Consider the following 124,287-nt stretch of genomic DNA (forward strand, 5'->3'; position numbering starts at 1 on the left):
ATTATTTTTTTAGGAAAATGAAGTTTAAAAACCCCGAAGGGCCTGAGCTGCCCTGCCCTTGCATGAAGTCTTGGGTTTACGAGTTTGGGAGAGGGGCGACTGCGGCAATGGGGAGCGGACAGGCTGGGGAGGCCCCTAGATTTAGAGGCCCTAGGCTTCAGCCTACTTAGCCTATACATAAACCTGGCACTGAAAACAATTAAGTTGCCTGTAACACTGCATGAAGTATCTTCTGGAAAGCAGTGAATTTGATATGTGCCTTGCCTTATGTTCTCTGCCCAAATGATTATCTGCCTGGCAACAACTTTGAGCTGCCCTTCAGCATTGCATCTTGTGATGGTGACTGTTTATTGCATCCCAAACAGAGCCCTTCCCTCCTGGGTGGACTCTGGATGCCAGTACAGCCCTAGAGGTCATGACATATCTGGGTACTGGTTGTTCCTGTGGATTGGATTCCTCATAGGATGTGGTTGTAGGACAGTAAACTAGCTGAACAGCAGATAAATATTTGAGAAGCTTGGCCTTCTGCCCAAAGCCTGAACTATCACATATAAAAAAGCCCTTTGTCTTTTGTCCTTTTAAAAAATGAAGCTTTTAAAAAAATGCTCAGTTCAGACATGGTGTGACATCACGGTTATTAGACGCTGATCTGCAAACTAAAAGCCATTACTCAAAGAATAATCCTTGGGACTGAAGAAGACAGAAAATTTTCTGTTATCTAACATCTAGGTCTAGCAGCACCAGAATCAAGCCACTTATGTCTAGCTTCTCACTATTTCAAGTAAGCCAAAAATTTCTACGTATTTCTTTTACTTACTCTGTTCATTACTATATGTAAATCATTGCCATATAGTTTCAAATGATGCTTAAAATGTATGCCTCAAACAACTTTTTATACTATTTTGGAAATAATATATTTAGGTTAATATATTTTTTTTAACAGACATTGACTCTCAAGAGCAAGATCTGGAGTATTATCATTGTTTATAGTCCCGTTCCACAGATCTGTGCACTTAGCTGTGAGGCATGTATATCTGTACACATATATTCACCAAAGAGATGGCAACCCTACAGCAAACTCATTCTCCAAGTGGTGATCCTTAGGTAGACACAATATGACATTATTCCACACACAAGGGGGAGGCATCAGCAGAAGTACAAAAAAAGCAAGAAAGTACAAAAAGTTTTGGATCGATGTGGACTCAACATGTTCAGTGGCCACAGAATGCTAAGTGTCTGTTGGCAGGGATATAGAAGATGGGGGGAGGGAATGGAAAAGGCCATGACTGGCTTTTTGGAGCACTTTACACAGCAACTTTTTTTTTCTTTTCAGTTTCCACATGTGCTTCTATGATTCAAAAGGATGTCATAGGCAAGGATTACTCAGAGTACTCTGGATCAGGACATTTTTCTTTTACCCTGTTGGCTATGTTTATTGTTGTAGTCAATACTGTTCTAATTTCTGGCAGAAACATTTGTGCCAAGTGTTAAACAATTATTGACTGCAACTATATAACTCAGCAGTCTTATAATTTTATATAGTTTACTTAAAGCATGGGGAACTTATCCCATAAAATATTTTAGATATTTTCGAAGACTGTTGTCCTAGTCAGTGCCAGATTTACGTATAAGCTAAACAAGCTGTAGCTTAGGGTCCTACTCTCTTGGGCCCTACCCAAAAAAATTTAAAGAAAAAAACCCTGGATGTACATTTCCAAAATATAAGATAAAAAACAAATAAAATAAAACCTACATACAGCAACAGTGGTTTGTGTTGTGTAGGCTCCTATGATGTAAGTAATGGGCCCTCCCTGGTAGCCTGCTCCCTAAAATATCACTGGTTTGCTCATTTCTATATCAATTACTTTGATAAAATACATATTTTGTTATGTGCAAATGGCTTGAGGTACCTATTAGGTCCATCAATGACTATATAGAATATATTCGCCACAAAAAAACAGCGGCAATTTGTTGTTGACAAAGGACAACTGGACATATAAAGGGCTCCATTACCTTCAGGAGCTTAAGGCCTCATCAAACCTAAATCTGGCCCTGGTCCTGGTGTAACGAAAAAGAAAAGAAAAAAGGATTAACATTAGCATTTAGACTAAGTGCACCATAGTATGAGGCCTGGCCAGCAATGGATGCTGTGTGGCTTGTAATCTTTTTGTAAAACCTGAACTGGAATTGCTCTAAGCTCTGGTGAAGTGGAAGACACAGAGCACGGACTTGATTCCCTTTACGTCACAGTGGGAGGAATTCAATGTAGCACTGAGTAGATCAGTCCAACAACACAAACATTTGCCTTCTCCTGCGTGCTGTTGCAAGGTTTCTCCTGACCCTCCAATTCGTGATGTGTGGACGATGCACATGGAGAGGAGAGAGGAGGAAAGCCTTAAGGCACTATGCAGGCTTCCATTGCTGTGACTCATTGATAGAATCCTGCCCAGTCCTTACTATCTTCTGGTACTGGGGTTACTTGCTTCTTGTTTTTCTTGCCATTTTGGTAAAGGAGAAGCATTGATTCCGTGTATCATGTGGCTGACTGGTAATGAAGGGATGTAATAAAATTCTAGTTCTTCTCCAAGTAAACCCATTAAAATCAATGGACCTAAGTTAGTCATACTCACTAATTTCAACAGGTCTACTCAGAGTAGGATTAGCACTGAATACAAAGAGTTTTTTTCCCAGGCTGTTGTTAGTGTTGTGGAATCATCACATTAAATGCAAGCAGAGATTCCTCATTGGCTAGACAGGTGCACTCTGTGTATGCTCATACCATTTATTTCTGAGGCTCATAATTCTAAATCACATCTGCCCCTGCTCTGTTTAAGCTCTGTAGGCTGGGTCATGCTTTGATTGGGTAGAATATTGGCACACACATTTTCCTTCTCAGGAAACTGATCCTGTTTTGTTTTGTTTTGTTAATAAAATAAAAGATAAATTAAATTGCAATTCTTCCTGCATTTTGTCACAGTGAGGACTTCATGTCATCAAAGTCTCCCACTGCACTTTACAAGCCTGTTGTTGGTTTGAGTACCACATTCCCAAATGTAGAGACAATCTTTTTAAACCTTACTCATATCAAGTGTGACTGGTGAAAGATTGTTCAACATCCTTAAAAGAGTCAATTACTAACGTTCGACTATAATTCAAGAGCATTGAATGAGTTCAACCATTTTAGCGATCGAAAGGTCTGCATTACAAAATGTAGGTTATGGCAGATTAATTGACAATTATTATGCATTTAGCTCCATCATAACTTTGGACATAGTCTTGTTTATTTGGGTGAACAAACAGGATCCTCTCAAAAGGACTGAGCACAGGACCCTGTGGACCATAAATCTGCCATTGTATAGCATTTTTTAACCGATAAATTTTGGGAAGAAATGAACATGCTTAAGTATTTGTATTATATATGTAATTTCAGATCAGTTTTTTTGGAAAGTATTAAAGTGAACAAGCTGGATATAGCAATGGAATGCAAGCAATGGTTATTATTGGTTGCTGCCCTGTGCTTAGGATCTGCCTGTTCCCAAAATAGAAAACATCCACCATGTAAGTATATATTGCATATAATATTTGTTTCTTAATAAACAACAGAAGCCGAGTTAATGACAAACAGCAAATATATTCAGAAACAACAGGCAAATGCAGTCATCTATAAATCGTCACTAAAAATAATTCCCATAGAAGAAATTATTATTTTCTTTCTCTCTATATGAGGTCAACTGAGGATAACATTGAGTGCCACTGTTGTAGTCCATAAATTGCTTCAGGCATTCTTACTACAGCTTCATAAACCCATATTTTATACAAACCAATGTTTGGTCAGCAAGTGTGGGTTGTCTTCTGTTCTCTTTGTCAATAATGATGGTGACAGTGGTTGAGTGGGTGTCTACAGGACATGGCTGTGTCATGTCCTATAGACGTCCACTCAACCACTGTCGCCACCACTATTGACAAAGAGAACAGAAGACAACCCACACTTGCTGACCAAACATTGGTTTGTATAAAATGATAATGTTGGCACTCAAAGACAAGGAGACTGTACCAGCCCCTGTGAAGCAGGAATCTGATGGATGTGTAGCAGCTGGTTGGTTGTTTGGCAGACTTCTTGCTTGTTGTAATGTTAAGCTCCTATTACTTATAGGCTGCATTTGCTTATCCCAAACTCTCACATTAAAGCTCAACTAGTTACAGCCTTGTGAATTGGTTGAGATATTTTGAATCCATGAGGAAATGCAAAGTATTAAGGGACCACGTGATTTATTTTCTATAAAGCCAGCTCACAACGTGACACACCAACTGCCCACCCCACATTTGGTTACTTTACAATGGGGTGGTAAATATGGTTGGTCCAAATGTAGCAATTCCTTCCAAACAGATGCATGCCAATGCCTGATGGATGTCCAGGCTAGAAAGAGGTGTGATTCCACTTCTGCAGGCATCACTGCAGAGCAATGCACAGAAAAGGGCTGCTGCTTTGATGCAACTGTGCCTGATGTCCCATGGTGCTTCAAACCTTCTGGAGAAAGAGGTAAATGATACACGAAAGGTTTGGGGGAGGAATGGGAAGTAGCTAGGGACAGGGTATACATTAGATTTGTTTCATATGACCTAATCCACACTTTCTGAAATGATATGAGAACCAAAACACAGCATCCAAATTTTGCAAACGATTTCTCCAGTTGCTCACCCTGGATTCATGAATTTAATGAAGGGCAGGCAAGAAATGGAATAGCTAAATAACTAAAGATGTGCCCAGCATGCTTCCTGGGGGAGGCATTTCAGAGCCTGTTTGCCACCACGGAGCAACTGGTCTCCTGTGCCGTTTTACAGCACACTTCAAATAAATAATGCACCTGGAGCAGGGCTTTGCATCTTAACACATGGGGCAGGCTGCAGTGGGAAAAGGCAGTCCTTCAGCTGTTTGGGTTCTGTGCCAGGGGGTGGGGTCTAAGCTCCAGGACCTTGATTTGGGTCCTTGGTTTTGATGAGCTTCATTTAAGCCAACACAGAGTTATTTCTCAACCTAGGCTGAAAGTAACATTACAAGCTGCCTAAAACATGGCATATGGTTTCCAATAGCTTCCCTCCGGTATGCAAAGAGAATGATTGAACAGCAAGCAAGAGTGGACTGTGGCTATCAAGGGATCACGCGCAAGAGGTGCAAAAGGATTGGATGCTGTTTTGACCGAAAGGCTTCTGATACATCAATGTGCTTCTATCCCCCGGTGAATGAGGGTAATGACTTCGTGTTAATGTTCTCCGAATTCAAGAGGGGAAATATAAGCCCATTCACAATCATGTTCCTTTAAGTTCTTACATAACCTGATGTCACGTAAAGAATCAATAGCTTTGTTACAAGTTACAAATATATTATATATACCCCACCCATCTGGCTGAGTTTCCCCAGCCACTCTGGGTGGCCTTCAGAGCATAGTAAAATATCAAACATAAAAAAACTTCCTGATACAGGGCTGTCTTCAGGTGTCTTCTAAAAGTTGTGTAGTTCTTTATTTCCTTGACATCTGAAGGGAGGGCGTTCTACAAGGCCTACTAAATGTCAAGGCCTACTAAATGTCAGATGTCAAGGCCTACTAGATGTCAAGGCCTACTAAAAAGGCCTTCTGGCTGGTTCCCTGTAATTTCACTTCTCACAGTGAGGGAACCAGCAGAAGACCCTTGATGGAGGACCTCAGTGTCCGGGCTGAACAATGGGGATGGAGAGGCGCCTTCTGGTATACTGGGCCGAGGCCATTTTGGGTTTTAAAGATCTGTACCAACACTTTGAATTGTGCTTGGAAACGTACTGGAAGCCAGTGAAGATCCTTTAGGACCAGTGTTATATGGTCCTGGTGGCCACTTGCAGTCACCAGTCTAGCTGTCACATTCTGGATTAGTTTTAGTTTCCAAGTCACCTTCAAAGGTAGCCACAAGCTATCCAAGTGAGAGATAACCAGGGCATGCACCTATTGAGGACTGGTTAATGGAAAAGGAGAGTTCCTGTTCCACAGCCTGTTTCTTCCCCAAGAGAGCACCAAAGCAGGCAACACTAAGCCTCACTGCCTGAGGATAGCTCAGTCAGTAGAGCATGAGACTCTTAATCTCATGGTCGTGAGTTGAAGCCCCACGTTGGGCAAAAGATTCCAGCATTGCAAGGGATTGGACTAGGTCACCTTTGTGGTCTCTTCCAATTCTACAATTCTATGATCTCTGTTCAGAACATTGGTGGATAGAAGTGATTTCTGCCTCCTCCAAATTCTAGTCCAGTGTAGAAGAGGACTCCTATCCACATGACAGTGAGAAAATAGGTTTGGGCACAACCCTTTGACCAGTTGTTAATTGTTTCTGCCTAAGTCATGGTCCATAACAAGTCTTTTAATGGTTCGTGTATTCTATGGTTAAAATAACCAAACAGATAAATACATGAAAGGCACATCTATAGAAGTAACAGAAGGCTGGCAGTAACATGATTCATTCTTCTGAACAGTTTCCCAGCATTGTGTAATGGACATGAGCGCAAGGGAAGAATGTGGATACCCAGGCATCACTGCTGAGGAATGCCAGGGAAGAGGATGCTGTTTCAATTCATATGTCGTTAGTACTCGGTGGTGTTTTTACCCAGCATCCATAACAGGTAACAGAGCAGCAACTTGCTTGTGACAACAGATGTGTCTGAAATAGAGAGGGATGAAGTATGCCTACAGAGAGAGCAGTGTAGAGATAGCATCTTGATCCATGTCCATAGAGATTCTGTCCTGAAATCAGGAATGAGAACACCAAAATATTGGAAGGACTATAATATTGCATTTACTTATTGTTGAGATATCACATTTTTATTGCAAAATCCATATTTTCCAGAAATAAAAGTAATGGAATTATTCGGATTTTACCCTCTAAATTTTGAATATTCTGATTGTATTTGGCAAGTCAGTGTTAGCACAGGCATTGCCTGGTTGCTACTGGAACTGTTTCCAAGGCACTGGACTACAACTACAGACTTGTGCCATTTTCATATTTATTTATTTTTGTTGCACATTTTTCTCCCCACCACTTCAGTTCTGCGTGTATAGGATATGACAGCATGTCTCCAGCCCCAGTGTCAGCTTCAATTATTTTATTTTATTTGTAAAAAAAAATTTTTTGGACAAGCACTGTGAAGAGATGTGCTGGTCATGTGCCATCTTCATTCTCCTTAATGCCTCTGGGCCCCACCCCATCATAGACACAGCAGGGTGAGTCCCAGAGGCACTGGGAATGATGAAGATGGCAGCAGCTGTCACGGTCTCATCTAGTACTTGTCTTAACCATTCTGGCCTGAGGAGGAGCCAGAAAGGTAGAGCTGCCCTGCTTTCAGCATCATGGCCCAGCCCTATTACCAACCACCCACATCCACCGTCATCGGTCTCCTGGTAAGCTCAGGAGAGCATCAGAGTGATGCTAAGAGGAGCTAACTGAAGGGCACCCGGCCAAAGCTGCCCCCCAAAAAAAGAATCCTAGTGCTGGCCCTCGATAGCACATCTTGTAAAAACAACAACTTATGATTATAGAAGTAAATTGAAGTAAAAAAAATATCCCATTGGTTTGCAGGGTATTTTATATCAAAAGCCTTTCCCATTTATTTTTCATTTGAATGTATCTTCTTCCTTTACTTCAAAACATATCAGGATCTGATGCATTCTAGAACTCAGACAAATCCAAAAATACTGGGAGGAAATAGGCAGAAGAACAAATCAGCATCTACTTTAATAGTCAGGAAAGCTTCTCTCCTCCATGTATAGAAGTCTCCTTCCTTCCTTCCTTCCTTCCTTCCTTCCTTCCTTCCTTCCTTCCTTCCTTCCTTCCTTCCTTCCTTCCTTCCTTCCTCCCTCCCTCCCTCCCTCCCTCCCTCCCTCCCTCCCTCCCTCCCTCCCTTTTGGAGTCTTCAGCCTTCCACAATATAAAGTAAATTCTCCCCTGCAGTGTAAAGCTTGTGTGAGAGTACTATAATATAGACAAAAATAGATTCACATTCATAGAGGAATTATGGGGCAGCTTCACAACCCAATTAACTTAAAAAACAACAACAACCCCTGAGTCAAAAGTACTTCTTTCTAATTCTCTTTCATTTTAAGGACCTCCCAAGATGTGTGGAATGGCACCCAACAAAAGAGTGGGTTGTGGATACCCTGGCATCTCTGCTGATGAATGCTTGAGAAAAGGATGCTGTTTTGAACATTACCAGTATGCCCAAAATGTTCCCTGGTGCTTTGAACCTTTGGCAAGGCAAGGGAATTTTTCACTATGAAGAACTGGAAGTAGTTTGGGGTGGCTGAAGAGGATACTTTGCAGAATAAAGGACCACAGGATTGCCCTTGCACTGCATTTTTGTTTCACCTTTTCCATTCCTATATGTCTAATTAGCAAGAAGGATTCCTCATATTCCTCATAAAATAAAAGTATCAAAATATCCAGTGTTCATCTTTGTTGGGTTGTCTGACACTAGTTCTAATTTCTCCAGTAGGAAGAATGTGAGCATATGTACGGTACTAGAAATATTAATTAACAGATCAGTGGGAGGCTCAAGAGACTAAGATTAGCCCAACATCAGCCAGTTCATGCAACTAAATTAATACATTTGGAATGAGGATCAAATAGACATATATGGAGTTTGTTGTGCAATCACTTCCCCAGACGCCCTGTTTCCACAACTGCTGAAAAATAGATGAAACAATGGAATTGTCCCAGTCCTGAACTTCCAGGGAGCCGCCCTCTAGGATCAAGGGGCTGCGTGCATCCATGCAAAAAACGCCCCCCATAGATGTGTGGAGTGGTCATTCTGCCTAGCACTAGCATTTGATTAATATATCAATCCACACAACCTCACTTGTAGCAGTGAGCTGTACACATGCGACTGAGGATGTAAATTCCTACACGCTCATCTTCCGAACACATGTTTGGTGCTGGGTGTGGTGGTGGTTGGAATGGCAGCTTGAATTTATCCTCGTTAGATATCAAATAGCAACAGAACCCTCTGACATTTGGCTGGTTGGAATGTAGCCTACAAAGGTAAGAGACATTTACATCCGTCACTCCACCCATTGATCTTTCAGACCCTGTCTGCCACTGGAATCTGCTCACTTGAGAGTTGTCCATGAGGACTATTCCTTCTGAAGGTAACCTTCTGAAGGTAACTGAAGTGCCACCAGTGAAGACACTTCTACATCCAACTCTCAACATCCACTTCTACATCCAACTCTCAGTGATCCTCGATAACATCTGAAGGAGAAGTTGTGCAGGGGAAATGTTATGGGCTGTAGATGTTGTTGTTGTTTAGTCGTTTAGTCGTGTCCGACTCTTCGTGACCCCATGGACCATAGCACGCCAGGCACTCCTGTCTTGCACTGCCTCCCGCAGTTTGCTCAAACTCATGTTCGTAGCTTCGAGAACACTGTCCAACCATCTCGTCCTCGTCCTGTTGTCCCCTTCTCCTAGTGCCCTCAATCTTTCCCAACATTAGGGTCTTTTCCAGGGAGTCTTCTCTTCTCATGAGGTGGCCAAAGTATTGGAGCCTCAGCTTCACGATCTGTCCTTCCAGTGAGCACTCAGGGCTGATTTCCTCCAGAATGGATGGGTTTGATCTTCTTGCAGTCCATGGGACTCTCAAGAGTCTCCTCCAGCACCATAATTCAAAAGCATCAATTCTTTGGCGATCAGCCTTCTTTATGGTCCAGCTCTCACTTCCATACATCACTACTGGGATGGACTGTAGATAGATGAAGCTAATTCTTGCACAACTTTCCCTGTGAAGTTCCCCTTCAACTGTTTCAAGAAGTGCTGCATGCTGTCAGCTGAAAGGCACATCTAGCTAACAACGCTTCTTCTCCAATGTCCAAAGCCACTCAGATAGCAAGTTATTGGCCATAAATATCATTGCTACATTGAAAGGGAGCCTGGAAGTTAGGGGACAGAGCACCTTCTACATATGCCCCCATAAAAAAAAGAAAGGAGAGGGAATCATAAAGGGAAAGAGATGACACACTGAGCTTTCTCATTATGCCTGAAAACCAGCTCTAAGGAGGACATCCTTCCCAACCTCTTGTTTTCTAATTGAAACAGTGTTGGGGAAAAAATATGTAATGGAGCTGTTGTAACAAAGATAATCACTTTTGTAAGGAGTTACCAACTCTATGTTGCTGCTGTTTCAAACAATGTATCAAAGCCCATATTAGATTAAACTGTTTGTTGGAGGTACCAGACCTGTATTTACATATACAGTTACAAAATCCAGTGACCTCCGGTGTGCAGTCCTCACATACTAAGGGGTGTGTAGGCAAACAAAGTGACAACTCAAAGATAAGAGGAATAGTTAACGATTGATTACAGCAGTGACCTCCACTGATAGTGTATCGGAGCTATGTCACAAATCACAGATACTTTCTGCCCTGTTGCCGGTCGAAGACAAAGATCTTCATTTTTTCCATTGAAATATATTTTATACTGCAGTGTTTCTCAGTCTGTGGGCTGCAGTCCCAGAAGTCACATGGGGGTTTCAGTCTGACTTGGGGGGGGGCATACAGCTTTTTGGATGGATTGAGCCTGGCAACTCCTATCAAATGCAGAACATGGGAGCAGAGGTTGGTTAGAGAGTGAGGCAATAGCAGGGTCAGAGGGGGAGAAAGGAAATGGAAAGATATGAGAGCCAGTGTGGTGTAGTGGTTAAGAGTGGTAGACTCGTAACCTGGGGAACCGGGTTCGCGTCTCCACTCCTCCACATGCAGCTGCTGGGTGACCTTGGGCTAGTCACACTTCTCTGAAATCTCTCAGCCCCACCCACCTCACAGGGGTCTGTTGTGGGGGAGGAAGGGAAAGGAGAATGTTAGCTGCTTTGAGACTCCTTAGGGTAGTGATAAAGCGGGATATCAAATCCAAACTCTTCTTCTACTTTGGTTTTCGAACAGCTTAGTTCTTGAATGTTTTGGCTCCTGAACACTGCAAACCCAGATGTGAGTGTTCTGGTTTGTGAATGTTGTTTTGGAACCCGAATGTCTAATGTGGGTTCCGTGGCTTCCGATTGGCTGCAGGAGCTTCCTGCAGCCAATCGGAAGCCGCACCTTGGGTTCCAAACATTTTGGAAGTTGAATAGACTTCTGGAACGGATTCCGTTCGGCTTCCAAGGTATGGCTGTAGATGGCAGACATACACACATAATGGTTGTGCCAGTATGAGAGAAGGAAGTGAAAGAATGGGAAGGAGAAAGGACAGACAGACTTAAGAGAAGGGAGAAGGGAAGTTCCTGGGGCTTCTGCTGTGCCTTTTATTCTCTTTGCTTCATCCCCCACTACCACAACCTTCATTCCTTCTTTCTGTTTCTACTTTTAATGTGTAGGAGACAGTGTGCATTTGGGCATCTGTAAAAAAAAAACACACCTCACAAATGGTATAAAAAGAATTATCATGCAGTTCTGAGCACAATCACATCCAGACTGCAGGTTTTTTTGAAGCGCATAACCAAAGCACAAATGTGCATCAGTAAGAATGTAAACAGATTGAAGGAATAGATAGCTGCAGCAATCTGTTTGTGTTCCAGTTCTAGAACCAATTTCAGAAATTCTCTAATTAAACTGGAATTCAGGAGCAATGGAACTACACAGCAGTGTGAACATTCAGGAGCAAACAAAGAAGCGAATGAAGAGAAATGTTTAGCAAGTTGGCACTTTTCCCTATTCTCTTAAAACAAATCAACAAAAGATAGAACTTGAGTAAAGAAAGAAAAAGTTTGAAGAGGGTTGAAATTCTGAAACTTAAAATCATATTCTGATTTTTTCATAATGTTAAACATTATTCTAGCGGCTTTATTATTTTCTTAAAAAATAATTTGAAAACCTGGATAAATTCATGGGTGAATATAAGTAATCCCAAAGAACTGCCTTGATCACAAAATTTTCATATGAATTTTGATTTAGGGCTGAATATTGCTATTTGTACTGGTCTAAATCTGATTCAGAAATACAAACTATGGCTAAAAAGCAACACTTCCTTTTATGCATGTCTATTTAGTTTTCTAAAATGGTTGCCATGTGAAGCTGTTCAGATGTTTGGAATGCTGACTAATGTCTCCTCTGAGGTAATCAACAGTGCCTGACCAACATCATTTATCTACTTTCGTTTGATTCTTACCACCCAGGTAGCACCACCTCATATGTTTCCAAAAACACACACACACATGTATGCAAAACCCTTTAGATACATTTTCTAATCAAATGAAGAGAGATACTTGAGGTGGAGCATGGCTGGAAACTTGTTATCTAAATGCTGAATACAAACATTAATTACGGTATAAAATAAGGCCCATAGTGACTGTGAGGTACTTTCCTTGATGTTAAAGCTTGCTTCCCAAGAGCTGGAAGCTACGATGGAGCAGAAGGGGGTCTGGATACTTTCACTCATTTTAATTTTAGGACTTGGTGCATTGGCCGATGACAAGAAAGCTCCACGTAAGTACCTTAAGAGCTGCTTAGGTTATCCTTCCTTATAGTACATTAATGGAAAGAAGGCACATGTTGCCTATTCAACATGCCAATATTTGGAATTGGATGAACTTGCCCCTGCTGTTGAGAAACTTTAAGGCCAACTTATCAACATTAAGAGAAGCACTACGAAGTCCCTTAATAGCTATAAAATATGGGTAATAGCTATAAAATATGGAGGGTTTCTCCCTCTGCCCCACAAAGAAGTAAAGGGTTGCATTCAATAGAAAAATTCAATTCATTTCAGTGATATCAGCGACAACCTTTACAGTTGAATCTAAAACAAGTCACTTGGACAGTGGAACCAGCCCTGTCCGAGAGCTCAAATTGCAGGAGGGAAAGATTGCAGACCATTAATGAAACCCACAAGCCTTAGCCATAGCTGCCAAGTTATCCCTTTTTTAAAGGGATTTCCCCTTATGCTGAATAGGCTTCCTCGTGAGAAAAGGGAAAACTTGGCAGCTATGGCCTTAGCTCCCCTAAGGGTAACAAAATAATGCCCACTTACAACAGCATTCCAAAAACAGGGGTTAAGGGCAGGGGTATTCTTAGAGGTGGCCCAGGGGGGACTAGGCCCTGAGCTGTTTGCACTGTCTTAGATCTCCTGTGCCTTTTCTTTTCTTTTTTAAAAAAACACAATGCAAATGTGCCTTATGAACCTGCATTCAGAATCTTTTCAATACCTAGCATTTTGCTTCCTTAGAGGAAGCCAAAAGTACAAGAGCTGTCCCATACAGGTACTGCTTATGACTTGGTACCTAAAAGAGAGGGATAAAATATAACCCCAAATCCCACAGGAACGACCTGTAGGGAAATTACCTATCACAAAGGTGCCCTTTTTAAAATGTGTCGGTGATTATTGGGTTGTTTTTGTTTTTATTATGTATTTTGTGGTTTTAGATTGTGATTTTATGTTGTGAACCACCCTGAGACCTGTGTGTATAGGGCAATATACAAATAATAATAATAATAATAATAATAATAATAATAATAATAATAATAATAAATTAACAACAACAACAACAACAACAACAACAACAAAGTGTTCTAAGATTACTGGAAACATATGTTGTATGATTTCAACAGGCTTAACTCCTGGAATCACTTAGATCAGAGGAGATCTAAACAAAGGATTTGCATTTTTATTAGATAGGAAATTCATGAGCCCTCTCAGCCACTGAGGCTGAACCTGCATGGACTGAAAATTTGGGGGGGGGGGAGTCCTGTCCTCACAAAGGTCAGCTCAGCCCCAGAGACTTTCCTGCTCAACCCAGCACTCACAGGGCTGTGGTTTGCATGCACACCTGTGCCCCTCCCGTCTGTTAGCCATTGGGTGTTCAAGGCTGAGGGCTACATTTAGGCAAATATCTGAACCGAGGGAAGTTGCCATTGAAAGGTCCATGAGACCTGCCAGAGACTACCATCTTCTCATGAGAAAAGAGCTAACCATGATTTTTGTTCTCAACAGCGGAATGCCGATGTCACGTTGATCCCAAAGCGAGAGTTAACTGTGGACCTCCTGGAATCACTCCCCAGCAATGCCGGGATGCCGGGTGCTGCTTCAGTTCTGAAGTTGCAGGAGTGCCCTGGTGCTTTGCTCCAAGCCCCCCACACTGTAATGTATTTTTCTGAAGTATACCTGGCTTTTCTGAGATCCTAAAAATGATACACAAGTCAGAGGGATGGATAGATTCTGCTATCAGGCATTCAGTAAATCTTGTCTTACAGGCAAGCATAGTAACTGCCCAAGGAAATGTGAAAAACTCCTGTTTCTCAGTCACTAGAACCCTGCCTGATGTTAAGACTTAGACTTCAAGCCAGAGCCTGAGAGAAAGTAGATGACAGATGATAGATAGATGATAGAAAGATAGATAGAAAGAAAGATAGATGATGATAGATAGATAGATAGATAGATAGATGATAGATAGATAGCACACCGTTTTTGTTTATGATGAACCTTTAAGTATGAAGGATTAATAAAATACCTAAGCTGTGTACACCAGATAGCCTATTCTCGCAAGACCAATTGCAGTCATTAACAGTCGTTAACAGTCATCATCAGGTTTACCACTCCTATCAGCCCATCACCCATTCCCATCACCCCCACCCCCCACCCTCTGAATATACATAAGGGTCTTGCTACTTCTGTTTCAGTGCATCTGAAGAAGTGTGCATGCACACGAAAGCTCATACCAAAATAAAAACTTAGTTGGTCTTTAAGGTGCTACTGAAGGAATTGTTTTATGTGGTTATATAAGTACAAGCAGATGATGGGCTGTTCCCAACCAAGTCATACTAAGAGAAGACCTTTTTAGAATCAGTGGTTTTACTCTGAGTACGGTATGATTTAATCAGATACAATCCAGTGCTGTTCAATTTTTCCACAGGGATTATATTTCTTTCCTCAGCCTTTGTTATCCTTTGCTAGAAATGTGAGTTGATTAGTATCTAAGCTCATCCCAGTTTGTGCACGAATTTGGTTCAGGCATGTAAGATGAAACTAATGATAGCCCACATAGAGGAAATAATCACAAAATACAGGTAGGTATCTGTGTTGGTCTGACGCGGTTGAAATATATATATATTTTTTAAAAAAATGTCCAGTAGCACCTTAGAGACCATCTAAGTTTGTTCTTGGTATAAGCTTTCATGTGCACGCAAACTTCATGTTCATGTGCAAGAACAAACTTAGATGGTCTCTAAGGTGCTACTGGACATTTTTTTAATTTTAAAAATATAATCACAAAATACTTCATGTATTTCGAGCTCAAATAAAACAGAAAAGCAAGGGCAAAAGCAGCATCAGCTAGACAAAGACTATGAGCAACACTTTGACTTTGATCCACTAATCTTCAGGTAACTATTCAAAACAGATAAAAAGGTATGTCCTTCAGAGGTAAAAGTCAGGAAGAATTGTGGATACCCAGGAATCTCTGCTGCTGCATGTGAAGCGAGAGGATGCTGTTTTGAGTCCCATCCCCCTGCAGTTCCATGGTGTTTCTTCCATGTTGAGGTAGCACAAGGTAAAGTAGCAAAGATATTTTCCCCCTTTGCACAAATGCAACAAAATTTTGTACTGAGGCACATGCTACTACAGTACTTGTAATCTGTTGCACATTATATCTTCAAGAGACTATACTACCAGTCAATAGTAAAGGCCTTTCAGCGTGAGCATGCAACCAGTCTGTAGCACAGGACCAGTGCAAATGGAAAGAAATCGGATGTGAAAAGCAGCCTAGAACAACTGCATACACCCTTCCCCAAATTTGGTTACTATCCCTCATGCAAGTCCATTAGTATGAGCGGGGAGGGCAGTAATTCTAGTCCTGGGGAGAGGATAGGGACAGTCTTGTTGGTCCCACCCATTGTTGCTTATCCCTGCAGCCTTCCATGCATTTGGGCTGAACGTCTTCAGCAGGGAGGCCTTGTACTTGTACAGCGATATTAAATGATCTAGAACCCTGATCTTCTAAGATTCTACACCACACAGGATGCCCACACAAGTCAAGCAGGCTGTCTGCTGCAAAGGGCCAGCCCAAACACATGGAGGGGTGCAGCGATAGACCAGCAGGAATGTGACAGGGGGGTGGTCAGGCAGAGTGCCCCTGCTTCCTCTCTTACATGGTCGGAATTGCATAAGGGGAGAAAAGGTTTAGGCCCATGGTCCGTATAAGTATGTGTAACTGAGTACAACATATTTTGGGGGGCAGAATATTATGGACATCTACCAGGGACATTACCCCTGCTGTCACTTGATTTGATGGAGAGCCAGTTCTTATACTTTTTCTTTTTATTGCCTTTTCAGAATGTTAAAACAAAGCTTCAGAAACGGACATTTGCACAAAGAGCATCTCTGCCAATGGAACAATTCAAACAAGAAAACATGTCACCATGCACATTGTGCTCTTGTAATTCTGATTTCCACGACACTTCGCTTTGCCTTTGCATTCCCACAATAACACAATTAATCACATATTTTATCTCCCACCGCTCACAATATTTTAGTGCTTGGCATCTTTTCAAAGCAATAAAAGGTTATAAGAAACTTTAATTGTTGATTTTGTGGGACTTCTTTCTGTATATATTAATGCAGCCAACACCTGCCTCTTTTTTAAGCATCGGGCTGCTTGAAACATCATCACTTTATTTCTAAATCATAGCATTGCAGAGTTGAAGGGGACTCTGAGGGTCATCTAGCCCATCCCCCTCTGTAGCTGACATACAGAGGTTCTGCATACAACAGGGAAGTTTGCGAGTTACTGGTCTTTTATAATTTTCAATGCACTTGGCATGTGTGAGTCAATCGCTCCATGTTGGGTATTAATTGGCTAAGTACTCCCCTTGCGATAGAAGCTGCTTTTTCTCATTTGGGAGGAAAAAGTTAAATAAAGTTAGTTGTAATCAGACAAGAGGACATGTTCATATTTCCATTGTCCTGAGGCCCAGAAGGAGCACATTTCCATTACAGAGTTTCAAACTTGTCTGAAATAGAATCCACTGGTATTGCTTCCTCATTCCCCTCCTCACTTTACATGAACCATACCTTCTATGAAACCAAACCATTACCACAAAAGCAGAGTGAACCACGAAACACTGACAGAAAAAAATTATCCAGTGACATATCAAAGTAGATGGATAAATTATAGACTGTCAAGTACCATATTGGGAGGGTAATTAGTTAGGTCTGTGGCTCTTTTTCTAAGAGAAGTGGGTAGGATTTATTCCGTATGGATGAGTAGGTATTAAAACACTGATGTTGTAGAGCTACTGCCTTTTAAAACTAGCTCAAATGTGGGGGATAGCTAGGCCAATGCATCTGCTAAAGTCGTGTTCCTCCTTGTAAGGAAGTTGCAGGTAAAGAAAGAAGTGGTCGGTTAAAATGTCCTAACTCTCATTTCGGTAAGAAATGTTGCTTGTAACCACAGAACAGGTGGATTTTTGACACAGAAAGTATACGAAATCAACCAAAAGGTTGCCACAGAAGTCTCTTTGCTTGCATTGCTTCCCCAATTCAACATCCAGTTCTTGCCTTTGGGATTGGAAGCAGCTATTTTGTTGGTCCAACTATTTATAGCTGGTTCAACTGCTGTTCGTCACCAAGCTGTTCAACAACTCCTTCAGGTAGGCTAAGTCGAGTGGATCTAGGGATTGTGGGGGGCAAGGGATTTGTTTTGATTTTCATTTCAATTGAAGTTTTACCAATTTACCACCCCTCAAAACAATACAGAAACTGAAATGTGCCTTTCCTTTTAAATTCCTAATTCTATTAATATTGTGGAATGGTTCCTCTACCAAAAGAAGGTGTACAGAATGTACACAAAAGGGGCATAAAGAGGCAGATATTGGTAAAAATAGGAAACTAAAATGCAGTGTTACGGAATATTGTCTGCAAAAATGTGCATGCGAGGCATACAAAAAAAAAGTCTGTTAGGAGAAATGTTAATGAATTTTCACTTTTAAAAAATTTCAAAGCTGATGTTGAAGTACAGCAAACTAAATCTGAGATTGTAAACATGAGAAATTGAGAGACACTGAAATCAACAGATTCATCCATCTCTATCTGGTGTGTGTGTGTGTGTGTGTGTGTGTGTGTGTGTGTGTGTGTACACACATATGCACATGAATATTGTTGAAATATTTTGATTTCCAGGAGCCAGTTTTGAATTGAACTTTGGTCTGCAGAAATAGCCTGGCAGAGCCAGGTTTCCTGAGTGCTCAACTATCTTGAATCCTTCTCCTCTGACCTGTTTTCCCTGCAGTGTCAGAGATAAAAAGTTTGCCTCAGAGGACTGATGCCATGATAACAGCTACAGAATGCATATGAAGCACTTTGAAGACTAGAAAGTGTTATACAAATGTTAAATGTCACCTGTTCTGAACTCATGATTTACCAACCCAGTCTGAAAGCCTCAATTTCTTATGTCTTTGTTCATCAAAAAGGAAGTAGATTAAACCTCTACTGCAGGCTTCCCCAAACTTCGGCCCTCCAGATGTTTTGGACTACAATTCCCATCATCCCTGACCACTGTTCCTATTAGCTAGGGATCATGGGAGTTGTAGGCCAAAACATCTGGAGGGCCGCATTTTGGGGATGCCTGCTCTACTGGGTCACAACCTTGATCTGGAAATCTTTCAACAGGTTTGAAGATTTGGTGAACATTCCAGATAGAAATGAACTTCAAGTGCCTCTGGCTCCTGGCCATTGTCCTGGTCTTAGGATTCACCAGTTTTGCAGATGCCAGGGGTGGCCGAGGTGGTGGCCGAGGTGGCCGAGGTGGCCGTGGGGGCAGAGGACAAAAAGGTAAGTCACCAATTTAAATTATTTCCACTTTTTAGAAAACTATTTAATAGCTAATACTAGTTTATTCTACAGCTGTGACCCTGTTCCTAGAAGGAACAATGCCATAAATTTGGAAAAACATGATTGAATGGCATATTTTTTACAGTGCGTAAAAAGCAAGGTAGCAGCACGACACCTAGCAGTGGGAAAGGACCAGTGTTTGGCTCCCTGGACAACCTAGTTACTGACCACTGATTTCAACAGCCTCCAAAGGCAGGTGGCCAAAAGACAGGTGGCCTGAATTATGTTGGTGGATGATTCCGAGGGGATCCATTCTATTATTGTCTTTCAGCACAATCCAATGCATGTCTACTTAAAAGTACAATCTGTTGATATCAATGGGTCATCCTCAGCAAGTCCCTTTGGGCTACAGACCCTTCTAGATCAGCAAGTCATATTGTTATCTCCCTCCTCCTCATCAGGTGATGTGATAATATATCATCTGACACCTTTAAGAATTCAGATGACCATTATTGCCCATTTTTTCTCAACCCATTAAGCCCATTGTGAAGATCTGGCAATCAGCGGATGTCATCAGGAGAAGTGCAGGTGGGTGTAGCTTCACCCACATAGGCTCATGGCTCAAATGGGAACACCTGGTGGGACTCACAGGCCCATGGACCAGGGGTTCCCCACCTCTATATGGCTACTATATGGCCCTTGTACAAAAGGTTAAAAAAGTTATGGCTGATAAGCCAAATGACCAGAGGGGGTCTTTGAGACAGAGTCAGGGTTGGCTTTGCTATACAGAACGATGGAGTGACTGGATTCATGTAGGAAATAGATGAAGGCATGAACTGATATATGAATGTTCAGCAATACTACTAATAATAATGACGACAACAACAACAACAACAACAAACTTGCTGACCCTAGCCAGGTTTATGGTAGAGCTTCAGGAGCCAAAATGTAATGGCATGCTATGGGAAAGACTTAAGACCATGCCTGAACATCTTGTTGGTCACCAAGCCAAATACCAACCACATATGGTGATCCATCAGGGATGCCGTAAACTTCCTGTTTGTGCTATATACTTGCAGATGTTGAGCACCTGGCAGGCCACAGAACAATGCCTGGTGGACTCCATTCATCTTGATGGGACACAACTTTCAGAGAGAAAAATAAGCCTTTGTATTTTCTGCCTATTTATTTGCTTGCCTCAGTGAGACCTTTTAGATATGTGACAACTTCCTAACATAAAAACAATGACAAAAAAAACCCCGTAGAGACAAGGCCGGAGAAAGCTTCCAGAACATATATAAAGAGGCTCATTTGGTTCAGAGAGGTTCTCTGTCTCTGCTCAGAGGCATCACACAGCTCCTAGTTCTTAAGATCTGAGGACATCCAGCTTCCTGCCTTCATGAAAAATCACCCTTGGGGGTACCTCCCCTATGGCTCTTGGGCAACCAATAGACTAAAGCTAATGGCAGAGCTGAGGTTTCAGTGTGTGTGTAATTGACTTCACTCTTTGAAGGCAAAGGTTCCCATTGAGCATATACCTATTTTCCATAATACTGAATACTGTTTTGCATTTGGAATTTTGAAGGACTTTGGTGATCAGGCTGCATCCTATTTCTCTTTTGCTTGGAAATCTTCATGGCTAATGTTGACTTGAATCTAAATTAAACCATTCTTCAATGAATTTTGATTTCTCAACTTTTCTTATTGAATAGGCAACTGTAATGTACCTCCTCGTCGGAGAAGTGACTGTGGATGGCCTGGAATATCTAGAAGTACATGTTTAAGTAGAGGGTGCTGTTTCAGCAGTGCAATCAAGAATGCGAAATGGTGTTTCCACCGTGAGTAGCACCTTTGAGTAAAACATTATCATGTTTGGGCCCTCCCCCACTTTGAAACATCAAATTTTTATTCCCTTCCATTCAGTGATGTTGCAATAGAAAAAACAGCGCCAGTAGAATACCAGTGTGTGTGAATAATGTAAAGCTAATCAGAAATTTCGCAGTAGATATTTTTCTGAGGTTTTTCCTTTCTCATCCCCTCCACTATAAAAAGGCCACCATGCACAATTTCCTTGGAATATTGTTCACCATTCTTTGTGTAAAGCACTACTATGTAAGCACACCAGTATCCTTCTCACTCCTTCCATCAATACTGTAGAATGATTATGTTCCCCCTCCACGCCCAACCCCTGGTCCTGCCTGGTGCACACGCAGATGCTCCCCAGGTGCCAAAAAAAGGATGCAATGTCACTGTTTGGGTGTACATCCCTTAGCTGGCAACCCAAGAGGGAAGCCATGCAGACAAGAGCAAGGATAACCATAGCTGCCAAGCTTTCCCTTTTCTCGCGAGGAAGCCTATTCAGCATAAGGGAAAATCCCTTAAAATAAGGGATAACTTGGCAGCTATGGGATAACCCCCAACTTATCCATAACCAATGAAATTCCTCCCAAGCCCTATTCAGATTCCAGACAGTTGAAACAGGAATGTTCACCCTATAAAGCAGATTTCTCTTCTTTTCATTTCAGGAAATTAGAATGAAATGAAGGCACAGACCAGGAACGTCCGACAACGGCGTCCCTCCAAGACAAAAACAAAAAACAAAATACTGGCATAGCTGTAGCTTTCAACATTTCCTGCTCTCTACCCCGATTTCCTGCTTCTTTCCTTGCCAGGGGGGTCAGTTCATATCTGCACACAACAACTGCGTATCCTCTCCCGCAAAGCTATGAATATAGCTAATTAGTCTCAGCTCCATTTTTCCAACTTTGGATATTACTCATTAGAATGTAGAAATGCATTTTATTTTCCTGTTTGCATTTATGAAGCTATTTTGTGCATATTAAAGCATTGTTAAAATGATGTGTTTCTCTTTCTGATGCTCTTGACATTTTTTCCACCTTTAAGCTCTTATCTCACAGCCGTGCAAAGTGAAACAGGTCTATTTTCCAAGCAGACTAGATATCTAGCAATTTTTTTTACAACAAGAATACAGTCTAGAGCTTTTGATTATTTTTGACCACACTCATAGAATCAGCTGGTGTTTAATAGCTCTCCATCCAACAGTGGACATCCATCCATCAACCTTTAACTCAAAGGAGAGGTGCACTGCAGAAAGGTGCCTGTGGGACAAATGGCTTCAGGTGACTTAAAGCTGTTGGGCCACACTCCATGATGTGGAGAGGCAAAGGGGGCAGGGGAGGCTGTGGTGGACCCATGGGAAATTGGTCCATTCCAAGTTATGACCATCATTCAGACTCAGAGCATCATCCAATCCATTCACTGTGAAATCCAAAGAGATGGGACACAATTCCATCATCCTTTCTCAAGTGTCATCCTTTTGTCAGTGTGAGATTGAAATGGTTTGCATCAGCTACAGATCCAGTCCTTTATCCACTATGGTACCTGCTTATCTCTTCCTGCAGCTAATGCAGCTTTGTGGGGATGATTTCAGACTCAAAGAATCATCCAATCATTATCCTATTCTCATAGCAGGGGGCAGGGGGCTGGCTGCTTAAACGGGTGAGGGTTGGATCTGAGGGAAACCCACCATCGGCTCCATTGTCTTTGCCCTCCGCAGAGCCCAAGTCCCAGCCTGCATCCCCATTTGCAAAAGCAGAGAGCAGGCTTATGCCCTCTCCGCTCACCAGGAATGGCCCAGGCTGTTTGAATCCCCCCGTTGGGGCCCCAGTGAAGCCTCCTCTATCCCACGATGCTGCCACACCCGAAAGGGTGAGTGGGCTTCTCATATTAGGGGGCAGGGCTATGAAACAATTTCAGAAATATTTTAACTTAAGAGCCTACTGCCCAAGATGGGACAATAGGACCTACAACAAAATGTTACAGCATATCCTAACCTACTAACAGAAGCACTGTTGTCCAGGGTTCTAGCCAGCTATCCTCTCCAACCAGGACGTACTACTGCCACCCTCCTCAGCATAGCTGCCAAGTTTTCCCTTTTCTCACGAGGAAGCCTATTCAGCATAAGGGAATTTCCCTTAAAAAAAGGGATAACTTGGCAGCTATGCTCCTCAGTTTTCAGTTTTTCTTTCCCGACTGACACCGAACTGTTGACTGACACCGAACTGTCTGCACCATGGCTATAGAGAACATTCTGGGGCTGTTCGGGCTATCTGTCTTATGAGAAATGTACATTGAGTGGTTACTGTGCATAACAACTGACAGTTATGCACATTAAGCAGGCCTCATGGAAAACATGCACATAATTCTTTCAGGAAGAGGTCAATATACCTAATCGCCCACAAGTCTTGGGTAATGTGCATATATCAACCCAATTTTGCAAATTCTCCTACTGTTATGAATAATCCCCAACAAGCTTTTTTAAAAAAATCTTTGTAATTCTAGTGATCTCTAAACATGCTAATGACTCCTTCATGTTTCCCAGTGACACTGTTTTAGCAACCATTTGCTGGTATTCTCAACTTGCATTTGCTATTAGATGGGGGGGGAATTAAGATGAGGAAATAGCCATTTGTAGCTCTGGATATTATCACAAACTATACAGCAAAAGAGTTTTGTTACATGTTAAAGAATTATACCTCAAAGGCAGATTTGGAGTGGTGCAGCTGGTTCCCTCGCACTAGGCGACTAGACTAGGGAGACTTCATGCCTCCTCCCCAAAACCTAATAAGAGCTGGGCTTTGAGAAGGAGTCATGATGGCTCTAACAGGTCCTAGAGTATGGGTAGGCAAACTCTGGGTTATTTGTGGGGCACAGGAATTCATTCCCCCCCAATATAGTCTGCCCCCCACAAGGTTTGAGGGGCAGTGGACCAGCCCCCTGCTGAAAAAGTTTGCTGACCTCTGTCCTCGAGTCCCCTTACACCCTTCCCAAAGCCAGTTGGCACTTGCCCAACTTAGGGAAGGAACCAGGAAGGCTGTAGGACCCTGCCAGAGCCCTCATGCCTCCTTCCCAAAGCCCAGCACCTTGCTTACCTGGCTTTGGGAAGGCAGCAAGAGCGGGGCATCAAATTTTGGCCTTGCACAGGTCCGTCCCTGATGCTGCAATAAATATATTAGTCTTTACATAAAAACTTCCTAAGCCACATCATAAGAATGCCCCTTTACATGATCTGGGCAAAATATAAAGAGCTCTAGGAACCCAAAGTACTGTGGTGGATTTCCCCCCAGAAGCACTTTGTGTAAAAAAGAAAAATATGAAAGAAAACTGGCCGGCATACAAAATATTAGTTAAGGAGGAAGATAATCAATTGAAACTTAACAATTTTGAGGAAATAAGAAAACACTTGTCAGATTGAGTCCAATACAATCAATTGTATGAGACATTTAAAGTAGACATAAGAAAAGGATTTGCAACAGACCCATCTAGATTAGAGAATGATCTGGTTAATTCAAAAACTAAAACGATTTCCAAAATGTACTGACTGCTCCTTGACGGGGAAGGAGGAAAAACCCGTCGTGATAAAATGGGCACATGACTTTGGCTATAATATCTTAATGAAGGATTGGGAAAACCTCTGGAGGATCAATATGAAATTTACTGCTTGTTACACATTGAGAGAAAACTTTTTGAAAATGCAGTACCGTTGGTACATTACTCCCTTAAAACTATCCAAAATGTATAAGAATGTATCAAACAAATGTTGGAGATTCAAAGAAGCAGTGGGATTGATGGTGCACATGTGGTGGAGTTGCAGAAAAAATAAAGAATTATGGGATGAAATATATATATGGAACTTAAAAAAAATGCTTAAGATTGTGTTTACAAAAAAACCCCAGAGGCCTTCTTTCTTGGGATACTGGGTTCTGATATCCCAAAAAGTGTAAGGGAATTATTCTTATATGCGACACTGGCTGCGAGAATTTTAATAGCATCAAATTGGAAAGGAGAAAAAGTACCATCAAAATTGGAGTGGCAACAAAAATTAATGGAGTACGCAGAACTGGCTAAACTAATAGGAAGAATAAGAGACCATGCAGATTAAGTATTTTTCAATAAATGGGCTTTATTTAAAAGTTACCTAAAAGATTGCAACAATATAAAATCAGTGGCAGCCTTTGAATAACTTCTGTTATACACTGAACAGGCTTAAGAAAGTACAATGTTTTGGGTAAGCAATTATCTAAAATAGACACAAACAGTGCACTAGATAAATATACATTTAAAGCAAGATGGAATTGGCAGAAAGTCCACTGAGCCTAGGGCTTGCTGATCAGAAGTTCAGCGGTTCGAATCCCTGTGGCGGGGTGAGCTCCCGTTGCTCGGTCTCAGCTCCTGCCAACCTAGCAGTTCGAAAGCACGTCAAAATGCAAGTAGATAAATAGGAACCGCTACAGCGGGAAGGTAAACGGCGTTTCCATGTGCTGCTCTGGTTCGCCAGAAGCGGCTTTGTCATGCTGGCCACATGACCTGGAAACTATACGCCAGCTCCCTCGGCCAATAATGCGAGATGAGCGCGCAACCCCATAGTCGGTCATGACTGGACCTAATGGTCAGGGGTCCCTTTACCTTTACCTTTACAATGGAACTGGAAGAAGACTGTGATAAACTAATAGATATTGACAACTCTTTGATGTTTATTTTTTATGGATAATTTTGATTTTGTGTTTTTTTTGTTAAGTTCAATGAAGTAATCTTAAAGCAAAATTTAAAAAAATATTGATTTTGTGGAGTTATTGCCTTCAAAAATTAGCAAATATGAGGGGGATACCTAGGCCAGTGAATCTGCTAAAGTTGTGTTCCTCCTTGCATGAGTAAGATGCAGGTAAAAAAGAAAAGAAAGATTGCCAGATAAAAGAGGTTGCCAGTTAAAATGTCCTAAGTCTCCTTTACCTGTTGCTCAAGATAGGAAAATGCAACACATGGAAACAGCAGCTTCTTGTGACCACAAAACGGTTGGATATTTTTTTGGCATAAAAGATATAAGAAATCAACTGAAATGTTGCTACAAAAGTCCGTTAACTTGCATTGTTTCCTGAACCCAACATCCAGTTCTTGACTTTGGGGATTAGAAACGGTTATTTCATTGGCCCAATTATTGGTAGCTGGTTCACCTCAAGCGGCTGCAACAGGAAGGAGGAGGTCTTCTTGAACCATATAAATTTGCCTTGCCCTGCTGAGTTTTGATAGACTGCTGTTCTTCATCGAGCTTTCAGGAACTCATTCAGGTGGGGTAAGTCAAGCGGTTCTAGTGACTGGGAGGCAAGGGATTGGGTTTGATTTTCATATTAATGCAACTCTACCCACTTCGCAATAGACAAACTGAAATGAGGCTATTATTCAAAATTCAGACTTCTACGAATTTTGTGTTACCCTCTCCAACCAAAAGAAGATGTACGGAAAGTGCACATCAGGGGCTTAGAAAGGCAGATAATGGTGAAAATAGCAGACCAAAATGCTTTCTTAGGGAATAATGCCTGCAAAAATGTGTATGTGAGGCAAAGTTGCATACAAAAAAAGTGGGGGTGTTTAGGAGAAATTCTGATGAATCTTCACGCAAATTCAAAGCTGATGCTGCAGTGCAGGAAACTGAATCTGAGACTGTAAACATGAGAAAATGAGACACTGAAATTGACACACTCATCCATCTCTAATTGGTGTGTGTGTGTGTGCACATATGCACATGAATGTTGTGGAAATATTTTGATTTCCATGAGCCAGTTTTGAATTGAACTTTGGTCTGCAGAAAGAGCCTGGTAGAGCTAGGTTTCCTCAGATCTCAACTGTCTTGAATCAAACAAGGAGCTTTCTAAATATGTCACACTTGCTTTGATATCTGTGCAGATAAGATACAACCACTTAATTTTTTGCCTGTTGATAAATTTTAATATTGAAGTTGATCTTCCCTTTCAGAAACGTTTTTCCCTGCAATGTCAGAGATAATAGTTTGCCTTAGAGGACTAATGCCATGATAACAGCTACAGAATGCATGTGAAGCACTTTGGATACTAGAAAGTGTAATACAAATGTTAAATGTCACCTGTTCTGAACTCCACCCCAGTCTGAAAGCCACCATTTGTTATGTCTTTCTTCATTGAAAAGGAAGCATATTAAACTTCTACTGGGTCACAACTTTTATCTGGAATCTTTCAACAGGTTTGAAGATTTGGAGAACATTTCGGGGAAAAATGAACTTCAAGTTGCTCTGGCTCCTGGCCACTTTCCTGGTCTTAGGATTCGCCAGTTTCACAGATGGCCAGAGAGGTGGCCAAGTTAACAACGGGGGCAAAGGTGGCCAAGTTGACAACGGGGGCAATGGTGGCCAAGTTGACAACGGGGGCAATGGTGGCCAAGTTGACAACGGGGGCAAAGGTGGCCAAGTTGACTACGGGGGCAACGGACAACAAACACGTAAGCCAGCAATTTTAATTATTTTCACTTCTCAGAAAACTATTTAATAGCTAATACTAGTTTATTCTACAGCTGTGACCCTGTTTTTAGAAGGCGGGGGGAGGGAGAACAATGCCATAGATTTGGGAAAACGTGATTGGATGGCATATTTTTTTATACTGCATAAAAAGCAAGGTAGCAGCACGACACCTAGCAGTGGGAAGGGACCAATGTTTGGCTCCCTGGACAACCTAGTTACTGACCACTGATTTCAACAGCCTCCAAAGGCAGGTGGCCTGAATTGTGGTGGTGGATGATTCCGAGGGGATCCATTCTATTATTGTCTTTCAGCACAATCCAATGCATGTCTACTTAAAAGTACAATCTGTTGATATCAATGGGTCATCCTCAGCAAGTCCCTTTGGGCTACAGACCCTTCTAGATCAGCAAGTCATATTGTTATCTCCCTCCTCCTCATCAGGTGATGTGATAATATATCATCTGACACCTTTAAGAAATCAGATGACCTTTTTTGCCCATTTTTTCTCAACCCATTAAGCCCATTCTGAAGATCTGACAATCAGCGGATGTCATCAGGAGAAGTGCAGGTGGGTGTAGCTTCACCCACATAGGCTCAAGGCTCAAATGGGAACACCTGGTGGGACTCACAGGCCCATGGACCAGGGGTTCCCCACCTCTATATGCCTACTCATTTCCCCCTGTACAAAAAGAGTCATAGCTGATAAGCCAAATGACCAGAGGAGGGCTTTGCCCCAAAGATATTTATTGTAGCATCAACTTTTGTAATTCACAAAAGCTGATGCTGCAATAAATGTATTAGTCTTCACATGTCACAGACCTATTTGTTGCCTTTCTCGTGACAAAGCATTGGCTCCTCTTTTGGAAGTTGTAAGTCATAGAATACAATCACATCCCTATAAGTGGGCTCTTCTTTCCCAATACGACCCCATGTAGATTGCTCTACATTCTGGAGATTTCGGTGTGTCAGAAAAAATGCATAAGACCTCAGAAATTGAAAGTCTCAGGTGAATAGGAAGGCCTGAAATAATATGAGAGGTTCTCTGTCTCTGCTCAGAGGCATCACACAGCTCCTAGTTCTTAAGACCTGAGGACATCCAGCTTCCTACCTTCATGAAAAATCACCCTTGGGGGTCCCTCCCCCATAGCTCTTGGGCAACCAATAGACTAAAGATAATTGCAGAGCTGAGGTTTCACTATGTGTATAATTGATTTCACTCTTTGAAGGCAAAGGTTACCACTGAGCATACATATTTTCCATGTGTACCTACAAACAGCTTTCAGGAAAACAGAACATTGTTTTGCATTTGGAATTTTGAAGGACTTTGGTGATCAGGCTGCTTCCTATTTCTCTTTTGCTTGGAAATCTTCATGGCTAATGTTGACTTGAATCTAAATTGAACTATTCTTCAATGAATTTTGATTTCTCAACTTTTCTTATTGAATAGGTGGCTGTAATGTACCTCCTAGTCGGAGAAGAGAATGTGGATGGGCTGGAATAACTAGACATGCATGTTTAAGAAGAGGGTGCTGTTTCAACAATGCTGTCAAGCATACGAGATGGTGTTTCCATCGTGAGTAGCACCTTTGAGTAAAATATTCTCATGTGCGGCCCCTCCCCCACTTTGAAACATCAAATTTTTATTCCCTTCCATTCAGTGATGTTGCAATAGAAAAAAGTGCCAGGAAGATACCAGTGTGTGTGAATAATGTAAAGCTAAGCAGAGATTTCGCAGTAGATATTTTTCTGAGGTTTTTCCTTTCTCATCCCCTCCACTATAAAAAGGGCACCATGCACAATTTTCTTGGAATATTCTTCACCATTCTTTGTATAAAGCACTACTATGTAAGCACACCAGTATCCTTCTCACTCCTCCCATCAATGCTGTAGAATGATGATGTTCCCCCTCCACGCCCAACCTCTGGTCCTGCCTGGTGCACACACAGAAGATCCCCAGGTGCCAAAAAAAGGATGCAATGTCACTGTTTGGCTCTACATTTCTTAGCTGGCAACCCAAGTGGGAAGCCATGCAGACAAGAGCAAGGATAACCCCCAACTTCTCCATAACCAATGAAATTCCTCCCAAGCCCTATTCAGATTCCAGACAGTTGAAACAGGAAAGTTCACCCTATAAAGCAGATTTCTCTTCTTTTCATTTCAGGAAATTAGAACGAAATGAAGGCACAGACCAGGAACATCCAACAACGGCATCCATCCAAGACAAACAGATAACAAAATGCTAGCATAGCAGTTGCTTTCAGCATTTCCTGCTCTCTACCCCGATTTCCTGCTTCTTTCCTTGCGAGCGAGATCAGTCCATATCCACACAACAACTGCAAATCCTCTCCCCCAAAAGCTATATACGTGGCTAATTAGTCTCAGCTCCATAGTATTTTTTTGCCAAACTTTGATTACTCTTGAGAATGTAGAAATGCATTTGATTTCCCCCGTTTGCATTATCTTTATGAAACTTTCTTGTGCATTCAGCATATTAAAGCATTGCAAAAAAAACCTGATGTTTCTCTTTTTGATGCACTTGACTTTTTTTTAAGCTTTAAACTCTGATCTCACAGCCATGCAAAGTGACACAAGTCTTTTTCCAAGCAGGCTAAATATCTAGCAATATATCTCTCTCCATCGAACAGTGGGCATCCATCCATCAACCTTTAACTCAAAGGAGAGGGGCACTGCAGAAAGGTGCCTGTGGGACAAATGGCTTCAGGTGACTTAAAGCAGTTGAGCCACACTCCATGATGTGGAGAGGCAAAGGGGACAGGGGCAGCTGTGGTGGACCTATGGGAAATCTGGTCCATTCCAAATTATGACAATCATTCAGACTCAGAGCATCATCCAATCCATTCACTGTGAAATCCAAAGAGACACAATTCCATCATGCTTTCTCGAGTGTCATCCTTTTGTCAGTGTGAGATTGAAATGGTTTGCATCAGCTACAGATCCAGTCCTTTATCCAGTATGGTACCTGGTTATCTCTTCCTGTGGCTAATGCAGCATTTCCGGGGATAATTTCAGACTCAAAGAATCATCCAATCATTGTCCTATTCTCATAGCAGGGGGCAGGGGGCTGGCTGCTTAAACGGGTGAGGGTTGGATCTGAGGGAAACCCACTATCAGCTCCATTGTCTTTGCCCTCCGCAGAGCCCAAGTCCCAGCCTGCATCCCCATTTGCCAAAGCAGGGAGCAGGCTTATGCCCTCTCCACCCACCAGGAATGGCCCAGACAGTTTGAATTCCCCAGTCAGGGCCTCAGTGTATAATAATAATAATAATAATAATAATAATAATAATAATAATAATAATAATATATTATTATTATTATTTATACCCCATCCATCTGGCTGGGTTTCCTTAGCCACTGTAGGCGGCTCCCAATCAAGTGTTAAAAACAATAAAGCATTAAATAGTAAAAACATCCCTAAACAGGGCTGCCTTCAGATGTCTATTTAAAAAAGGATAGCTGCTTATTTCCTTGACATCCGATGGGAGTGCGTTCTCGCCATCCCTATGTGAACAGTATTCCATTAAAGGAATCCAGGGACTCTATGGTTTGGTCAACCCTGAGAGGGTATTGTGCCCATGCCTGAGTCCATGGGGACAACTGGGTGGTGGACATAGCAAGTCCCCGTCTTTGTGCCTATCCAGGTGTTCATCCTTGGCTGACCTATGCTGGTGCCCTGGGTCAGCGCTGCCCGCAACGGTGCAGGGAGCTAGTCGAACCAGCGCCTATGCAACCACTCACTTTCACACACATCCTCACAAAGTCACTTTCACACACATCCTCACAAAGGTGGTGTCACAGTGGCCGGAGCGGACTACTTCAGAGTAACGACGCTACGCAGCTCTGCATTTTATTCTTTTATTGGTGCTGCGTATTTACAGTGCTAAAGTCATTGCTATTTACACGGAGTGATGTGATCAGTCGGTTTCAGAACCTCCTAATGGCTTTTGGCGCGTCTTTCTCCAACACAAAAGCTTTGGCAGACCCATCCTCTTTCCCCTCCTCTTTCTGCGTAGTTCTGGCGTTGGGGGGATGGGTCTCCCTCCCTTATTCGCCCCTTCCTGTCCCGCCTGGGACCCTGGCTCCTCTACCTTGCCTGAGCCTCGGACCCGACTTCCTGCTTCCCTACTGGAATCGGAACTCTCTCTGCTTTCCCCTGTGCTCGGTGATTGGCTTGAACTCAGGAGGGGAGGGACTTCGCGATATCCCCTGTCCCTCACATCCACCCCCCTCCCAAGCTCTCCTTCACCCCTCCCCAGGTCCCCCCCAGGTGTCGGTGACGACTGGAAGCCTAAGAACTCAGTGCTTTCCGAGCCCGTTGGTGTGAACACCTCCCCCCAGTCCTGCAAGCCCCCCCCTTCCGCCTGGGAGGATGGGAATCCCAAAAAGTCCGTGGCGTCAGAGCTGGTGGGGGTAAAAATGTTCTGCCAATCTGCTCCTTCCTCTGACTGGGTGGATCTCGGTGACACCCATACCTCATCCTCTGGTTCCTCAAACTCCGCTTCCCAGCGCCATGGTGAACTGCTCTCCCGTGCTTCCTCCCCCTCCCCCTCCCTTTCCATGTGCCAGGGCTTGGGTCTATGGGGAAAGAGGGCGTGAAATTCTTCTACCAGGAATTCCTCCTGTATCTGAGTGGCTGGGACCCATTCATTCTGGGACGGTGGAGCATCCTCCCATGCCATGAGGTACTCCAGTCCCCCCACCCCCCACCTTGAATCCAGGATGGCCGTGGCCTCATTGAGTTGCTCCCTGCCTTCCCTCTCCCCCCCTCCCTCAGGGGTTTGTTCGCTGTCTCGGAGCCTGCTGCTTTCCCTGTACGGCGACAGCAGCGATCTATGAAACACAGGGTGCACCCTCATGTCCTCTGGCAGTGCCAGCCTGTATGCCACCGGGTTGACCTGTTGCGTGACCGTGAAGGGGCCCAACCTTCTGGGCGCCAGCTTTTTGCATCGCCCTCTGATGGGAAGGCCCTCCGAGGACAACCACACTTTGTCCCCCACCCTAATGACCTCCCCCGGTCGCCTGTGGCGATCTGCCCCCTTCTTGTACGCTTCCTTGGCTCTCTCCAAGTGTTCTCTGAGCTGCTGGTGCACCGTCTCCAGTTCCTCTGCCCAATCCTCAGCCTGTGGGCCCTCCTCCTCCTCCTCCCCCTCCCTCTCTGGGAAAGATCTGAGGTCACGCCCGTAATTGGCCTTAAAGGGCGACACCCCTGTGGAGACGTGCACCGCATTGTTGTAGGCAAATTCTGCCAGTGGCAGGCGATCCACCCAGTCCGTTTGCCGCTGGCTGACGTAGCATCTCAGGTACTGCTGCAGAATGGCGTTGACCCTCTCCGCCTGTCCATTGGTCTGCGGGTGTCTAGCCGTCGACAAGCTGACCTCCACCTGCAGGAGGTTCATGAGCCGCCGCCAGAACCTGGAAACAAATTGGCGGCCACGATCCAAAATAACCCTTAAAGGTAATCCATGCAGTCTGAATACGTGATCCACAAACAGTTTGGCTGTCTCTTCTGCAGAGACCGCCCTGGCACACGGTATAAAGTGGCACATTTTGGACATGAGGTCCACCACCACCAACACTGCGGTCTTGCCCCTGGATGAGGGCAGGTCTGTGATGAAGTCCATGGACACTACTTCCCACGGCCTGTGCGGTGTGGCTAAGGGCTCCAGCAAACCTGCTGGTGGCGCTCTGACCACCTTTGCCCGCTGGCAGGTGTCACAGCCCCTTACATAATCCCTCACATCCTCCCGCACCCCTGGCCACCAGAAGTGTCTCATGACTAGGTGAGTGGTTTTATCCCTCCCAAAATGACCCGCCATTGGGTTGTCGTGCATCTGCTTGAGGACCGTACGTCTGAGCTGGGTGGTGGGCAGGTACAGTGCACCCTTGTAGAAAAGCAGCCCCCTGCGTTCTGCAAAGTCTTTTGCCTGCTCCCCCCCCTCTCAGTTCTCTGAAGATGCGGTTGGCAAACTCATCCGCTGCCGTCAGTGCTGTGAGTTCTGCCTCGCTTACCACTGCTGCTCCGCAGGACCAAGCTGACGGGGGGAAGATGTGCCTGGGTGCCGGTGGCGCCTCCTCCTCCATGTACTCTGGCTTGCGGGAGAGGGCATCCGCCCTGACATTCTGCTCTCCCGGGATGTAGTGTATGGAGAAGTTGAAGTTCGAGAAGAACTCTGCCCACCGTATCTGCCGCTGGTTGAGCACCCTGGCAGTTCTCCAGAACTCCAGGTTCTTGTGGTCTGTGCACACCTGGATGGGGTGCTTGGCGCCCACCAGGAAGTGTCTCCAGTGCTGGAACGCAGCGTGGATCGCAAGAAGTTCCCGATCAAACACCGTGTAGTTTCGCTCTGGCTGGGTCAACTTCCTGGAGAAGAAGGCACAGGGTCTCCACTCTCTGTTGGCGTCCAGTTGCAACAAAATGGCGCCCACAGCTTTATCAGAAGCATCTGTCTCCACGCGTAGGGGCGCGTCCTGAACCACGTGGAACAGGTTCTGGTCTGAGGCGAACACCCTCTTGAGGCTTTCAAACGCTGCTTGCGCCTCTGGTGTCCACCTGAACTTCTGCTTGCCTCTCAGGCAGTCAGTGATGGGAGCCGTAACGCGAGAGAAGTTCTTGATGAACTTCCTGTAGAAGTTGGCGAAGCCTAGTAGGCGTTGGGCATCTTTGCGCGTCCTGGGGCTGTGCCAGTCCAGGATGGCCTGCACCTTGTCCTTGTCCATCGCCAGCCCCTTGTCTGACAGCTTGTAGCCTAGGAAGTCCACCTCCTTGGTGTGAAACTTGCACTTCTCCAGCTTCACATACAGGTGGTTCTCCTTCAGGCGCTGCAACACCTCCCTGACATCCTTCACATGCTGCACTGGGTCATCGGAGTAGATAAGGATGTCATCCAGGAAGACCAAGCATTTCCTGAAAAGGAGGGACCCCAGGACGTGGTGCATGAAGGCCTGGAAGCATGCTGAGCCCCCTTGCAACCCGAAGGGCATCACGAGATATTCAAAGGAGCCCAGAGGCGTGAACATCGTGGTTTTCCATTCATCGCCTTCCCGGATCCTGATCAAGTTGTACGCCCCCCTCAGGTCTAGCTTGGTGAAAATCTTGCCCCTGCGTGCCGCTGTCAGGAGATCATCCACTCTGGGCATGGGGAAAGCCACTGGCTCTGTCACTGAATTCAGTCGTCTAAAATCGAACCACAAGACGGCGCTGTTGCGTGTCTTTCTTGTCCACCCAGAAGACCGGGCTGCCCCCTGCTGCCTTGCTTTCTCTGATGAACCCCCGCTTGAGGTTCTTGTCGATGAAAGCGCGCAGATCCTCCAGTTCCTGGTCTGACATGGCGTACAGCTTGGCTGGGGGTATAGTTGCCCCCGGCACCAGGTTGATCTGGCAGTCAAAAGGCCTGTGTGGGGGTAGGTGGTCGGACTCCGCTTCGCTGAAGACCTCCTGCAAGTCCCAGTACGGCTTGGGTATCGCCTCACCCCCTTTGACGTGCATGGTGGCCACCGTGGCTATCGGAGGCCCCTCCCCTGGTTGGTGCTGCATGCAATGTTCCAGGCAAAAGTCCGATCCAAAAGTGATGCATCTTTGGTGCCAACTGATGGAGGGGTCGTGGCGCGCCAGCCAGCTCATGCCCAAGACGATGGGGGGGTCTGAGATGGTGGTGACGTTGAATGCCAGTGTCTCTGAGTGCCTCCCCACCGTCATTCTCATGGGGGGGGGTTGATGAGTGATGGCCCCTCCCAGCAGCTCTCCGCCGTCAATGGTTGCCACGTGCAGAGGAAAATCCAGCTGCAGAAGCTGGATCTGGTGCTCTTCTGCAAAGTTTCTCGAGAAGAAGTTCGCTGACGCCCCACTGTCAATTAGGGCGAGGACCGTCAGGGGATAGCCATTTGGGAGCGTGAGCGTCACTTCTAGAACCACTCCTGCTCTGGGAGGGGTGGGCTGGCTCTGCTCCTCTCTGTGCGGGTGGGTGGGCTGGGGCTGTTGTCTGCTGACTGTGCCTGGCTGCTGCCCCTTGTCTCCTGCAGCCAGGCTTTCCCGTTTCCCTGCTGTGGTGCTGCGTCAGTGGGGGAGGGCACAACCGTTCCCGCCTTTCCTTGCCACTCCCTGCGATGTGGGCAGTCTCTGACGAGATGCTGGGGGGAGTTGCAGAGAAAGCAATTCCCGCCCCTTCCCTCCTTGCGTCTTGGCGCCGCTGGGGTTTGAAAAGCCCGCGCGCGCGCGCTATCAATCTGCATGGGTTCCTGGTCCTGACTGGCCCCAGGCGTGGCTTGAAAGGGTTGTTGGGGGAGTGGCTTCTCCTGCGACCGTGGGAACCAAGCCCGCTTTGCGCGCGTTGCTTGCTTGTCGCTCCACCGGGATTCCTGTCTCACCCCCACCGCCAGAGCCGCTTTGCTCAGCTGATCCATATTACTGGGCTTTGGACCTCTTGAGAGCTCATCCTTCACCTCCTCATGCAACCCCAAGTAGAACGCCGCTTGCATTGGGGGTGACTCGAGTTCCCACCCCAATCTGTGCACCAGCATGGTGAATTTCGCCCAATACGCGCGAACTGTCATATTTCCTTGGCGTAAATTATGAAGTTCCTCCTTAGTCTGGTCCATATGACTATCGGACGAATACATCGTTTTCAAACCTTCTAGAAATAGTTTGACATTCTTCATGCAAGGATTCTTTGTTGCGATTAACGGTCTTAGCCACTCCCTGGCTGCCCCGGTAAGGTGCTCCACAATAAACGCTACCCTGTGCTCATCATCAGGGAACTCAGCGTGGTGCAGCTCAAGAGCATACACAATCTCAGTCTCAAAGCCCTGATATTCCCTCGGGTCTCCATTGAACTTGCTTACTAGGGTCCCGGCTCTCCTTCCTGGCAGCACTTGGACTTGGGGTGCCCCTCCCGCCTTGTTTTTCTCTGCATCCAGCTTGTTTTGGAGGTCTACCGCCACCGCCCTTAATTCCTGCTCTCTTTCCTGTAGCGCTCTCACCTGTTCCGCAAGTTGTAGCCGGTCGTCCTGGACCTTCCTAGTCTCTTCTTTAGCTGCCTTCAATTCCCCCTGCGCCTGCAGCGACAGCTGCTGCAGTTCTTGCTGGGCTTGCTCCGCGATCTGCCGCCATTTCTCCGCCTCTGACACGCTCATCCCGGCAACTCCAAAGTAGCCCAAAAAGGATTAGGAGGTTGCTGTCACAGTGGCCGGAGCGGACTACTTCAGAGTAACGACGCTACGCAGCTCTGCATTTTATTCTTTTATTGGTGCTGCGTATTTACAGTGCTAAAGTCATTGCTATTTACACGGAGTGATGTGATCAGTCGGTTTCAGAACCTCCTAATGGCTTTTGGCGCGTCTTTCTCCAACACAAAAGCTTTGGCAGACCCATCCTCTTTCCCCTCCTCTTTCTGCGTAGTTCTGGCGTTGGGGGGATGGGTCTCCCTTCCTTATTCGCCCCTTCCTGTCCCGCCTGGGACCCTGGCTCCTCTACCTTGCCTGAGCCTTGGACCCGACTTCCTGCTTCCCTACTGGAATCGGAACTCTCTCTGCTTTCCCCTGTGCTCGGTGATTGGCTTGAACTCAGGAGGGGAGGGACTTCGCGATATCCCCTGTCCCTCACATCCGGCATATTACTAGGGATGGGCAAATCTCTCAAGTTCAGGTTATCTTTCCACATCAGTGTGCATTTATTTTTAAAAGTCCTTTTGAATTAGCATTTTAGAGTGTCTGATTAGTGCTGTCAATATACACATTTTAATGTAACTTTGCCTGATATATACATTTTTTGCATTTTTTGCAAGGCTATTTCCCCAAATGAAATACATGTTATTTTCATTAATATATGCATTCTTATTACGTAGACTATACACTAGTATATGTACTTTTGTATGCATTACTTATCTGGAGAAATGCACTGCGAATTTGAGAGAAGTGTGAATTCCAAAGGACTGTTTTTCAGCTTGCATATTGCAGTGTAAGAGAACTGACGGACCCATCTGGCTTAACTGTGAGGTCCTTCCGCAATATGATCCCATCTAGATTGTTCTGCACAGTGGAGATTTCAGCGTGCCAGAAAGAGAAAACAGTGGGCCAGATGCCGGAAGAATGCATAGCTCTTGGCAAGGGTTTCACAGATTATTCCACAGGGAAAATATTCCACACATGTTCCAGCACAAAGTGTGTGGATATGTTTCTATATTTCAGGAGCTATACATATTCAAACACAGGTTAAAACAGCTTAAACTTGCAGGATCCCAGGAGATATGATAGCCATCTTCAAATATCTCAAGGGCTGTCGCATGGAAGATGGAGCAAGTTTGTTTCTCCTGCTCCAGAGGGTAGGATCCGAACCAATGGATTCAAGTTACAAGAAAGGAGATTCCGACTAAACATATGGAAGAACTTTCTGATGGTAAGAAATAACTGAGCTCCTAAGAAATCTGTTACTCCTGGTGACTACAGAAAAATTATAAAAAATTCCCAGTCTGAAATATAAACCTTGCCCAACACCATCAAAAACCTTCTCAAGTAGATATTAAAATATTGGTTTTGTGGAATCATTGCCTTTAAAAATGAGCATACAGTATATGAGGGGAATACCTAGGCCTATGAATTTCCTAAAGTTGTGTTCCTCCTTGCATGAGATGGATGCAGGTACAAAAGAAAAGAATGCCAGATAAAAGAGGTTGCCAGTTAAAATGTCCTAAGTCTCATTTACCTGTTGCTCAAGATAGGAAATTCAGCACATGGAAACAGCAGCTTCTTGTGACCACAAAACGGTTGGATATTTTCTTTGACATAAAAGATATAAGAAATCAACTGAAATGTTGCTACAAAAGTCCGTTGACTTGCATTGTTTCCTGAACCCAACAACCAGTTCTTGGCTTTGAAATCAACTGAAATGTTGCTTCTACGAATTTTGTGGTATCCTCTCCAACCAAAAGAAGATGTACGGAAAGTGCACATCAGGGGCTTAGAAAGGCAGATAATGGTGAAAATAGCAGACCAAAATGCATTCTTAGGGAATATTGCCTGCAAAAATGTGTACCTGAGGCAAAGTTGCATACAGAAAAAGGGGGGTGGTTAGGAAAAATTCTGATGAATCTTCATGCAAATTTAATAAGAAAATTCAAAGTTGATGGCAAAATACAGCAAACTGAACCTGAGATTGTCAAAATGAGAAATTGAGAGACTCTGAAACTGACAGGTTCACCCATCTCTAATTGGTGTGTGAGAGTGTGAATGCACATGAATGCTTGTAAGGGGGTCTCCCTATAGGGAGCCACCCCCTGTCATCCTGACATCTTCTTCACCCAGCACGGGCAGTAGCAGCAGCTCTGAACCGGCCAATGGGAAGGGGAAAGGCTTTGAGGGGGAGGGAAGCCTGCTGTCGGAGCTATGGCAGAGCTCAAAGGAGGAAGCAGGCAGGCAGGCAGGGGCTCCAAGATGCTCCAGAGCCCCGACACTGCCTTGACCAGCAAGAGGCTATGACGGCAGCGTTGCTAGTGGCGCCAGAAATGCAAAGAGCGCCCAGATGCAGGGCAAGGGGGCAGCGTTTTGGGGTGCCCCAACTATTTTGTTGGGGAACAAGCAGACGCACGCCATTGCCGGATTCTGCGTCAGACTGAGCAGTCATGTCCGAAGTTACTCCTGCACTGTAAATACTATGCACAATAAAAGTCTTAAAGATAAACCGGAGTGAAGCGCCTTTACTCTAGAGTAGCCGCAACAACCACCTGTGACAATGCTGTTGGAGTCTTTTGATTTCCACGAGACAGCTGAATTGAGTTGTGGCCTGCAGAAAGAGCCTGGGAGAGCCAGCTTTCCTCATGCTTTGTAAATATACCATGTTTGCTGAGATATATCAAGGGCTGTCACATGGAAGATGGAGCAAGTTTGTTTCTCTTGCTCCAGAGGGTAGGAACTGAACCAATGGATTCAAGGTACAAAGAAGAAGATTCCGACTGAATATCTGGAAGAACTTTCTGATGTTAAGAGCTGTTTGACAGTGAAGCAGTCTCCCTCAGAAGACTGTGGACTCTCCTTCCTTGGAGGTTTTTAAGCAGAGATTGGATGGCCATCTGTAATGGATGCTTTAGATTCCTACATTGCAGGAGGTTGGACTAGATAAGCCTCGGAGTCCCTTCAAACTCTATGATTTTTGATTCCAAGATCTAGCTCCCTGTACGGTCATTTCAATGCAATAAGCTAAACAGATAGAAAGGGAGAGAAACAATACTTGGTATTCCCCAAATTAAACTGACTAGTGATCTAAGAGTTTAGCATGGAAATATGAGGTGGAATGTGTAAGAAGTTGGAGGATTCCACGAGGAGAGGAAAGAACACAGGAAGAAGAAAGCTTCAGCTGAGACCATATAACACCAGGCCCTGAAAGATCTACATTGGCTCCCAGTACGCTTCCGAGCACAATTCAAAGTGTTTGTGCTGACCTTTAAAGCCCTAAATGGCCTGGGCCCTGTATGCCTGAAGGAGCGGCTCCACCCTCATGGTTTAGCCTGGACACTGAGGTCCAGCGCCGAGGGCCTTCTGGTGGTTCCCTCGATGTGAGGTGTGAAGTTACAGGGAACCAGACAGAGGGCCTTCTTGGTGGTGGTGCCCGCCCTGTGGAATGCCCTCCCATCAGAGGTCAAGGAAATAAACAACTACCTGTCTTTTAGAAGACATCTGAAGGCAGCCCTGTTTGGGAAGTTTTTAATGTTTGATGTTTTATTCTGTTCTATTTTTTTAATAAATCATTTTTATTAGGTTTCCAATAAGAATGTTGAATGAACAAATCCATCAAATCATAATCCACTTAAAAATAATAAAATAAAATACAAAAAAACAGCCAAATTACAATCCAAATTATTAATTATTAATTTTTTGGGCTTCCCATTTTCTGGACCTCTGAGGCATATCTTCAATATTTTTCATTTCTGCCTTCTTCTTGTTTTTCTCATATTTTCCACATTCCGATCTTAACGCTTTGAAGTTCTCTGTCCCTGGCTGTGCCAATTGCTAACAAAGTAACAATGTTTTATTCTGTTCTAATATTCTGTTGGGAGCCGCCCAGAGTAGCTGGAGAAACCCAGCCAGGTGGGCGGGGTATGTATGTATGTATGTATGTATGTATGTATGTATGTATGTATGTAGTAGTAATAATAATAATCAGAAAATCAGTATTTAACGAACGTGTTCCGGCCTTTGCAGAAATCCTTCTCTGACCCCATGGGATGGTGAATAGGGAGGCCTGGAGAGACAACACTCTCGGCATTAGGGGACAGCGTTTGAGAGTTGGGTTAGGGCTGGAATACCCAATTACCAAAATAAGCATGTGCTTATGGAATAAGGAAAGGGGGGCACCACAGAAATTTTCCATTGCCAGATTTACCATGGACCGTATGGTGCAGCTGAACAACAAACAAACAAACATGATTGAAACAAGTATAGAAAAGTAAATATTATTTTCCATCTTGCTGTAGGTTCTGTTTTGCTTTGAAAAATAAAATTGTATTTTACGGTTTATTATTGGTTATCTTTTGAACGAGATACATATGGGCACACCAAAATCTTTTAAGTGCTTCGGGCCTCCGAAGGTATTAATCCAGCCCTGGAGTTGGGGCAGCACAACTGAAAAGACCCAGTGCAGTGGCGTAGCGTGGGGGGTGCCAGGGGGGCCAAGGCCCCGGGCGCAACATCTGGGGAGGGCGCGCTCGCAGCTCTCTGCCCAGGGCAAGGCTCGGTGGCACAAATAACCAGGGCGCCGGGCCACACCCGCGGTGCCCGCTCGCCAGCCACACGGCGCCTGCGACGGCGCCCGGCACAGTCTACAGGGGCGCTGTGCGCGTGCGCCCGGCAGAGTGCACAGGCGCGCTGTGCGCCTGCGCCAGCCAGCCAGCAGCCCAGCGTCCGTCGGCCAGCCGCAGTGCGCGTGCGCCCGGCAGAGTCCACAGGCGCGCTTGTGGAGCGGCTTGTCTGGGTTTGGCGCAGGATGCCTGGAGAGAGCGAGAGCTGCTACGTGCACAGGAGAGGCGCCTTTCTTTCAAGGAAGTTGCCGCTCTAACAGGCCGTCCCTTTGCTGCAGAACGCGCCTTTGAAACTTGCCGGGTTCCCCTTTATTTCGAAACCACTGACGTATGTTCTCCAGTGGTGTTCCCTCCGCCCCGCCCCCCTTCTTTTCGGTTTGGACATTTTGCTCTTAGCATCTCCAGCGTAAAGAGCCGAACTCTTAAGCCATTGCTGGAAACACACACACACACACACACCGACCTGTGTTAAAAGCCAAAAGCCCTCTGCACATGCCCAAGAGCACTCTTCTTTCTTTATTGCATATGTGTCGCCTAGCAATGAACTCCGGAAGCTTGGAAGCAAGTTCCGGCTGAGAAATCAAACCACGCCGGGCACAGATTTCCCCTCAACTAAAATGAATGAAGCCAGTGGCTCAAAGATCTGCCCTGGCCTGGCCTGCTCGATAAGGCTCGCGCACCTAGGACCTTTTCAGCAAGTGGGAGGGGGCGAAATCGTTCTTGCCGGTGCCCTGGTGGAGATGAGAGAGAGAGAGAGAATACAGGGATGCCAACTTGAATAAAATATGGGGGGCAGGTAAGCCCAGCCCCGCACAATTGATCATAAGACATGGTGCGCGCACACTGTTTGAATGGCAATGCCCATCAACATTTGGGGGCATAGCTGTCAAGTTCTTCCTTTTTTTAAGGGAAATTCCCTTATGCTGGATAGGCTTCCTCGTGAGTAAAGGGAAAACTTGACAGCTATGGGGGGGCTGGGACCTCGGCCCCTAGAAGTTGGCTCCTATGGTCAGCTCCATATATTCACCCTCTAGGCATTATTGACAATATGTACTATTGCAGAATCAGGTTCCAATCCTAGACACACTTGCTTGCATAGCTGCCAAGTTATCCCTTATTTTAAGGGATTTTCCCTTATGCTGAATAGGCTTCCTCGCGAGAAAAGGGAAAACTTGGCAGCTATGCTTGCTTGGAACCTAAGCCATCTACCACCTTCTGGATAAGCTTGCATTGTATTGGGCGGCTTTCATAATAATCAGAGGGTCTTTTTAAATGTTAAAATTCTAATTTATGGGGAGGAATTAGCCAGCAATCGGTGTGCTCATTCATGGAGTGTACATGGCCTGGCCTGCCTGGGCCTGACCTGCCTGCCTGGAGTTTGGAGCACCCAGCGGAGTTGCTCCCGTCGGATCAAGAGTCGTGAAGGAAGGGGAAAAGGTAAGGTACGCCAAGAGGAACTTTTGTAATAAGACTGCTACTTTGGGATCTTGTATAGAATGTCCTGGGAGATTGAAGTGTTCTACTGGTTTCTCTGTCTTGTAATTCCTGATGTCAGATTTATGTGCATTCATCCTTTGGCGTAGGGTTTGGCCTGTTTGTCCAATATAGAGAGCTGAAGGGCACTGTTGGCATTTGATGGCATATACAATGTTAGAAGATGAGCAATTAAATAGTCCTGAGATGGTATGTTGGATGTTGTTGGGGCCAGTAATGGTGTTGTCCGGGTGTATGTGGCAACAAAGTTGGCATCTGGGTTTATTGCAGGCTCTGGTACCAGTGTCCATGTTAAGTCGGTGGTTGTGTTATTGTGGGTGAGGAGTTGTTTAAGATTGGGTGCCTGTCTGTAGGCAACGAAAGGTCTTCCTCCCAGAGCTTGAGAAAGAGAACTGTCATTGTCTAGGAGAGGTTGTAGATCTCTGATGATGTGTTGTACTGTTTTAACTTGGGAGCTGTATGTGATTACTAGTGGTGTTCTGTTACTTTCTTTTTTGGGTCTGTCTTGCAGCAAGTTCTCTCTGGGTATCAGTCTGGCTCTGTTGATCTGTTGTTTAACATCATCAGGTGGATATTTTAGTTCTAAAAAGGTTTGCTGTAGATCTCTTAGGTGAGAGTCTCTGTCTGTAGAGTTGGAACAGATGTGGTTGTAACGTAGGGCCTGGCTACCGTATATACAATAGATTGTTTGGTATGTTTGGGATGGGTAAGGGTTTCTTTAACTATCTACTGGAAGAGACTCGAGTGCTAAAATCCACGGGTTAGGGGGCGCAAATTACTTGCCTTGCCCCGGGTGCTGACAACCCACGCTACACCACTGACCCAGTGTCATGACCCATGGCATGACCTATTGTGTTCCTGGTCCACATCTGCTTTGAGACTCCAGAACAAGAGGAGCAGGAGCCGACTGCTGTCACTAGTACTTATGATAATCATAGGAGGCCCTTCTTCGTGTGCCCCCCCCCGCAAGAAGTCTGGAGAGTGGCAATATGACAATGAGCCTTTTCTGCTGTGGCTCCCTGTCTGTGGAATGCTCTCCCCAGAAAGGCTCACCTGGTGCCTTCGTTATATATTTTTAGGTGCCAGATGGAAATTTTTCTCTATAACCAGGCCTTTGCTGATGAAAACTCTACATTGTTTTTAATGTGTTTGTGTAAGGGGGGGGGGTTTAATGGTTTGTTTTTGTTTCATAATGTATTTTGTGTTCCCATTTTGTATTCCTATGTTGTGAAGCAGCCTGTTTGGATAATGGGTGGTATACAAATCAATGAAATAGAAAAATAAATAAATTATTAGAGTTGATGGAGACCCGATGGATATCAGTTACCCTCCTGACACCATCACAAAAATGAAAAGAGCAGAAATGGACCTCAAAAATGAAACCTCCTTCTTGACATATTGGTTGGTTCCATTCTCTTTGACTGGGATGCACATGTTCAGAATACAACAGGGAAGTTTGTTATGCACTTGGCATATGTGCAACTCAATTGCTCAGAAATTGGATATTAATGCACTAAGTACTCCCCTTGAGCTAGAAGCTGCTTATTCTCATTTGGGAGGAGAAAATGAAGTTAGCATACACACTTGGTCATAGTCTGAGGAAAGGACATGTTCATGCTCCCATTGCCCTGAGGACCAGAAGGAGCACACCTGCATTTCAGATTTTAAGCAGTTTTGAACAGGTCTGAAACAGAATCCACTGATATTGCTTCCTCATCCCTCTCCTTCCTATAAATGGACCATCCCTCCTATCAAAACAAGTAATTACCACAAAAGAAATATGAACTGTGAAACAATGACAAGAATAAATATTCAGTGACATATCAATACATCTATTTTGAATGAATCATGAAGGAGGTTTTCCCATGTTCATCCATTTCACTATGTGTATGCTGACCCCTGCAATTTCCCCAAATGCAGGAAACTCAACTGCATGACTTGTGGTACCTCTCCATATTGGGTACCCTACTCTACCATATTGGGAGGGTGATTATTCATGTCTGGGACCTCTTTCATTGTCCTCATTCTTTTAAGTGGGGTGTGTTTGTGTGTGTGTGTGTGTGTGTGTGTGTGTGTGTGTGTGTGCAGCACTTGAGGTCTTGTTTAACTGATACTTTTATCTTTGGGTCTAATGCTTTGCGTTATTTCTTACTTTTATTATGTCAATCACCATATTTTTTTGACATAAAAGATATAAGAAATCAACTGAAATGTTGCTACAAAAGTCCGTTGACTTGCATTGTTTCCTGAACCCAACGTCCAGTTCTTGGCTTTGGGGATTAGAAACGGTTATTTCATTGGCCCAATTATTGGTAGCTGGTTCACCTCAAGGGGCTGCAACAGGAAGGAGGAGGTCTTCTTGAACCATATAAATTTGCCTTGCCCTGCTGAGTTTTGATAGACTGCCGTTCTTCATCGAGCTTTCAGGAACTCATTCAGGTGGGGTAAGTCAAGTGGTTCTATTGACTGGGAGGCAAGGGATTTGGTTTGATTTTCATTTTAATGCAACTCTACCCACTTCGCAATACACAAACTGAAATGAGGCTATTGTTCAAAATTCAGACTTCTACGAATTTTGTGTTACCCTCTCCAACCAAAAGAAGATGTACGGAAAGTGCACATCAGGGGCTTAGAAAGGCAGATAATGGTGAAAATAACAGAACAAAATGCATTCTTAGGGAATAATGCCTGCAAAAATGTGTACTGAGGCAAAGTTGCATACAAAAAAGGTGGGGGTGTTTAGGAGAAATTCTGATGAATTTTCATGCAAACTTATAAGAAAATTCAAAGTTGATGGCAAAATACAGCAAACTGAATCTGGGATTGTCAAAATGAGAAATTGAGAGACTCTGAAACTGACAGGCTAATTGATCTCTAATTGGTGTGTGAGAGTGTGAATGCACATCAATCCTGTTGGAGTCTTTTGATTTCCATGACACTGTTGAATTGAGTTGGGGTCTGCAGAAAGAGCCTGGGAGAGCCAGCTTTCCTCACGCTTTGTAAATATACCACCAGCGCCGTCTCAAGCGCCCCTGTTGCCATGGTGCGCCGGATCTCTCCAGCGCCCTATGGCACCCCTGTTGCCATGGTGCGCTGGATCTCTCCAGTGCCCTTCCGCCCTGTTTCCCAGCGCGGTGGGCGGGTGGGCACGGCGCTGCTGCGCGGTGGGCGGGCGGGCAGGCACAGCGCGATCTCTCCGGCGCCCTCCCACCCCGTTTCCCAGTGCGGTGGGCAGGTGGGCGCTGCGTGCAGCTGCGGAGCGGACCGGCGGACCGGCCGGCCAGCGGGTGGGCGCAGCTCGCGGCGCCCTCCTGGCGGGCCGGCGCCATGGTGCCCTGCGCCACCGGGGGTCTACATAGAGCCGGCCCTGTATACCATGCCTGCTGTGATATCTGTGCTGATAAGACACAGCTGCTTAAGTGTTTGTGCCTGTTGATGAATTTTTATCTTGTAGTTTATTCTTCCATCCATAAATACATTTATCTTGTATTTCTACCTGTTTCCTTCCCTTTATTTGAGTAACTGCTGCTGCTCAAGTTCATTAATATTTACCTCTTTTTCCTCTCTGATGCAGCAGGAAACAGTAAGATTCAGAGTTTGATTAGTTAGGATTGCCTTGCTGGATCAAACCCAAAGTTTATCAAGTCCAGCATCATAACACATGGCACATTCCTAAGCTTTGAAACATTGTGGGGTGGGTGCGTTAGTGATACCCCAGGAGTACATGCACTCCTTCCCCTCCCTACTCAGATGTGAATTTTTCATTGGTTTGAATCTTGCCACTTGAGCAAGCCATTTTCAGCCTCAGCTCTTGCAATATGGCAGATGATAATTCTGGTTCACCTTAGAGGATTGATGTCATCATAACAGCACTTTGGACACTAGAAATGCTATACAAATGTCAAACCAAACACTCCCTTTTTTGGCCTTTCTTTTTGGAAAAAGGCAGATTGAACCTCTGTTGAGTCACACCTTTGATATGGAATGCTTTAACAGGTCTGAAGATTCTGTGAAGATTTCAGATAAAAATGAACTTCAAATGGATCTGGCTGGTAGCCATTCTCATGATTATAGGATTGGCTAGTGTGGCAGATGCCAGGCGTGGCGGGGGCCGAGGAGGCCGAGGAGGCCGAGGAGGTCGAGGAGGTCGAGGAGGCCGAGGTGGCAGAGGAGGCAGAGGTGGAGGTCGAGGCGGCGGAGGTCGAGGCGGCAGAGGAGGCCGAGGTGGCCGAGGCTGAGGAGGTATGTGACAGGTTTAATTTGTTTTAGTTTTTAAATAATAGATATCAAGAGCTTATTCTACAGCTGTTCCTGGGGAATGGGGGGAATATGCCATACATTTGGTAATACAGGGGGAGTGTTGGCCCTAGCCAAGTTCAAGGTGATGCACTTGGGCTCTGGTTCTGGATAGTGACGGAGGGGCCTTGAGCACACATTTCTAAAGGGGCACAACCAGCTGCCTCCACATCAGGCTCCTTCATTGAAAGCCGCACCTAGGCCGTGCCTTCTAGGCTGATGCAGTGGCAGTGCCTCCCTCACCTCATGGCAGGCGAAGGGATGCCTTGCACATGCCCTGCCCCTGGGCCAGGCATAAGGGAGGGAGAAGGAGGAAGGCGGGAAAGCACTGCCAGAGTCATGTGTGTTGCACCTCGCTGCAAGGACAGGAGAGTGAGGCGACACAGCGGCACTCCTGACTTTGCGTTTTTCTGCTTTATCTCTGCTACCAGTCGGAGCTAGTTTGCAAGAAGAGACTCCCTTGATTAGATGTTGGTTAGCAAAGGGACTGACTCTGCCGCCCAGTCTACCATCCCAGGCACCGGCAACCCACACTATGCCCCTGCTTCAGGAAGCATAATGTAAATGACTGAGAGCTCGGAAGTCTCCCAGTCTCAGCCCCCATCAACATTTATCTCATTTTGAGCAGCACTTAGTTGTGGGTTCTCTGTAGATATTATCAAATACAGTGGTACCTCGGTTTATGAACACAATTGGTTCCGGAAGTCTGTTCATAAACTGAAGCGTTCATAAACCGAAGCGAACTTTCCCATTGAAAGTAATGGAAAGTGAATTAATCCGTTCCAGATGGGTCCGTGGCATTTGTAAACCGAAAATTCGTAAACCGAGGTGTTCGTAAACCAAGGTTCCACTGTACCTGCAATTTTTGAGAAAAAAATAATCCTGACCTACCTTGGTCGAAAGCCTCTTGAAAACACACACACACACACACACACACACACACACACACACACACACACTTTATACCTGCTATGTTTACAATTCTATGGATGTGTTTAACTTCACCCTGGGAAAAGGAAGGTTCCCTAAATCGTTTCGGCCAATAGTTCCTCAGAATCTGTAGCCAGCAGTGACTGGTACTTTTAAAGGCAAAAGCCCTTTGTTTGGTGGGTGCACATCAGAACCTTTCCCAAGGAAAAGGAGGTGTGAATCCCCACCCCACCCGTTGTGTGTGGGGATTGCATATGTTCAAACCCTATTACTGTAGGTTCAGTCTAGGAAACAGCAGCAGGATTTATTTTGCAGATAAAAGGATCCAGATATCTCTTTGAACAACAAAAGCATTGGGTACATGCTCTTCATCACAGCTCCCATTTCCCCCAACCTCTCATCACACTTCCCAGCTATTTGGTAACCACCAGCCACACCCATTCCATCTCTCTCCCCATCCTGCTGCTCCTACCACAAGGTTCACTACAGTCAAAACATAATTCATAATATAATCACAACATAATTCATTTCTATGATTCCCAACAATTGGCATGATTGGTATATAATTGGTATAAGGTGTGAAAATAAAAGGCGTTGTCTATTTATCCAACAAAGAAGAGTAGCAAAAAGGTTTGCTGCTTTTTAGAATTTGTATGAGATTAAATAATAATATTTGGAAAGGACTGGAGATAGCAAGGAAAGGGAATGGAAGAGAAAGAAGCAGCAGATGCAATGACACAGGAAATCAATATAATAATAATAATAATAATAATAATAATAATAATAATAATAATAATTTATACCCCACCCATTTGGCTGGGTTTCCCCAGCCATTCTGTGCAGCTTCCAACAGAAAAGTAAAATAATCGATTAAAGATTAAAAGCCTCCCTAAAGAGGCCTGCCTTCAGATGTCTTCTAAAAATCTGGTAGCTGTTTTTCTCTTTGACATCTGACGAGAGGGCATTCCACAGGGCGGGCACCACTACCGAGAAGGCCCTCTGGTTGGTTCCCTGCAACTTGGCTTCTCGCAGCCAGGGAACCGCCAGAAGGCCCTTGGTACTGGACCTCAATGTCCGGGGAGAACAATGGAGGTGGAGACACTCCTTCAGGTATACTGGACCGAGGCCATATAGGGCAGGCATCCCCAAACTGCGGCCTCCAGATGTTTTGGCCTACAACTCCCATGATCCCTAGCTAACAGGACCAGTGGTCAGGGATGATGGGAATTGTAGTCCAAAACATCTGGAGGGCCGAAGTTTGGGGGTGCCTGATATAGGGCTTTAAAGTTCAGTACCAACACCTTGAATTGTGCTTGGAAAAGTACTGGGAGCCAATGTAGATCTTTCAAGACCGGTGTTATGTGGTCTTGGCGGCCGCTCCCAGTCACCAGTATAGCTGCCGCATTCGGGATTAGTTGTAGTTTCTGGGTCACCTTCAAAGGTAGCCCCACATAGAGCGCATTGCAGTAGTCCAAGCAGGAGAAAATTAGAGCATGCACCACAATAAAGCTGGACTAAGTCATAACTAGCTTGACTCCATTGATTTCTTTGGGTCTACAGCTCTTAGTTGACAACCCAAGTAGGAAGCCATGCAGACAAGAGCAAGGATAACCCCCCAACCTGTCCATAACCAATGAAATTCCTCCCAAGCCCTATTCTGATTCCAGACAGTTGAAACAGGAATGTTCACCCTATAAAGCAGATTTCTCTTCTTTTCATTTCAGCAAAGTAGAACGAAATGAAGGCACAGACCAGGAACGTCCAACAACGGCATCCCTCCAAGACAAAAACAGAAAACAAAATGCTAGTGTAGCAGTCGCTTTCAACATTTCCTGTTCTCTACCCCGATTTTCTGCTTCTTTCCTTGTCAGGGAGGTCAGTCCACATCTGTCTGCACACAACTGCAAATCATCTCCCCCAAAAGCTATGAACCAGGCATAGGGAAACTTGGCCCTCCAGATGTTTTGGGACTACAACTCCCATCATCCCTAGCTAAGAGGACCAGTGGTCAGGAATGATGGGAGTTGTAGTCCCAAAACATCTGGAGGGGGAGATAAACGTGGCTAATTAGTCTCAGCTCCATGGTATTTTTTGCCAACCTTTGCTATTACTCTTGAGAATGTAGAAATGCATTTTATTTCCCCCTGTTTGCATTATCTTTATGAAACTTTCTTGCACATTCAGCATATTAAAGCATTGAAAAAATGATGTGTTTCTCTTTTTGATGCTCTTGACATTTTTTTCCACCTTTAAGCTCTTATCTCACAGCCGTGCAAAGTGACAGAAGTCTATTTTCCAAGCAGGCTAGATATCTAGCAATATATTTTACAACAAGAATACAGTCTAGAGCAGGCATAGGCAAACTCGGCCTTGTAGGTGCTTTGGGACTACAATTCCAATCACCCCTGACCACTGGTCCTGCTAGTGAGGGATCATGGGAGTTGTAGGCCAAAAACATCTGGAGGGCCGAATTTGTCTATGCCTGGTATAGAGCTTTTGATTATTTTTGGCCGCACTCATAGAATCAGCTGGTGTTTAATAGCTCTCCATCCAACAGTGGACATCCATCCATCAACCTTTAACTCAAAGGAGAGGGGCACTGCAGAAAGGTGCCTGTGGGACAAATGGCTTCTGGTGACTTAAAGCAGTTGAGCCACACTCCATGATGTGGAGAGGCAATGGGGGCAGGGGGAGCTGTGGTGGACCCATGGGAAATTGGTCCATTCCAAGTTATGACCATCATTCAGACTCAGCGCATCATCCAATCCATTCACTGTGAAATCCAAAGAGACACAATTCCATCATGCTTTCTCGAGTGTCATCCTTTTGTCAGTGTGAGATTGAAATGGTTGACACCAGCTACGGATCCAGTCCTTTATCCAGTATGGTACCTGCTCATCTCTCCCTGTGGCTAATGCAGCTTTGCAGGGGTGATTTCAGACTCAAAGAATCATCCAATCATTATCCTATTCTTATAGCAGGGGGCAGGGGGATGGCTGCTTAAATGGGTGATGGTTGGATCTGAGGGAAACCCACCATTGTCTTTGCCCTCCGCAGAGCCCAAGTCCCAGCCTGCATCCCCATTTGCCAAAGCAGGGAGCAGGCTTATGCCCTCTCCACCCACCAGGAATGGCCCAGACAGTTTGAATTCCCCCGTCATGGCCTCAGTGAAACCTCCTCCATCCCACGATGCCGCCACACCCGAAAGGGTGAGTGGGCTTCTCATATTAGGGAGCAGAACTGTGAAACATTTTCAGGAACATTTTAACTTAAGAGCCCACTGCCCAAGATAGGACAATAGGACCTACAACAAAATGATACAGCATATCCTCACCTTGGGCGGGGTATAAATAATAAATTATTATTATTATTATTATTATTATTATTATTATTATTATTCTAACAGAAGCACTGTTGTCCACGGTTCTAGCCAGCTATCCTCTCCAACCAGGACGTACCACTGCCACCCTCCCCACCCCACCCCTCAGTTTTCTGTTTTTCTTTCCCGACTGACACCGAACTGTCTGCACCATGGCTATGGAGGACATTCTGGGGCTGTTTGGGCTATCTATCGTATGAAAAATGTACGTTGAGAGGTTACTGTGCATAACAATTGACAGTTGTGCACATTAAGCAGGCCTCATGGAAAACATGCACATAATCCTTTCAGGAAGAGGTCAATATACCTAATTGCCCACAAGTCTTGGGTAATATCAACCAATTTTTGCACATTCTCTTACTATTATGAATAATCCCCAACAGGTTTTTAAAAAAGCAATCTTTGTAATTCTAGTGATCTCTGAACACGCTAATGACTCCTTCATGTTTCCCAATGACCCTATTTTAGTAAGCATTTGCTAGTATTCTCAACTTGCATTTGCTATTAGAGTTCTGTAAAGGATCTCTCACGAATATACGGTGTGCACTCCCTAGTGGGGGGAAATATACTTTAGTGATCACTTATTAATCCCACCCCGCAACACCCTAAACTAATTCACAGAGAACTGATATCTATATTACAGCAAAAGGAGGGAAACCAGAAATGCATGTTAGTATATTTTTTACTTTCTTTGCTTCTACTGCATGTGCATCTTGGGAACTTTTACATCTCATCTCCTGGCCTGCACTCTCTTAATGAGGGCAGGGGTAAACTTTGGTAATACGACACCCTGAGCATGCTGCACACACCCCAACTTAATATTTCTAACTTTGATTATGTGTAAAAAAACTAAGTATTATAATTATTTTGCACCCCCTTGGTTCAGTGCCCCTGAGTGGGGGGACCACTCTAAATCCAGTGCTGATGAGCCACAACGTGGGTGGTAGTTTGTCCACCAGTTTATAATGAATTGTGATATCCAGCAAAGTAATGTCTTCAGTGCCTTCAATATGCTTTTCTGAATGTCAACACAGATCAAAATGCTCCTTCCTCCAAAAGCCCTTTTCTTAGAATGGGCATAGCTCCTTTTTTTTACAGTGGGCAGCACTATAATTGAAGGGTTGTTGGAGAACAGTCCTATATCTGAAGAACTGTCCTTGTCAAAGTACAATTTAAAGATGAAGAACCGCAAGGAGGGAGGGCAGTCCGGGACCTTGTAGATGCCCATCAACTGTTGCCACCAGGACACCAACCTGAGTAGGCACACAAGTCACCTGGTCACAGTCCTCCCTAATATGATGAAATGCAGTGTATTCCTATTTACATTCCAGTGGCTATTTATAAATGTGCAAATGTTAGGTACTTTGTCTCCCTTTTGGTGATCCATTTCCTCATTCTTAGCCCTGGATAAGTGCTGGAAATTCAGGAAAAGCACAGTGAGAATTATCTACCACCTTCGTTTTCTCATAGACTTAAAATTGCATCTATACATATAAATTAGGATATGCATGTTTTATGCAAATGTGTGTGATGGGCCTATGGTTGAATCTTTTAAGTACCTCATTAAGCAGGCATTACAAATGGCACAAAAGTTACTCCTCCACTGGTAATAAAAGTACTGCTTATGTCCTAGTGCCTTAGAAAGAGAAATCCTTCAGGATGCAGCCCAAAAAAGTCACTTTCACACACATCCTCACAAAGGTGGCATATTACTAGGGATGGGAAAATCTCTCAAATTAAGTTTATCCTTCCACATCACTGTGCATTTATTTTAAAACCAGCATTTATTTTAAAACCATTTTAGAGTGTCTGATTAGTGCTGTCAATATGTACACATTTTAATGTAACTTTGCTTGATATACACATTTTTGCAAGGCTATTCTCCCAAATGAAATACATGTTATTTTCATTAATATATGCATTATTTATTATGTAGACTATACACTAGTATATGTACTTTTGTATGCATTACTTATCTGGAGAACTGCACTGTGAAATTCAGAGAAGTGTGAAGAGAATTGATAGACCCATCTGCCTTACCTGTGAGGTTCTTCCGCAATATGATCCCATCTAGATTGTTCTGCACAGTGGAGATTTCAGTGTGCCAGAAAGAGAAAACAGTGGGCCAGATGCCGGAAGAATGCATAGCTCTTGGCAAGGGTTTCACAGATTATTCCACAGGGAAAATATTCCACACATGTTCCAGCACAATGTGTGTGGATATGTTTCTATATTTCAGGAGCTATACATATTCAAACACAGGTTAAAACAGCTTAAACTTGCAGGATCCCAGGAGATATGATAGCAATCTTCAAATATCTCAAGGGCTGTCGCATGGAAGATGGAGCAAGTTTGTTTCTCCTGCTCCAGAGGGTAGGATCCGAACCAATGGATTCAAGTTACAGGAAAGGAGATTCCGACTAAACATATGGAAGAACTTTCTGATGGTAAGAAATAACTGAGCTCCTAAGAAATCTGTTACTCGTAGTGCCTACAGAAAAAAATATAGATTTTAAAAAATGCCCAGTCTGAAATATAAAGCTTACCTAACACCATCAAAGCCTTCTCAAGTAGATATTGAAATATTGATTTTGTGGAATCATTGCCTTTAAAAATGAGCATATAGTATATGAGGGGAATACCTAGGCCAATGAATTTCCTAAAGTTGTGTTCCTCCTTGCATGAGATAGATGCAGGAAAAAAGAAAATAATGCCAGATAAAAGTGGTTGCCAGTTAAAATGTCCCAAGTCTCCTTTACCTGTTGCTCAAGATAGGAAAATGCAACACATGGAAACAGCAGCTTCTTGTGACCACATAAAATATATAAGAAATCAACTGAAATGTTGCTACAAAAGTCTGTTGACTTGCATTGTTTCCTGAACCCAACATCCAGTTCTTGGCTTTGGGGATTAGAAACGGTTATTTTATTGGCCCAATTATTGATAGCTGGTTCACCTCAAGCAGCTGCAACAGGAAGGAGGAGGTCTTCTTGAACCAAATAAATCTGCCTTGCCCTGCTGAGTTTTGATAGACTGCTGTTCTTCATCAAGCTTTCAGGAACTCATTCAGGTGGGGTAAGTCAAGTGGTTCTATTGACTGGGAGGCAAGGGATTTGGTTTGATTTTCATTTTAATGCAACTCTACCCACTTCACAATACACAAACTGAAATGAGACTATTGCTCAAAATTCAGACTTCTACGAATTTTGTGTTACCCTCTCCAACCAAAAGAAGATGTACATCAGGGGCTTAGAAAGGCAGATAATGGTGAAAATAGCAGACCAAAATGCATTCTTAGGGAATATTGCCTGCAAAAATGTTTATGTGAGCAAAGTTGCATATAAAAACGGGGAGTTTTTAGGAGAAATTCTGATGAATCTTCATGCAAACTTATAAGAAAATTCAAATTGATGGCAAAATACAGCACTGCTGCTGATCCCAGATTTTTCAATCTGGGAGTTGGCAGCTATGCGCATGGCACATTCCTAAGCTTTGAAAGATTGTGGGGTGGGTGGGTTAGTGATACCCCAGGAGTACATGCACTCCTTCCCCTCCCTACTCAGATGTGAATTTTTCATTGGTTTGAATTTTGCCACTTGAGCAAGCCATTTTCAGCCTCAGCTCTTGCAATATGGGAGATGATAATTCTGGTTCACCTTAGAGGATTGATGTCATCATAACAGCACTTTGGACACTAGAAGTGCTATACAAATGTCAAACCAAACACTCCCTTTTTTGGCCTTTCTTTTTGGGAAAAAAGCAGATTGAACCTCTGTTGAGTCACACCTTTGATATGGAATGCTTTAACAGGTCTGAAGATTCTGTGAAGATTTCAGATAAAAATGAACTTCAAATGGATCTGGCTGGTGGCCATTTTCCTGATCGTAGGATTGGCTAGTGTGGCAGATGCCAGGCGTGGCGGGGGCCGAGGTGGTCGAGGTGGTCGAGGTGGTCGAGGAGGTCGAGGCGGAGGAGGCCGAGGTGGCTTTCGCCATGGCTTTCGCCGAGGCTGGAACTGGGGCCGAGGCTGAGGAGGTAAGTAACTGGTTTAATTTGTTGTTTTTGTGTTTTTTTAAAACTAATAGATATCAAGAGCTTATCCTACAGCTGTTCCTGGGAAATGGGGGGGGGGGATATGCCATACATTTGGTAATACATAATGAAAAGGACCGAGAGCTCGGAAGTCTCCCAGTCTCAGCCCTCATCAACATTTATCTCATTTTGAGCAACACTTAGTTGTGGGTTCTCTATAGATATTATCAAATACCTGCAATTTCTGAGAAAAAAATAATCCTTATCTACCTTGGTCAAAAGCCTCTTGAAAACACACGCACGCACGCGCACACACACACACACACACACACACTTTATAACTGCTATGTTTACAATCCTATGGATGCTTTTAACTTCACCCTGGGAAAAGGAAGGTTCCCTAAACTGTTTTGGCCAATAGTTCCTCAGAATCTGCAGCTAGCAGTGTCTGGTACTTTTAAAGGCAACAGCACTTTGTTTCGTGGGTGCACAACAAAACCTTTCCTAAGGAAAAGGAGGTGTGGGTGGAGTGGGGGGGTGGACACACGTCAAAAATTGTGGAATACAGGAGGCATGTATTCGACAGGATATCCTCCACCTGCTCATTCCAGCCAACTGGCACCCTCAAAATCAGTTCAGAAGATCCTCTGGAGTAGATTTTTTTTGGGGGGGGAGGAGAAAACTGAAATCCTGTGGAATGAGTGGAACTTTTCTCCCACAACATTGGATACAATCCAGAGAGGGCAAAGGCTATAGGGATAGCAAGGAGATAGCAAGGAAAGGGAATGGAAGAGAAAGAAACAGCAGATGTAATGACACAGGAAATCAATAAAGCTGGACTACGTCATGGGTAACTTCACTCCATTGATTTCTTTGGGTCCTCAACCCTTAGTTGACAACCCAAGCAGGAAGCCATGCAGACAAGAGCAAGGATAACCCCCCAACTTATACATAAGCAATGAAATTCCTCCCAAGCCCTATTCAGATTCCAGACAGTTGAAACAGAAATGTTCATCGTATAAAGCAGATTTCTCTTCTTTTCATTTCAGCAAAGTAGAACGAAATGAAGGCACAGACCAGGAACGTCCAACAACGGCATCCCTCCAAGACAAAAACAGAATACAAAATGCTGCAGTCGCTTTCAACATTTCCTGTTCTCTACCCCAATTTTCTGCTTCTTTCCTTGCCAGGGAGGTCAGTCCACATCTGTCTGCACACAACTGCAAATCATCTTCCCCAAGAGCTATAAACCAGGCATAGGCAAACTCAGCCCTCCAGATGTTTTGGGACTACAACTCCGAACATCCCTAGCTAACAGGGCCAGTGGTCAGGGATGATGGGAGGTGTAGTCCCAAAAAATCTGGAGGGCCGAGTCTGCCTATGCCTGCTATAAACGTAGCTAATTAGTCTCAGATCCATAGTATTTTTTTTTGCCAACCTTTGCTATTACTCTTGAGAATGTAGAAATGCATTTTATTTCCCCCTGTTTGCATTATCTTTATGAAACCTTCTTGCACATTCAGCATATTAAAGCATTGCAAAAAATGATGTGTTTCTCTTTTTGATGCTCTTGAATTTTTTTAATCTTTAAGCTCTTATCTCACAGCCGTGCAAAGTGACAGAAGTCTATTTTCCAAGTAGGCCGCATTTCTAGCAATATATTATACAACAAGAATACAGTCTAGAGCTTGAGATTATTTTGGCCACACTCATAGAATCATAAACTAGGGATTCAGCTACATTAGTAAAGAAAAAGCATTTTAAATGTGTTATAACACTGTGACACCAGATGGTGATGTAGAGTTCTGTCTTTCACCAATGTGAGATTTACAACATGTTTTCCTGAAATGTTTTTTCATGTGTCTAGATCCAGCCTAGCTGGCCTATAATCCTTCTAGGTATATCTCCCAACCAAAAGTAGACATCCATCCACCAACCTTTAACTCGAAGGAGAGGTGCACTGCAGAAAGGTGCCTGTGGGACAAATGGCTTCAGGTGACTTAAACAGTTGAGCCACACTCCATGATGTGGAGAGGCAAAGGGAGCAGGGGTACCTGTGGTGGACCTATGGGAAATTATTATTATGGGCATTATTATTATTATTATTATTATTATTATTATTATTATTACATACACAGTTATTTCAGTCTGGGGTTCTTTCATGGGAGTCTATACAGCTGCTAATATTTACAGAAGACAACACAACGTCCTGGGAGCTGTGGGGGCTAGTCCACTGGGGGGAAGGAATACTGCCACACCAATCTGTATTGTGCTGCTGTATTGTTTTTAATATTTGGTTGGAAGCCGCTCAGAGTGGCTGGGGAAACCCAGCCAGATGGGCAGGGTATAAATAATAAATTTATAATAACTCATTCCTGCTTCCCAGTAACCTTGTTTTGGCAACTATTAGCTAGTACTGTCCACCTGTGTGTGCTATCAGAGTTTGGTAAAGGATATTTCATGCATATACTGTGTGTATTCCCCAGTGGGAAGAAATCATGTTAAGTGATCATACCATTGATCCTTCCCCATCCATAACAAACCTAAACTCAGTGCTTTTTTCTGCGGGGACGCAGGGGTACGCATATCCCTAAACATTTTGTGAATCTAAGTTTGGCCTTATTGAGAGGCATTATTTTAATATGAGTAGTAAAATGAGAGTACCCCTAAACATTTTTTTTAAGAAAAGAAGCACTGCCTAAACTATCTCATAGAAAACTGATATATATATATATATATATATATATATATATATATATATATATATATATATTTTACAGTAGAAGCAGCGAAACCAGAAATGCATGTCAGTATACTTTTGCTTTCTTTCTTTTTACTGCATGTGCAAATTGAAAGCTTCATACTCCAAAAGCCATTTTCTTAGAATGTCCCTAAGTCCTATCTTGCCACGGGCAGCCATCTAATTGAAGGGCTGTGAGAGGAGAGATCTATATTTGAAGAAGTGGCCTTTTCAAAGTACGATTTAAAGATGAAGAAGCACAAGAATGGAGAGAAGGCAGGGGCTCAAAGTTATCAGCAGGACTGCAGACTGAGCAGGCCTACATCATGTGGTCTTCCGTATTATAATGAGATGCAGTGTATTTCCGTTTAAATTCCAGATGTTATTTACAAATGTGTACCTTTACATATCTATTGGCATCCGCAAACATTATGCATAGAACAATTTGTCCCCCTTTTGGTGATACATTTTCTCATTTTTGGTCATTGTTGTAAGTAGCCATTTTACTTGCTCTCAGGGCAGGATTGGTCAATCAGGTAAGTCTACTTTTGACATTGTTGGAGAGTTTCAAATGCTTAATCTCAAATTAGGGAGGATCACAGATGAAGCAAGACTGGTCTTGCTTATCTGTGGGGAGACTTATCAGTTGATTAGCACATTTGTGCCGTGCTGGGTGACTTTGGTGCTATTAATCACAGTAACCCTTCCCCAGCAGTTACACCTTTGGTCAATGCATTACTCAGCTTTCAAATTTCATTTTCATGTACAGTTATAAAAATGAGAGAGAGAGAGATTTATTTTATTTTCATTTTTTTTTGCATAGGCATGACTCCAACAGTGAAGGCTGTAATAATGGAGCTAATATTGGCAAACTAAGGGAACATAGGTCCTTACCAAGCAGGAAACTGTTTTCGTGAAAATATACATTTGCCCTACATCAGTACTGGAACAGAGAGCAATCTCAGGGACAGCTGTTTCTTGCTGACTTTGGTAACAAAATTAGGAGGACTGCCATACGTCTGGCAACCCTAAACAAAGTAAACCATAAAATAATCCTTCTATGTCCACTATAGCATGTATTCAATTAGAAACAACATTTTGCTTTTTATATAAATGCAAATGATGGGATTGTCTTCTTCTGTCTTCCCCAGATGCCTGTATAAGACAGAAGTTTCCCAAAAACTCAACATTCCCCCCCCCAAATGCATAAGGAGTGTGGTACCCTAGAGTCCTCAACAGACTATTGCATATTAACTTACGTCTGTGAACTGACACAATTTGACATGTCCTATTTCTTTCCCAGTCAAGTGATAGGTACTGTAATTGCCCGAAGGGCTGCACTAACATGATGTGGATCAATTTAAGGGTGGCTGAGCGTGATTCATGAGGAAAGAATCTGAGGCCGATCTTTGCCACACATCCCTCCCACTGAGTTTACCAAGCGAATCATCATTTCTGCTGCTTGATAATGTATCTGGAACATATATACAAATCTTTAATCAAAATCAAAACACAGGTGGAGTCATGATGACAAAGACATTTGCCTCCCAAGATAAAATTTATCTGAAAATGTTGAACAAACAGGCTGCTATAAAAATTGTTTTCTGCAAATCTTTTGCCTAGACCTTAACATTGTTGTTTGTTTTCTGGAGGAGACCTGAACCTTCAGGACAGAGGACGGTGAGCTGCCATGGTGCACAAGAGCTTCTTGTTATTCGCTATTGTCCTGATTCTAGGACTCAGCAGCCTGACTAATGGATTTACTCTCCAAAGACGTGAGTGGAACCGTTACATTTTTTTCTCTTGGGGAATACTAAACCAGCTCCTTGAAACATTAAGTAAGAGCTACCCACTTCACACTTTATGCCAGTGGCCTTCTTGCCATGGGTACACTCGTGTCGCGGCAATGTTTGCTGCGAAAGGAAGACGCAAGTCTATTTGAAGGCACAAGACTCCAAAGCCTCTAGGCTCAGAGGCTCTATGGCTCAGGACACCAGGTGCTGGAGAACACAAGTTGGAGAGGGCTGTGGCTCTCATGTCCTGCTTGTGGGCTTCCCTTAAGCATCTAGTTGCCTGCTGTGGAAAATGGGATGCTGGACTTGATGGAACCTTGGTGTGATCTAACAAGGCTCTTCTTAAGTTCAAATATGCAGGGGACATCTGGCAGGGAGCCACAGCCAGTTGAGGTGCACCTGATGCATACTCCTCATCCTTAAGTGTCTGGGGATGCACTTGGATATTGTATGGCCCATTCTGGTATTTTGCACATGCTCACCTGGGACAGAGACCTTTGAATAGTACAGTCATACTATTTGGGTTACAGACGCTTCGGGTTGCATGTTTTCGGGTTGCGCACCGCGCCAAACCCGGAAGTACCGGAATGGGTTACTTCCGGGTTTCGGTGCACGGACATGCACAGAAGCACTAAATTGCACTTTGCACATGCGCAGAAGTGCCAAAATGCGACCTGCACATGCACAGACACGGTGCTGCGGGTTGTGAATGCTGCGGGTTGCAAACATGCCTCCCACACAGATCACGTTCGCAACCCGAGCGTCCACTGTACTGAGTAGCTGTTTAGCAGAGAGGGGACAATTGAGAAAAGTTCAGCCCCCTCTTCTCCTTTCAGTCCAAAACAAGGGATAGAGCCCAGTTCGACTGTCTAACCAAGTCTAAGGCCATAGTCCAGGATGGTAGATGAGATAGAGGTATTTGCAATACAGCAGCTTGCATATGCAGAGGACTTTCTCAGCAAACGTGCATGCATGGAAGCCTGCAGCTATGGCGGAAATGGTTGTGCTTTGGGATAGGGGAGATATTCCGTTCGGTTCACATTTAAAGGCAAACCTGCATAATTCACGCTTTTCAAAATGCTATGAAGAGCCATCCTTTGAAAGCCATCATTTTCCAAATTGTGCAATGCAGTTCTCCAACCAAGTAATGTGTGCAAAAATGTATATATAGTGGGATTAAGTGTGCAAAAATAATTGCATATGTTAGTGAAAATAAAAGACAAAGTTATTTACATTAGAGGAAACCGCTTTGCAAAATTGTGTATATCTGGCAAAATTACAGACAAACATGTATATTGGGAGAAATTCACACTGAAAGACTGTTGAGGACTGATGCGGAAATATGGAGAACTGAATTTTACGATTAGGAAAGTGAAAAACTGAAAGGAACTGAACTTGGCAGATCAACCATCCCTAGTGGTGTAAAGTGGATTACAGTAATACCTCGGGTTACAAACACGATCCGTTCCGGGTCGCAGTTTGTAACCCGAAAAGTTCGTAACCCGAACGTGACCCGAAACGCCATTTTGCGCATGCGCAAAGCGCTATTTTTGCAATTTTCGCACTTTGCGCATGCGCAAACCACGCGCGCCGCGAAAATACTTCCGGGTTTGCGCAGTTCGTAACCCGAATTGTTCGCAACCCGAGGTGGTCGTAACCCGAGGTACGACTGTACTGGAATTTATAGGCTTGCTGCAATAGGGAATTTGGTCAAGATCAGATCTGGTCAAGAAGAGAAAGCATGTACAGAGTAGCTGCCTTGGTTGTTGCTCACATTCATTACTGACACACAAACACACACACATACACACACACACACACACACCTTCCGCTGATCTGTTAACCATAATGGGATTTATTCTTTTCCTTTGGCCTGATGTTGGGTGAGATGTGCTGGTGAGATGTGCCACTGTGTTTGTTTTTATAAGGTTTTTTTCTCATCTAGAAAGAAATAGGCTTGTTCATGAATCAAGTCATACAACAGAAATATATTATCTGTGTTGATTAACAGTGCTTGGTGTAGCGTAGTATTGTGTCTGGCAAGCTGAAAGCAGAAACATCCAAAACAAATTATACCATAAAACAGGGGTAGCCAATGTGGTGGCCTTCTGGGATTAGACTACAACTTCAGTCATCACTGTGATGAGTTTATGGGAGCTACAATCCAATAATATCTGGGCGACACCACATTGGCTACCCCTGCTATAGAAGCTTTCCCTGAGGACACAATGGATGGCTGTTTCTAGAGAGTTGTTATGAGACAACATCAGAATCAGAGGAAATAAATGAATTCAGAATTTTCAAAATCAGACTGCAGCGTGATGGGCCTGCCCTTCATAAAGGAAGTGCCACATGACAGATTCAATTGAACTTTCTTTCTAACAGCCACGCAACAATGTGCAGTGCAGCCCAAAGCAAGAGTGAACTGTGGCTACCCATACATCAGTGCTCAGACATGCCATAGCAGAGGATGCTGTTTTGATTCAAGTATTCCTGGAGTCATCTGGTGCTTCTTTCCTGGAAGTGATTCAGGTATGTATATAGTTATTTAGACTACCTTCCAGGGCAAGTCAGCTTTGATCGACATAAAAATATATAGCAAAACAACAACAACAACACAAGCAACAAATACCGCCCCCCTGACACAATCTCCCATTAATACAACAGTATAATACAAACAAGAACAGCAATGGTAGTAAAATAACAATACAAGATCTACTTGCTCAAGTTTCTCAATAGCACCAATTACACTAGTTTCAATTTCTTATCCCATGTACAGATTAGTTCAACAGAAGAAAAACTTGTACAGGAGCGATGGTCAATGTGGCAGCCTCTAGATATTGTTGGACTACAACTCCCACAACCCCGATATTTGCCCATGCTGAATGGGACTTTTGGGAGTTGGGACATATCGAGGGCACCACATTGTCCAACCCTCCAACTGTCCTAATTTAATAGGGATATTCCATGGGGGTGGGGGCTGCTCTTGTGTGAGTCACCTGACTCCCATAATATCGCGCTCCAAAAGACTGTGCTTTGGGGTGCCGTGCTCGTCAACGGGTCATGTGACTTGCATGGGAGCACAGCATCGAAAGACGTACATCCTGGTTTTCCTCTGGGACATGTTGGAGGGTATGTCCTGTCTTGAGATATTTCTAAAGTTCAGGAATGCATATGTGCATTGCAAATACAGTTGAGGATGAGGCAAGACCCTCCACATAAATCTCCCTCTATAGTTTATTAGAGTCTTACTTTTCATCATAGTTCTAGTGACTTATTAGCAACTATCAGCCCGTTAAATAAACGGGTGCTAGAACATATGTGACCGCTGCGCGGAGCATCGGATCAAGGAGCCGGTCTGCAGAGTCAGCGCCCAGCAATGCCGTGCTGGACTGAGGAGGTGATGCTCTGTGCTGCATTGCTGGGCGCTGACTCTGCAGACCAGCTCCTCGATCCGGTGCTCCATGCAGCGCTGATCAACGCCGACCCGGCAGGCCGCCGGATCAAGGAAGCGGCCTGCCGGGTCGGCACCCAGCAGCGCTGCACGGAGCACCGGTCTGCAGAGTCAGCGCCCAGCAGCGCCGCATGGAGCAGCGCCTCCTCAATCCAGCATGGCGTTGCTGGGCGCTGATTCTGCAGACCGGTGCTCCGTGCAGCGCTGCTGGGTGCCGACCCGGCAGGCCGCTTCCTTGATCCGGCGGCCTGCCGGGTAGGTGCTGATCAGTGCTGCGCGGAGCACCAGATCGAGGAGCCAGTCTACACTCAGCGCCAAGCATCCCGGTGCTCCCGGGACCTGTCCTTCCTGTTGGCGGCAGGGGGACAGGAACGAAGGAGGAGAAAGCAGCCCTTTCTCCTTCTTCCTTCCTCTCCCTCAGCCGCCGACAGGAAGGAGACATCCCGGGCTTGCGCAGCGCTTCTCCGAACCCCGGGACCTGTCCTTGCTGGACGCACACACACATGCTCCCCCCCCTGCCGCCAACGCTCAGTCTGGCCGGGAGCGGCGGTTGGCGGCTGCAGGGAAACGGTAGGTGGGGGTGGGGAGAGAGCGCATGTGTGTGCGTTCCAAGTCTCTGTGGCCAATCCCTGTGTCCATGGGGCACATGCTCAGTAGCGTGGACACAGGGACACAGGGAATACTGGACACAGAGACACTTGCACTTTGTTATATAGGATGCCTTTTTTGTGATGGTACCCCTCTTTTTTTTACTCTTTACTTTTTTTGCTGCCCATGTCAGCAAATGTCTTCAGAAGAAGACATTTAAGCCAAAATAATACAAAAGAAAATACAAAAAGAAGGCAATGCTCTAAAAATGATACAGAGTGACCAGCAAACCCTTCCATGTGTGCCTACAGGATGAAACAAGATCAGGCAGTAAGGCCTCATGCTTTTCCAAGCCGGTTCATGTGTTACATTAGGTCACTTCTTTTCACTCGCAGGACTCATCCATTCAGGGCCGAAACCTGACGTGAGTCAGTAGCTCACAGATCTCAGATGCGCAGCAACGTCCATGATCTCTGAGGTACAAGCAGTGAACTAGTTTAGTTATCCATCCCATGGTCTCAAAGAAGGATTTCTGGAAAGGCCGGAGCACTTTTGTTAAAAGCTGGTTTTCTGTTTTTAATGTAATAATAATAATAATAATAATAATAATAATAATAATAATAATAATATATTTATGCCCTGTCCAACTGGCTAGGTTTCCCCAGCCATTCTGGAAGGCTCGCAACAGAATATTAGAATAGAATAAAACATCAAGCATTAAAAACTTCTCTAAACAGGACTGCCTAAACAGGACAGGAAGGCACCACTACCGAGAAGGCCCTCTCCCTGGTTCCCTGTAACCTCACTTCTCGAAGTGAGGGAACCAGCAGAAGGCCCTCGTAGCTGGACCTCAGTGTCCGGGCAGAACGATGGGGGTGGAGGCACTGCTTCAGGTATACTGGGTATATAGTATTCTTTTGATATTTTTATACTGATCACTTTGTTTTCAAGAAGCCATTTTATTGTTTTTGAGTTGTCCTTTTTGCGTACAGCTTAGAGATTTTAAATTATTAAGCTGCTCAAAAAGGGGTTTCAAGAAACAAATCAAAGGAAGCATTTAACAATGTTGAATTTTCAGAAATGTATGCAGAGTTTTTTGAAGCCACTGTCAAGCACACAGAAAGTGGAACAATAGGTTCCAGCAGGAGGAGCCAATGTGCTGCCCTCTAGATTTTGCCACTGATAACTCCCATTAGCCCTAGCCAACATGACCAATGGTCAGGGATGAGGAGTGTCGTGGTCCAAGAAGGGCAACACTTTGGTTATCCTCAGGCTGGAATGGGGAGGGGTCTTTGTTTCCAAGCTGTTGTAAACACCATGTAAGGTTACAAATTTAGAATTAGCTGTGAACTTTGTTATGAAGGGAAGTAGTTATTTCATATGGGCCTCTAACCCACGATGGGGCTTCATGGATCAGGTAAACATGTTTAGGAGCGGTCTGTTGACATTGCCAAATAATGAAATAAATTGATTTCCAAATGGCTACCCTATTGGGTACATATTTTCCACAGAGCCCAGTTAATATCATTTTTTTTTGTTTTCAGAATGCACCTCTTAAAATCAAAATAAGCCACAAATCTGCCTTTCTGCTCTGATGATCTTCTGGAAGAAACATAAAGAGAAACTACATGCACCTGTGGATGAAACAGAACTCTGCTGCCAATGATGCATGTTTTTCAACACTCTACTGCACCCTAAAATAATAATAAAAGGAGCATACAGAAATATTATTGTTGTTTCTCCAATCTATGCCCACTAGCAGTTGGTGTGGTGGTGGTGGGGGGAGAGGGACACTCATGGCCTTTTAACAGACTTATAAGGACTGTGTGGTGCATCCTCATTTCATCCTTCTGTGACTCTCCCTCCTCTTTCCCTCTCCTCCTCTTTCTTCCTGCTCTAATAGGCTATCATGGGTGGTACAGATTGCTCTTGCCTGCATCTAGATGGACTGTTTGCAGTCAGCTTCCCCTACTCCTTAATTTCACCTCCCCTCCATTTCACCTCCAGCTAACGGACATGAACCTTTCTTCTACCAATCTGTGACTGGATTAAAGACTTTCTGATAGATCGGACACAAACAGTGAGGAATGGACATGTAACATCTAATTCCTTTAAAATATCAGCACTGGCGCACCACAGGGATGAGTGCTAAGTCCCTACCTGTATTCATTGTATACATATGATTGTGTATCATCTGACCCGTCTACTGCAATTATTAAGTTTGCAGATGACACCACCACGATGGGTTTAATAACAGGTGGAGATGAATCAGAGTATAGAGGGGAGGTCCAAAAAATATCCACATGGTGCCTAGGGAACAACTTGTACCTTAATATCATCAAGACAAAGGAGATGATGTTGGACTTTCGGAGGAAGAGAGGAGAACTAGCCCCACTGTACATCAGGGAGGGCTGTGTGGAGAGAGCCTCTTCCTTTAAATTCCTATGAGTTTATCTCAGTGAAGACCTTACTTGGAAAATCAATACAACCCAGGTGGTTAAGAAAGCCCAACAGAGACTGCATTTCCTCAGAGTATTGCAAAAGAACGATGTCAATCAACATTTGATGATCTCCTTCTACTGGTCCACAATAGAAAGTCTCATTTCATACTGCATCACGGTGTGGTACGCTGGTTTGACATCAACAGATAGGAAATGCCTACAGAGGTGAATACAACACAAGATATTATGGGCTGTCCCGTGAATCCACTGGATGACATCGGGGAAGAAAATTGCCTCAGGAGAGTGAGGAAAATTCTCAGGGATGATTCACACCTTGGCCGGTACTTTCTTGATCTCCTGCCCTTGGGCAGAAGATATAGAAGCATGATTAGTTGCACCAACAGGGTAAAGAACAGCTTCTATCCGTGGGCTGTTAGGCTGCTGAATGAAAAGATAACAACAGGGCAACTGACTTTTGGGTTTGGTGTGCGTGCGTCAGTAAACGAGGGGAATTAAGACTAAGAGAGCTGAGTGGGGGGGTTGTGCTCGTGTAATCTCACTGTATACAAGTTGTACAAGTGACAATAATAAAGTATTTCAATATATTTCAATATTCCCCCCCTCCTTGCCAGAGATCTAAACCAGATGTGGAGAACCTCAGGCCTGGCAGCCTCTCTCTCTGGGCTTTTGGGAATCTCCCCAGGCCATGGGTGCCAGGTGCCCAGGTCCCTGAGTGCTCCAGCCCCCACAACATGCCATGAGGCATGCTGGCGTCAGGCAAGTACATCAAAGGGCATGCTGACGTCGGATGGGCATGCCAACAGTATGCGTGGCCCTGGGCACCCACGGTCCTGGGGGCAAGCTGGCAGGTCTGCCTCAGGCCACCCTGCCTGACCAGCCCATACTTCCTACTGATCTAGTCCCACCTGTTCCCACAAATAACAACAACAGCAACAACAACAACATATTTATTTACTTATTTATTTATGCACACCACACCCATCTGGCTGGGATTCCCCAGCCACTCTGGGCAGCTCCCAACAGAATTAAAAGCACAATAAAACATAAAACATTAAAAACCTCCCTAAAAAGGGCTGCCTTCAGATGTCTTCCAAAAGTCAGATAGTTGCTTAGACATCTGATGGGAGGGCATTCCACAAGGCGGGCACCACCACCAAGAAGGCCCTCTGCATGGTTCCCTGTAACCTCGCTTCTCGCAGGGAGGGAACCGCCAGAAGGCTCTTGGCACTGGACACTGGGCTGAATGATGGGGGTGGAGACACTCTCTCAGGTATAATACACACCCATTTTCACCCTCCTTCTCCTCACCCTTTCCTACCCCCACATTAAATTAGCTTCAGAGCTGTATGTGATCCTTGGCGCACAGGTTCCCAACCAATTTTACATAAAGTGCAGACCCATTTGATATGTCAGAAGTATATGGAAGAAATTAATATTAAGTGCTGTAAAGCATAGTTTAGCAGATGTGTATACACAAGTATAAACCATGATGTTCTAATGTCTTTTACAGAATTGTATTAAGTAAAAATATTTTTGAGCAAGGACCATTTCTGGTCTCACTCTGCAATGAGGAAATCTCACAGCACCCTCTAGTGTACAATCTTTGACTACATGCCAAAAAGTAGAATAAAAATCAGCATAAAGAGGAGAAATGTAAGAAGAACCCATTAGTCCATCTAGCCTAGCATCCTGTTGTCACCGTAGCCAAACAGAAACCTATGAAAATCCTCTTTTTAAGTCATCCAAGTTGGTGGCCATCACTTGAAAAAATGAATCCCATAGTTTGGTGAAGTACTTTCTTTTTGATGTCCCTGAATCTTCCATTGTTCAGCTTCATTGGATACCCCTGAGTTCTATTATTAGCATCTCTCTCGCCATTCTCTCCACACCATGCATAATGAGATATACCACTGTCAAAGGGTTTCTTATTCTCCATTTACCTTCTAGACAGGGAAAATGGGAAAGGGTATTTTGGTTACCGGGTCCCACTTATGTAAGTGCAATTGCACAGTATGTCTTATAGAATAAGGTTTCTGTGAATTAGCAGAGAACGCCAATTTGTTTTAATGTGACTAAAAAGGGACTAAAAAGAGGCAAACTTGGGAGTGAGTAGACAGAAAAAGAGAAAGGCAGACATATATATATAGCATAAAAACAAAAAAAAAAGTGGGTCCGGTGTTTCGGGATGCAAGAAGGCAACCAATTTCTGTTCCAACGGTCTTTCTCACAATCAGCACTGTTTCCTTTCTGCTGCCATTCGGTTTCTACTAAATACTGTGTTACCTATCTTGCTGTCTACTATTTAATGCAATTTATGCAATTAGTTACATATGTTACTTAAATTACAAACTTAATACAATGACGCAATTATTTCCACACCACCTGTTTCAAGGCAGTTATGTTTCATTTGTAGACTGAAAAACAACAACGATGATGAATTCTGATCAGTATTAATTGGATTGATTTCCATTCTGGGCATGGGATGAACAAGCAAACATTGGCAGTTTCTGCTTCTTTTCCCATTTTTGTTGGAATTCTCCAACATCCCCTACTGTTTGGGGTTAAAGAGTGATCCCAGAACTGAAAATCTGAAGGGTGGTTGACTCTGGCCATTGAAGCGACCAAGCTGATAATCTGAAAATAGCAATACTTTTATTTTATTCTCTGTTTGTTACATTGTTAAGTGTTCTCCATTTTCAGAAAACAAGAGCTCTAATTTGGAAAATAATGCACATACAAAGATCCTCTAGGAATTAACTATACAGAAATATACAAAGCCTCTTCATGTTAGTATCTTTAAAGTACAGAGTTAGAATGCCAACATCCTAAATCTTTTGCTCAGGTGCATGAATCAGGTACATGTCGTTCACTAACATTGTCTAAACTGCAAAATATGAACAAGTCACCTGGAGGAGGAGGAGGAGGAGGAGCAGGGGGTAGAAAGAAGACAATGTTTGCATATATCTACAACAGTGCAAATGTATCACAGCGTGCAAGCAGCAATAGTTTCTAAAACAGCAAAACCAACAGGAATCGAAAGTAATGCAGGGTGCATTACACACCCAAGAGAGGAGAGCTAGTTGACAGACAGCAACCTTTACTAAACTCATGTCCTCTGGCTGGTTTGGGGCCACAACTCCCATCAGCCCCAGCCAGCACAGCTGTTGATGGGATTGATGGGCGTAATGGTTCAAAACATCTGGACAGCATCAGCTTAGCAAAGGATATCATACAGTATATGCACACTTCAGCACGCTGAGTTTTTGACATTTTACTTGCATTGACTTTTGCGTTTTGTTTTTAGTTATTATTTTTCTTTTTTAAAAAAACCCCACCCGCATATACACACACACATTAAGTATCTTAAATAACTAAATAAGGTTTAAGGGCAACAGCTCACCTCATCCGAGAGCCAGTATTGTACAAATAGTTTAAATCCAACGTCAGCAATACCATACACTACAACTCATATACAGAAAATCATTTTTTAAAAGAACGATGCCTCGTAATCATTAAAAAAAGAACAATTCAATGTTTCGTTGAAAGCTACAAGGACAAATATTGTTGGGTTCTTTTTAGACTATCAGGCTAGTAAAATTTCGGCAAAACCTGAGGAAGTGAAGTAGATCCACAAACTATTGAGTAGTTCCAGGTTTCTAACGGATCGCAGAAATAAAAGGAAAGATAATCCTCTGGAAAATACACTTACAGTGCAAGCGCAAGCCTAATCCTGTCTACTTAGAAGTAAGTCCTGTTGAATTCAATGGGACTTACTCTTGAGTAACTGGGGTTAGACCTCATGTCAAAGCTGAGATCTCGAGGCCTGAATGAATATGTAGACCTAGAAAACTGTCATTTCCTACTTTTGATTTCATTTTTTTGAAAAGCAAACACCTTGAGCCCTTTTCACAAGAAAACTGCAGGTGTGTTGAAGGTGTAGAGAGAGAAGGAAGAGGAGGAAGATTGTGGCTACTGTTGCTGACCCCAATGCTTGCATGTTCAGCTGAGCACCTGAGCCAAATCTATGCACATGCCAGGTGTATGCGTGATATGGGACCCTGCCTTTTGCTGGGTTCCATAGTCCATACGCCTGCAATCTGCAAGCACACAGGGCCTATTTGCACATAGGAGGGGGAACAATGGGCACAATCCTGAGTCGTCCCCCCACCCCCATGCATTTGTGAAATATGTGAAATGAGCTTCTGAAAAAGCAAGAAAGGAGACCCTTTCTTTGTTGGAAGAAATTGATAGGAACTGTGCAGCTTCCCTTTTTAACTTTTACACATATGTCATTTCAAATGCAACATTTCCTTTGCTGTTTTAAGAAAGACCCACTTGGGTATCCTTTTTCAATGGAAAAAAAATCGTTTGGGCAGGATTCAATACCAGAGGCGTTATGAACATTCCACGGTTGCTTTGAGGTCAGGTGTCTCTGCCATAGCTATGATAACAGATGGCTCACATGCTATAGCAAACATTGCCATTGCCAAGCGCTTCCACAAGCAAGAACAATAGCATGCACGATTGTAACTCCTGTGGAATTATCTCCAGCCACGGAAGCAGAAGATGACTGCTGTAGCTATGAATACATAAATGATTGAAAAGAAACAATAGGCCACAGGTGCAATTCTTTCACAGTTTTTTTCCCCCATTCCTTGCAAAAAAAAATTCTCTCGTTTTAGTTTTGTAATGGAATGCACCAATACAAGTGGAATTATTCAAATCTGCTAGATACTAAGCCAGGAACATGTTTTTTCAGTGCACGATTCACCAAGTAAAAAACCAGCCTTCATCCACCTGCTGGGCTGGCTGGTCATCGTGGGAGTTGCAGTCCAACAACAGCCAGAGGACACAAGGTTGGCATGGGCTGTGTTACACAATTCATCACATTGAAAAGGAGCTATAATAATTATCATAAGGTAATAGAATTTGACATTTCTCTATAACTATGGGGCACAGCCTCTATATACAGCTAGTGACAGGTCATACCAATCCCCAAACCACTTGAAAACAAAATGCCCTAAAGCACCCACTAGCATTGTGATAATTGAAACTTAAATATATAATGACTAGTGTCATGCTTGCTTCTATTAAGGTAACAAAAATTGTTCAATATATTTCTGGATCGGCTCATTTTCTTGTTAAAATTTCATTTTCCAAGCTGCACCACTTTAGCTGGGTCCCACGGTGGCAGATTTGTTTATTTATTTATGAGAAAGTATGCCATGGAGCAAGTGGGTAGGAATAAGAATATTATAAATGATTGCGGCAAAAAGAAAACAACCCAACTTTAAATTCCCCAAAGTGAAAATACAAAATGGACATATTGGCAAAGTAATTTGAAGCTATTATGGAAAGCATCAGGAAGCCAGTTCTTCTTGCCCAAACAAGTTCTGTTTCATCTTAAGTAAACCCATGACATCTAATTCATCATTCGCAAACTGTGGAAGGCTGATTGTGGCTATATCCTACAATCAGATGACATTCATGTGACATTCACCTGCTCTAGGCAGTTTTAGCCCTTTGCCTCTTCATGGCAATATATGGAAGATGGAATATTATGGTCAATCATGTCTGATTGGATGGATGGACAAAGTGGACAGCGGGGGGTCTACTGCCACCAGCAGGAGATATGTTGCCCCAAGTGCAGAACTGATGTAAAGGAGAACATTCTAACATCAGCTTGGAACATAAGAACACAAAGAGGTGTCTTGAGTTTTCATTTCGTCTTCCATCAACTTCCTGTTGTGCACCTGTTCCATTTTTAATCAAAACCAGTTTTGTGCGTGAGGGAGAGGTTTACACACCCACCTCAATTTCAATCAAACACAACTGTTGCATTGAAAGCCCATCACTGACTTATACTGAAAGCTGCAACAGCTTTCTGATAAAAAAAGGGACCAGAATAAAACCCAACACAACAGATTACCACCACGTGCAAACTGGAAGGTTCTCTTGCGGCATTCTTTCACTGAAAAGTGAAGCATCTTAAAACTTGGAGGGGGTGGGTGGGTGGGACGACAACATCACATCACAATGTTCTGCTCATTGTATTATGATTTTATGATCTCAAGTTGAAAGAGTTGTGCCTTTAATGCAGGTTCTTGTAACTTTTGTAAAAAACAGAAACCTGTTTAACCTGAATTACAATAATGAATTTGAGGACACGCAACTAGATAAGAAGTCTGGTTATTTGAACAGCTCCCAGATTACAATGACAGGCATACACTGTCACATCAGATTACTGTTGCCTTTGGGTAAGGTAGACCTTATGGGTTCCTGGATGCCTCCCTGCACTTTGGGTCTCTAGCTGGTGGTACAAATTTGAATCCTGCCATATGTAAAAAGGAAAGAACTTATTATCTCTAGCAATATAAAGCTGTTCACAAAACAATCTAAATTGTATTAAAATGTGCCATTTATCACTCTAGAAGCCAATACCTCTCTTCAATCTTACAACTTGTGGGGAGGGAGAGACACCCAGAAGCTGTGGCTTTATTCTAGCAGTTTTGGTTTAACAAAGATCTCTCTGAGGTGCTTAAAATAGCCTCTTGAACAATGGCTCTTCTAAATTACACACACAAAAGGGAATCTCACTGTGATCCAATTTCTTTGAGTGGGCCATTTTATCTAGTTGCTGAATGAGCTGCTGAAACAAAACCACTTCTGGCCTGAAAACAGCCTTATTTGATTCGCTCATAAAGTCAACATAATGTCATTCATTCAATGTCCCAACCTGAGTGCACTGGGCTGAACTTGGCATGACGTTTGGATCTCTTCCAGATCTAGGGTGCCTTACTTACTTCCTACTCTGTTAATTTTCCATATCATCCTTTAAACTGTTGAGTAAGCCCACAATTACTATACAACATTCTGCCAATATACAGAAGCACATTGGCTTGGCAGAAATCAGGAATGCAGAGCCAACTCCCATCCATTACCCTGCATTCCTTTTACGAGGCTGACTTGGTCCAAAAGGAAAGCAAAATGTTCATGGATGGCAAAAATTGGTTAATTATTGTTTAGACCTGGGATGGTCAACGTAGTGCTCTCCAGACTTATTGGGTTCCAACTCCCATCAGCTGCAGCCAATGGTCAAGGGTGATGGAGTCTAACAGAATTTGGACAGCACCATGTTGGCTGCCTCTTGGTTGCAATCTAGCAACCAAGCAATCCAGCAAGCTTAAGCCATTTTATTTCAATGGGGTTAGGACAGTAGAGAATGGCATAGTGGGGCAGTGATGCCCACTTGACCTCCTGACAACTGAGGAGGAGCTGCTGCTTACCAGAAGGAGAACAGCAAGGCAGTGGGGAGGTTGACATGATGCAAATGCGCCAGATGAGCCAATCCAGCACTCCTGCTGGTGCATTTGCACCATGCTGACCTCTCGGTCATATCTCCCTTCACCCTCTCCCTCCTGTAAGTAGCAATGACTCAGCTGTTGGGAGTCTCCATGCTGCCTGATACTGGGTTAGAGCCACCTAGCCTCTGTGTTGGGTTATGACGGCAGTATGTATCAAAATGTTTTGTGATAAATGTATGTTGGAACTCATGAAAAACAGAACCGATGACATTTGTTTTACATGCTGGCCTTGCAAAAACTGGAAGAACTACATATGCACCAGAGAAACATTTTACTATTCCATAAGGAGTCGTGACATTGCACCATTGGCAATTCTCCCGTCTGTCAATATCTGTGTTATTAAAATATTTTAGAACATTCAAACACATGTTTAGATCTGATTCTATTTTGCTCAGACTGCATCAGATTCCCAGTGCAGGAATACTCAAGATTTTGCATCCACGGGAGGTAGTTAAAATGTGGACAATGAATATTTCAAATACCATAAGAAACATGGATTGAAAGAATATCCTGAAATAAAAATGCTAAAAGGAATCATCTGTGGTCAGCTTATAGATAAGATGCACTTTTTGCACCCTAGAATTCTTTTTACAGAGTTCATGGAATTTGACATTTCATTCTAATATTGTGATTTGGGAGTATGAGGCCAGCTCATGAGGATAAAGCTCCAGAACTCTGCATGTAAAGAAGACAACAGATATCAAATTACTTATATATCCTTTCTTTTAAGAAAAAAACAACCCATTCATTTTATAAAGGTTTGAAGAATTTGCAGACATGTTTTCACAGGAGATTTCTTGTGGGGGAAATGCGTGCAAAAGTTCAGGAAACTTGCATTGATGCAACAGGATGAGATAATATATTCCTCACATTTCGGCAGGACATAGAAGAAAGATCCCAAGCCATTTTTTTTTTACCTTGTTGCCATATGACTACAGCTACCTTACAAGAAAACACAGCTTCCATGAGAAAAAATTCCTGTGATCAGCAGCAACGGCTCCCAGATGTGAAACAAGGTTCCCTTCTAGTTTGTCTTCCTAGTTAAAGCTAGAAAGCATAAAAGAAATATGACCAAACCCAGTCAGTTCACAATCATGGTTAACTATGCGTCCATTAATCCATCAGGACGTGGTTTTCTATGGGCTAGATCACAATCCCACTTGCAACTCGGCACTGGAGAGTTGTCTGCCACAATCAGACAATAACAAAAGTCTACAACTGCACGTTGTTTGTTGCACCTGCTTCCTCTCTACCTCTCTGCTCGGATCTTGTATCTGAGGACAAAGTAGGCAATGAGGCGTAAGGAGACGAAGAAAATTCCAAGCACGATGAAGTCTAAATAAAGTTTAGCATTTTCTACATCCAACTCTTTGAGGATGGCCTCTGATTTTTGAAAATGGCAAGTCTCATCTTTGTCGCAGTGGAGATCTTCCCGATCCAAACCATAGATGGATAGAATGACACCCTCAAATCCGTATCTAGAGAAAATAATAGTTTGCAAGGTCAAAGCGGAATCAAATCTATCATACCAAAAATAATAATCAAGTACCTTAAAACAACAGTAATTGAATTAATTATTGCTTAAGGGGTTGGCCATTTTAATCACTATATTTACATCCATGACGATCCACATACAGTCCCAAAGCTAAGCCATAAAAGCAAGAATGACAATATCAGTAGCTTTAGTTTCTGCTTGTGGTTGTTATGTGTTGCACAGTGGGGATATGATGCTAGATCTGGATGCAGTTCTGAACCATTGCTTGTCAAGAAATTTGCTATGAAATTCTAGACAAATTATAAGATCTTACTAACCTAATTGACAGAATTGTTATGAAGGTAAAATGGAGGACTTGCATCAGAAAACAAGCCAGCTGAGAAAAGAAAAAAATCCCTAAACAAATACTATTGGATACCCAGATTAGGTAAGAACAATCCTAACTGCAGAAGCAGTTTCCCAAATAAGAAGTTAAACTAATTCTTGCTAGATTGTAGCCATGTATGAAACCATCAAACTCCCCTCACCATATCACTGTTTTGGCTTTATCTGCAGGGGAAGAGGGATGCCCTGGCCTTTGGTAAAGGAGAAGGTGCACTACTAAGAGATGAGATTGTCTTCCCTTTTATTGCTGTTTCACTGACTTGCAATTTTATTGTATAACTTGTTGTGTTGTGTTTTGTTTTCTAGTGTGTTGGCTTAGATTCTTCATTAGATTTTGCTGTTTGAGTATTTCTGTCCTGGGACCTTCAAATGAAGGGTGGAGCACAAATGCTTTAAATAACTAAATAAATTCCAGTTTCTGCAGGCTAGTCACCCGCTGGGAAGCTGGTGAGGGCGATTAATTGAAGTAAACCTGCAAGGATCTGTAAAGTGGGGCACTTCCACAACTATGTATGATGACAGAAGGCCAAAACTTCCATTTCTTCAGTAGAGAAAGGCACAAAGGTGTATTGCCTAGCTGTGGTCACACAGGGAGTATGTGCCAACACTCTCTGAACTAAGCTTTGAAAACAGGATTCTCTGGCTCAGGTCCTGTATGCTATCAAGTTGATCAGACTTAGGCAAACATGGTCCCTTTAAACTCAAACCACACCCAGCCATTTTATGCACATGGTCTCATGTTTAAAAAGTGCTAACTCTCGAAACCAAGAGGATGCATTAATCAACGGGGAAACTTTATTAGAATTGCACTTGAAGTGCCAATCAGCACCCTTCACATTTACCTGACATATGAGATGTAGGACAACCATTGGAGGTAAGCTGGAATGGTATCGAAGCTGACAAAAAATCCTGAGAAGAGGAGAACGGGGATGGCTGTAACAGGGCCTACAAATGTTGCCACCTAAAATAAACAATAAACAAAAAAACAGGCAGAAATCAAGATTAAAAACTAAAGCAAAATGAGAGTCACATTTTTGCCAGACCCATCACTAACAGAAGGCTTTTCAATGCCAATGGCATTCGTTGGAAGGCATGCACCATCCTTAAGCAGGCCAAGTAAATTGAAGCTACAATTGCCAAAAGGAACAGGGATGTGTAATCCAGCCTTCACCAAACCGGTGACCTTCAGAGCTCTTGGACGATATGTCTGATCTTCAGCTCAGTTGGTAGAGCATGTGACTTTTAATCTCAGGGTCAACTGTTTGAGCTCCACATTGGGCAAAAGATTCCTGCATTGCAGGGGGTTGGACTAGATGACCCTCGTGGTCTCTTCCAACTCTATACTTCTATGATTCTATGATCTCACCAGCGCCCACCAGCATGGGCTGATGGGAGTTGTAGTCCAAAACATGTGGAAGGCAGCAGCAGCTTGGCCAAGGCTGGTGTAATATCGCCCCCCCCCCAAAAAAAAGCAAGAGCCAAGACCTGGAGTGAAGTGGATGCAGCCCCAATCAGAAGCCCCAGTGACTGAGCCACGAGTGATGTCATTGTCCCCAGTGCTGCAAACAGGACAAATCGGAGCGCGTCGGATGGTTGTGAGGTCATCCAGTACACAATGCTACAATATGCTACAGGAAACATAATCTGCAAAGAGACAGACATCTTTTAAGGATTATGGCATTATACAACTTCTTTCTTTTTTGATAAAATAATCGGCACTGTGTTTTGCTTAGGGGAAGGAGGAATGGGAGCTTCCTGCTACATCAGCTCTTTATGGTATCACTGTGGGTTGCCATCTTTCCTCCCCACATCCAGTGATGGAACACATGGGAAGAGGGATAATACTTTTTCTTCATCTCATCATGTAAGCCATATTGGTTTAGCAACTTTTCAACCAGTGTCCACCAGCACCTTTCAGAAGAGTGCTAACCATATTTTGAAATTCACTGTTGTTGTTTTTCGAAAATATATCACATAGCGGCATGCAGAATGTTTGTCTAAACTCCTTGCATACTACCCCCTCCCCTCCAAGGGAGGCCAGGCCACCAACTGTCATGCTATGCATTGTCCCCAGCAGCAGAGCATAGGCCTGCACTGCCCAGGGCGGGCGCGCTCCCAAGGGGAGCAGGGCATGGGGGGTGCCCTCCCAGGCGTGGGATAGCCACTTGGGTGCATAGAGCAGTGCACCCCCTGCAGTCAGAGGCGGAGCGAGCTGCCTACGGGGATGGAGCAAGCCACCGATGGCGGACATTCGGGGGGCCGTTTGCCCATGACTGCCAAATGTCACCCCCCTCAGCAAAGACAACCAGGGTGGTCCACCCCCATTGCACTCCCCTTCCTCCACCCCTGTTTGTCCCCACTGCAAAGCTGCCCCACATGCACACATTCATTTATATGGAAAGATAATAGTGTGCATTCAGGATTCCTACTGTTGTTGCTGTTCTACAAAATTACAGAGAAAGATGTGAAAAGACCTACCTGAAAAGGGACGTCAGCCATTGTTTTAGCCAAGTAGTAGGCCTTCAGACTGTACCAGTAATTCAGATGTTCTCTAAGAAATACGCCCATCTCTAGAGGAACTATGTTGAACAATTAAAAAACAACAACAGATAAACTGATTGTAATTTTAGATTATAACATCATCATCATCATCATCATCATCATTCTGCCCGGACACTGAGGTCCAGCACCGAGGGCCTTCTGGCGGTTCCCTCGTTGCGAGAAGCCAAGTTGCAGGGAACTAGGCGGAGGGCCTTCTCGGTGGTGGTGCCTGCCCTGTGGAACGCCCTCCCATCAGATGTCAAAGAGAAAAACAACTACCAGACTTTTAGAAGACATCTGAAGGCAGGGAGGCTTTTAATGTTTAATAGATTACTGTGTTTTATTTTTCTGTTGGAAGCCGCCCAGAGTGGCTGGGGAAACCCAGCCAGATGGGCGGGGTATAAATATTTATTTATTTATTTATTTATTTATTTATTTATTTATTTATTTATACCCCGTCCATCTGGCTGGGTTTCCCCAGCCACTCTGGGCGGCTTCCAACCGAATATTAAAAACAATACAGCATCAAACATTAAAAACTTCCCTAAACAGGGCCGCCTTCAGTTGTCTTTTAAAAGTAAAATAGTTACTTATTGCCTTGACATCTGCTGGGAGGGCGTTCCACAGGGCGGGTGCCACTACCGAGAAGGCCCTCTGTCTGGTTCCCTGTAACCTCACTTCTCGCAATGAGGGAACCACCAGAAGGCCCTCGGCGCTGGATCTCAGTGTTCTCATTACGATTCAAATATGATAGCTGGGCTTTAAAGGTGGTGTTCCTTGTATTCAGTCAGCATAAAGGAGCAGGTAACATGGAAGAGGTCCCAGGTTTGCAGCTGCGGCTTACCAATTCCACACCTAACCTCATGCGATATGAGGTGAGTGACAAACGGGCCTAATTTGGACCATGGGCTGCAAGTGCCCACATGGACCTCCACTGCCCTGGTCATACCTGCTCCTGCTTCACCAGTTGGGGTGTGTGTGTGATTTTACATGCATGGACTGGTCAGCACTGTAAGAATGTATTCTTTTTAGAGGAAAAGCAGGATCCTATATCTACTGATGCATACATTCATATATGAATTCAAAAAATCCTCTAGGTGGCCTATCAAGTTACTACCTGTAGACACAGAAAATACAGAATCACAAAAGGCTGAATGGTGGTTTGCTTCTGGGTCACAAAACTTTGTGGGCAATGAACAAAGACAACACACCATTTTGGGTTTGTTTTTAACAAAATAATAATAATAATTGTAATGGCCATTACATTTCCTTGTTTGATTAAAATCAATTAAATATTCAAGAGGGTGGAAGCCAAGTCACTGGCAAAATTCTCAGAGATTTCGACAGCATCACAGAAATCCTTTAAAAAATGCCTCCTGCACAGGTCATGACTCACATGTAAGGACTGTCGGCATGAGAGCAGCAAACATGAGAAACAGCATGGAAAAGAAGAGGAAGCCGGAGTTGCTCAGGACTTTTTTGGCTTCGTTTCCGATCCCCAAGTACAGCAATCCTATGAGGAGTCCAATGCCAATGTGTGATGTGATCCGCAGATGTGTCAGAACCTGGTAGGAAGGCAAAGATATGCTTGTGTTAATAACGTTTTGAGTTGACAAGTGCTGTAATGTAGCTTAATTTGGTAGATATGGATCTATCATTTGTATACTGTATCCTATCCACATTCCATACCAGCCTCCTCCAAGCTACCGTATTTTTCTGCTCCATAAGACGCACCTAGTTTTTAGAGGAGGAAAACAAGAAAAAGATATTTTCTTTCCTAGCAAGCCTTCAACGGCTCAGAGGAAGGAAGGAAGGAAGGAAGGAAGGAAGGAAGGAAGGAAGGAAGGAAGGAAGGAAGGAAGGGGTGAGAGAGGGAAAGAGAGAGAGAGAGAGAGAGAGAGAGAGAGAGAGAGAGAGAGAGAGAGAGAGAGAAGGAAGGACGTATGGAAGGGGTGAAAGAAAGAGGGAGGAGGGAGGGAGGGAGGGAGGGGTGAGTGAAAGAAAGAGGGGGGAGGAAGGAAGGGTGGAAGGAAGGATGGAAGCTAGGAGGAAGGGCGGAAGGGGCTCCCATCCATCCCTGCTCCCGGCTCGTTGTAAGCGGGGCAGGCTTGCTAGCTGCGGTTGGGAGAGGTGCTGTGCTGCACCTCTGCCAACGGCGACTCCTCTGCCTGCTCTTGTGAGCGGGAGGGACGAGCCGTCTTGCACGGGCCGTTGGGGGAGGAGCTAGCCGCCGTTGGGGGAGGCGCTGCGCTGCACCTCTCCCAACGGCGGCTACCAAGCCTGCTGTTGTGAGTGGGCCTTTGCTCCATAAGATGCACAGATATTTATCCTTCCTTTTTAGGAGGAGAAAAGTGCATCTTATGGAGCAAAAAATACGGTAATGCATGTTTGGGACTCCAACTCTCATCATTGTTTCGTATGGACATTCCTAAAGGGAGGATTTATTTTTTAAAAAAGCATTGAAACCAGCCTTACCGAATCCCTCATTATGGTGAGAAACGTTCTTTTAAACAGAATGCAAAATTGAGTAAGGCAGCTGGCTGAGAAGCTGTGACAGCCTTCTGTGGATGAAGAATCCTGAAAGAATAGACAAACAAAAATGTAGTTAAATGTACCACTTAGGACAGTCATTAGTTTTGGATCAATGAATGCAAGAAGAATTCTGTTGAATGAAATGAAGGACCCATCTAGTCAAACATCCTCTTTGCAACAGTAGTCAAGCATATGCTTCTGAGATGCCCACCAGCCAGGTAGAAAGGGAACACTTCTCCCTTGTTCTTTGGCTGTCTCCCAGCAACCAGTATATGGTTGCACACTAGAGCTGGTTGTTCCCCCATTCAGCCATTGTCACCACTGTTGGATCTATCACCCATGAATGCATTTAATCCCTGTTGAAAAACCAGTGCCCGTTGTCACACCTTGTTGATGTGAAGTCCAAAACTGAATGGTGGGTTGTGGGAACAAGTGCTTTCTACCTGGAACCTCAGTTTCCCTCCAGTCTCAGATGAGGAGGAAGAATGTTAAGCACTTGCAAATAACTCTGGATGAAGCGCTTCATGTGAACATGGCGTTTCAGGCTTTAACTTTTTTAAAACTCAGCTCATATATATTTTTCTTTTTTAAAAAAAACCCTCAAATATGAGTGTTATTGTCCTTTTATTTTTGTTGTTTATTTCATAAAATTTATATACTGTTTGAGTGTAAGTAAATAAATAACCCTCCAAGCAGTTTACAAGGATAAAGGTGGAATTATAAGGCAAGAATGATAAGCATCACCTGGTCAAATTGAAAATTTGTTTTGACTCCCCCCCCCCCAATCCAATAGCATTGAGAATACTGGAAGAAATAAATAAGGAGAATGTGAATATGAATGCTTTCAAACAAATTCAAGGGTTGTATAAAACTAAGTTTTGTTCAGAGAGGACCCACTGAAACAAATTGACTTCAGTTAGTCATGCCCACTCAATTTAACAGAACTACCCTGAGTAGAATTAACATTCGATATAACCCTAATTTAGGAGAATTTGCTTAACAAGCCTGCTTAGAAATCTTGACTGTATAAAACATTAATAACAAAGTTCATTTCCATGCAAATGTTTCCTCAAATGTCTGGTTTGTGTAACCTTAGTGCAATGGCACCAACCATGATGCAGAATTGCCATTCTTGAACTGCTTATTTCTGGCTTACAGTAGGTCAGTAGCATTGCCCCCCAAAGCAGGTGTTTGAAGGGCTGTAGCAACTAGCTCGATCGCCTTTCCTCAGCCATTTAAGTAACAATTTTCATCTAAATTACCTCTTCAGATGGTCTGTGCCATAGGAAAGGGTTAAGTTCACTTTCTCCCCCAGAGTTTCTCTTGAAATCGGCATCACACATTCCCTCTCGAACTGCCATTACTAGACGACTGTTCTGGTCTCCATACTCGCCGGAGGCAACTTCCATCACTAAACAGAACAGAAAGCAATCATTCTATCCACCTCCATGTGAAATAGTCATGGAAAAGGCAAAAGGACAGGTGCACAAAACACTCTCAGCTGGCAGGTATATTCAGAAGTGGGTGCAGAGATATTTTTGTGCCTTTGTGTAAATGGTGGGCCCTAAAGTTCAAAGGGTAGCAGTAGCTATCTCAATACTTCATGCATTTGAGAAAGTGGGCTCTAGATTACAAAAGCTACTGAATTCATGATTACAGTATTTTAGATGAGGCTTCTATCCTACTGGACCACTGAGGATGGTAAACTGTGTTCCACAGAGGGGAACGAAACTGTACAGCAGAAATAGGGAACCTGTGCTCTTTCAGGTGTTTCTGGGACAAGGAAATGCTTGTAGCATCTGCACCTGTGATATTTTCCTTCCTTCGGAAGAAATGCAGGTCACAAGTTGCATGCAGAGATATAATGTGAATACAATGCAGCCTGTTCATAAGTTATGGTGAACGCATGATAGGGGCAGGGGGTGCAACCCTATAAGCCACCCCACCCCACCCCCTGGTATTTTCACGTGCAACATCACGTCCTGCTTGGCAGGGGGTTGGACTGGATGGCCCTTGTGGTCTCTTCCAACTCTATGATTCTACGATTCTAGGGCAAACTAAGATTATTAGACAGTTCCTGAAGAAGGTCATCTGCTCTTCAGGCATGCAGTACACACTATACTGGCACTTTAGATGAAAGCTGTTCTATAGAATTACATAGCTAAAAGCATGTTGCTGCCTTCCCCAATGTGGTGCCCACCAAATGTTTTGGACTGCAGTTGCCATTATCCTGTAGTCCAAAACATCCAGGGGGCAACAGGCTGCAAAAGACAGGATAGTGATTGGGAAAATCAGGACATATGGCCACCCATGTCGGTAGTGTCATTTTTGCTGATTTTCCTCAGAAATAGTTAAAAAATGCCCCCCCCCAAAAAAACCCACCTCAACAACTTTGCCAAAAAAAATCACTGGATTTTCACTTTTTGAAATATGGCAACCCTATGATAGATACGCATACACAGGTTAGCTTGCAAGCCAGTTTGAAACTTTTAAAATATCAGGTTTGTTAGCAAGTCCAGCCACTAGGGTTTCAAAGTTCAAATAAAACTGGACTTCTGGGATTTTTCTGTTGAACAGAAGGAAGAACTTCAGGAAATTCAGATTTTTAAAATCATTTCAGTTGTTCTGGGGAAGTGATGGTAGGAAACGAGGCATGGCATTGCCTGTGCCCAAATTTTTCATTTCCAAGAACTTATTCATGTGCTGAGTTCAGCACGCTTGCCTACCACTAGAGGGTGTGATTTAACAAGAAAGAGGTTATCATTTTATGACAGACATATATTAAAAATAAATTTCCGTTTTGCTCTCAAGAGCTTGTTCAAAACAAAAACAAATAAGCACAACCAAGAAATCTATCCATTTGCTCACCAAAATCTGCTGGATTGTGGTACGTTGGGCAATTTAAACCCAAATCTCTCAAGTAAGGGACTAGGTTTAACACTTTCCCACGGTAAATGCACTGCCCTTGGCTCAAGACATAGAGCTGAAAGAAAGAAAAAGAACAAATGATAAATAATACTCGAGACTGGCTGCCTTGTAAACCTATTCAGTAAACCACTATCTGATCAGAGCGGAAAGAAGCAAGATTCCTTGCTAAGAGTCTTAATCAAAGGACACTGCAACACAGCAACGTCCGAGGGATTTTAGTATACTTATCAGGAAGCAATGTGATTTCTCAGAAGTAAGTAGTCTCAACTCTGAGGCCTTCACTTCTGGAAAACACAGGAAGAGTTTTTATCTACTAAACTCTGTCTTCAAACACGTAGTGGAAAACAGGCTGAACATGAAACCATCAAAGAAAGAGGATTAACTGAGCAAATTGATTCTATAATTGTCACTCTTCACTTGCTTTTCACTGAGGGCCCCTCTGGACTAATACTTCATTGTAGGTGCACTTTGCTGTCTTCTTTCTTTCTATCTTTGGCAATCACTCGTAGCCGAGTAAGATTGTCTTCCAGAAACACGATTTTAACAATGGGTCCGTAAGTGACTGTGGAGGCCAATTCTGGATCCACACGTCCTTCCACAGTGGGGACATTGGTTTCCGAGCGGGAGTTGATCACTGTGTGGATTTGCCAAGCGTGCCTTCCCCTTAGCATGTTTCTCCCTTGCGTCCTGAGATCGAGTTTCTTCAATGGATCCCTCTGCCAGGACTCTGCTGTAAACTGCCCCCTCCCTTGCAAAGGAGGTGCAGTTATGTTGGGGTTTATTTCATACCTGCCAAGTTGCTGTCAGAGAAATAAGGGACCGGGCGGAAATAGCAGACCAGAAGTAGCGCTGCTGCCATTTTGGAACTGGGCGGAGCATGTTCAGAAGTGACTTTTGATGCTGCTTTGCCCAGTTCCAAAATGGCCTCCGCGCCAGAAGTCGCACTGCAGCCATTTTGGAACTGGGCAAAGCAGCATCAAAAGTCACTTCTGAACATGCTCCGCCCAGTTCCAAAATGGCCACCACGCCAGAATAAACCAGGGAAAAACAAAAAAATCCATTTTTTCAGCTAGTAACAGCTAGAAAAACTGAGATTTCCCGGGGAAAACGGGAGACTTGGCAGCTATGGTTTATTTGCATGCATCAGCAGATAATGTTTAATGAGGCCCTCAGAGAACTTTAAAGTGTCACCCAATACCAGCTGTGGCTCCTGGGAAGCCATTTTTTCCAACTGGAATGACGGAAAAATGTGCTGCCATGATCATTAAAATCACCTCCAGGCTGGTGTACATTAGGTTCCCTGTGTGAATTGATCCCCAGGAACCATCAAGATCCATCCCTCAATAACAACCTATCAGTCCATTGACTTCTCTGTGACACAAAAGGTTTCCATATAAAAAGGGGGTGTCAACATGCAGGCATTTTCAAACAAGCAGTCTCCCCGAGGATCTTCTGAGGTAGCAAAGTTTCCTGAGTATATGTGGAGTGGAACTGCCTTTAAGGCCACCTCAGGACAGAATAGCCATGGTTCTGTGGGAGTGCATCTTCTTTCCATCCAGCTTCAATCCCTGACTTCTCCAGATAGGGGTTGGAAAGCCCCCTCTCTGAATGACTCTGGAATGGCACTGCCAGTCAGCATAGATACTACTGAGCTTCACATGAAGCTTATGCAGCAAGGAGGAGAGAGAGAGAGGAAAAATACATACTCTCGGCTATGAAGTGAGTCTGGGAAGCTATTCTATCTGTATATCAGTGCAATGAGATCTCAGATACAGTATTGTGGCCCAGGAAATAAGATGCAGCTGTGAGTGTACTCTTTATACATCCATGCGTGTGGCAAAGAAGAAATCAAAATAAGTACCTGGTCAAATTGCTCAAAGAGTTTGGCACTGGGCTGGTGTATAGTGCAGATAATGGACCGACCACCCTGGGCTAAAGCCTTCATCAAGGATACGACTTGAAAGCAGGATGCACTGTCCAGGCCGCTAAGAAGAAAAGGAGTTTGTCAGGCTTGCTTTCTCTCTCGCTGATGTTCATAATAGCCCCTTAGAATTAAAAGAATAGAAGCTCCACAATCCCAACAGGGTTTGGGCAGGAGGGGATATTTCCAAACCACCATTGGCTCTCCCTGGTTTTTCACATTTTTGCTTGGCAGCTACAAGATTGCTCTTAACATGCTCCATTATGCTAGAATGACTTCTGTTCCCTAAAGCACCCTTCTCTCTCCACCTCACTTTCAGCTTTTCGTATCTTGCACTTGTTGGCCAACAATATACGTTCTAGTTTTCAAAGGATCTGGGACCTTACACATCTCAGTACACTTCTGGCTGCCACTGTGGCCTTCTGTTTTATAAACCCAGGCTTCCCAACCCCTGGGGCACCGCATTTTGGGTTCTGCATTGCAACTTCTGGGTGCCCTATTAACAGCGCTGCTTGGAAGTTGCCTGTGATTCATTGGCAGCCAGAGATTGCTGCTGAAGGCATCACAGCAGGAGAAACAATGGCACCAACTGTCAGCAATCAGCAGAATTGGAACTAGTGAAGTCAGCATCATATATTGAACCATAGAACTGTAAGGCTGATCTGGTTGAAACCCCCTGCAATGCAGGAATCTCAACTAAAGCATCCATGACAGATAGTCATCCAACCTCTGCTTTAAAAGGTACTGGTGAGCACATAAAATTCATTGTTAGGGGTTTGGGGGTGGGGGTGGAATGGAGGGAGTAGAACTGGAACCATATAAACAAAGCAAAACATGAAATAAAATAAAAACAGAAAGAGTTCAGGGGTGGGAAGATTAAGGAAGTGAAGGAACTACCTTTGGGTGGAAGAAGGAATAATTAGATTGAATGATAATCAGTTTTAAATAAACTAAAACTAGAATGGGTTGTGGGGATTAATGAAGTGAAGGGATTGGCTTTGGATAAAAGATGAAAGAATAATAGGGAATAATAATCTACTACATGCATTCTGGGACACGGGTGGCGCTGTGGGTTAAACCACAGAGCCTAGGGCTTGCCGATCAGAAGGTCGGCGGTTCGAATCCCCGTGATGGGGTGAGCTCCCGTTGCTCAGTCCCAGCTCCTGCCAACCTAGCAGTTCGAAAGCACATCAAAGTGCAAGTAGATAAATAGGTACCGCTCCAGCGGGAAGGTAAACAGCGTTTCCGTGTGCTGCTCTGGTTTGCCAGAAGCGGCTTTGTCATGCTGGCCACATGACCTGGAAGCTGTACGCCGGCTCCCTCGGCCAATAATGCAAGATGAGCGCCGCAACCCCAGAGTCGGTCATGACTGGACCTAATGGTCAGGGGTCCCTTTACCCTTTACCTTTACATGCATTCTAGCAATCAAGTATTTAATTTTTTTAAAGTATTGGTTTTCTGCCTTGGCCCCACACACTTTACCACATGACCCTTGGAGGGTGGGCTATGGGTCAATGCAGTACTGCAAGGCATGCACTAAAAAATGATGATGATGATGATGCCATCTTTACTTAGGAATACAAATTACCTGGTAGGTTCATCAAAAAACATAACTGGCGGGTTGTTCACCAGCTCCAAAGCAATAGCGAGACGCTTTCTCTGCCCCCCTGAAAGGCTTCCAGTCCTCGTAGTGGCACAGGACAGCAAACCCAGAGCTGTCAGGATCTCCTTTACCTGAAATGAGGGACAACACAGTATTTCAAAGGGTCTTCACAAGTGTTATCCACATTCAACAGGATGGGGAGCCTCCAGCCTGCAAACGAAATCAGCCCCCCCCCCCTGTTTGGTCCACTGGGGCAATTTTCAAAAACCATGTACACCTGATGTCATATCTGCTGTCAGGTGTGGGGCAGGTAGAGATGTGTCTGGATCAGCTGCATGAGCCAATCCCTGCAGCAAGCAGGATTGAATCCCTACCACCCATTAGCTGAAGTGTGGGGAGTTCAGTGCTGCTCAATTTGGGAATGTTCATCAGTGATCTCTTTAACTCACTGTTTGCAACGCTCTCTGCAACAACAAATTTCTTTTTAACCACATACCCCAAACTACTATTTATACTGCTGTCTACACAAGATCAAAAGCTGAGCTGCAAATCTAGCTAAGATCATGATATCCAGTTGTTAAATGAAGCATCCTGATAATTGTCTGAACATTCTTTTCTTTCGTATTTTATTCTTACATTGAGTGAAACTTAATCATTAACTGCTGGTTCTATAAATGGTAGGCAAACAGCTGGGGCTTCTTTTTAATAAGCAGTCTTCAATCTGCCCTCACCCCCAAAAGCACAAAATTCCTATAGTATACCCTAAATGCCTTTGTTATAGAGTGCTGCATACATATTTCATCCCCCACAAGCAAGGAGGAACTAATTTTTATCTCAGTTTTTGCAATTACATTAAAAAATATTCAGTATGTTTCACATTTATTCCTTGAGCAAAGTACTATACATACCATTTCCCTCCTGCCTTCATCTTTTTCCTGAAGTTTCAGATGAGCAGATACCTGAAATATTAGGCCAAACATAATCCTTGTTAGACACTCATCTCTGAGGACTCCATCAACTATCAACACGATTGACTAACCACAGTTCCCAGGATGCTTTGGGGGAATGCCATGACTGTTTAAAGTGACATGATACTACTTTAAATGTATAGTGCAGATGTGGCTTAATTCGGAGCCTTCTCTTAGATAATTGAAGCTCCTATACACAGGATGCCTTTGAGATTAGAATGCTTTCACACAAGCAATGCTTCTGTCTTGAGTCCCTTACCACCTCTTTTCCTCCCTGACTCTGTATTAAAATGGTTTCTCATGATCGCAAAAACCTTAGGAAGAAGAGTTGCCTGGATGGCACACTTGGGAAGATTGGAAATCAGTTTGATGAGAGAGGAGAACAAATTGATAAAACACTATGTACACCTCTCATCCCTTCAGACTGGTTCAGCTTGGCTCAAGTTGCTATGGAAAGGTAAGCTTTATTCATGTAAACATCTTACATAGGTCCCCATTGTATTTAAACACAAGGAGGAAGTCCATATTTTTATACTGTGGGAACCCCTCTTTATGCCTCCCTCCCTGCAATTTCCTGGTCTCTCAAAAAACCAGGAAGATTCAGAGTTCTGATCTGTCTCTCTCTTTGAGTCAATGAATTGCTTTCTGAATAAACGATGGGTAATCACACAAAGACACTTGGACTTGAGAGCCTGCTGGATCTAGTCTAGCATCCTGTTCTCAGTGTGGCCACCCAGCTGCCTTCTGGGAAGCCTGCAAGCAGGACCAGAACACAACTCCACTCTTCCCACCTGTGATTCCCAGCAAATGGAGTACCATACTGCCTCTGACAAAGCAAATGAGACATGAAGGTATTGACAAAGCAAAAACAGTGGCTGATAGCAGCAGATTTGTTGTATTTATTATTTTCCTGTGGGCAGCTGCAATTTTTTTAAAAAAACCTACTCTGAATCTTTTGATCTTAGAAGATATGTTTAAATAACATTTAAATAAATATTTTCCCAAAAAGTCCTCAGTATAATAATGCATTTACTCACTGGAAAAGGAGTAGCTTGGGTTTGACCAGGCCATCCCAGAGCAGTTGACCCTGTAACTGAACACTCTTCAGGTCTCTGCACAAAACTGCCAAGTGGATTTCACAGAAGCTTGGACAGCGGACATTTTTAGATTCGTCAGCTCAAATCAGCCTCTCTGGCACTAGGCCAAAGGCGGCTGCCTTTGCCTCCTAGCCCAGTGCTTGTTTATGGAACAAGCAGCCTTGTTGAAAGGGAAACGAAGGAAGAGGCAAGTGTATTTTGGTCGTTCCCAAAGACCTTGGACTATCATTAAATTGAAATCACAGGAAGATAAGCCTTAGTTAGATGCAGCAGGCTGGAAAGGATATTTCAAAGACTTGCCACTGGCAAGACAGCCTCTTCTATACATGGAGCCACACTTTCTACACACATTAGGATATCAATGTGTTTTTGCTTCATACACTACAGCTTTAACTCCTGTGTGCAAATGAGTGACTCCCAGATTTGAAAAGAAGGGGTGCAGAGTAAAGGATGAATCAGCCCTTTAAAGATTTGGTAAATGAGACTCCTTTAAAAAAGAAAGAAAGAAATATGAATATCTAGTTATTGTTCCTCACAAATTCTCATCTGAATCCTCTCCATGAAGTGAGATAGGCAAGGGAGGCCCATCTCATTGCCCTGTTGGGGATGGTAGTGGCAGGAGAAGGCCGCCTTTGTAGTGTTGCTCTGATTATCAGCCTGCACCCATGGTCACAATAGTGGTCCCCTGTAGGCATGGACAGTCACCACATTACTGGGCTTCTGGTACCCAGGCCTTTGGAAAATCCAGTTAAATTCTACCAATGCACAATATCCTAGGCAGTGTTTCCCCCCCTCCGCCCCCCCAAAAATGTTTAGGGGTGCTCTCATTTTGACTCAAGAAAATAACCATTTTATAGTTCAAATGAGGGAAAATAAATACAGTAAATGGACAAAAGTACAAAGATTCACAAAATGTTGTATTGCGTACCCCTGCATACCCCCAGAAAAAAGCACTGGTCCTAGGGTTGTTTGTTTGTTTGATGAAAGCCTGCTGTTTTTGATTGTTTTACTGTTCATAAGGGTTTTTAGACATGTTGATTGATGTCCCCCCCCCCTAGGTTTTATCATCTTAATTGTATTTCTTTAATTATTTAATGTTTGTTAACCACTCTGGAAAGTTTTTGATGATGAAGGTTTTATCATTTCAGTTGTGTTTTATTGATTGCTTATTTAATGCCTGCGAACCGCTCTGGGAATTATTTTGATGAAGGGCAGTTTAGAAGTTCCGTAAATAATGAATAAAATGGGATTTCTTCCCTTGAGCTACAAACCAAACTTCTCATTGTCTGCTCCAAGGCAAGAGCAGAGGGGTCAAGTCTACAGACTGCTTCACATTGCAGCACTTAAGCCTGCAAAGAGGTTTGTCAGGGTAACAGCACACAGGGTAACAGCCTTATAAAGGATGGTGACGTTCAGGTTGAATATGGTTCAATTACCATCATGGCTTCTTGGACAGTAAGATGTGGAAGTAGCATGTCATCTTGCATTATGTAACAGGACACTTTGCGGAAAGAGCGCAGATCACGGGGTTGTCCATTGATGAGGATCTCTCCTTTCATCCCAGTCTCTCTGAAATTGGTCGAGAAAATAAAAAGAGCATGACACTTTCCTTCACATCCTTTAGGGGCAGACAAAGCTAAGGGCCGGCACACTTAGGGACTGACTTACTTATCAAATACAGTTCTCTGTTTCCCATTTTTCAGTCTTGAATTCCTTTCTGCACAAATCTGCCATTTTTATGCATATAATATTTTATGAATTTGTAATAAAATGATCAATTTTCGTTAAAAAAAAAATCCTCATGGAAGTTCATCTGCATTTTGGTGCAAATTTAGCCTTATGTATGCAGATTTGACTAATGTACTTACTTTTGCAAGCAATTTCCCCTAAAACAATGCATTGTTATGGTATTCTCACTATCATATTAACGTTTAGGCACACTCTCCATTTTTGTAAACGTTGCTTGGCTAGAAAATTTCATTCCCAAATTAGGACAAGTGTACATTTTTAAGCATAGCTATGCTTTGGTTCTTAAAGTGTGAATTAGGCAGGTTTGCCTTTAAAGGTGAACTGAATCAAATTTTCTCCTATCCCTAAGTGTACTTTACATTTTTTTAAAAAAGATATGCAAGTCAATTCTGCTTCTGCAGATGCATGTTAACACAATGTGTGAAGTGATCTCACTCACTCATCTGACTCACCGAGAGCTCCAAGGCTGTTTTGGAAATCATGAGATTGCAGACAAGTCCTACATTCAGAAGACTGCAATGAGCAAATCAGCCCTCGGAGCAGGTGGCATAGTATTTACTTCTAAATCTCTGGAGTTCTCTCAATCATGCCGCACCATGAGTGAAAATATTTGTCTTATCAAAACACGTGTAGACTTTAAACCAGGGAATCCAAATCTGCAGGAGCAGGTTTGAGCAACAGTGTTGCTGCTATGTATTAAGCTTTTAAAAATAAAAATAACATAAAATATGATTTATAAATACAAGGTGAAATGATTTGCTTAAGAACAAGGATTAGACCTAGGGTTCTTCTACGTATTATATATGACAGCAAATGCAAGTTTGTGACAGTGAGTAAATATGACAAAGCCAATCCTGCTTCTCCAATGGGCATAACTGCACTCTATGCATACAGTACATTTACAAGCACATGTTTGTCGTCTCACATATTACAAGTTTAGCTGCAGACTTAAAATTAGTTATATCTAAACAACATGATTTGGGAATTGACTGATGCCCTCACTTACCTGTATCCTGCCAAGATGTTCATGAGCGTTGACTTTCCAGCTCCAGAAGGACCCATAATGGCCACAAGTTCTCCACTGCTGAACTTTCCTGAAATTCCTTTCAACAAGGTCTTGAAACCTGCAAAAGAAGGTGGTGCAATGTTTAGACATTCACCCCATGTCTTCCTAGTCATTCTAGTGGATTGGAATCTGAAGTACTTGCACCCCAAGATTGATTTAAGACTCAAGCTGTCACTAGTCTCTACACAAGCTAGACCTAGTCAGGTAGCCTCAATTTAAGTGCTTGGTTTGATATTCAATTATGTAATAAAAATATGCTCTGCTGAGAGAACTTCTCTGTATTTTTCCATGTTCTTGAAAAATCTTACAAGGAGAACATAAACAGTGAAGATTTATTTGTTGCAAATAAAAGCTCTTCACCATTTTATTACCTACCAACTTTCCCCTAGTATGGGATGCGGGTGGCGCCGTGGTCTAAACCACAGAGCCTAGGGCTTGCTGATCAGAAGGTCGGCGGTTCAAATCCCCACGACGGGGTGAGCTCCCGTTGCTCGGTCCCTGCTCCTGTCAACCTAGCAGTTCGAAAGCACGGCAAAGTGCAAGTAGATAAATATGTACCGCTACAGCGGGAAGGTAAACTGCATTTCCATGTGCTGCTCTGGTTCACCAGAAGCGGCTTTCTCATGCTGGCCACATGACCTGGAAGCTGTACGCCGGCTCCCTCAGCCAGATGAGCACCACAACCCCAGAGTTGTCCGCGACTGGACCTAATGGTCAGGGGTCCCTTTACCTTTACCCAGATATTTAGAAAGTTGATGCGAGCTTTAACCTCTTTTTAGTTTATTATTTCAACTTTTTGAAAGTCTCAAATCATTGTTTCTAATTCTTCTTATTGATAAAATGTATTGTCTTGTCTCTTTTTTTTGCAAACCGCTTAAGTTTTGTTTGCTTTTACAATCAAATGGTGCATAAATTTTATGAATTGATAAATAAATAAAACAGTGAAACTAAGATATCCACAGGATATAGTGATATCCCATTTTAAAGATGACTTTAAAAATGGGATTAGACAAATTGATGGGTGAGAATACTACCAATGGCTATTTGTTAACTTCCAGGAACAGAGGTAGGTTGCCTCTGGGTTCCAGTTGCTGGAAAATGTGAGTGGGAGAATGCGGTTGCAATCCTGGTCCTGATGATTGTGGGCTTCCCAATGGCATCAAGTTGCTGCTGTGAGAACAGGGACTCAGCTAGACTGGTAAAGAAAAAGTGATTTATATGCGTTGTATGTGTGATATTACACTGTGCCACTAGATGGCGACATGGAGTCCCATTTTTTTCCTATCTGTTTTCCCTGTTTAAATGTATGACGCTTTAGACTGAAACACTTCTTTGATGTGTCTAGATCCAGGCCAGGATGCTGAACTAGATGGGCCCTTGGTCTCATCCAGCAGGACTCTGCTATGGTCACAGAACAGCAGGAAGTGAATGTGAGAAAGCAACTTTGACATTCAGTAAGTCAATCATTTTCATCTTCATCAGTCACTGAAAAGGCAGATTTGAAAGAAAAGGCCTAGGGTTTGCTTGTAATGTCTGCATTGATTTTAGCAGACTGCTCCAGCTGCTATACCCCCATCCTTTGTGTTTATGCAGACATTCTGACAAACATATAAGAGGCTTCCAATATACTTGGCTCTTGAACAGTCTTGAAAACGCAAGCCTCACTGATTTCCAGGAATCTTCACAGTATGAAAAGGAGTTGAAAACAAGATAAAATGTCACTCCTTGTTCACGCCTTTCAAAAAATACCAACTGCATACTGAAAAGTGCTCATCATAAATTATTTGTCAAGGTACAGCCTTAAGTGTATCTCGCAAGCTGCGTTTAAGCTGCCAGTGTCAAAGAAGGTTTACAATGAACGCTGTCAGAGACGTCCACCTCCGAACAAGAATAATGTGTGCTGGGTGAGAACGTATGGCAATTGTTCAGTAAACTTCACTAGCTTGATGGAAATGACTTAACTGCAGGGGGGGGGAAATAGAAATTTGGATCCAGGCAGTACAGCAGGTATACGGGAACCTGTGCTCCAGGTGTTGTTAAACTACTGACATGTCAGATCTGCCCATGGTGATGCATGCCATAGTTACTTCTCTGTTGGACCACTGCAACATGCTCTCTGTGCAACTGCCTTTGAAAAACGTTTGGAAGTTTCATCTGGTCCAGAACGCTGCAGCCGGACTGCTCACTGGGGCTAGCTGCAGGGAGCCTGTTACTCCCTTGTGAAAACAACTGGCCACTGGTCTGTTTCTGGTCACAATTCAAAGTGATGGTTATCACCTATAAAGCCGTATGTGGCTGGGGCACAGGATACCTGAAAGATCTTTATCTCCCCTTACAAATCTGTCCAGGTGCTATGATCCTCAGCTGAGCATCTTCTTGCGGTCCCATCAACATCAGAGGCACAGCTGGTGGTGATACAAGAGACAGCCTTTTCTGTGGCGGCTCCCATATTGTGAAATTCCCTCCCAAGAAAGGTTTGACAGGCTCCCTCCTTGTTATCTCTCCACTGCCAGGCTAAGACCTTCTTTTTCAGGTCTTAGCCCGGCAGTGAAAACTAGGTGCCAATGATGTTGACCACTGGGCTGCTATCAGGGCAATCAGTAACTCAGTGCCAGTTTTAATTGTGTTTTATTTTTTAACTATTGTGTTTAACTAGTTTGCTTTCATGACCGTGACTTTTTAAAATGTTGTAAGTTGTCTTGAACCCCAGTTCAGGAGAAAGGAAGCTACAAACAGACATAAAAACTACAGCTTCCATCATCCCTGGGCCACTGGTTATGCTTGCTAGGGATGATGGGAATTGAAGTGCAACATCCTCTGGGAGGCCACGGGTTCCCCTTGCCTGCATCACAGTGTTTCACAACTGGCATTACCATATTAAGTAACTGTATTTTCCCAGGATTGCACAACTGGTCTAGCCACATTAAGCAATGTATACACTGCTGCTTCCCCACAGTATTTAACCCAAGCGTAAAAGCATTTTTAAAATTACATGTATTATTTTTCTTGAAAGTGGAAGTGTACAAAATGAATTAAAGAACTGGATTTTGTTAACGAGCATTTCAGGCTACTGAGACCCTAAAACACAATGGCATGCATTATTCTTTTCTGGAAATGGGTGAAAGGTCTTGTTGCCTATGAAGGTAAACCAAGGAGAGACTAGTTATCTATGTAATACCAGCATTGTGCCCCTTATAATCCCTTATGGAGGATTAAAAATATTCAGACACAGAAAGAACTAGAGCCTTTCTCTGCTGCAGAACATTTCAAGGCTAATCTGATTTAGAATCTGTTGACCCATAAATTCTATATTGGCATTGCATGCTTCCTGTGATTATAAACACTGGTGCTGTTGGGGTAGAATTTTCAGGCAGAAGTCTAAGACCTGCGCAGAATGAATACCTTGCATTGCTAAAAACAAAACAAACAGCAGCTGAACGGAATTATGCTGACCAAGTCACCATTTGTGATCTAGAAGAGACACCAAGAGATGCCCTTCTTTCCTCCACAATATTATTAGTGAAGCTGTCCTACAAAAATGCCTTCACCAGTTAATGAAACACCTAATCAAATGATGTGTATGCAAAACAATCCTATCTCAAGACACCACCATGGAGCCCCAAAATGTAAAAAGAATGTGGGCCTTGTGAGACAGTTTCCTCAAAAAGTGTAGGAAGTAAATACGATTTCCAAAGGGATAAACTATTATTGTAAAACTGTGGCCCAAGAAGTTAGAGAGAGATTATAAGCACTGATCTCTTAACTAAATCTCTGGCATAACAGCACGAGGCCCTTATATGAACCATTGTCTAAAAGTAGGCATCAGTCAGGCATGAACTGGGGGGGGGGAGATGCAGTTAAATTGTTAATTTACCTAGAATTTAGATTCCAGAAACTCTCATATACCCGTTTAACTTCATTGTTCTCTCAGAGCCGTGGATTAAATTTCAGCTAGGCATTAGATCTGACAGGCTGCATTGTGTTGATAAACAGAAGGAAGTCTTTACAAAGTAAGGTTTATGGATCTTTCTAAAGCTGTGCATGCCATACTTTCTCCCCCAGCCCCAAAAGGAGCCTGTGCATTGTATAAATTTAATAACTGGATAATGCTTTTCTTCAGAGAAACTAATGAGATGTGACAACCCACTAGGCAGTTGGGCCCCTAACACTATAGCATTTGTGGCTGGCCATTTAGCAGATGGTGTGACCTCATGCTTCCTGCCTAACTACAAGTCATTTACCACAAATTCATCACTGCTATATTAGTATGTTGTACATATGTACGTCAACTTAGATTTCCTTAGGAAGTGTGAAGTTCCTCAAACTTCTCTTTACAGTAATTCTCTCTTAGCAGTAATCTTACTGAAGTAATCAAAAATCAACAAAATCATAAGAGCACAGATTGAGCCAAGACCCCCTGCCCAAAAGGAAGAGAAAATACCACATAATTTGGGGCTAGCAGGCCATAACTTTATTGGTACTATTTCTTAAGCCATTGAAAAGAGGGGTCACCAACCCACCATCTGAGGGTGCCAGGGCACCTAGGAAGGTCTTCGTTGGTGCCCTCAGGAAGGTGCTGCACACTAAGTCTCTAGTCCTCCTAGAAAAAAAATGTTATGAAGCAAAAAGTTCAAGCACCTTTCAAAGCAATTTCTATGAAAGGAAATAGCCTGGCTGCTCCTGTCTGTAAGTGTTTTCAGCCAATTAGTGAAGTCAGAGCTATGATTGATAAGAGCTGTTCGGCAGTGGAATTTGCTACCAAGAAGTGTGGTGGAGTCTCCTTCTTTGGAGGTCTTTAAGCAGAGGCTTGACAGGCATATGTCAAGAATGCTTTGATGGTGTTTCCTGCTTGGCAGGGGGTTGGACTGGTGGTCTCTTCCAACTCTATGATTCTATGAACCACAGTTCAAGAAGGATACTGACAAGCTTGAACGTGTCCAGAGGAGGGCAACCAAAATGGTCAAAGGCCTGGAAATGATGCCTTATGAGGAACGGCTTAGGGAGCTGGGTATGTTTAGCCTGGAGAAGAGAAGGTTAAGGGGTGATATGATAGCCATGTTCAAATATATAAAAGGATGTCATATGGAGGAGGGAGAAAGATTGTTTTCTGCTGCTCCAGAGAAGCGGACACAGAGCAATGGATTCAAACTACAAGAAAGAAGATTCCACCTAAACATTAGGAAGAACTTCCTGACAGTAAGAGCTGTTCGGCAGTGGAATTTGCTACCAAGGAGTGTTGTGGAGTCTCCTTCTTTGGAGGTCTTTAAGCAGAGGCTTGATAGGCATATGTCAAGAATGCTTTGATGGTGTTTCCTGCTCGGCAGGGGGTTGGACTGGATGGCCCTTGTGGTCTCTTCCAACTCTATGATTCTATGGAGGCAAAGAGTAGAAAAGCAGCAATGGCTTCATTTTTATATTATGCAATGCCCCCCAACAGCTGTTTTGTGTTATGCCATGCCCCATGGTAGTCATTTTGTAACTGGAGCCCTCAGCACACTTTCAAAATTTGAAATGTACCCCCAGGTCCAAAAAGGTTGTTGACTCCTCTCATTAACCTTTTTGACTACCTCCATCTATCCCAGTGCAGGTATTCCTCTTTGTGAGATAACAGAGACCATCTCCCTTCACCTCTGTCTCCTCACAGGCCAGCTCCTCTGACTTGGAGCTAAAGTCTACTATCAACAACTTCACCAACTGGAATGAAAAGAAACCAAACAACAGCAAACCGGAACCTTCCAAAAGTCACCAACATGCTCTTGACACAACAGCCACAATCAGACAACACTCCAAACCCTGATTTGGAAGATAATGAATGAGTTAATGTTGAGCTCATACATTTCCCCTTCCCCCTCCGCCACACATGAAGAGTAATGTCTGTTTCCAATTGGTGTCCAAATAGTGCAAACTATGGCTTTCTCAAACCAAAGTCTGCTTGTAGATGAGGTTCAAAAGATGGTTTGGGATCTTGGTTGTGACTAACTATGATAGGCAAACTCCCACACTAAGATCCACAAGTCTCCACTTCGCACATTGCCCCTAAAGTGGGAAACAAAAAGTGCAAGTTGCCTGTATTTCAGCACAATGCATTTCTTTGTAAAGTGTAAATAGATTCTGATACTACCAATCCTTTGTTTCCTATACGCTACTGCCAAAGTTTGTTTCCTTAATGCCAACATTACAGGAGAAAAACAATCAGTTGGTAGGCTTGGACTTGTGTGGTTGGAGAAGAAAGCTTGATGTAGAAAAGGCTATAGCACTGAACTTATTCTTAAAATTATTAGAGAGGATGGCAGCTTTCATGCTTGAAAAAAAATAAAACAATCCATTCTCCTCACAGATATAATTTTCATTAAATGTTGTCTTAAAAGATTGTGAAAATGAATTTTTCAATAAGACAACTTTGCCAGGATCTGGTTCTTAAGAGCAGATGTGGGCATTGTGTGAGAAGCAACATAAAGCTAGATATAAGTAGATACAGCCACATGCCTGCATCCTAGAGCAGAGAGAGCGAGCCTCTTAAATGGGTCAATGAACGATAATAACCCTGCTCCCACCAGGCTTCATGCAAGTGATTCAAGCATGTATTCCACATGGCAAGCTTCAGGCCTACAGGTTTGAGGAATTAAGAGTCAGACTGTGTCTTGCTCTGTATATTTATCTGCGTGTTTGTTTGCCTCCAAATGAGGGGGAAAGTGATGAGGTGAAGTCTACATGATTCACTGTTTTAATCTTTTCTGTGAATTTACAGAATAGCTTCTTTTCAAGCAACTCAAGCCTTATGTAAACATTTGGCAGGTTATTATTGTTAGAAAAAAGATCTTGCATTTGCTTTTGAATGGAAGTCTTTCCTAGAAGGATCTCTCTCTCTCTCTTAACACATAGAGACAAGGCAGGTACCTGTGGTCATAAGGATGACTCACAAAAATAGAACACATACTGGGGCTGGAGAAAGATATGCCTATGCCAATCAAGCTGCCACTGGTTACATTTTGTGATTCTATTATGAGCTAAAGCCCAGATATTCAAGGGTTCATAACAAGGCGCACACCAATCACAGTTAATTATTAAAAAAAAAAATCACAATTATAAAAACAGGCTGACATCCAGTAGCGCTAACCTGCCAACAGGATAGATTTCCATGAATTAATTGGGGTTTCCCATTTCACTCTCATTCTCTGCAGCTCCCTGTGTGCCCACAAATCAGTTGTGGAGGGTTTGGGGAACCTGCTGGAGAACATCTGGGAGGATGGAGCTACAGGGAGGAGCAGAGGCAATGGAAGCCCCAGCCAGCCAGCCAGCCAGCCATCTTCATCAACACAATTTTGTTTAAAACTAGTAACAACACTACTAAAACATTTCTAATGGCCTCGAGTAGGGATGTGGAATAACTTAGATTCAGTTTGCTGTTTCTGAGACAATGCACAAAGCAAAGAACAAAATTCACATTTCTCCAAATTTCGCAACACAACTCCCCAGCCAAGTAATTCTATGTCATAAAAACGCATGGATCAGGGAAAATAGCATCCAAAAATGCATTGCTTTGCAAAAATATGTATACTAGGCTAAACTGCATACAACAATGTGTATATGCAGACTAAAACGCTGAGTAGTTTTCATGAGGATTTTAAAAGAAAACTGCAAACTCATATCGAAATGTAAAGAACTGATTGGGAAAACTGAGAGAAACCAACACTGAAATTTTCACTCATCCCTAGCCTAGAGACACAAAAAAATTCTAGAGGCCTGGTGAAACTGGCAAATTTGCACAATTTCTCTAAAATTTAGTGTAACAGTAGCATCTGTATTCCTGAATGCTAAAATAATAATAATATGAATCCTCCTATGAATGTGGAAACAAGCTATGGATCTCTTCCAGATTTTTGGTTTATGCCTAGAGCATTGACAACAGTGTTTTTTTAGCTCTCCTCTGGATTATTTGCATTAATGAAGTCTCAGAAATGAAATTATTTTCACTGCCAACACACTAAACACAGAACCTGCTAAAATATCCCTGAACTATTCTAATTAGCCATCATTATTTCTTCTGAAATGTGTAGAAGCATTAAACAGAAACCCACTACACAGTGAACACATCAGTGCTAGCAGAAAGAAAATGCATTGCATTAAGTGGATTTTAGAAGGATGGTTTTTACTGTTCTTGCAGTTCGGAAACTGAAAAACTGAGCAACCATGATAATACTGAATTTTCATCTGTTTTCAAATCCTAGACAACCTACATTCAGTATGTTGGATTAATATCAGCTGATAAAGTAGATAAAGTAATATTAAGTAAATCCGGAAGTGAGTGTTCTGGTTTGCAAACGTTCTTTGGAACCGAACATCCAACACAGCTTCCACAACTTCCGATTGACTGCAGGAGCTTCCTGCAGCCAATCAGAAGCTGCGCCTTGGTTTCTTAATATTTTGGAAGTCGAACAGACTTTCAGAACAGATTCCATTCAATTTCTGAGGTACCACTGTAATTTTGAGAATATAGTACCTGTCTAAAGTGGAATGCACTCCCCAGGAAGGCTCATCTGGCGCCTTTGTTACATATCTTTAGGCGCCAGGCAAAAATATTCCTCTTCTCCCAGGTCTTTGGCTAATTAAACAATCTATGGCATTTTGACCAAAACTGCAGTTTGACCAAATATTTGACCAAACTGCAGGAGGCAGTGGAAGACAGGAGTGCCTGGCGTGCTATGGTCCATGGGGTCATGAAGAGTCGGACACCACTAAACGACTAAACAACAACAACAATGGCATTTTAAACTGTGTGTGTGTGCATGTGTTGTTTTTGTTTGTTATTATGGTATGTATTTTATATTGTAAATTGCCCTGTGATCTTTGGATGAAGGGTGATATAGAAATTTAGTAAACAATAATAGCATTACAGCTTTAACCCATGGTAACTAATACAGTACATGACTAAGTTTATCTCAAGAGGGAAGTTTTCACATCCCCTGTTTCAGACATGTGATCAGGTTCCAGGAAGACAAAGCTATCGCTGCTGCCCATCACACATTGCTGCTAAGCTACCTCCCTGCTGCGTATCAGGAAAAAAATTCTCTTGCTAACAGTAGGAACAGCTGAAGAACAAACAAACCAGGAGGATCACAAAACTATTTAGATGGCATTTTAAAAAGTCTGGGTGGCTATTTTACCACCATAGTGACCTAGACCTCCATCATATTGTCATTCTTTCCACATAATCAGTTTTATTTCCCAGCATATTACACAATAGTTTATAATGTCACAAAAATCTTTGCCTTTTAACTTTTGAGTTCACTTAAAATTCTCCCTGTTAGAACTGCAAATATGCTATTTTATCTGAACAAACATAAGCAAAATGTTATCCCAAAGCATGCACTTTGCTTATTTAAGCTGGTCTTCACTATTTTGTGAATGGTTGGCATCTTCATAACTTGATCTGTTGAATTTTTACCCATACATGTTGCCAATTAACTTCTGAAGGGTCTGTCAAGTTAAGATTAATATCTTGTCCATGACAAATTGTATCCAAGAAATTAATTTTGTCCAAACAATCAAACTGTGGCTAAGGGCCATTATTAAAATGCACTGCTTTTTCCAAATTCCCATCCTTTTCAGTAAAATAAAAAAAATTCCTTCAGTAGCACCTTAAAGACCAACTAAGTTTTTATTTTGGTATGAGCTTTCGTGTGCATGCACACTTCTTCAGATACCATCCTTTTCAGAGAGGACTTTCAGCATCCCCTTTGCACTCTCCATGCGCCTTTCTTTTCAAGTTATTACAAGGGCTAACTGAATGGCAACAAAGAACTGAATAATTTCCAGAAACAGGTGTTCTTTCATACTTCCAGTACAAAACAGCAACAAAAACTCCACACATAAGCAAGATATTGAATTACACAATAAAAATATCCACAACTAAAAGTATATAATCGCAATATTCATGCATTTTCTACCCAGAGCACATTGACTACTGAAATTCTGCCTCACGGGGTAGGTCTAAATCCAGGTCAGGTTAGCTTAGGTTAAAACTGAGAGATGATTCATTTCTGGCTCACCTCCAAATCAGCCTGTCCTGTCCTGGTAGATTATGTTACTTGACTCTCATTTGTAAAGCAGCTTCCTAGTTTGCATGATAGACCCTGCAATTAATTGCACCAAATGATCTCCATGTGGTGTATTTGTACATGGTCGCAAAGATAGAAAACACTAATGACTTTCTTTGGATAAGCAAGGCAGACTTGAGGTTTTTTTTATGCAACTCTGTAGATACTTTTTGGAGCTCTGTCAAGAAGAGGTTCCTTCTGAGAGTTCCCATAAATACACTGTTTCAGTCCATTTCACTCAAGCCCAGTGGGTTGATAACAAGAAAAGCTCTACTTTTCTTCCCCGGGAAGCAAACAGAACTCCAGTCTCCTAGCTGTAAGAAACATCATCCATCTGGTTGCTGCAACATGGGAGGCAGTTGGCTAAACCTTCAGTGTTCTAGACCCCTCTGAACTCATATATGGTTTTGTCCTGTAAATGAACTTATCCCGAGACAATCGTGCCCAAATAATCAAAGGCAAAGTCCCAACCTGTCTTGGATTACAATCCAGGCACCTTGCAGTGTACTCCATAGGCTTCTGATGAGGTTCATAGAATCATAGAGTTGGAAGAGACCACAAGGGCCATCCAGTCCAACCCCCTGCCAAGCAGGAAACACCATCAAAGCATTCTTGACATATGGCTGTCAAGCCTCTGCTTTAAGACCTCCAAAGAAGGAGACTCCACCACACTCCTTGGTAGCAAATTCCACTGCCGAACAGCTCTTACTGTCAGGAAGTTCTTCCTAATGTTTAGGTGGAAGGTTCAGGCTATGTCCTTAGGAGAAGAACCATGATTACCTTATTCAGAGTTCCCCCAGCCAGAGGGCATGGATCTGCCACTAACTCAAGGATTAGTCCCTCTGTCTCCCCTGAAGTGCAGAAAGCAAAGGCTACGAAACAAAGTGAGGGCCCTTTAACCAGCCAGTCAGCTCCTCCAGAGAGACAGAGCCTACCTGCTGCAGGACTGGTCAGCCTACATAAGGCTTCAGTTGGCTCCAGCTCCCTGGAGGGACAATTATCTCTCATAACTGTTTTAGCAGGGGCCCTTGCAATTGGCCAAGGTCCTGTTGCTTGACTGGAAACTGCTGATCTCCCCTGTGAGCCTGAAGATCTCAAAGAACTAGATGCAACCTTTAATGACCCTGACTCTTGGACCTTGTACTGTACAGTAGATGCCTCTGATGAGAAGAAAACACAGTTTCTGGTGGGGAGAAACTTTGTTAGCTTATTCAGGGCACTTCTGGTTGGAGAACAGAGTCCAGCCATTATTCTTGGACCCAGAGGATGTCTCCTTTCAAAACCTCTGCTTCCTCAACCTAGCAGAAGTCAAAGACTGTAAAACAAGGTGAGGACCCTTAAGAGCTCCTCCAGTAAGCCAAAGCCAGTGACACTGCCATGGGTGTCAACCTATAAAAGCCTTCAGCTGACGTTATCTTGCTGCTAGAACAACATCTATATCCCACTTCCTTGTGCTTCACTCAGCATGGCTCATTTGGAGCTATCCAAGGTCCTGTTTTTATCTGTTTTCTATGGAAGAGAGCTTCTGCTTAGATTTTACCTGCTTGATCTGGCCTCGTCTACGGTGAATTGACTTTGTGTACCCTGACTGGCCTTTACCTGCCGTGACTTCCCTAGGCACTATTCATTTCTTCTACAAACATCAAGCACCCACACAAATGGATTCAGCTCATTCCTAGTGACCCGATACTGAAGGTATGAAAGTCATAGCTGTTGCCCTCATCATGCAAACCCTGTGTTTTATATTTTACCACAAGTAGAAATATATCTGCTCCTTTCATGCCCTGGACTTAAAAATCACCATACTTGCTGTGGATGCTTTTCGATAGGACCTGTGTACAGGGATAAACATTCAGTTATGTAATGACACACCACAATAGATTCTGTTTGTTCTGATTTTGTAATAGTCTCTCAGTCTTGAACTTTTCTCAATTGCTTCCTCTGGTATCTAGCTGAAAGACTAATGCTCCTAAAGGTGTTAAACTGCCACTTTCTTCCTCCAATTGCTGTTTTCAAATACAACAACTTGAGTACAAAGTAATTGCTGTCCTTGCCACTAGAAGCTCTTTTATTATAACAAAAATGGCAACAATTTTATTGCCGTGATTTTAGCAATTCAGGACTTTGGGGGGGGGATTAAATGCTATGAAATATAAAAGAATGATTCCTTGGATTCTGGAGTGGGGCAATCCTGAATGTTCCTAAGTTATACTCACAAAACTGAGTGAAGAGAAAGGGAAGAATTAGCTGGAGGTGGAAATGATGCATAATTTTCTGAAGTACAGAAAATAATTGTTTCTTCCTCTGCATTTATGAAATAAATGAGGTTAACTCCTCAGTTGAATGTATCGGGAATGAACAACAGTGGTTGTGAGCTGTAGTATAAAAATGTATTTCAACCCACACCCGAGGGGCATTGTTGTTTGCACTCTGTTTATACTCTGCAGCTAATTCGTACAACACAAGCATCCAAGGTTGGATTCAAGTGCCAGCACAGATGTGTGTTTCTTTAAAGAAGGAATTTGCATTCCTCCTCTTACAGACAACGACACCTGCTTATTGAGAGAGAAGTTTTGTGGAAATGTGGTCAAGTAGACTATAATTATTTATTGTGCTGCCAAAAATATACTTCACTGTAATGAAGATTTTTGCCTGAACTTCTTAATGGAATTAAAATGTGTTATTTCTTTCAGATTCTGACAAATATGTGACAGGTAAAGTAACTATTCTTACATTTGCTGCATAAAATAAATCAGAAGCACATTTCCCATACAAACTACAATTGACTAATGAGGGACCATTCAGTCTGACATTTGAGGGGAGCGTTATTTGATGGTGATTTTGTTAGTGGACAGCCTGAAGTCCCGTCCTATCCCCCGCTTTGTTGGCTGTATGTAGTATGGTTTGTATTTCCTTTTATTTTGGAACAAACCAATGGTTATGAAAAAAATACAAGTCGTACCTTTTGTAGGGTTTAGAGCAGGCATAGGCAAACCCGGCCCTCCAGATGTTTTGGGACTACAACTCCCATCATCCCTAGCTAACAGGACCAGTGGTCAGGGATGATGGGAGTTGTAGTCCCAAAACATCTGGAGGGCCAAGTTTGCCTATGCCTGGTTTAGAGGATGTGTTCAGAGACTGTGCACACAGTCAGGTATGCATGTGGATCCCATTGTAGGTGGGACTTCAAAAAACAGGGAGGCTGGGAGTGGGGGGGGGGCAGATGCTATTCCCTCCATGTTTACATTCCTACACACTTTTACTACCTTCACAAGGCACACACATCCATTCAATTCTTGCCAGTTTGCAAGACCAGTGGGGAACAGTAAAACCTGCTGTGTACCTAAGAAGCAGGCCTCTTTCTTCACTTTCTTCTTCATCACAGAGTAGCTTTCATTCACTCCAGGGCAATGCAATCTATGTCCTTAAAAAACCTACCGTGGTGGAGGCGAAGTCCTTCCCCACCACCTCATTCCTATCAACTCCAGCCCCATCAGTCCCTGTGCTAACATGCTTGGAAAGGAGAAGTGGGATGCAGTTCATTCAGGAGGGCTAGAGCCAGAGTCTAGGCCACAATTAGTCAATTAGTAAAATAGCAGAAGAGCTGCCCATAGGGTAGCTAAGGCAAGGAACAAGAGGCTAGGCAGGATAGATGCTGTACTCGGAAGAGAGCAGATGAGGGTTGTTGTGGGAGACTCTGCAGTCCTACCCCTCCTTAAATATCAGTGGAGACTCAAGATCATGGGTAGGCAAAGTAAGGCCCGGGGGCCGGATCCGGTCCAATCGCCTCTAAATCTGGCCCCCGGATGGTCTGGGAATCAGCATGTTTTTACATGAGTGGAATGTGTACTTTTATTTAAAATGCATCTCTGAGTTACTTGTGGGGCCTGCCTGGTGTTTTTACATGAGTAGAATGTGTGCTTTTATTTAAAATGCATCTCTGGGTTATTTGTGTGGCATAGGGATTCGTTCCTTTCCCCAAAAAAAATACAGTTCGGCCCCCCCACAAGGTTTGAGGGACAGTGGACCGGCCCCCTGCTGAAAAAGTTTGCTCAGGACCTGTGTAAAGTCTTATCTTCAGGAGTAGGGCTAGATGAAGGAGGTCCTCATACTTTGAGACAACTATAGAATAACAAAATAGAATAGAATAACAGAATTGTGAAGTTGAAAGGGACCCCAAGGGTCATCTAGTCCAACCCCCTGCAATGCAGGAATCTTTTGTCCAATGTAGGGTTCAAACTCACAAACCCATGTAGTACAATGTGTCTTTCTGCACATACCTGAAATGCACCTGTGAAATATATAGCCCTCCTTCCATCTCTCCCTGATAGAATATGATGTCCAATTAAGTCACTGACTCACAGTTTTTACAGGTCAGATGCTAAAAATACCATGTGCCCCTTTTACCAAAGAAAAATAATTTTCTTAGACAAGGTGCATCTATGTGGTTTTTGCTGTAACAATAAGAAGGAAAAAACAATTAAACTAATCAAGTACCATTCAGAAAGGGTGGCTTTAAAATTGTGTCACTGTGCTGGGTTTCTACTTCCTGCAGTTAGTTCAGACTAGCTGCTTATTTCCCTTTTCAAAATGTGGGTATACGACATGAATACTTCTGCTGTGTTTGAAAACGCAGGCTCCAAGGTGACTTGTGGATTACGTAATTCACATGCTTTTTACAGAATAGAACTATGCATCTTTCCCCCAGCAATGATTTTGGTCCTTAATATTCCCCATTCTTTAGCTTTCTCATCTTAGCAACAGCCACAGTGCAGCCAATCCAACATCTGCTTCCTCGCTGCTCGAGCATCACAATCCGAGGTTACTATCGTGCATTGACCGACAGTAACCGAGCCTGAATGAGAGAGTCCTGGCTCATGCGGTGCCTCTGCTGCAATGCACCTGCTATGATAAGGACAGGCTTTTCTTGACTCCTCTAACCAGGATCAGCAAATAATTTAGAGCAAATCCTATTTTTGATCGTTCGCATCTTTAAAAGGCTCAGGGTATAGATTCTTGCAGAACAAAATATCCACTTGTTTCAATGAATGTGTCAGAATGAATTTGTAACAGTACCTCCAAACCAAACCAAACACCACACAGAAAAAACACGGTGAGTTTAATCTGGATTTTGTCAACAACTCTATTGTCAAGTCTGCTTTCCCCAACTGTTTTTAAACACTGTTTTTGGTTTTAAGATATTTTAGCTAAGAAGCAAAATGTATATTACCTGGTGACATTAGAGTGGCTGGGGAAACCCAGCCTGATGGGTGGGGTATAAATAATATATTTTTTATTATTATTTTATTATTATTATTATTATTATTATTATTATTATTATTATTATTATTATTTCAAACATTGATTTTGGGAAGATTTTAACAGTTAGATGGCCAGCCAAAATTTGTGCTCCTTCATATCCGATAGGGAGCAAGTTTTGATTAAATGTGATTGAATTTATATTTTTATCTATATGTCATCTTCTTTTGGAATCACTCATAGCCGAGTATGGATATGGTCTTAACAGTGTGTCCATAGGTGACTGTGGAAGCCAATTCTGGATCTCTATGTGCTTCCTACTAACATAAACAAAAACATGAGAAGAATGTTTCAGAATCATCTTCTCAGAGGTTGCTATATTGAAGGAGAGGGGGAAAAGTTATGTATTGTCATTTCAGTGGGGCTTGCATATGAAACATTCCAATGGATTGTACCAGAAGCATTCTACCAACCACCAAATAAGACTGGTTCACACATTCTGTTGTGACGTGAATAGCTGAGATTTTACAGCCATAATTCAGGCCTAAAAATGTAATGTGTGAACATGTTTGGAAATGTGTACGAAAACGGTACTCTCCTCAGAAATCCACGATTAATTTGTGGTCAAGTCATGTACCAACAGCCTGCATGACTTAAATCTGGGATTTAAATCTATTTCTTCCACATCTAAACTCAATTCTCATTCCTCTGCCTCCATTGAAATATCAGACAAATTATGGTGGTTTTATCATGCCTTTATTACTTTTCTGGATTAACACTATCACACAATTCAAAAGGCATATTGTTAAATATGCAAGAAAGATAATGAGGGGTGTTAAATAAAACCAAATCAAAAGAAACGTATAACTAAGAATATGTATCTCAGTAACAGAGAATTCTTCTTTTGTGAAAGCACTACTATACACTATCCTAATAAGTATTAAACTGATTATTGCATCAGTATAAGCAATACAAGACAGCGAATTTGTCTGTGGCTTCAACATTTTGGAAAATTGTACACCTCTAGTGTCTCCATTATATAGATCTAGCGCCCCTAGACAGAATGGCAGTGAGTGGAACAAAATACAGTATACCCGAGCACATCCTGTGCCAGTTCTGCCTATTCATCTCAGTCTTCAGCTGCTCCCTCTGATAGTTACACTACTACTGAAAAGCAGAATTTATATCCTCTGGGAATGATGTAGTTGTGAGCCTGAACTTTCGCAAGGAAATAATTTAAAATATGCTTAAAATATATGATTATTTTGCAATATGATGTAAGTTAAATTCAGTGTACAATACTTCTTCTCAGCAATACACAAACCAATGATCAGGAAGGGGTTCCTACATCTTCAACGACTCACAATTCACCCCATCTCCAACTGCCACAATCTTGAGAACTCAGGAAGAAACAGAGGAAGCTGCTTTTTGCGGAGTCGGGCCACTGGTCCATCTTGCTCAATATTGTTTACACCGACCGAAAGCTGCTCTCCAGAGTTTCGGACATCGAACATTCCCAGCCCTCCCTGAAGATAGGAATTGAACATGGGGCATTCTGCACGCGAAGCAGATGGTCTATCGCTGAAGTATGGGACATATTGAAGTGGAACTTCCTTTAGAAAACTCAACCTCTGGTGGAAATGGCCTGTCAAATGGATGGATCTACAGTACCAGCCATTTCATTAATAATGAAAGCAATAGATTCATTTTCAGGCTTTCCTTTTCAAATCAAGGTACATTAGGGGGAAGTTGGCCCCGTGCCACAATGGGCATGCTTATGCTGGATTCTTTAATGGTGAATTCTACCTACCTGATTGAGCCTCTTTTGCAACTAATGCGCACCTCCATGTCCTCACCCCACTTTAAGGTTACACACATTAACTGGGTGGCAGAGGATAGAGTCACAACCAAGGATACAAAGACATATTCATCACAGTATCAACTGTTAAGCCTATAGTAGGCTTACTTGTTGAACTTCTGGATGAGCATATTATGGTAGCAAGGTGGCAACAGGTATTTTCTTGCCAAAGGCAAGGTGTTTTTCTAGTCTTTTGCTTATGGGAAAGCAAGTTAATGGAACAAGATAAGAAAAGTATTTATGACCCCAGCTGAAGTTACCAGAGACGTACTATTCCTCTGAGAGAAGAGAGCAGAATTGCTGTGTTTGGTCTAAAAATGTAAAAAATCATTCAAGAAGTTATTTGGCGTAAGCCCCATTAAAATGTTGGGTTATCCTGCTCTCATTCACTTTAAGGGAGCTCCCACAGGAGAACTTCCTGGTAGAACAGACCTTATGGTTTTGAGTAGGAACAATTTACCAAATGTAGTTTTCCATTAAGTCTGGAACATCCTGCCAAGTAGTACAGAGAATTTCACTACATGTCCACACATGATCATAAATATGTGGTCACAGTTTCCTCATCACACAGCAGGTCACTGCAGACTACCTTACTGAATGGTCGTAGTCACCATTATAAGTTATATTTTGATGATAAAAGTTGCCCGTGTTCCTCCTTTTCACTGCATGAGTTGTCAGGCATTAAATTACACTATGTTTCAATGTTTGCTCCATTACATGTAACTAAGAAACAACTAAAGTGCAATTAGAAATCTTGCACACACAGACACAAGCTAGAGTTAGTTCATAACTAAAAAAAATCTTAATCTTAATATGGTAATTCTGGTGCACATGCAGTGACGTCTATGTAAGAACAAATACAGCTCATCTCTTTAGCACTCTTCACATCTGTTCTTAGAATACGCTAAAAATGAATCTGATGGGGCAGGTCCTCCTCCTTTGAGTTCCATCAGTCTCTCCTGGAACCTAAATCATGGCCAGCGCTTTGACTTGAGGCAGAAATTAATATGTTCAGTGCTTCCAGCATCACACTTCATTATTTCTTTATTTAATTTATATACCGCCCTTCATCCAACTTGTGACTTAATAAATGTAAGTTATCATCTTCACAAAGAACTTTATTTGAAACACACAGCACCCTGCCGCCTATAACTGTATCTGCACCTTTTCTTCTTCTGTCCACACCCCTTCTGCACAGAAGGGACAAGCGCTTCTCTTTTGTTTTTTAACAGCAAGGGAAGCTGGCTATTTACTCATTTTATGTGATATTTCTATGTCACCTGGCTATATAGCCTCAACAAATCCAGTTTCTATTTTTTTATGTGCCAATAAAAGCTTTATGTGGAAAACTCCTAAATTAAATTTCCTGTCTAGATTCGGGCAGTTAAAAATGTACTGCGGTTGACATGAAGACAATGCATTCTGAAATCCAAGAACTAGTTTGTATCAATCCACTTCTTTCCGAGAAATCTGTAATAAATATAGAAATCCGTCCCATCCTCTGGCAAAGAATTGAGCAGGGTGGGTGCAAACATATAGTATATGGTAATGTATTTTCTCTCTCCGTGCAAATCAGATATTCAGAAAACAACTATTTTTCAAAATGTGAAGCTTGGACATTAAATATTCATTTGGGTGTCTGGTTTCATATTTGAATTAGTTTAGAGCAGTGTTTTCCAACCAGGCCCCCCCAAGATATTCTAAGGGGGGGCACAGGTGACAATTGCATTAATGGGGGAGCAACAGCATGAGGCTAGGGGGCCACAGAGGGAAGTGAGAAGTGAAGGGAGGGAATCAATTTTGGTTTTTTAAAATCTTGATCAGCTGGCTATCCACTTGGCCAATCACAAGCGGGTAAGGGAGTGGCTCCCTAGGGCCAAATGCTCCTTTTTGCCATGTGGAACAGTCCTGGTTTGTTTCTGGTGGGAGAGGGCGATCACCGAGGCTCCTGTTTTGACTAGTAGAGCCCACGATCCAGAACCCCCAGGTCAGGTAAGTGCGGTGATAGGGTGTCAATGGGTAGGTCTCCAACATTTCTCCAATGAAAACAGGGACATCCTAAGGAAAAGCGGGACATTCCAGGATCAAATAAAAAACCAGGACAGCCTCACTAAATCAGGGACGTCCCTCGAAAATAGGGACACTTGGAGGGTCTGGACTCACTAAACAATTCATCCAGCATGCTGAGTTTCTCTTAACTAGCTGTGTGTGAAAAGGGGGGAGGGGGGACAGTACTTAAAATGAACTAGAATAATTTCTACTTTTATTTTCCCACAAAGTAGCAGTTGGTGAATCAAGGGCAGAGTTTTCTGTGCACATTCAAAGCAAACATTGGTAATTACACATCTAAAATAGTTCAAGTCAAAGGTAACACAATTGGCAACATGCAGTCATGCCAGTTTAGACAACAGAAGACAATCCCACGTGGAACTGTAATTACTTCATTAAAACATGTGACACCAGCCTCAAGAGCTGCATTTCTCTCTTGGGTAATTTTCTCTTCGGAAGTATTTGCTGCTGGGAATCCCACATACGTCCTCTGTTCCTTTCATGGAGGACACACGTCACTTGAAGAAAACAAGACTTCAAACTAAGTGTATACTTGATTTATTCTGCTGTTTGGTGCTTGCAGAAAACCATAATGGTATCTGCCAAATGTTATCATTCCGACTGACAGTATTTTGATTCTGTGTTGACAAAATACTAGCACACAAGTCAGTATTTTTAGAAGCCATGAAACTTACTACAGCTCTTGAATTATGGACAGTGCTCCTTCTTGTTGTATGCAGTGGGAGCATCCTGAATCTGGGCCCCAAACTATTATCTCCATTGTTACAGGTTCTAGGTTATGGATCAAACAGAAAATGCTCCTCTGTCCATGCTCTAATTAAGGGAGTGTTTTGAATCAGTATTACCCCCAAGCCAGAACTGATCTTCTGATGGGATTTTACTTTTGCATAGACTGAAGAAAGGGAAAGTCACGGTCAACACAAAAAGACTTTTTAACAGTCAACACTGTTTTTTCCAATAGTCTGAAAAACTTTTCTTCATAAACTTGGTCATAGTAAGAAAAGAAATATGTGCTCTGGGCAACTTTGATAAGAACTCCCTGTCCCTGAGTGCCTTCCGGGTGTTAAAGCCTGATTACAAGTCATGGTGATCTTTTGCTAGAAGCTTGTCAGACAGGCAGGGTTCTCTCCCAGGCCTGCACTGTCCTATGACCAAAGAACTATACCAGAGCACAATTGTGGTTCATTTTGCACTGCATCCTGCCACCAATAAGAGACTGCTATAGAGCAAAAAACACACAGAGCAAGAACTATGTAAACCCTGTGATGTTCAGGTTTTCTTGATTCCTTTATTGAGAAAGGAACTTGAAACAAACACAGGAGTCTCATTTGATCCAAGAAAAGTCTCATGTTTGACATGTTTGGCTTGAATTTGGAGGCATGAGCACCTATCACATGCTGACCTTATAGGCTTTGCAGGGAATCAGCACACTGAAGACAACAAAAATAAACAATATATGTTTGCCCTTGACTTCATTAGATTTATTCAGGAATAAGCAGTTTGGGCATAGAAACACACACTACAGTCTCTCTGAAGGCCAAAGAGTGTTATGCTCTCTAAGATGCATATTAATTCCTTTAAAACAACACCCCACATTTCACATTGTTGGAACTACAGCTCAGTAAGGCATTTTGCTGTTCAAAGCAAGCAAGGTGGCACCCCCCCTTCCCCTGCCAACTGGACTGAGAGATGAATCCCTCACGAAGAGATAGCATCCTCCAACACACATGAAGGCAAACAGTTGGCTTAGCCAGCGTCAATACCTCCAACATCTCACCATCACTTGCTGCCCTGAGCTTCTGGTGCCTAAGACAGTTGTCTCTGCCTAATGTGAACTAATGTGCCATGGTACCTTCATGCTCTGTCAACTTCCAGTTTAGATCACTGCAATGTGCTCAACACATAGGATTGCCCTTGTTGACTCAGAAACTTTAACTGGTCGAAAATGCAGTGGCCAGATTATTAGCTGGGGTTGCCTTTAGCACTCATATAACCCCTCATATAGCACTCATATAAACCAGCTACAGTGGCTGCCGGTTTGTTTCTGGGTCCGATTAAAAGATGCTCACACTAGTGTTTAAAGCCCTAAAGTGACTTGGGCCCCAAATTTCCGAGAGGCTGCCTCCTTTCCTACAGAACCTATTGGGTGTTAAGAGCAGAGCGGGGAATCTCAGAGTAGTTCTGTCGTCCTCAGAAGATCATGGAAGTGGCCTGGGAGGGGGCATTCTCCAAGGCAGCCCCTAAATTGCCCATCTGGCTCTGGCCACCTACTCAATACAACTTTTGGTGACTGCTGAAGACACACCTTTTTACCCCGACCTTTGCCACTTGAGATGTTTCTTTTCAGTAGCCACCCTGTCCCTAAAATTGTAATTTAGTTTTAACTGTTTTTAATACTGAATTGTAAATTGTTGTAACCCACCAATGTACTTGCTGGTGAAGTATAAATAAATGTGATGATGGTGGTGGTGGTGATAGGGCAGGCTCTGCTAAGGTGTGGTCGAAGAAAACTTGTAGTCTCCTAGCTGCAGACTTAGAAAAAAAGCACCATTTTTCCCCACAACAAGGACTGGCAGTAAAAGCTGTTTGGCAGTGAAACAGATTCCCACAAGAGGTGGTGGACTCTCCTTCCTTGGAGGTTTTTAAGCAGAGGTTAGATGGTCATCTGTCATGGATGCTTTAGCTGAAATTCCTGCATTGCAGGGGGTTGGACACTAGATGGCCCTTCCAACTCTACAATTCTATGAACAATGATTTATTTGGAAGCGGTGACCATCTAAATTCAATACATCCTTCATCAAAGGATCCATCCCAAATTATTGAGCCATCTGATCGAGCAATTTCCTTTGTCTTCTTGTTTCTCCTTCTTCAAGCACACTTTCAGAACTAACCAAAGGAATCTGATGCATAATGACTTCTCTCCTGGCAAGATTCACCACCAAAGGTGGACAATGAGCTAAGCTCCTCTAGAAACTGAACCCAATATTCAGCGAGACGCTGGGGGCAGTGATGAAGGAAGGGTCATACTGACAACCAAGAAGAGGGGCACAACTTGCCCATTAGTCCTTTTTACAAAAATCATTTATATTTAGTATACATCAAGTCCATGTAGACAAACAAGAAAGCAAGAAAGCATGACTACAGCAGAAGATTATCACAATGCCTCAGCAAGACAAAAATAGAAATCTTTAACTTCAGGACATATCACTGGCTGCCTTTCCTATCATCTAATTTCCATTGTTCCCCTTCAGAGCCGTGTCAGGATGAGAACACTTGCTTCCCTTCCAACAAGAACAGAACAGGAAATTTTCTCACAGACTTACCCTTCTTCCTCCACCATGGTCCTTCTTGGATGGAGTAAGAGACTTCTTTAAACTCAATATTCACAGCCGGTCTCCGCGGAAGGTAGGAGAAGCGATGGGCTTCTGTCAATGCATTGTCCACCTTTTTTAAATGGCCATTGAGTAGGTGAACTTCTTGGGTGTCGGTTCCATTGGAGACCACTTCATCTACTGAAACGCATACAGACTTTGGTTCAGGCATAGCAGATGCAGAATTGCTGGCATTCTGGAATACAAGGAGGGAGAAAATAGTTTCCACACAGGAAAATGCATCTGCTAGTCATTTGTTCCCACTGTAATGTCAAAGAAGAAGAAACAAGCCTAGGTTCAGCTCTGTTCATGTTACATCTTCACCAGCCTTGTGCCCTCCAGATGTTTTGAACTACAACTCCCATCAGCACATGCTGGCTGGGGCTGATGGGAGTTGTAGTCCAAAACATCTAGAAGGCACCAGGCCGGAAAAGGCTGGTCTACACAATTGCGTGATAAAACAGCATATAGGGAGAAATGTTCACACTCCAATATTTGACTAGGGCAACCCAATGGTGACTACATTAACCATTCCCCTACCCCCGAGAAGCCATGCTCTAAGAAGTGGCTCACACAACATGTTCTTCCTCTTCCCAAGCAGCCCAGGGGATTCCTGTGCTACATTCGTGTGGACAAACAATAACAATAACAAGTATACGATGCCAGCTGGTGGGGCAAAGGTAGTAGATCTGGTAAGGAAATCTGCATAGAGCTACTCCTGCAATTGGTTTTAAAAGGCATGGACTTTGCAGAACGATGCAAAAAAAAATTGGGTTCAAATAGTGTTTGAATACTCTGCATGGTGTAGCTTCAAGAGGTAGTGAGTGATGACCACTGGAACTGGTAGCACAGAAGACAAGGAGCACAGGGCACCACCGAAATTTGAGATCCCGAGGTCTCCCAATGGGCAAGAGAAACATCACACCTGAGATTTAAGAATGTCAGATGATGACGTTGACTCGGGGATTCTTCCTGTGTGGGGATTATTTCCCGTGAGCAAACATCTTCCCACCACTGCCAACTTTTTTGGAATTCTGTTCAGTGGTAAGATGAGAAATGGCATCACATGATTTTAAATAATAGTTGATCTTATCCCAGTACGATTCAAGACTGTCCTAGTTAAGTCAAGGGGTTTATAATTTGGTGGAGAGTAGAAAAGCATAGAGGAAAACAAATACCTCAATCTCAGATATGCTTCTCTTTCTGAATGAGCCAAGTCACTTAATATTTTATAACAATTAATATTTACAACAAACTGCAAAGTAATGTATGTCTAGTACTGTTGCCTTGCAGCAGACTTAGGTTCTGAAATCCAGTTTATGTAACCTATCTCCTCTGCTGTAAAGCTGCATCATTTTCCTGCGGGGTTCTACATTCCCATTTCACTTTTGAAGATTTTTAATTACATCACGTTACACAACCAGAAGCTGAGAAATAAATTCGTTGCGTTCCCTTGCAAAACAGGACACTGACAGTGGAAAAAACCCAACTTGCATCCTTCACCTATGAAACTTACTTTTGAGAAAACCCACTGTTTGGCTCCAAGTTTACACAAAATCCATTATATAATGAGCTGGGAAGGTTATCTGTGCCTCAGTAAATCTGTTTCCAAATCATAGGATGCAGTCGTGAAAAGTCTGAGCATGCTCAGAAAAGCCATCTCATTCCCCCCCCTCCTCCTCCAGCTCCATCTTTTTTTATAAGCTCGAGGCAGAGAGAGGTAACTTTCGGTCAAACCCAGATGACTACAAATCCAGAATGATGTACATGACAAAAACAAACTAAACCCCGCAGTTCTAACCAGCCTGTACCTGCAAGATGACAACATTGAAGCCACAGCAACTAACAGCCCCCAAAGGGGAGAGAAATTGTCACTGAAGCTTGCGGGGAAAGATGCATACAAGTAAGTTGCCACGCTATACGAAAAACAACCTCTGCAGGTCAACTGTCTATAAATATAGAAATAAGCCCCACCAGAGGCATCCACTCGAAAAGGAAAGCAATAAAGCAACAGAGAGATTTCTTACCAAAGCAATGGAAACGCTGAGGCTGCAAATCAAGATTGGTTAATTCCTGAGAAACCAAACTCCAGGTCCCCTTTTCCTTCCCATTCGGTGGATCAACACGCAACTAATTAAAGCGAGGGTTGATCCACCCCAGCAAAGCTCCGATTAAAAGAGGCAACCACTGACCCAGCTTTAGCACCGGCTCTGGGTCACTTTTGGAGAAGTGTTCCTCCTTCTCCCCCCGCCCCCTATGATGAATTAACTCGTCGCTTTTGACCCGCTTGGTATTATCTCCTTCGCTCTTTAAGCGTTTCTGCTTAGAGGGAGCCGGCCAACAGCTGGGCTACGTTTGATCTAGATAATGGGTTGCTCTTGGCCCCCGCTTCGTTTGTTTTCAACACAACACACAACAAGGCACAGAGAAAGCCACCAGCCCCCAAAGAGGACAAGGCGAGAGCGACGTCAAAGACAGACATACTGTAACTGTTCAAGTATGGGGGTTGGGGGGGGAGGTGAGGTGCTGTCCCTTCAAACTCACATACTAAGCTCAGGTTCTCCGATTCCACCTGCTTGCTTTAAAACACACACACACACACACACGCACCCCAAAAAACCAAAAACACCACCAGCCGACCCAGGACTCTCCCTCTCCCTGTCTTCTCCGTGGGTCATTCAGAGCAAATGGTATATGCAAGCAAGTCAAGGGTCCTGTCATGGCCAGGGAAGGGGCGCAGGGTCAAGATCGCTCTGCGCAGCTGTGCTTGTCACACTCCTACGGAAGCAAAGGGGTCCCCAACTTACCAAAGCGGTGCCCACTGAGAAAGCGGCCATCAGGCATGCCATGTGCCCCCGGAGGCTGCAACCAGCGCAGGAGAAAAGACCAGCAGGAGGAGGAGAAGCACACACAAAACAAACCGCAAAAAAAGGAGAGAGGAGAAGATCCCGAGCAGCTGCAGCAGCCCGAGAGCGAGGCGTCGCGGCTGGGGCAAGATCGACTGGAAGCAGCACCTAAAAGAAAGGGGGGGGAAGCAGGAGAGAGAGATAGAGAGGAGGCGGGGCCTCTCTGGGTACCGGCTGCTTGTTTACTTAGCCTGCCCTCTCTCGGCGTCCCACTGGCTCTCCCTCGGCTCTCTCTCGTTCCCGATTGGCTGAGGGGCAGTCGGGGGCGTGGCTTGCCTCTTGCCCGTAAACGTGCTCTTGTTTTCCTCCTGCCCTGAGCGGCGTTGCGTGGCGTTGGCGGGGCTCTGAAGCTCTTCTGGTGCCCCACTACTTTCTTGACTGCCGTTTCCTCCCGACCCGAGAGACACGGGCACCTGGGGTGGAGAGGAGGACAATAGAATTAGAGAGTGGCAAAGGGCCCTCAAGGGCCATCTAGTCCAACCCCCTGCAATGCAGGATTCTCAGCGAAAGCATCCAAGACAGATGGCCATGCAACCTCTGCTTAAAAACCTCCACGGAGGAGAGTCCAGAACTTCCCAAGGGAGTCCACTCACTGTTGAACAGCTCCTAGTGTCAAAACGTTATTCCTGATGTCAAGTCTAATGGAGCAAAGAAGCTCTCTCTGCTGCTGGGGCTTAGATTCCAGAAGAAAATGTGCTGGAGCTCAAAGAGATTTCTGCTCTCTATCCCCTCAGTGTTACTGACTCCAGTCCCAGAGGTTGTGCTGCGTTATCCAGTACTAAAGGGCACTTTGCAGATGCTCAGAAGCACACTTTCCTATCCTGCCAAGCTTCTTTAAAGATAAAGAATAATAGAATAATAGAATAATAGAGTTGGAAGCGACCACAAGGGCCATCCAGTCCAACCCCCTGCCGAGCAGGAAACACCATCAAAGCATTCTTGACATATGCCTGTCAAGCCTCTGCTTAAAGACCTCCAAAGAAGGAGACTCCACCACACTCCTTGGTAGCAAATTTCACTGCCGAACAGCTCTTACTGTCAGGAAGTTCTTCCTAATGTTTAGGTGGAATCTTCTTTCTTGTAGTTTGAATCCATTGCTCCGTGTCCGCTTCTCTGGAGCAGCAGAAAACAACCTTTCTCCCTCCTCTATATGACATCCTTTTATATATTTGAACATTGCTATCATATCACCCCTTAACCTTCTCTTCTCCCTAAGCCGTTCCTCATAAGGCATTGTTTCCAGGCCTTTGACCATTTTGGTTGCCCCCTTCTGGACACCTTCCAGCTTGTCAGTATCCTTCTTGAACTGCGGTGCCCAGAACTGGACACAGGTCTGACCAGAGCGGAATACAGTGGTACTATTACTTCCCTTGATCTAGATGCTGTACTCCTATTGATGCAGCCCAGAATTGCATTGGCTTTTTAAGCTGCTGCATCACACCCTACATCTTCACAAGAAGCCGCCCTACATCTTCTAAAAGCATTCACAGGAAGAAGCTTGTCCCTAGTCCCCGTTTCGCACCTTGTGGCTAGGGTGGACTGGTGCTTAGTGCGATTGTTCTGTAGTTCAAGGTTCTGGAAAATATATTGATACTGTTGCACGGCACCCTAATCTCTGAGCAGTGCGAGATTCCAGGGGTTCTAGGCTCTTAAACCCAGGGTTTGAGTTTCCAGGGGAATGAGGCCAGTGGAGATTGTGGTATGTTTGTGAGATATGGTTTATTTACAACCTAAGCCTATGCTGGAGGCGTTCACAGCACCAAGAGGGTCTTGCTTCTCTCATAGCCACAGCCTTTGATTCCAGCAGAAATCAGGCATAGCTCTCAGCTGCCCAGCTTGCAGCTTTGCTTCCAGATTCTGCCTCTCACACACATACTCTCAACTCTGGCCTTTGTCTTTCTGACTACCAGTGAGTTGAGGGAGGGGGGGACACCAGTTGCTCTCTGGAGCCAAGCCACTTCCTTTGTTACCTTAACGGCCCATGGGCCATTACCAGGAACAGGGCCAGTGCTAGGGCTTTTTGCCCCCTAGGCAAAATCACCTTCTGGCCCCCCCGGCACATGCGTCATGACGCATGTGTCATGCCCCACGCACAACGCCACTGACGCCCCTGCGTCCCCTCCATAGGCAGGAGGAGCGCAAGCCAAAAGGAGAGCTCAGTGCCCTCCCGCCTATGGAGGGGACGCTGTGAGCTCCTCAGCGGCTGCAGAGAGCGAGCGGGCGGCGGCGGCAGCGCCCATAGCTGAAGGCTTCAGCTACAGGCGCTGCCGCCACCGCTCGCTCGCTCTCTGCAGCCGCTGAGGAGCTCACAGCATCCCCTCCATAGGCGGGAGGAGCGTGAGCGCGCGCCGTAGGAGGGCAGCGGTGGCGCGGGGGTTTTGCGGGGCAGGCTGGCCAGCGCCCCCTCAATTTACGTGCCCTAGGCGACTGCCTAGTCCACCTAAATGGACGCACTGGCCCTGACCAGGAAGCTAACCTGGTTATTTCCTGGATAGAATCTGTGTTAGATCCAGGAATTAGAAGGGAGCTCAGGCATACAGCCTGCCCACTGCCACACACACAAACTCATAGCACTACTATCCAAATGTGACAAAGCTTTCTATTGCGCTGTAGAAAAATATCCTGAATCAATTCTCTTACACATTTTGGATAACAATTGCTCAGCCCACTAAATTATGAAAATTATTATTATTTATTCATTTTGCTTCTGCTTTTAGCAGTTAAAAATAACATAGGCTTTCAAATCAAAGCATCATGCCTTGTACAGTGTGTGTGGACAAACAATGTTTGAGATATAAGGCACAAACTCACCTGTCAGACAGGTGAAACAAAGAATGAAGAAATTTCAGACATATGTATTAATACCTGATTTGCCTTTCAGCCATTTCTTGAATCTATTGAATAAAGAATTATGGTACCATCACAATATATTGATATATTGATTGAAGGGAATTGCTGTTAAATTTATCTTCCTTTATCTGGGGTTGTTGTTGTTGGTTGGTTGGTTGGTTACTTTAACTCAGTTTGCTTTTTAAAAAATCAATTAAAATCACGTTTAGAAGCAATGCAATCCTCAGCAAGAAATGAAGTTCCCCCCTCTCTTTTATCTGCCTGAATAATCTAAATTTCCCTATTGCGTTCCAAAGGAAGACTGGTGTTTAAAAGACAATAGGAGTGCAACTGCCCTTCACAACTCATCTCTTGCAAAATCTCAGGAAATTCTCACTTTCCCTGTTTTCCCAGCACTCCTTCCAAACATGTGATCTCGAAAGTCCCTTAAGTTTCAAAAGGATTTCCTTGAGAACAGAATGTGGGGTTCCTATTAGATGATTCACTTTTCCACAGAACCTCTGACAGATCAATAAGTGATTCATCTCCGTGTAAACCCCTGTGAAGTGTCAAGAATGCTAACTGCTAGCAAATTGCACTTAGGGATATTGCATAGCAATGAAATTACGTAATCCACAACCTAAAAATAGCAAAGACTTTCGTGCGTTCCAACTCTTGCATTAACTTTGCAAATGGGATATGGGACAATTAGTAGACATTGCCATAATGAAAAATTAAAGCTGGCCTGCTGCCCTTAAAATATTGGTCTGGCAGTGAATGTTGATTACAGCCCTGGTGTATGCTCTCCCTGTGATGCTGGCAAGTGAAATGTTCTCATTGCTACAGTATTACCATTACCTTTTAGTATTTTACCATTGCATGCTCCTGTGTGATATTCATTTGCTACCTGTTTGTTCTGCCCCATCACCACTGCAATAAGGAAGGGGCATACAATACATGATATGCAGCCTCCTGGCTTCAGCTAGAGAGGGAACTACAAGAAGCTACCACAGGGGTGGGGAACTTCAGACCCAAGGGCCAAATGAAGCTTCTCGCACCTTTGGATCTCTCTGCAGCACTCACCCCCTAACTGGTGCTGCTTTGCACTCTGAATGCTTTTGCCTAGCAGAAATGAATGTATCCTTCACCTCTCAGAATGCCTCCTGCTTGTCAGGATAGAGGGGTGTGAGAGCGTGTCTGTAGGAAGTAGCCTGCAAAGGTCATGTTTGCATTCATTCTTCCACCCACTTTTAGCTCTGACCCATACCCATGTGACATTTGGGAGATTGCCCACATAGGAATTCAGCCTGTGGGCTAAAAATGGTTATTCACCCTTGTTGTGCCATATCCACCAGAAATGTAAACATATGGAACTGCCTCACACCAGGTCAGAACATTCTCTAGCCCAGTATGTCTATTCCAGCTGCCAGATGTTCTCCAAAAGGATCCCCCCGATCTTTACCACCCAATATCTTGTCAATGGGGGGTGCAGAGGATTCAAGGTGTGGACAAATGTCTTGTATATTAGCAAAAATAACATGCAGAAACATCCATGCAAATGTGTGTTTATTAGGAGTAATTGGCCACAGCAATTTCAAGAGAACCTGTAAAAAGAAATTTGCAAATTGCTGAATAAACTCGGAGAGCTTCATTTAAGTTTTGGAAAAGAAGAAACAGAGAGGACAAAAATTGATAGGTTCTCCCATTTCCTACACAGCACACACAGCAACTAATTAGAGGCTAGTTCAGGAATTCCCTTGACATGCAACAGGAACAGGAAACAACTAATTGCAAAGGAAACAGGGATGGAGCTGATGGGCAAGCCTAGTGGGACTGCCTGCAGGTGGGTGGGACAAGAGGCCAAAAGTAGATGAAGCAATGGGTATGACAGTTACCTTTGTGAAAGGACATCTCTTGCAGTAAATTCTGTTTGTTGGGGCTATGGATTTCAGGTAAGCCATTAGGAGGATTATCTACCCATCTTACCATTTTGTTTCTTGTTCTTCAGAGGCATTTATTTACACATTTAAAACATTATACATCTGAATCCTGGCAGAAGCAATTTTTTTGAAGGGACATCTCAGTGTTTTTTTAAAAAAATTAATGTTTGTTGTTTATGTTTACACTGAATTTCATTTTTTTTTAAAAAAAAGCACAAACTTCTTGAGTACCCCTTCCAAAAAGCAGCATTAGAAAAAGATAGAAAGCTAAAAGCTCATCTCTGTACTTCTGATAACTGCATGGCAGTTTAGGCTTCTAAAGTGAATTGCACCCATTTCTACTCCAAGATCTAAATGCTGTTTACTATTTGTTTTCCGAGTGATTATTGTAAATAATGCTTTGATATTTTAACAATGGAAACACCGGGAAAGTAATTACTTAAGCCATTATGAAAGAAGTGCAGAGTGCATACTATATTGCCAAAAGTGAAAAGGGGACAAAGCTTGGGGAAAATACAAATAAATTAACTACCATGGCAACACATTTCTGGGTAAAAAACACATTTTTTTTATTTCCAGCTCTCAGGTTGTTGTTTCTACTCCCAGGTTCTTGCTCAAAATAATGAATCTGTTTCACACTTGAAAATTTAACTTATCCATTGAAATTAATAGACCTAACAGGGCTGGGTTTGATTTGGTCTCATGCAGGGCAATCCTATACATATTTACTCAGATGTAAGTTCCACTGCGTCCAATGGGTCTTAATTCTTAGTTGGTGTGTTTGGGTCTTAATTCTTAGTTGGTGTGTTTAAGACTAGAGTCATGATCAGTGCTATTTTTCAAGAAAAAGATGCCAAAAGTCACAAAGAACGCCTCCCTTGTTCCAGTACTAAACTGTATCCACAACCAGTCTCCTTAGTTTCTGTGCATCAAATGGGAAGGGGAAGAATCTTGTCCACCTCAGGAAGTGAAATAAACCCTGTACATTGTTTTTACTATATTTTCACTTCTGCTTTACCTGTCTAGGCAGTGTTTTCCATAGAACCACTGAGGTATGGATGTAACTAGAAATGTCAAATCAGTGGGCAAGAGTCAGATATAGTCTGTTGATGCCAGTGCCTAAGCCAATACTGTTCGCATTCTGTAACCATTAAAGTTGTGACCTAAATTTTGCCCATTAACACTAACCTAAAATTCTGTGTCCTTGTTGGGTGGCTTGGGGCTGTGGCCTCATGGGGTGGCTTGGGGCTTTGACATGCAACAGTCTTCACATTTGCTGTGCTATTTTTTAAAATAAGAAAATAATTTATTTATAATTCTATTTATATTTAAGCATTTCTAGTTATAAGGAAGGGGTGGGAAACTGACTCTTCAGAGGTTTGACTACAACTCCCATCACCCCCTAACCTTTTGCTATGTTGGCTGGGACTGATGGGAATTTGATTCCAGCAGATCTGGAAGGTCACAGGTTCCTGATCCCTGTGATAAACTAGGATAGATTCTCACACTGAAATGAGTTGTCAACACAGCATGAAAACAGCTGAATCATCTGGGATCTAATAACAAGAAGGCAGTGTTAAATAAAAGTAAGATTTATTTAGCATCACCACACAAAGTCTGTGGTATCAAAGGGAATAATAAAATAACATTCTAATTAAGACATTGATTTAGCTATGAAGTAGAGAGAGAACCTTTGAAGGAGGGAGAGAAGGTCTCATAAGGAGAAAATGCTTTTTTTTCTTTTCCTTAGCTGTTGTTGTTGTTGTTGTTTAGTTGTTTAGTCGTGTCCGACTCTTCGTGACCCCATGGACCAGAGTATGCCAGGCACTCTTGTCTTCCACTGCCCCCCACAGCTTGGTCAAACTCATGTTCGTAGCTTCGAGAACACTGTCCAACCATCTCGTCCTCTGTCGTCCCCTTCTCCTTGTGCCCTCCATCTTTCCCAACATCAGGGTCTTTTCCAGGGAGTCTTCTCTTCTCATGAGGTGGCCAAAGTATTGGGAGCCTCAGCTTCAGGATCACTGTCCTTCCAGTGAGCACTCAGGGCTGGTTTCCTTCAGAATGGATAGGTTTGATCTTCTTGCAGTCCATGGGACTCTCAAGAGTCTCCTCCAGCACCATAATTCAAAAGCATCAATTCTTCAGCGATCAGCCTTCTTTATGGTCCAGCTCTCAC

General features: G+C 43.4%; 4 protein-coding genes and 2 long non-coding RNA genes across 9 annotated transcripts; 5 read left to right on the forward strand and 1 right to left on the reverse strand.

Annotated features, from left to right (window-relative positions):
- The first annotated feature begins 575 nt into the window (after positions 1-575).
- On the forward strand, positions 576-20,662 carry TFF2 (trefoil factor 2). The gene is made up of 10 exons (XM_088668752.1): positions 576-781; positions 3,431-3,558; positions 4,388-4,540; positions 5,092-5,247; positions 6,497-6,643; positions 12,447-12,482; positions 13,984-14,130; positions 15,389-15,538; positions 18,673-18,816; positions 20,529-20,662. The coding sequence occupies exons 2-10, from the start codon at positions 3,477-3,479 to the stop codon at positions 20,660-20,662; spliced, it is 1,149 nt and encodes a 382-aa protein (XP_088524878.1). The 5' UTR covers positions 576-781; positions 3,431-3,476.
- A 5,075-nt stretch (positions 20,663-25,737) lies between these two features.
- Positions 25,738-29,679, forward strand: TFF1 (trefoil factor 1). Of its 2 annotated transcripts, none has more exons than XM_088667869.1 (4): positions 25,738-25,961; positions 26,890-27,144; positions 28,611-28,736; positions 29,325-29,679. In XM_088667869.1, the coding sequence occupies exons 2-4, from the start codon at positions 26,922-26,924 to the stop codon at positions 29,330-29,332; spliced, it is 357 nt and encodes a 118-aa protein (XP_088523995.1). In that variant the 5' UTR covers positions 25,738-25,961; positions 26,890-26,921; the 3' UTR covers positions 29,333-29,679. The 2 variants fall into 2 exon arrangements, with proteins under 2 accessions (XP_088523995.1, XP_088523996.1); XM_088667870.1 differs by having other exon boundaries at positions 25,825-25,966.
- A 15,166-nt stretch (positions 29,680-44,845) lies between these two features.
- Positions 44,846-49,884, forward strand: LOC118085552 (uncharacterized). 2 transcript variants are annotated; one of them, XR_009557475.2, is made up of 3 exons: positions 44,846-44,903; positions 46,456-46,701; positions 49,410-49,884. It is a non-coding gene; the product is annotated as an uncharacterized LOC118085552 (long non-coding RNA). The 2 variants fall into 2 exon arrangements; XR_015949563.1 differs by having other exon boundaries at positions 44,866-44,898.
- A 4,179-nt stretch (positions 49,885-54,063) lies between these two features.
- LOC118085553 (uncharacterized) lies at positions 54,064-56,644 on the forward strand. The gene is made up of 3 exons (XR_004692650.3): positions 54,064-54,139; positions 54,875-55,099; positions 56,146-56,644. It is a non-coding gene; the product is annotated as an uncharacterized LOC118085553 (long non-coding RNA).
- A 2,826-nt stretch (positions 56,645-59,470) lies between these two features.
- LOC118085550 (trefoil factor 3-like) lies at positions 59,471-65,396 on the forward strand. Its single transcript, XM_088667871.1, has 4 exons — positions 59,471-59,611; positions 62,015-62,161; positions 64,067-64,149; positions 65,216-65,396. Exons 1-3 carry the CDS (start codon positions 59,527-59,529, stop codon positions 64,105-64,107), a joined length of 273 nt encoding a protein of 90 aa, XP_088523997.1. The 5' UTR covers positions 59,471-59,526; the 3' UTR covers positions 64,108-64,149; positions 65,216-65,396.
- Positions 65,397-71,623: 6,227 nt separating this feature from the next.
- On the reverse strand, positions 71,624-117,461 carry ABCG1 (ATP binding cassette subfamily G member 1). 2 transcript variants are annotated; one of them, XM_035115537.3, is made up of 15 exons: positions 117,244-117,461; positions 114,389-114,632; positions 91,722-91,839; positions 90,403-90,535; positions 87,810-87,860; positions 86,887-87,032; positions 85,239-85,362; positions 83,318-83,432; positions 81,712-81,860; positions 80,393-80,494; positions 79,314-79,482; positions 77,855-77,955; positions 76,862-77,020; positions 76,219-76,337; positions 71,624-74,975 (listed from the first exon to the last, which is right to left on the reverse strand). In XM_035115537.3, the coding sequence occupies exons 1-15, from the start codon at positions 117,283-117,285 to the stop codon at positions 74,747-74,749; spliced, it is 2,001 nt and encodes a 666-aa protein (XP_034971428.3). In that variant the 5' UTR covers positions 117,286-117,461; the 3' UTR covers positions 71,624-74,746. The 2 variants fall into 2 exon arrangements, with proteins under 2 accessions (XP_034971428.3, XP_034971429.3); XM_035115538.3 differs by lacking the exon at positions 117,244-117,461 and adding an exon at positions 116,464-116,843.
- Positions 117,462-124,287: the final 6,826 nt, after the last annotated feature.

Source organism: Zootoca vivipara, chromosome 4 (assembly GCF_965207765.1).
Source record: "Zootoca vivipara chromosome 4, rZooViv2.hap1.1, whole genome shotgun sequence".
Lineage (NCBI taxonomy): Eukaryota > Metazoa > Chordata > Lepidosauria > Squamata > Lacertidae > Zootoca > Zootoca vivipara.

Coding starts and splice junctions, on each gene's coding strand:
- LOC118085550 (XM_088667871.1), top strand. CDS start 59,527: ATGGTGCACAAGAGCTTCTTGTTATTCGCTATTGTCCTGATTCTAGGA. Junction 59,612..62,014: donor TGGATTTACTCTCCAAAGAC/GTGAGTGGAACC, acceptor TCTTTCTAACAG/CCACGCAACAATGTGCAGTG. Junction 62,162..64,066: donor CTTTCCTGGAAGTGATTCAG/GTATGTATATAG, acceptor TTTCACTCGCAG/GACTCATCCATTCAGGGCCG.
- TFF1 (XM_088667869.1), top strand. CDS start 26,922: ATGAACTTCAAGTTGCTCTGGCTCCTGGCCACTTTCCTGGTCTTAGGA. Junction 27,145..28,610: donor GGGCAACGGACAACAAACAC/GTAAGCCAGCAA, acceptor CTTATTGAATAG/GTGGCTGTAATGTACCTCCT.
- ABCG1 (XM_035115537.3), bottom strand. CDS start 117,285: ATGGCATGCCTGATGGCCGCTTTCTCAGTGGGCACCGCTTTG. Junction 90,536..91,721: donor AACATCTTGGCAGGATACAG/GTAAGTGAGGGC, acceptor GACCAATTTCAG/AGAGACTGGGATGAAAGGAG. Junction 81,861..83,317: donor CCACAATCCAGCAGATTTTG/GTGAGCAAATGG, acceptor TGTTCTGTTTAG/TGATGGAAGTTGCCTCCGGC.
- TFF2 (XM_088668752.1), top strand. CDS start 3,477: ATGGAATGCAAGCAATGGTTATTATTGGTTGCTGCCCTGTGCTTAGGA. Junction 3,559..4,387: donor AAATAGAAAACATCCACCAT/GTAAGTATATAT, acceptor CCTTCCAAACAG/ATGCATGCCAATGCCTGATG. Junction 18,817..20,528: donor TGGGGGCAGAGGACAAAAAG/GTAAGTCACCAA, acceptor CTTATTGAATAG/GCAACTGTAATGTACCTCCT.